Source organism: Anomaloglossus baeobatrachus, chromosome 4, assembly GCF_048569485.1.
Source record: "Anomaloglossus baeobatrachus isolate aAnoBae1 chromosome 4, aAnoBae1.hap1, whole genome shotgun sequence".
NCBI classification, from domain to species: Eukaryota; Metazoa; Chordata; class Amphibia; order Anura; family Aromobatidae; genus Anomaloglossus; species Anomaloglossus baeobatrachus.
Genome location: NC_134356.1, coordinates 415,455,481 through 415,599,659, shown reverse-complemented (window position 1 = coordinate 415,599,659; position 144,179 = coordinate 415,455,481). Strand labels below are relative to the sequence as shown.

At 47.1% G+C, this 144,179-nt stretch overlaps 2 protein-coding genes across 2 annotated transcripts; both read left to right on the top strand.

The window, feature by feature from the left end:
* Nucleotides 1-11,525: 11,525 nt before the first annotated feature.
* Nucleotides 11,526-54,673, top strand: LOC142302459 (carboxypeptidase A1-like). Its single transcript, XM_075343524.1, has 11 exons — nt 11,526-11,575; nt 12,704-12,785; nt 28,949-29,083; nt 31,472-31,570; nt 33,309-33,410; nt 34,451-34,549; nt 34,719-34,829; nt 42,268-42,358; nt 43,308-43,507; nt 50,553-50,637; nt 54,486-54,673. The coding sequence occupies exons 1-11, from the start codon at nt 11,526-11,528 to the stop codon at nt 54,671-54,673; spliced, it is 1,242 nt and encodes a 413-aa protein (XP_075199639.1).
* A 25,547-nt stretch (nt 54,674-80,220) lies between these two features.
* Nucleotides 80,221-130,935, top strand: LOC142301587 (carboxypeptidase A1-like). The gene is made up of 11 exons (XM_075342613.1): nt 80,221-80,285; nt 87,779-87,860; nt 89,527-89,661; nt 100,869-100,973; nt 101,673-101,774; nt 102,328-102,426; nt 103,024-103,134; nt 104,551-104,641; nt 104,777-104,976; nt 105,102-105,186; nt 130,741-130,935. Exons 1-11 carry the CDS (start codon nt 80,221-80,223, stop codon nt 130,923-130,925), a joined length of 1,260 nt encoding a protein of 419 aa, XP_075198728.1. The 3' UTR covers nt 130,926-130,935.
* The last annotated feature ends 13,244 nt before the right edge of the window (nt 130,936-144,179 follow it).

The window sequence follows — 144,179 nt, the reverse complement described above, 5'->3', positions numbered from 1 at the left end:
TGTGTTCCCAATAGCCAGGTCTATCCGTGACATAGTGTGGTGGGAGCTAGAGTAGCAGGAAAACTGTTTGGATGTGGGGTTTTGGACGCGCCAAAGGTCTACCAAACCCAGCTCTGTCAGCAATCTAGCAAATTAAGTTGAGGCTGCGTTCTCTGATATGTTCCCCGAATGTAGCTTATCTAGATAAGGATGTAAATATGTGTTAAAATCTCCTATCATAAGAGTCGGCCCAGGGGGAAAGGAGTCTAAAACAGACAAGATTTTTTTTACTGGTTCGACTGAGTACGGTGGAGGGATGTATACCGCAACCAGAGTAAATTGTATACCATACAGTGTGCAAAGTAAACAAACAAATCTGCCCCCAGGGTCAACCACTGATTTTGTGCATGAGAACGGGATGGATTTGTGCACCAACACACTGACACCCCGTGCATTGGTCGAGTATGTGGAATGATATTCATGTGTGATCCATCCCTTCCTCAGCCAATGAACATTATCTCTTACCATGTGGGTCTCAGATAAACATAGAATAGCCGGGAGAAACTTTTGCAAATGAGTAAATATGGCACACCTCTTATTCGCATCCCTGAGCCCCCTAACATTCCACGCTACAATATTGATGTTGCCATAAGAGCAGGTTAAAAAATAATAAACCGGAGCATACTCCATTCCTGGGGGAGAGAGGCAATCGCCACCAATTCCTGTTAGCATTAAGTTGAGCGACACGACTGAGGTACACCACACCCCACATATTAATTGCAAAATACAACAGTAAAATGAAAAAAACAAGGAGGGAAATAGAGCCCTGCACACCAGTGCACAGCGCCCCCACCCTCAAAAACAAATGTAACTTGCACATTTCTCTCAGATAGAGAGAATCAGGGCTAGAAAACTCGCCCAGAGTCCATGCAGGGAGAAGGGTCCACAGTTGTTCCTGTAACGAGTGTCCACAGTGAACCGGTCATCTCCCGCCCTAGATCCAAAATGAAATGATCAGTAGTAATTATACCAGCATAGCGTCGCAGGCAAAAAGAAACAGCAGCATCTGGTGGTAGAAAGGGTGATCTTCAGGGTGGCACGGTGGCTCAGTGGTTAGCACTGCAGTCTTGCAGCGCTGGGGTCCTGGGTTCAAATCCCATCATGGACACCATCTGCAAGGAGTTTGTATGTTCTCCCCGTGTTTGCGTGGGTTTCCCCGGGTACTCCGGTTTCCTCCCACACTCCAAAAACATACTCATAGGGAACCTAGATTGTAAGCCCCCAATGGGGACAGTGTTGCCAATGTATGTAAAGCGCTGTGGAATTAACAGCGCTATATAAATGAATAAATATTATTATTATTATATTATATTATTATCTTCAAGTATCCTTCCTCCTCGTTGACCTCTCATTACACACAACAGATTCTAACTCTCCACACTGTGGTTTCTCTGGTGCATCTGAGTTACTCAGGCTGGCTTGGGTGTTGACCAGCTGTGTGTTCATTTGTAATCAGACTGGCAGGAGTTAATTTCTACTGGCCTGCTGCTTACCACTGGGATCACATGTTGTAGGAAGACCTATCACAGCTACTCCCTGCCATTTTAAGATGGAGGAAGCTTTCTTTCCATGCTGACAATAGCTTTTCCTACACCAGTCCATGTGCTTTTGTATCCCAGTCCTGATGGTGATTGTCTCGTTGTTTCCACCCTGCTCTTATTTTCCTCCTTATCCCTTTTCATCTAATACCCCTGAGTGAGTGTGCTGCGTGAACGAGTTTTGGTTTACCCAGTTGGTCCATATCTGTAGGTTCTACCACTCCTGTCCCGGCCCTCCCGGGGGGTGAAGGAGAGGGGTATTATATCAGGGCTGTATAGGAGCAGGGCTAGGAAAGCGGCTCAGACATTATCAGCATCAAACGTATCTTTGGCATCAGGGACAGCTAGGGCCCCCCCTAGCCTGAGTGCCAGTTTAGGAGCCCTGGTTATCCCCTCAAAACCCATGACACAAAACTATTTTTTTAAGGACCACATCACATTTGAAGTGACTTTGAGGAGCCTATGTGACAAAAAATACCCAAGAATGACATGATCCTAAAAACTGCACCCCTTCAATTGCTCAAAAGCACATTTAAGAAGTTTATTAACCCCTTACATGCTTCACAGTAACTAAAACAATGTGAAAGGAAAAAAATAAAAATTTTACTTTTTCCCAGAAACATTTTACTTGAGCTCCAAATTTTGCATTTTTACAAGGTTAACAGTATAAAAAATGCACAATTCAATTTGTTGTGTAATTTTTTTAAGTGTGCCAATGGCCCACATGTGGTGGAAAACTATTACTGTTTGGGCGCATGCAGGTCTTGTAAGGGAAGGAACACCATTTGACTTTTGGAACGTTGTGTCTTGTTTGTAGCACCCCGATATGCCTAAACAGTGGAAATCCCCCATAAGTGACCCCATTTTAAAAACTAGATCCCCAAGGAATCTATCCAGATTTGTGGGGCGCACCTTGAGCCCCATGGTGCTTCACAAAATTTTATAACATTGAGCCATGAAAATCAAATATTTTCTTTTTTTCCCCACAAAAATATTGTTTAGCTCCAAATTTTGCATTTTTACAGGGTTAACAGGAGATATTGTACAATACAATTTGTTGTGCAATTTCTCTTGAGTACGCCGATACCCCATACGTGGTGGAAAACTACTGTTTGGGTTCACAGCAGGGCTTGGAAGGGAAGCAGCACTATTTGATTTTGGAGTGCAAAATTGTCTAGAATAGGTTGTGGTTGCCATGTCACGTCTGCAAAGCTGCCAAGATTCCAAAACAGCATAGTTCTCCCACAAGTGATCTCATTTTGGAAACTACACCACACAAGAAATTTATCTAGGGCTGTTGTGAGCATCTTGAACCCATTGGTGCTTCACAGAATTTTATAATATTGTGTCGTGAAAATGAAATACTTTTTTTTTTTTTTTCACTGAAAATGATACTGAAGGCACACATTTTTAATTTTTACAAGGGTAACAGAAGAAAATGGACCACAAAAATGATTATGCAATCACACCTTAGTATGGCCTTACCCCATATGTGATCAGAAACAACTTTTCAGGTACAGTGCAAAGGTCAGAAGGGAAAGAGCGCCATATATAAGTATAGATTTGGGTGGAGTGGTTTGGAGGTGTCATGTTGTCACATTGGCAGAGCCTCTGAGGTGCCAGAACAATAGAAATCCCCCACAAGTGACCCCATTTTACAAACTGCAGACCTCAGTAACTTCATCTAGGGGTGCAGTGGTTATATTGACACCACAGGTGGGTCACAAAATGGTATACCATTGGGCAGTGAAGAAAACATACTTACATTTATGTGCCACCCCTGTGCCAGCAGCCGAGCTGCTCGGATCCGGATGCGCATTGGCTCGAGGGTCTCCGGACCCAGGGGTTGTGCGGCAGCTCAAATGAAGGGGGTTATTTACAGGGGATGTATTAAAGTTTGTGACGCCACCCGTGGTATGTGGTAACTAGGAGTACCATCGCTGCAGATGGGAGTACCCGGGGATGATGGAACGGGGCAGCCAGGTGTTGTGACCCCCCACGGGTAGAGGGAATACCCCAGGACTCGGTGATGGAGAGGGGGAGTGCTGTTGGATGCGAAGGGGTCCCTTGCGTACCCACTCAGTCCATTAAGCTGACACTGACAACTGGATAAACCAAAGATCTGGACACCGCTGCCGGGAGCTTAGTTTGGGTCCCGTCCCCAATGGTGTTGCAGGGTGATCTGTGACCTGCCTCCTGGCATTGAGTTTACTTCTCTGGTGGTCCCGGTAGTGTGAAACTTGCTGGGTCCCGCTCCCCACTATGGCTAAGTGTGGGAGCTTGCTCTCAGGGCTCACGCTTGGGATTTTCTGGACCGTTTTAAAGTGGAAAGTCCTATCCCCCTCGTTGCGCTAGTACCCTGATTTTGGAGCGGGTGGGAACAGATCTTGAAGGCTTCCCTGCGACCGGGGGTCCACTCCTCTAGGCCCAGACCACCGTCTGCAACCTAGACAGTTTTCCAATAACCTGAGATGACCCGATAGTCCAGGGGCGTCAGATTTATACCACTAAAATGTTGTTTTAGCCTCAGATTTCCAATCTTCACAAGGGGAAATAGATAAAAATAACCTCATAATTATCACAGCACTCTGAGTATGGGGACCGCCAACATGCCACTGTGACTATTTAAAGCAATGACGGACATAGCATGTCATGGCATGTGAACTGACACCTGCTCATGATGTGCTATGTCCATCATGGTTGTAAAGGGGTTAAACTTCTGCTTTTCCTGTGATTTTTGGTCCAGTGGGCAGTTTTATCAGTCACTGGCAGCTTTCTTTGTAAAAGGCCTCTTTCACACATCCGTGAAAACCAAGCATGTTTTGCACGGATGTGTTAAAGGTGCTTATTGCCCTCCGTGTGCCATGATTTTGGCACACGTGTGTTCTCCGTTTGCTATCCGTGATAAGACACGGAGAACAGGAACTTTCTGTTCACCTGTCCCTGGCGTTGCTGTCCGTAGTGCTGATCTACAGTCTCCGGCCCTGCCGACTCCCCGCTGCTGCTGCTTCTGGCCCTCTGTGTTGTGCATATGCGATGAGCATAATGAGCGGGGAGCGGAAGTGACAGCAGCAGCAGAGACAGCAGTGCTGGAGAAGGTGAGTATAGAAATCAATTTTATGTCACAGACACGTGTGTATTCTTCGGTACGTGTCACACTGATGTCATACTGATGACATCCGTGTGGTCCATGTGACATCCATGCTGCCGGAGAAAAACGGACTTGTCTACGTGTGGAGCACACGGACACACGTTTGCTCCACACGGACACACGATCCATGGCAAAACACGCACGTGTGGGTAAACCCATTGATTTTAATGGGTGTACCTGTGCCCTTGCCTCTGGTACGTGTGAAAATGGACGTCACACGTATCGGTGACACGAATGTGTGAAGGAGGACTAAGGGAGCATGCAGAGATAGCTGTTAGTCACTTATAGGACTGCCTACTGGACAGGGCCGGCTCTAGGTTTTTGTGGGCCCCGGGCGGAAGAGTCTCAGTGGGCCCCATCCACACGCAGACACGCACATACACAGATACATACACATACAGGCATATGTACATATATATATTTGAAGACAAACTCACAAAAATACATATAAACAGACAAATCTATACAGAGTGATATACAGTGACATACAGAGATACACATCATACATGCATGCAGACACATTCCCGCTTGTCTCCATCCAGCTCCTCTTGGGCTTGTGGCTGTGCTGCATGATGGTCGTCACTAACAGACATGGCCGCGTACAGTGTACACTGACACTGCTGTATATACATCACAAGTGGGGCTGGGGGCTACAAAATATACATCACAGGAGGGGCAGGTGGCATAGACAGTACTGGAGGGCATAGATGTTACTGGAGTAGCAAACAGCCCTGGGGGTATACATATTACTGGGGTGGGTTTCATAGTGCTCTCGGGGGCTGCACATACGGCTCTGGGGGGGGGCGCACAGATGGCTATGGGGGGGCCACACTCACAGCTCTGCTCCATACATACACACTCACACAGCTCTGCTACACAGATACACACACACACACACACCCTGATAGCACTGTTGCACACATCGCTGCTGCATATGTACAGATACAAACACACACACAGCTCTGCTGCATATATATATATATATATATATATACACACACACAGCTCTGCTGCACACATACACATCTCTGCTGTCCAAAGACTATATATACACACAGCTTTGCTGCACACACATCTCTGCTGCATTGCTCTAACAGCACATATTTACAAAGCTCTGCTGTTCAGAGTATATATCACACATCTCTGCTGCACAGCACACATACACACAGCTCTGCTGCAGACACAAAAAGCTCTGCTGCACCCAGACATGCACTCGGCTCTGCTGCACCCAGACACGCACTCTGCTCTCCTGCACCCAGACACGCACTCGGCTTTCCTGCACCCAGACACGCACTCGGCTCTCCTGCACCCAGACACGCACTCGGCTCTGCTCCACACAGACACGCACTCGGCTCTGCTCCACACAGACACGCACTCAGCTCTACTCCACACAGACACGCACTCGGCTCTGCTCCACACAGACACGCACTCGGCTCTGCTCCACCCAGACAGACACACACACACACTGTTGTAGTTATCTCCTTACAATGCAGGGGGTTGTAGCTTATGATGGGACATCTGAGAAATGTGCACATGCGGTTCTCGGGGGCTCGAACACACAGCCACACAGCTCTGGGGCTCCCACACACACGGCTATGGGGGGGCCCGAACACACAGCCATACAGCTCTGGGGGCCAGCACATACATCTCCGGAGGGTGAGCCAGGACATACCTCTCAGAGGTCCGGAAACCCATACAACTCACTGGGGTCCATAACGTGGGGGGCGGGGACTCAGGGCACATACAGATCGGGTGGAGCGGAGGGGTGTAGAACATACCGCTCAAAATTACTGGTGGAGAGGGGGCCCACACAGCGCCGGAGGGCAGTGCTGTGCTGGGGCTCGCAGGCTGGCACTGCGCCTCCTTCATCTGTGCTGTGGGACTGGAGCAAGATGTTGCACCGTAGCTCCGCCCACACATGAAGTTCACACTAGGAGGATTCATCACCTTAAAGGGACGGCAGCCTCAGTTTCCTGCGGAGGACTGCGGTCCCCGGCACTCGTGAGTGGGCCACCCCCGGCTGTCCAGGGCCCCGGCATTTGCCCGGGTTTGCCGCGTGCTGACGCCGGCCCTGCTACTGGACTTAAAATCTAAGCAAGAGCAGAGGTTTAAATGATTGAATCACTGGTTATTCTAAATCTTTTCTCCCAAAATTATGTACTAACCCCCTTCACCTCCTTTTCATTTTTGTGTTTTCCTCTTCTTCTTCCAAGATCCATAACGGGTTTATTTTATCATGAATATAGCCATATGAGGGTTTGTTTTTTTTGCGGCATGAGTTGTACTTTTGAATAATACCATTCATTTTGCTACATGGTATACTGGAAAATGTTGAAAAAAATCCTAGTGTGATAAAATTGCAAAAAATGCAATTCCACAATGTTTTTTTTTTTAATTTACCATGTTCACTATATGGTAAAACTAACCTGGCAGTTTTGCAAAAATAAGATTGTGAATGTCTTGAGACAGCTCACTGGTTTTACCCGTCATAAGATGTTTCTTGTGTGGCACCTTGGTAATGTGACACTTTTTTATAGGCCATCATTTGGACCAGCTTATAATATTTTTCACTAAGTGGCAGGATTCTTTTTAATTACTGATAGATTTCAGCTGGTTTCATAACTTTCCATGGCTTTTTGCACCTTTCTTTCTTCATGTGTTAAATACTTTTTCATTATTACTTATCACTAAATTTATGGACATCTATGGTTCTGTTTCTTTACTTGTGTGGATTGGATGGGTTGTTACCCACATCTGGTGAGAAATTCATGTCAATAACACCTTCAGAAATATATTAACTTAGAAAATTGGTGACGTGTTCAATACTTATTTCACTCAGTATATGTATTTGCAGGATTGCACACATGTTGGCATTGATATCCTTGTATTGATGATAAAACAAATACGAATGAGGAACAGATTGTTGCATTATTGCAAAATAGAGCTAGTAATTGTAGATCAAGGGCAATGGAAAGTGAGAAATGGCAAGCAAATAGTTTCTACTTTTTTGATGCAATATCATTTGACAAAGTTCACATGCACTAAGCGTTTTTGTAAAGAGCAAAAGGGTGCGTCTACTTCTTATTGGCAGGTAATATTATTATACTATTTGATTGTTGGGAATGCAGCCTTCTAGCACCAGCTAATGGATATAGTCAACTGCCTCAGAAGCTGCTGATAAAATGAAACCCATGCTTGTCACAGTCCACCAAAATCATCTGTGGTTACATGTGCAAGTCTTGTGAGACCACACATGCCTTCCCAAAATGTTTACTTCTACTATATAAGCACTCTTTCTCTGTTAGTGGGGGGGGGGGGGGGGTATCCCTACAAAGATTCCCAAATAGTCAGCTGTTAAAAAATGCTTTCATGTCTTTTCTTCCTCAGAGGTAGTAAATATAGTGAATGAAATAAAATCAGCAGAAAAAAGTGTGAGAGCAGTGCTTTCCTTCAGTCAGGACCAGACTATAATGGGAAGTTGTTACTAGCCTATAAAGGGGATGGTTTTAACCAAACACCTATGACTGGAACCCCTATAAAGAGATGCTTGCCACTTCTAGTGTCTTTACTGCTGGCCTCCTTGTAGAAATGAGTGGTCATCTGGTCCTGGCCAGATGACGTCAGCGGCAACATGCGGCCTACAGGGGCAAATGGCCCACCCTACCCAAGTCTACACACCCAGTCAGGACCAGCTCTCTTTCATGTAGCACGTCATGGTGACCAGGATCAATCCCTGGCCCACGACTACCACCCTGTGCCACTCTACACTATTTTTGAGAAAAACTGGAATTCAGAGCTAGCTAGGGCAAGTTCCAGATGCAGATGGTCAGAATGGGTCATTTCTACTTCACCTAAAGTAAGGAAAGTTCCTCAACTTGCTTTTCACTGGTTAAAAATATTGAGGCAGAATTAAGAAATGTAATTGTCCAGGACGCAGCGGGTTCTGATCGTGTGCACATACTCTTAGAGTCAGTTCAAAGGTGGGCAACTAGATTATTGCAAGGAATAGAAGGCCTCCCATATGATGAGAGGTTGGAAAAGTTGGATTTCTTTAGCTTAGAAAAAAGACGTCTCAGAGGAGATCTCATTTATATGTATAAATACATGTGTGGTCAATACAAAGGGCTAACACATGCCTTATTCCTTTCAAAAACAAACCTAAGGATCACTGTGAGTGGAAAAAAGGCAATTCCATCAGCTAAATAGGAAAGCGTTCTTTACAGTTAGAGCATTCAGACTGTGGAATGCCCTACAACAAGATGTAGTAATGGCAGATACTATAACAGCTTTTATAAAAGTGCTGGATGATTTCCTCAGTACACACAACATTGTCGGTTATAAATGATTTAGTAACAAAATATATAATTGGTGGAGGAAGGTGGAACTAGATAGACCTAGGTCTATTTTCAACCTATGTTTAACTATGTAAAGATATCTAGGGTGATGATGTTAGGGGAGTTCACAATGTTACTTAATAAACCTGGTGTGGGCTACTACAAACGGAGGCAATAGCCAGGGCAGAAGAGTAACAATTTGTTCATATATAAAACAGTCGATTACCCTGACAAAGCTAAGCATAAGAGGCAGCCAGTGTCAGACTGGGGTGGTAGAGGCCCAACAGTAATACTGACTCTGGATTCCCACTGATCAACTACATGCAAATATTAAACTCACAAATTTACCTATGCGTCTATAAAATAATATACTGGGTAGTTTGTAAAATGAATGATGAGACATCTCCTTCGTCTGTACATAGTGAAACAAATGTATTGTGCCAACTACTGATCATGTTTTGGGGTAAGTGACACACTACTGGAAAGGGGTCCACCGGAGGATTCTGCTGTTCTCCTATGGGCCGAAGGCAGCATTTGGCTAGAAGAACATTGTTGGATGGGTAGAGCTAGGAGAAACTAGGAGAAATGCAAGTGCAGCACCCTGTATTGATGGCCTTGCCATTCAAAGTGTTACATCTTTTTTTTTCTGGAGCGTACCTGCCAACTGTCTCAAATTTGCTGGAACTTTCCTTAATTTTCAGACAATCCAGTCAAATTTGGGGCATCCTGGACCAAAAATGTGGGCTTTATAAAAGCCCACTAATTCTTGAGCAGGGTTAATAGTCTGACCTATCTATTGACTCCCTTATAGAATCCAGAAGATAAAGGAACAATTTCAAGCCAAGTCAAAAGAGCAGAAGTTTTCCGATTACACACGTGGTCAAAATTGTTGGTGCTCCTCGTTTAAAGAAAGAAAAACCCACAATGGTCACAGAAATAATTTGACAAAAGTAACAATAGATAAAAAAAATCTATGAAAATGAACAAATGAAAGTCAAGACATGGCTTTTCAACCATGTTTCCACTGTATTTATAAAAAACCTAACTCAGGAAATACGCCTGGACAGAAATGATGGTACCCCTGAAAATAATGTGACAAAAGGGACATGTTATATCAAAGTGTGTCCACTAATTAGGATCACAGGTGTCTACAATCTTGTAATCAGTCAGTGGGCCTGCATATAGGGCTACAGATAATCACTGTGCTATTTGGTGACATGGTGTGTACCACTCAACATGAATCAGAGGAAGTGAAGGAAAGAATTGTCTCAGGAGATTAGAAAAAAATTATAGACAAGCATGGTAAAGGTAAAGGTTATAAGACCATCTCCAAGCAACTTGATGTTCCTTTGACTACAGTTGCACATATTATTCATAAATGTAAGATCCATGGGACTGTAACCAACCTCTCTGGACATGGCTGCAGGAAGATAACTGATGACAAATCAAAGATATGGATAATACGAATGGTAACAAAAGAGCCCAGAAAAACTTGTAAACAAATTAAAGGTGAACTTCAAGCTCAAGGAACATCAGTGTCAGATCGCAGCATCCGCTTGAGCCAAAATGGACTTCATGGGAGACCACCAAGGAGGACACCATTGTTAAAAAAAAAAATCTTAAAAAAGCCAGACTGGAATTTGCCAAACTACATGTTGACAAGCCACAAAGCTTCTGGGAGAATGTCTTATGGACAGATGAGACAAAAATGGAACTTTTTGACAAGGCACATCAGCTCTATGTTCACAGATGGAAAAATGAAGCATATCAAGAAAAGAACACTGTCCCTATTGTGAAACATGGAGGACGGTCTGTTATGTTCTGGGGCTGCTGTGCTGCATCGGGCACAGGATCTCTTGAATCTATGGCGGGTACAATGAAATCTCAAGACTATCAAGGGATTCTAGAGAGAAATGTGCTGACCAGTGTCAGAAAGCTTGGTCTCAGTCGCAGGTCGTGGGTCTTGCAACAGGATAATGACCAAAAATACACAGTTAAAAACACTCAAGAATGGCTAAGAGGAAAACATTGGACTTTTCTGAAGTGGTCTTATATTCTTATATAAGCCCTGACCTAAATCCTATTGAGCATCTTTGGAAAGAGCTTTAACATGACATCTGGAAAAGGCAACCTGCAAACATGAGACAACTGGAGCACTTTGCTCTTGAGGAGTGGCCAAAATACCTGTTGATAAATGCAGAAATCTCATTGACAGTTACAGGAATCGTTTGATTTCAGTGATTGCCTCAAAAGGTTGTGCAACAAAATATTACGTTAAGGAGGAGGGTGCCATTATTTCTGTCCAGGACTATTTCATGAGTTTTATTTTTTAAAATTCTGTGGAAGCAGAAAAGCAATGTCTGACTTTCATTTGTTCATTTTCAAAGATTTTTTTATTTATTATTACTTTTGTCAGATTCAAGTTATTTCTGTGACCATTGTGGGTTTTTCTTTCATTAAACGATGGGTACCAACAATGTTGAGTCTCTTTTTGCATGTTTACTGTGCAGAAAGTATTGTAACAATTGTTGATAATTTTGTTCTTTAAAGTTTTACCGAGGACTCCAATAATATGTTAGTGCGCCTGATATTCATGATTCTCCACGGTAGATGGGGTTATCACATTAACATATGCTTTAGCGGACAACGGCTAATGCAGTCTTTAATTTTCCCGGCAAATAGAGAGTTCACCACCCACTAGTAGACACAGACAGAAGAGAGCCTCTGTGCAAGAACATTATCTGAGCTCTTTGCAGACCAAGAGCTCAACATAATGTACAATTTCTCCTGCTGGGCCACCTCACTTCTTAGGTGCCTGTGCAGCCGCACAGGTTGCACCAATGATATGTCTGACCTTGCCACCACCTGCTGTGTTTTCCCAAAAATAAGACATACCACGAAACTAAGTCTTAGCATGATTTTATAGGATTTTTTGAGTATGCTTGAAATATAAGGCTATGTGCGCACGTTGCGTAAAAACATGCAGTTACGCTGCGCTTTGTAGCGCAGCGTAACTGCATGCGTCCTGCGGCCCCTGCACAGTCTATGGAGATTGTGCAGGGGCCGTGCGCACGTGGCGTCTAAGAGCGCAGCGCTTCGGCTACTGCCGAAGCGCTGCGCAAAAAGAAGTGACATGTCACTTCTTTCCTGCGCTTTGCCGGCAGCTCCTGCTCTGTCTATGGCAGGAGCTGCAGGCAGAGCGCATGGAATCGGCGCTCACTACGGACATTTCTGCAGCGATCTAAAGCGCACATGTGCTCTTCAGATCGCTGCAGAAATTTCTGCAGGGCTTGTACGCAACGTGCGCACATAGCCTAAGCCCTATTCCAAAAATAAGCCCTATGTACAGTCAGGGTCAGAATTAGGGGCTGTCAAATCACATAAAAAAGACATCTACTGAAAATAAGCTCTAGCCCATTTTTCAGAGCAAAAAAATAACTGTCTTATTTTCGGGGAAACACAGTATTACCCAATGGCTGTCAACACGCTGCTCTTCTATTCCCCTATATCCAAAACTGCAAGTTATACATTTCTTTACTCTATTTTACTATGTTGCTATTCAACCTATATAATCTGTGTCATAATTTGCTTGCACATATGTAAGATACCACTTAACATATTTTTCTTTTCTGGGAATATAGAGATCAGGTTCTACGCGCTCACGCCAAAGATGATACACAGTTGGATATTTTAAGAGAATTGGAGGCCATGAAGCACTTAGAGGTACCTACTATGACCTTCATTACGAACTATATAGCATTAATTCTGCAAAACTGGAGCAAAAACAAGTTTGACCAGCAGATGTCAGTTCAACATTTACTAAGTTTTCTAAATCCTTTTCTGTGTTGCTCGACATATTGAATGTGTATAGTTTCACATATACATGTGTATATTACTTATAATGATAATCTTATATATGAAAAAGATGGTTATATTATTTTATCTCCTAGAAAACAGCAGCATAATTTATTTAGAGAATTTTCTGATCAAGCTACAACCATGAGCAAAAGTAATTCTATGGTTTAAAATTAGGTAAATACAGCACTTGATAAATTGCGCAATCATTATTTGTGTAACAAAAACTAGGCCAAAACGCAGAAGCAATTTGCGATACGCAAATTTTACTATCTATGTAATTCCTTTGCACCCATCCTGTGTCATATAGTAACATAGTTATATAGATTGAAAAAAGACCTACAGTAGGTCCATCAAGTTCCACCTTTCTCCATCAGTAATGCATTCTCTATTGCTAGATTATTTATAACCCACAATGTCATTTGTTGGGATGAAATCATCCAGCCCATTTTTAAAAGTTGTTATAGTATCTGCCATTACAACCTCTTGTGGTAGGGCATTCCACAATATTACTGCTCTAACTGTAAAGAACCCTTACTTATAAGCTGCCAGAATCATCTTTCTTCCACCCATAATGAGTGTGTTTTGGTCCTTAGTATGGCCTTTGGAAGGAATAAGTCATGTGTCAGTCCTTTATATTGACCACACATGACAAACAAAAGGGAACACTGTTTTGAACTTTTGACTTTCAGGCTCCATGTCTCTCCATCTACTACAGCTTTGAACATGAGACTACTTTCATATTGTAGACAATCATCTTGGCTATCTAATATATAAATTTGACTTGCAACTGTGTAGCATATGATTAAGTATGCAGATTTTTGTCATGTCACTCCATTGTTGCTGTTTCTAAAAATCTAAATTTACATTTTTATTATTTGGTTAATAATTGGTAAATCGCCTTTGGCTTTCAACACTGCCTGAATCCTTCTGGGCATGCTCTCTATCAGAACCAAGCACGTTTCAACCTAAATCTCATCCCAAGTCTCTTCTACAGATTCCCAATGTTGGTGCATACTAGTTGACTCACTTGGGTATGTATACAGCTTTCTCTTCAGCTCTACCCACAAGTGTTCGATTGGATTGAGGTCTAGGGACTGTGGGGGTAAATCCAGCATCTCTACTTCATTATCATTGAACAATTTCTTTGCCAATCTCAAGGTATGCTTTGGGTCATTGTCCTGAAGCACACCAAACGTGACAGTTCCTTCATTTTCTCTATCCATTAGCCCTTTTTCTCCTTGTTTCTTCCAGACCGATTTGCACCCATTGGAGCCTACTTTATTGACTTTTGTCTCATCACTTAAAATCATTTGTTTCCAGGCTTCTACTGTCCACTTTTCGTACTTCTTTGCAAACTTGTGTCGACCCTTCTAATGATGATATTGAAGTTGAGGCTTCTTCACCTTTTTTCAGACCACCATTCCAGATTTGTGTAACAAGCATCACAAAGTGCTTATATGATACAAACAATGGAAGGAAGAAAAGGGTTAATCTCCTGCTCCGACAAACCAGTCCAAATGATGTAGATAAAATATGATATATTGGTCAACGCATTGCACGTGAGTCCTGCAGCGGCCTTTAGGCATTTTATGATCGTTGTGACTTGCACAACCACACAAGGTGAGACTCTCTGAGTTGTTTATCCTTTAATTTTAATTGGATAAGCCCCTATTTTGCACGATTTCTCTTTTCAGCTCCTATTTAAAGTGCTTGTATGGACGTCTATGATCTCAATATTAAGAAGCATACGAGCCACCATTACTTCCTTGATTGTTGTGCCAGAACTGATAGACCTTGTTTTGAGCTGACTTATTGACTCCGATATTTTGCCTGGACATTCACCTCTTGGCTTTTGAATGGATGTCCGTACTTCATTTCCTATTCATCAAACTGTCCAGTTTGGCAATTTTCTTGGCCGAGAGAAAACTATCGATGAGCTGGATGATGCTGGTTCTCTTTTATGGGAAAATCTTCTTCATGGCTGCTTCTTGATTCAAACCAGTGACCTTTCATTTGTGTATCAACCTAATAAAACCCTGATCTAATAGGGACTGTGAGAACAGGTTGTAATTTGTAGTATACAGGAAGAAATATTTTTTTCAAACACCAGGAACAACAATGCAGTGACATGACAAGAATCTGCACTAATCATATGATAAATTATTTAAATTAAAATTTATGGATGAGATAGTCAAGATGATTGTCTATAAAAAGAAGTTAATATCATGCTTAAAGCTGTAGTGGATGGTGAGATATGGAGCCTGACAGCCAAAAGTTGAAAACATTGTTACCCTTTTGCTTGTCATTGTATTTACATATACGAGGGGCTGCTGATAAGTCGTTGGCTTTGCGATCTTTTTTTGTTTCTATGGTAACGAATTTTACATTACATGAAAGCCTTATGTGTCTAATATAAGTTTTCAAAATTTTGTGTTTGTTGCTTATGGCAACAGTGTTCTACGCACGTGGAAAAACAAAATGGTGGAGTCTAATGCGATATTCACTGCAACTGAAAGCAGAGGAGTGAGAAAATTCTTATTTCTGCAAGGAAAGTCCACGAAGGATATTCATGGTGATATATCGCATACATTCAGTAGTATTGTGCTTATCCTGATCTCCTTGTGGTAATGTCCCCATCCTGTAGTATTGTGACCATCCTGATCCCCTTCTTGTAATGTGCCCCATCCTGTTGTAATGCGCCCATCCTTGTCCCCATCGTGTAGTAATGTGCCCATCCTTGTCCCCATCCTGTAGTATTGTGCCCATTCTAGTCTCCTTGTAGTAATGTGCCTATTCTGTAGTATTGTGTCCATCTTGGTCTCCTTGTTGTCATGTCCCATCCTATAGTAATGTGCCCAACCTTGTCCCCATCCTGTAGTATTGTTCCCATCCTGGTCCCCTTGTAGTAATATCCCTATCCTATGGTATTGTGCACATCCTGGTCTCCTTATAGTAATGTCCCCATCCTGTAGTATTGTGCCCATCCTGGTCTCCTTGTAGTAATGTCTCCATCCTTGTAGTATTGTGACCATCCTGGTCCCCTTCTTGAAGTAATGTGCTCCATCCTTGTCCCCATCCTCTAGTAATGTGCTCATCTTTGTCCCCACCCTGCAGTATTGTGTCCATCCTGGTCTCCTTGTTGTCATGTCCCATCCTATAATAATGTGCCCATCCTTGTCCCCATTCTGTAGTATTGTGCCCATCCTGGTCCCCTTGTAGTAATTGTCCCTATCCTATGGTATTGTGTATATCCTGGTCTCCTTATAGTAATGTCCCCATCCTGTAGTATTGTGCGCATCCTGGTCTCCTTGTAGTAATGTCCCCATCCTGTAGTATTGTACCCATCCTGGTCTATATGTAGTAATGTTCCCATCCTGTAGTATTGTACCCATCCTGGTCTATTTGTAGTAATGTCTCCATCCTGTAGTATTGTGACCATCCTGGTCCCCTTCTTGTAGTAATGTGCTCCATCCTTGTCCCCATCCTGTAGTAATGTGCCCATCTTTGTCCCCACCTTGCATTACTTTGTCCATCCTGGTCTGCTTGTTGTCATGTCCCATCCTATAGTAATGTGCACATCTCTGTCCCCATCCTGTAGTATTGTGCCCATCCAGGTCTCCTTGTAGTAATGTCCCCATACTGTCGTCTTGTGACCATCCTGGCCTTCTTGTAGTAATGTGCCCATTCTGTAGTATTGTGCGCATCCTGGTGTACTTGTAGTCATGTCCCATCCTGTTGTAATGGGCCTATCCTTTTCCCCATCCTGTAGTATTTTACCCATCCTGGTCCCCTTCTTGTAGTAATGTGCCCATCCTTGTCCCCATCCTGTAGTATTGTGCCCATCCTGGTCTCCTTGTAGTAATGTCCGCATCGTGTAATATTGTGCCCATCCTGGTCTTCTTGTAGTAATGTGCCCATTCTGTAGTATTGTCCCCATACTGGTGACACGGATGTGTCTGGACCTTCAGATGCTGCTGCTGGGACCAGGTGCAGAAGGGCACGGCGATCGTCCAGAAGTTAATGGACGCTGTCCCTTTAAGGGCTTGATTTAGGGTTTTTTCTGTTTCCTTGCCAGGTTGGAGGAGCCTTTCCTCTAGCTGGTAATTAAGGGCCTTTATAACCTGGGGCCTCTCACTCCTCCAGTGTGGGTTATACTTTTCACTTGGAGAAGTTGCTTGTCTAGGTGTGCATGTGGCTTCAGACTACTGTTGCTGTAGATTCTGAAGATTCCCTCTCAAAGATAAGTTGTTGTTTTTCCTTTTTCCCTATTTGCTGGTTATTTTTTCCCTCCGTGGTTTGGTGGGTGGTGGGATTTAGTCCTATGGTCTGGCAAGGAGACAGGGGAATGTTGGCGGGCCACACCTCCTAACCATTATACAGTTAGGTCCAGAAATATTTGGACAGTGACACAATTTTCGCGAGTTGGGCTCTGCATGCCACCACATTGGATTTGAAATGAAACCTCTACAACAGAATTCAAGTGCAGATTGTAACGTTTAATTTGAAGGTTTGAACATAAATATCTGATAGAAATTGTAGGAATTGTACACATTTCTTTACAAACACTCCACATTTTAGGAGGTCAAAAGTAATTGGACAAATAAACCAAACCCAAACAAAATATTTTTATTTTCAATATTTAGTTGCGAATCCTTTGGAGGCAATCGCTGCCTTAAGTCTGGAACCCATGGACATCACCAAACGCTGGGTTTCCTCCTTCTTAATGCTTTGCCAGGCCTTTACAGCCGCAGCCTTCAGGTCTTGCTTGTTTGTGGGTCTTTCCGTCTTAAGTCTGGATTTGAGCAAGTGAAATGCATGCTCAATTGGGTTAAGATCTGGTGATTGACTTGGCCATTGCAGAATGTTCCACTTTTTTGCACTCATGAACTCGTGGGTAGCTTTGGCTGTATGCTTGGGGTCATTGTCCATCTGTACTATGAAGCGCCGTCCGATCAACTTTGCAGCATTTGGCTGAATCTGGGCTGAAAGTATATCCCGGTACACTTCAGAATTCATCCGGCTACTCTTGTCTGCTGTTATGTCATCAATAAACACAAGTGACCCAGTGCCATTGAAAGCCATGCATGCCCATGCCATCACGTTGCCTCCACCATGTTTTACAGAGGATGTGGTGTGCCTTGGATCATGTGCCATTCCCTTTCTTCTCCAAACATTTTTCTTCCCATCATTCTGGTACAGGTTGATCTTTGTCTCATCTGTCCATAGAATACTTTTCCAGAACTGAGCTGGCTTCATGAGGTGTTTTTCAGCAAATTTAACTCTGGCCTGTCTATTTTTGGAATTGATGAATGGTTTGCATCTAGATGTGAACCCTTTGTATTTACTTTCATGGAGTCTTCTCTTTACTGTTGACTTAGAGACAGATACACCTACTTCACTGAGAGTGTTCTGGACTTCAGTTGATGTTGTGAACGGGTTCTTCTTCACCAAAGAAAGTATGCAGCGATCATCCACCACTGTTGTCATCCGTGGACGCCAAGGCCTTTTTGAGTTCCCAAGCTCACCAGTCAATTCCTTTTTTCTCAGAATGTACCCGACTGTTGATTTTGCTACTCCAAGCATGTCTGCTATCTCTCTGATGGATTTTTTCTTTTTTTTCAGCCTCAGGATGTTCTGCTTCACCTCAATTGAGAGTTCCTTAGACCGCATGTTGTCTGGTCACAGCAACAGCTTCCAAATGCAAAACCACACACCTGTAATCAACCCCAGACCTTTTAACTACTTCATTGATTACAGGTTAACGAGGGAGACGCCTTCAGAGTTAATTGCAGCCCTTAGAGTCCCTTGTCCAATTACTTTTGGTCCCTTGAAAAAGAGGAGGCTATGCATTACAGAGCTATGATTCCTAAACCCTTTCTCCGATTTGGATGTGAAAACTCTCATATTGCAGCTGGGAGTGTGCACTTTCAGCCCATATTATATATATAATTGTATTTCTGAACATGTTTTTGTAAACAGCTAAAATAACAAAACTTGTGTCACTGTCCAAAAATTTCTGGACCTAACTGTAGGTACCTGTGGTTTAAGGGCCAGCGCATGGCCCCCCAGTATCAGGATCGGTGCAGGAGCCCCTGGTTTTACCCCCTTTTTGTGTTTCAGCCTTCCTTATTCCCAGGAATCCACTTGCTGGGTGACTCTCCCCACACCCAGCGTGACATTATAACACGCCCAAAAAATTGCAGGATTCTCAAAAAAAAAAAAGTGTGTTGTTGACGTTTTACCTTGTATTATGGATCCTGTTTCTAAATTGGCCCAGCAACTATACAATCTCTCTTTGGAAGTTATTGATATTAAAAAATCCATTCAGGAGAGAGCAGATGTGTATGTTGCGGCCCGTTTAGAGCCAAAAATAGCACTTCCTGATCGTTTTTCAGGAGGTAGAGAGAAATTTACAGCCTTCAAGGAGGCCTGTAAATTATATTTTCGTCTTAGGCCTCACTCTTCTGGAGCAGCTCAGCAGCGGGTCGATATCATTATATTCCTCCTGCAAGGGGATGCTCAGTCATGGGCATTTTCATTGCCGCAAGACGCCGCTTGTCTCCAGTCAGTTGAGGGCTTCTTCGAAGCTTTGGGCCTTATCTATGATGACCCTGACCGAGTCTCGTTAGCTGAGTCTAGACTACGTCAGCTGCGGCAGGGAGATCGGTCAGCCGAAGCCTATTGTTCTGAATTACGTAGATGAGCTGCGGATACTAAACTGTCACTTAAGGTGGTGTCACACACAGCGACGGCGACAACGACGTCGCTGCTACGTCACAGGCGCTGTCACTGTGTGTGACATCCAGCAACGAGCTGGCCCCTGCTGTGAGGTCGCCGCTCGTTGCTGAATGTCCTGCTTCATTTTTTGCTTGTCGCTCTCCCGCTGTGAAGCACACATCGCTGTGTGTGACAGCGAGAGAGCGACGAACTGAAGCGAGCAGGGAGCAGGAGCCGGCGTCTGGCAGCCTGCGATAAGCTGTAACCAAGGTAAACATCGGTTAACCAAGAACCCCTTTCCTTGGTTACCCGATATTTACATTAGTTACTAGCACCACCGCTCTCACGCTGCCAGTGCCGGCTCCCTGCTCCCTGCACACGTAGCCAGACTACACATCGGGTTAATTACCCGATGTGTACTCCAGCTACGTGAACAGGGAGCCAGCACTGGCAGCGTGAGAGCACACCGCTTAGCACTGGCTCCCTGCACACGTAGCCTGAGCCAAAGTACACATCGGGTAATTAACCCGATGTGTACCCTGGCTAGGAGAGCAGGGAGCCAGCGCTAAGCGTGTGCGCTGGTAACCAAGGTAAATATCGGGTTGGTTACCCGATATTTACCTTAGTTACCAAGTGCAGCATGACCTCCACAGCGACGCGTGTCGTTATGATCGCTGCTGCGTCTGCTGTGTTTGACAGCTAAGCAGCGATCATAACAGCGACTTACTAGGTCGCTGTTGTGTCACAGAAAATGGTGACGTAACAGCGACGTCGTTGTTGCTGTCGCTATGTGTGAACCAAGCTTTAGTCAGTTTTGTCATAGTTTGTCTGATAAACTTAAAGATGCTCTCACAGTGTATGATGTCCCTACTTTTTTAGAGGCTGCCATGTCTTTAGCTATATGGGTTGATAGACGCCTCCGTGAGAGAAAGGGTAGAACTTTTTTTCCAGATGACATGTCTAGAGGTGAAATGTCTTCCTCTGGAAGACAATCCGGGGGTGAGGGGTGGGGGATTGTGGCAGATGAACTCATGCAGCTTCGTGGAGCCACCACTTCCCGTGCCTCTCCTGCCATCCGCAAAAAGACAGGAGCATGTTTTTTTGTGGTAATCCCGGTCATTTTGTTGGATCTTGCCCTCTTATTCCTAAATGTCCTGGGGTGACTGAGCCTCATGTTACAGTTGGTGGGGTGGAAGCAGTGAATCAAGTTATGTCTTTTTATTTTACCTGTAGTTGCCGCTTTCTCCTGCCTGCCGAGGTGGTGCTGGAGAGCAAAACGATTAAAATTGATGTTTTTGTGGATAGTGAAGCCGGGGTTTGTTTGGTGGATCCCCTTTTCGCTAAAGAGCATGGTTTACCTTTCAGTTCCTTACATAACCCTATTTCTGTTTTTCCCATTGACTCTGCACCACTTGCTCAAAGACATTTGTCTCAGATGGTACATGGTATTAAGTTGGCAATGGGATCCGTGCATCATGAGTTGATTTCATGCTACGTGTTGGAAGGTCTTCCCACTCCCATTGTGCTGGATTTACCTTGGTTGATTAAACATAACCCCGTAGTAGATTGGCAGGCGTGACTTATTTCTGATTGGAGTGACTTTTGTTATGATAATTGTTTGGGGACTTCCTTATCCGCTGTCTCTCTGCCATCCTTCCTTTCTGATTATGACGATATTTTCTCTGAGAAAGGATGCCAGGACCTTCCCCTTCATAGGGTGTACGACTTTCCTATTAATCTTGTTCCCAGAGCTACGGTAAGCTACCCAAATCTAGACTATATAGTTTATTGGGGCCTGACAGACAGGCTATGAAGTAATTTATTGCCGAAAGTCTAGAGAAGGAACATATTAGTCCATCTTCGTCGGTGGCGGCAGGTTTTTATTTGTTAAAAAGAAAGATGGAGGCCTTCGTCTTTGTTTGGACTTCTGGGAACGGAATCTTATCACAGTCCGTGACCCGTACCGTCTTCCTCTGATTCCTGATCTATTTAGCCAGGTGGTGGGAGCTAAGTGGTTCTCAAAGTTGGACTTGAGGGGGGCATACAACTTGGTTAGGATCAAGGAGGTGGACGAATGGAAACCGCTTTCAATACCCCCGACGGCTATTTTGAGAGTCTGGTTATGCCATTTGGTCTCACCAATGCCCCTGCAGTTTTCCAGCACTTTATTAATGACATTTTTTTATCATCTGGTGGGTAGATTTGTGGTGGTCTACCTTGATGACATTTTGATTTATTCACCTGATTTACAAACTTATGAGGCTCATGTCCGACAGGTTCTTCAAATTTTACAGGAGAATAACGTGTACGCCAAAATGTGTGTTTGCTGTGCAGGAGGTGCAGTTTCTGGGGTACCTCTTGTCTCCCACTGGTTTTCGGATGGATCCCGGGAAGGTCGAGGCAGTGCTGGCCTGGGATCGTCCGGAAAACCTGAAAGCCCTACAGAGATTTTTGAGGTTTACGAATTTTTATCGTAAATTCATCAAAAATTACTCTGGGATCGTTAAACCTCTTACCGATCTAATGAAAAAAGGTGCTGATTTTTCCACATAGTCTGATTCTGCTCAGCAGGCCTTTTCTTCTTTGAAGAGGTGTTTTTCTACTGCTCCCATACTTTGCTAACCTGACATTTTGCAGCCTTTCGTCATGGAGGTCAATGCGTCAGAGGTAGGGGTTGGGACAGTTTTGTCGCAGGGGCCGTCGCCTGGTAAATGGCGTCCGTGTGCATTTTTCTCTAAGAAGCTCTAACGCTGCGGAGAGAAATTATGACGTAGGTAATAGAGAACTCCTTGCGTTTGAGGAGTGGCATCATTGGTTGGAGGGGGCGGTTTATCCTATTACTGTCATTAACGATCATAAGAATTTTTCCTATTTACCATATTTTTCGGACTGTAAGATGCACCGGACTATAAGACGCACCCTTGTTTTAGAGGAGGAAAAAATAGAAAAAAAATAAAATTAAAGTAAAAGAATGTGGTCATGACACACTGTTATTTTACTGCTGACAGTGTTATTGAGGTAATAATATCCCCAAATTCTGTCCTCATATCCCCCATTCTGGGTACCTTCCAGGTAGATATGGCCCTCATCGTGGAATATGTATGTTCCCCATCATTATATGTGTGATCCTCCAATCTGGTGTGTGTGTGTGTGTGTATATATAGTTATATTGTGTGTGTGTGTGTGTATATATAGTTATAGTGTGTGTGTGTATATATATAGTTATATTGTGTGTGTGTGTGTGTGTGTGTGTATAGTTATAGTGTGTGTGTGTGTATATAGTTATAGTGTGTGTGTGTGTGTGTGTGTGTGTATATAGTTATATTGTGTGTGTGTGTGTATATAATTATAGTGTGTGTGTGTATATAGTTATATTGTGTGTGTATATAGTTATAGTGTGTGTGTGTGTGTGTGTATATAGTTATAGTGTGTGTGTATATATATATATATATATATATATATATATATACAGTCAGGGCCAGAAATATTTGGACAGTGACACAAGTTTTGTTATTTTAGCTGTTTACAAAAACATGTTCAGAAATACAATTATATATATAATATGGGCTGAAAGTGCACACTCCCAGCTGCAATATGAGAGTTTTCACATCCAAATCGGAGAAAGGGTTTAGGAATCATAGCTCTGTAATGCATAGCCTCCTCTTTTTCAAGGGACCAAAAGTAATTGGACAAGGGACTCTAAGGGCTGCAATTAACTCTGAAGGCGTCTCCCTCGTTAACCTGTAATCAATGAAGTAGTTAAAAGGTCTGGGGTTGATTACAGGTGTGTGGTTTTGCATTTGGAAGCTGTTGCTGTGACCAGACAACATGCGGTCTAAGGAACTCTCAATTGAGGTGAAGCAGAACATCCTGAGGCTGAAAAAAAAGAAAAAATCCATCAGAGAGATAGCAGACATGCTTGGAGTAGCAAAATCAACAGTCGGGTACATTCTGAGAAAAAAGGAATTGACCGGTGAGCTTGGGAACTCAAAAAGGCCTTGGCGTCCACGGATGACAACAGTGGTGGATGATTGCCGCATACTTTCTTTGGTGAAGAAGAACCCGTTCACAACATCAACTGAAGTCCAGAACACTCTCAGTGAAGTAGGTGTATCTGTCTCTAAGTCAACAGTAAAGAGAAGACTCCATGAAAGTAAATACAAAGGGTTCACATCTAGATGCAAACCATTCATCAATTCCAAAAATAGACAGGCCAGAGTTAAATTTGCTGAAAAACACCTCATAAAGCCAGCTCAGTTCTGGAAAAGTATTCTATGGACAGATGAGACAAAGATCAACCTGTACCAGAATGATGGGAAGAAAAATGTTTGGAGAAGAAAGGGAACGGCACATGATCCAAGGCACACCACATCCTCTGTAAAACATGGTGGAGGCAACGTGATGGCATGGGCATGCATGGCTTTCAATGGCACTGGGTCACTTGTGTTTATTGATGACATAACAGCAGACAAGAGTAGCCGGATGAATTCTGAAGTGTACCGGGATATACTTTCAGCCCAGATTCAGCCAAATGCTGCAAAGTTGATCGGACGGCGCTTCATAGTACAGATGGACAATGACCCCAAGCATACAGCCAAAGCTACCCACGAGTTCATGAGTGCAAAAAAGTGAAACATTCTGCAATGGCCAAGTCAATCACCAGATCTTAACCCAATTGAGCATGCATTTCACTTGCTCAAATCCAGACTTAAGACGGAAAGACCCACAAACAAGCAAGATCTGAAGGCTGCGGCTGTAAAGGCCTGGCAAAGCATTAAGAAGGAGGAAACCCAGCGTTTGGTGATGTCCATGGGTTCCAGACTACCTAACTGTATATATATATAGTTATATACTGTGTGTGTGTGCGTGTATATATATATATATATATATATATAGATATATATATATATATAGTTATATACCATGTGTGTGTGTGTGTGTGTGTGTGTGTGTGTGTGTGTGTATATATGATCCAACCCCATCCAGGTGTACAGTAATGCCTTTATACTATATTATTTATTGCCTTACTTATACTGATGTGCTGCTCACCATGCTTCAGTTTGATCCTGGCATTACAAACAAAGTCTCCCATATCTCAAGGACCTGCAGTGATGCAATGAAGAGGCGGGCACTGTGCTGTTCTGGCCCACCCCTCTTCATTACATCATTGCAGGTCCTGCTGTTACGAGAGACTTCGTTTTAGTGCAGAGGCAGGAACAAAGTGAAAGTAATTTGAGCCCTCAGCACAGAGACTGCGGCTGTGCTGTGAAGGTAATGTATGCCGTGCTCTGGCCCGGACACTGCAGTGATCTGCACTTCCCCCGGGCCAGACATGACTGCAGCGGCTCCCTGCTCCTGCCTCCTAAATAGCGGACACACTCTCCCCACCCGCAGCAGGAAGCCGGCTTCTGGAGCTCCCATGTGTGACCGCTGTTTACATTAAACAAGTATTCATTAGCTGCTCCTCACACCCACTGACTGCAGAGAGAGGTGGGCGGGGAGCAGCTAATGAATATTCCTTTACTTTAAGCAGCGGGCACACGTGGTTTCTCCAGCCGCCGGCATCCTGCAGCAGCGACCCTCCCTGCCTCATGTGATCCCACTGCATAGCGCTGACTCCCCAGAGCTCCCTACCCCGCAGCTTCAGACCATAAGACGCACCCCACACTTTCCTCCCAAATTTGGAGGAAAAAAAGTGCGTCTTATGGTCCGAAAAATACGGTAGCACCCGCCAAGCGTCTTAACCCCAGACAGGCCAGATGGTCCCTTTTTTTTTTTACTAGGTTTAATTTTACTGTTACCTACCGTCTTGGGGTTAAGAACGTTAAGGCGGACGCTCTATCACATAGTTTGTCCGGGGGTTGTGATCAGGAGAATCACGTTCCCATTCTGCAACAGGGGGTTGTTGTTTCGGCTCTTTGTACTGACTTAGAGACTGCTGTTTTGGAGGCTCAGGGGGATGCCCTTGCCTCTTGTCCTACAGGGAGACTTTTTGTGCCCTCTGACCTGCGTTACCGACTGATCCAAGCTCATCATGACTCTGTGCTTACCGGACACCCGGGTAGTAAGGCAACCTCGGACCTTGTGTCTCATTGTTTTTGGTGGCCGGGGTTGCAGAAGGAGGTAGCCAACTTTGTGACTGCTTGTGTTGTTTGCGCTCATGCCAAAGTCCCGCATACTCGTCCGTCAGGGTCTCTTTTGCCGTTGACCATTCCGGATAGGCCATGGACACACATTTCCATGGATTTTATCATTGATCTTCCTGTGTCGGCTAGTAAAACTGTGGTATTGGTGGTGGTTGACAGGTTTAGCAAGATGGCGCAGTTTATTGCCTTACCTGCTTTTCCCAATGCCAAGACTCTGGTGCAGGTTTTTGTGAATGAGTTCGTGAGACTTCATGGTTTACCTTCTGATGTTGTCTCCGATCGTGGCACTCAGTTTGCCTCCAGGCTCTGGAAGGCTTTTTGCACTCGTTTGGGGGTTCAGTTGTCTTATTCCTCGACATTCCTTCCCCAGTCTAACAGACGGAGCGCACAGACCAGAACCTGGAGACCTATTTGAGGTGTTTCGTTGCTGAGAACCAGAAGGATTGGGCATCTTTTTTGCCTTTGGCCGAGTTTGCCATTAACAACCGGTGTAATGACTCCACTGGCCAGTCACGATTTTTTGGTGCAAGTGGTTTCCATCCTCAATTTGGTACCTTTTGTAGTGGGTGGTCTTCAGGGGTCCCGGAAGAGGAGCGTTTTGCCTCCTCTCTCTCATCTGTTTGGCGAGGGGTTCTGAGCAATCTGAGATGTATGGGTGACAAGTATAAACGCATGGCTGACAGAAAGCGTGTACCTAGTCCGGACCTGGTTATGGATGATCTGGTGTGGTTGTCGATACGTAACATTAAGTTGAAGGTGCCTTTGTGGAAACTGGGTTCCAGGTTCATTGGCCCGTACAAAATTTCTACAATCATCAACCCAGTGTCTTTCCGTCTTGAGCTGCCTCCCGCCCTGAAAATCCATAATGTGTTTCACCGGTCCCTTCTTAAGAAGTATGGCGCTCTGGCTGTACCGTCTCCATTGCCTCCTGCCCCCATTTTGGTTGAAGGGAATCTTGAGTTTGAAATTTCCAATATCTTGGATTCCCGTCTTCTGCGCAATTTCTTGCAATATTTAGTGCACTGGAGAGGTTACGGTCCGGAGGACAGGAGTTGGGTTCTGGCATCTGAAGTGAACGCTGCCAGGTTGATTCATGCTTTTCATAGGGCGCATCCTGCCAAGCCAGGCCCTCTCCCCAGCGTGACACCTGGTTTCCTTGTTGTTATGTCCCATCCTATAGTAATGTGCCCATCCTTGTCCCCATCCTGTAGTATTGTTCCCATCCTGGTCTCTTTGTAGTAATGTCCCCATCCTGTAGCATTGCGACCATTCTGGTCTCCTTGTAGTAATGTCCTCATCATGTAGTATTGTGCCTATCCAGGTCTCCTTGTAGTAATGTCCCCATACTGTCGCATTGTGACCTTCCTGGCCTTCTTGTAATTTGCCCATTCTGTAGTATTGTGCGCATCCTGGTGTCCTTGTAGTCATGTCCCATCCTGTAGCAATGTGCCTACCATTGTCCCCTTTTTGTAGTAATGTACCCATTCTTGTCCCCATCCTGTAGTATTGTTCCCATCCTGGTCTCCTTGTAGTAATGTCCTCATCATGTAGTATTGTGCCCATCATGGTCTCCTTGTAGTAATGTGACCATCCTGTAGTATTTTGCCCATCCTGGTCCCCATCCTGTAGTATTTTGACCATCCTGGTCTCCTTGTAGTAATGTCCCCATTATTTTGCCCATCATGATCTCCTTGTAATAATGTCCCCATTCTGTAGTAATGTGTCGATCCTGGCCTCATTGTAGTAATGTCCCACTCTGTAGTAATGTGCCTATCCTTGTCCCCAGCCTTAAGTATTGTGCCTTTCCTGGTCTCCTTCTAATAATGTCCCCATCCTGTAGTATTGTGCCCATCCTGGTCTCCTTGTAGTAATGTGCCCATTCTGTAGAATATGTCTTATAGGGGTTATCCAGTGAAAGGACATTATCATCTAACTGAAGGATAGTAATAACTTATATAGTATATACAGTACAGACCAAAAGTTTGGACACACCTTCTCATCTCTAGAACAACTGTTAAGAGGAGACTTTGTGCAGCAGGCCTTCATGGTAAAATAGCTGCTAGGAAACCACTGCTAAGGACAGGCAACAAGCAGAAGAGACTTGTTTGGGCTAAAGAACACAAGGAATGGGCATTAGACCATTGGAAATCTGTGCTTTGGTCTGATGAGTCCAAATTTGAGATATTTGGATCCAACCACCGTGTCTTTGTAGAAAAGGTGAACGGATGGACTCTACATGGCTGGTTCCCACCGTGAAGCATGGAGGAAGAGGTGTGATGGTGTGGGGGTGCTTTGCTGGTGACACTGTTGGGGATTTATTTAAAATTGAAGGCATACAGAACCAGCATGCCTACCACAGCATCTTGCAGCGGCATGCTATTCCATCCGGTTTGTGTTTAGTTGGACCATCATTTATTTTTCAACAGGACAATGACCCCAAACACACCTCCAGGCTGTGTAAGGGCAATTTGACTAAGAAGCAGAGTGATGGGATGCTACGCCAGATGACCTGGTCTCCACAGTCACCAGGCCTGAACCCAATCGAGATGGTTTGGGGTGAGCTGGACCGCAGCGTGAAGGCAAAAGTCCTGAAAATAAAGAACACTCTTTGAATGAGAAGGTGTGTCCAAACTTTTGGTCTGTACTGTATATCAGTGTGGGTCAAACCTCTGGGACCGCCCTAAGTGATATTATAGAGTGTGGTAGTCCGACCACTGGGAACCCCCAAGTAAGCAGAAAATGGAGCACTTTTATCTTTGTTAGAATGGAATAGTAGTGCACAAACCTGATTGCCATCCTATTCTTTTTCTATGTGATGGTGGCAGAAGCTGGGCACGGTATTTGACTGCCCTATAGCGTATGAATGGAGCGTTGATCAAGAAAAGCAGTACCACTGCATTATAATGGGGATAAAAGTGCCCCAAGTACTGTATATGTGGATAGGTGATAACTTATTTTAACCAGACAACCCCTTTAATGCCCATTAGATGATCAACCTCCTTTCATTCATCCGGTTCGTAAGTTATTTATCTGTTGCTTTAAAAAAAAAAAAAAAAAATCAAGTCTAATAATTGCTACCAGAAAACTGAAAATACATAATTCTGAGTGTGATCTACAAATTATGGATTCAATGGTGGTAACATGAAGTGACTTCTTTTCCTTTAGGTTGATTACTGGCGCAGTCCTTCAAGCCCTAATCTACCTGTGGACATGATGGTTCCAAAAGTGGCTTTGCAGCAAGTGAAGGTGTTTCTGGAATCTAACAGCATTGATTATTCCATTATGATAGAGGATGTTCAGGTACCGGACATATATAACCTTACATTTTATATCCAGTGAACATTTGAGTGAAAACGTAGAATATAACGGAGACTGAGTCCTTGCTATTCTTGTATGTTGGGCATTATTCTGTATACAGTTAGGTCCAGAAATATTTGGACAGTGACACAAGTTTTGTTATTTTAGCTGTTTACAAAAACATGTTCAGAAATACAATTATATATATATAATATGGGCTGAAAGTGCACACTCCCAGCTGCAATATGAGAGTTTTCACATCCAAATCGGAGAAAGGGTTTAGGAATCATAGCTCTGTAATGCATAGCCTCCTCTTTTTCAAGGGACCAAAAGTAATTGGACAAGGGACTCTAAGGGCTGCAATTAACTCTGAAGGTGTCTCCCTCGTTAACCTGTAATCAATGAAGTAGTTAAAAGGTCTGGGGTTGATTACAGGTGTGTGGTTTTGCATTTGGAAGCTGTTGCTGTGACCAGACAACATGCGGTCTAAGGAACTCTCAATTGAGGTGAAGCAGAACATCCTGAGGCTGAAAAAAAAGAAAAAATCCATTAGAGAGATAGCAGACATGCTTGGAGTAGCAAAATCAACAGTCGGGTACATTCTGAGAAAAAAGGAATTGACTGGTGAGCTTGGGAACTCCACGGATGACAACAGTGGTGGATGATCGCCGCATACTTTCTTTGGTGAAGAAGAACCCGTTCACAACATCAACTGAAGTCCAGAACACTCTCAGTGAAGTAGGTGTATCTGTCTCTAAGTCAACAGTAAAGAGAAGACTCCATGAAAGTAAATACAAAGGGTTCACATCTAGATGCAAACCATTCATCAATTCCAAAAATAGACAGGCCAGAGTTAAATTTGCTGAAAAACACCTCATGAAGCCAGCTCAGTTCTGGAAAAGTATTCTATGGACAGATGAGACAAAGATCAACCTGTACCAGAATGATGGGAAGAAAAAAGTTTGGAGAAGAAAGGGAACGGCACATGATCCAAGGCACACCACATCCTCTGTAAAACATGGTGGAGGCAACGTGATGGCATGGGCATGCATGGCTTTCAATGGCACTGGGTCACTTGTGTTTATTGATGACATAACAGCAGACAAGAGTAGCCGGATGAACTCTGAAGTGTACCGGGATATACTTTCAGCCCAGATTCAGGCAAATGCCGCAAAGTTGATCGGACGGCGCTTCATAGTACAGATGGACAATGACCACAAGCATACAGCCAAAGCTACCCAGGAGTTTATGAGTGCAAAAAAGTGGAACATTCTGCAATGGCCAAGTCAATCACCAGATCTTAACCCAATTGAGCATGCATTTCACTTGCTCAAATCCAGACTTAAGACGGAAAGACCCACAAACAAGCAAGACCTGAAGGCTGTGGCTGTAAAGGCCTGGCAAAGCATTAAGAAGGAGGAAACCCAGCGTTTGGTAATGTCCATGGGTTCCAGACTTAAGGCAGTGTTTGCCTCCAAAGGATTCGCAACAAAATATTGAAAATAAAATTATTTTGTTTGGGTTTGGTTTATTTGTCCAATTACTTTTGACCTCCTGAAATGTGGAGTGTTTGTAAAGAAATGTGTACAATTCCTATAATTTCTATCAGATATTTTTGTTCAAACCTTCAAATTAAACGTTACAATCTGCACTTGAATTCTGTTGTAGAGGTTTCATTTCAAATCCAATGTGGTGGCATGCAGAGCCCAACTCGCGAAAATTGTGTCACTGTCCAAATATTTCTGGACCTAACTGTACATTGCAATGAAAAAAAAATGTCCAAATAAACATTAAGAAAACAGCCATGAAAAGCGATACTACACGTAAATCTGAAAACCGTACATTTAAAAAAAAAACAAAACAAACAACAAAAAACAAAACAGTACTTTCAGTATATGGTGTGAATACCTGGAAATTGTACCCTGTGTGTTAAATGCATAGCACAGCCCCCCAGATACATACAGTATATCACACCTGTAGATATTGGTCTCAGGACGTCTTCGCATCTAACTCCTAGGCCTAGGTTCATATATTTTTATACTTTTGTATCTACCTAGAAACTTGCAATAAATCTGCATTTGTGTGTGATCTGCATATTGCATTATACTGTAAGGACAAGGGGGATTGTGAGAATCCTTTTCGCTTACATTGTACTGTATAATACAGGTCCCCCAGCCAAAATAACCCCCAAAATACATGGATGTGGGAAACAAACCTAAATGTTCTACTTTTATGTAAATTGATTGTGCAGAAATGACAGAAAATTGAGCTATATCTGGTATTATTACAGTATGTGAAGAGCTAGGATAATTAAATCTTGGCCCAGTGTTTAGTCTATTCCATATGTTGGAGTTGTATGATCAATCACCTTCATTTTCCATTTCTTTCCAGGATCTACTGGACCAGGAACAGCGGGAAATGCAATCTGCGAAGTTCCAAGAGAGAAGCATTAATATCTTTAGTTATTCAACTTATCACACGATAGAAGAGGTTAATTCACATTTCATTCTAATTCTTCTATGGTGTCAGTGTTAGAGACTTAGGGGTACTTTGCACACTACGACATCGCAGGTGCGATTTCGGTAGGGTCAAATCGAAAGTGACTTACATACGGCGTCGCAGTCGATATCGGAGTGTGTAAATTATTTTTGATACGATTAACAAGCGCAAAAGCGTCAAAATCGTATCATCGGTGTAGCGTCGGTCATTTACATAATTTCGAAAGGACCGATGTTACGATGTTGTTCCTCGTTCCTGCGGCAGCACACATCGCTGTGTGTGAAGCCGCAGGAGCGAGGAACATCTCCTACCTGCGTCCTGCGGCTCATGCCGGCTATGCAGAAGGAAGGAGGTGGGCGGGATGTTTACGTCACGCTCATCTCTGCCCCTCCGCTTCTATTGGCCGCCTGACATGTGACGTCGTGTTAGGGCCAGGTGGACGGGCAGACCCAGGATGTGGATCCACTGGGCCGAACTCCTTGGTGAAGGTAAGGGGTCCGGTAGCTGGAGCACTACGGGTAGCAGGACAGTCCGTGCACAAGAGTAGAATGGAGAAGTACCTGGGACCACGGAGTGACTGATGGTAGTCCGGGTGACGGAGCTCAGGTTCGGAAGCCGAGATGTTGTCAGGCGGAGTCCGGAACCGATGGAGCGAGAGGACGGGTCACCGCAGGGATCAGAGATGGAACGGACTGTCAGGATGGCAGATAGTCAGCGTTCGGGGTTCGGGATTCGGCAGGACCGGATGGCGAGGCAGGATCGGCTCTAGAAGAGAGAGAGGTGAGTATATCACAGGAACACAAGGAGACCTGACTCCTAGCTTGGGAAACACGAAGAACAGGCCCCGCCCACTTGGACACTAAACCCCTTTATACCCTGTACCTGTGTGCTCAATTTCCTGTCAGTGGACGCTGGCCCTTTAAGAAAGGGTCAATGACCGCGCGCGCGCCCTAATGCGCATGCGCGCGGCCCGGGTGCCAGAAGCCAGGGCAGGGAGCGGTGAGGAAGAAGCAGGAGAGCCGGGCTGGGGCTGTGTAGCCGACGGGCGCCGGGAGCGGGGACCGGGACGGCTGGAGACCGCGGGCAATGGAGGCTGGAGGCCGGGGAGAGAAGCAGGGAAGCCGGGGAGCGTGGCAGGTGAGCCGGGGAGCAGGGCAGGGGACCCGGAGAGCGTGACACGTCGCTGTGACGCCGCATGACCCGCCCCCTTAGGAAGGAGGCAGGTCGCCGGCCAGAGCGACGTCGCAGGGCAGGTAAGTCCATGTGAAGCTGCCGTAGCGATAATGTTCGCTACGGCAGCTTTCACAATAGATCGCATCTGCGACGGGGGCAGGGACTATCGCGCTCGGCATCGCAAGCATCGGCTTGCGATGTCGTAGTGTGCAAAGTACCCCTTAAGGTGACCATAGACATTCATTAAAAACTTTTCTTCCTTGCTCCCCCCTTATCATAGGACCATAAGTTCATTACTAAGTCTATGCTGGTGCTAGCTTCAGCTTAGAAATGTCCTTTATGCTCTGTAATTTATATAGGAAAGATGGTCATGGACCAAAAGTCACCTTGAAACATCCCAGCATGCACTATGAGGCTCGGATGCCATATTGATTGCATACGGATGACAAAACAAATGAAAAATCATCCATTTTGTTCCTGGATGAAAATAAGACTATTTCATTTTAGATGCTCTTGTGAACTTGGCTTATAGTCATCTATGTCCTTGTTTTTACAGATTTACAGCTGGATTGATAGTTTAGTAATGGAGTATCCACAATTGGTCACAAAGATTGATATTGGTCAGAGCTCTGAAGGTCGTCCAATATATGCTTTGAAGGTAAGAAAGTAAGTGAGTGGTTAGAGAAATGCACTTGATTACTTTCCTCCCTACTTCCATTTTCACCTGTCACGCACAGACTAGGGTAGGTCCGGCATGAAGATGAGGCCAAATACACAACTAAACAGGGGTAACACCACGACAAACAAGGGGTACACCAGAGACACTTTAACAATGGTGGGCCCTAGCGCTAGTGAGAGGGAAGATGGGCACCTCATCACTTACCTGTCGCTATACTCTGCACTCCAAGCCAGTCCCTATACAGATTCCTCACCTATCGCCGAGCAGGAAACTGAAGCCCTGAAAAGACCCTATAATAGTCCCTGGCTAGGGAGTGGGCAGGTGAAAGATGCTAGTCCCACTGCTGCACTGAAACACACCAAGGAAGGAAGACAGAAAGGGGAACACAAAAACAGACTGCTGCAGTCAGCAACAAGACTACATACAAACCAGAAACTCAGCAACAGGTTTCAGCAGCTCCTTACAACACCAAAACCAGCATGCAAATGAATCAAGAATAACCGACACCCTCTGCTGGTAGCAGACGGTATAAAACGAGACAGGGAGTGGTCCCAAATCGGAAACACCTGAACTGGTAATTGGTGTGCTTGTTGGCAGGGAATACTGGCCTTAACCCTACAACTGCCAAAGGAAAAGAAAACATGTTTAATTAGTAAAGTCTCACAGGTGAAAAGTGAGACAGACCCAAAACCTGTCACTAAACTGTTATAGCAAGATACAACCGTGATATCACCTGTGAAATGAATGGGGTGGATCTCAGTGTTCTAGGACTTCTATGGCAAACTGAGCAGTGGGGGAGGCTCTTTCTGCAGCCACACACAGGATTGTTGGGGAAAAAAGGAGGAGGGAAGTGCCCTTTACAGTTTTGACTGTATTATAAGACAAAATATGATCAAGGGAGAGGAGGAGATTAAAGGTAGACACAGGATTTCTGAAAAAATTTTTTTTTTGCTTGTTTTGTTTTTAATGACGTTCAAAACTAAGATAACATTGGATTACATTTTTGGAATATGTTCTAGTTCAGTACAGGTGGAAACAAACCAGCTATATGGATCGACACTGGAATTCATTCTCGTGAGTGGATTACCCAGGCCACAGGTGTATGGACAGCGAAAAAGGTTGTGACCAAGGATTAACATTTTTATTATTACTACTACTAATAATAATTATAAAATTATAGATTTACTGTTATCCATCTAGTAAATATAAATATTCAGTAGATAGTTGCTAAAAGGATATTGTATACCTTGGTAAATAAATGGATGCATCTTCCAATTGTATTTATAGATTGCAAGCAGCTACGGTGTCAAGTCATCACTTACTGATTTTCTAGGCCATTTTGACATATTTTTGGAGATTGTTACCAACCCTGATGGATATGCATACACGCACAGTACGGTAAGATCGGCACTGATGAAGTAGATTAATAACGAGCTATAATTGTCATAGTCTAGCAGGAAAGCACAACTTTGTAACAACCTTCCTCTGAGATCATTCTCACAATAGTAAATTAAATAGGCAACCTGACACAGCAGAGGAGGACATCAACTGCAACTAAATTCCTCTTTGATGTTCCTTCATAGCATGTTTAAAATGGTTAGGCTCAAGATAATAAGTTATCCCTTATCTATTAGATCCCCAGAGATCTGAAGAACGGAATTTGATATCCAGGAACCAGGCTTTGCAGAGCTCATGTCACACTTGGCCTGGCGAATGTCCGGCACACGGCATGACAGCCACGCGCAGACCAACGACTGTCCGATGCACGGCATAACACACAGGAATCAACTGGGATGGTGTAGTGCTAACATGTTGGTGGCTATCAGGAATCCATATTAGTAATCTGTCTTTAAGAAACCCTTTAAAATATCAGACTTCAACAGTTTAGTTTATATTAGCTTGTTTTTCTGTAATTTTCCCAGACACCTGGAGTTCTAGTTCTAGTGAGAAAGAACATGTTTATGGTATCACTCAGTATGACATAGTTCTCTTATCAATGTTTACTGAGAATGTGGCTGCTTATAGTACGGTAAAACATTTGAAACCAGGAGCCTGTGGCATGTTTCATCCGGTGACGCATTTGTCCGGTGTAGATTGACATCTGAAGAGTTGGCAACTCAAAAGAGGGATACTATAATGGACAAATGGAACCTGTTAGAGTTTGCGTAACAGTTGAGATATAGGCTGGTGAAGATTATAGTGAAATCTGAAGCCTGTTTATCTGGGGAGGAGACGCCCGTGACACCACAATGTGGATCCCAGGAGTTTCTCTGTTTTTGCCATTTTTGCTTCTCACAGCTGATGGTCCCAGACAGATGATGCGTGTAACTCCTGGTGAATTTTTTTCTATGTAGTGTGCATTGTAAGTACTTTACCTTTGTGATTTATATTATGCAAAAGTGTACACAATATAACACTATTTTCTGTAATCATTAAATTCTTATAATAAAATGAATCGCCTTCTTTAAAGCCGTATCCGATCCCTTTAAATACTTGGAAAAACAGATGCTAAAAGAGAGGAAGGCCCAAACAATAGGGAATGGGGGTCGGGACACCTCCTGACACTATATAAGCGAATATGTCTGGCTCACAATAAAAACGTAGGTGCCCAGAAAAAATCGTAGACAATCAATATAGTAGTAATTCTGGCACACAAAAAAGATCAAGACTTGTAGAACAACTCTTTGAATGCAAATATTGTTTATTCATGCAGTAAGTTGATGATAATTCATCCGACGTTTCGACCGTACAATAATGGTCTTTATCAAGGATTGATTTATCTATAGGCATAGGAAATATATACAGAAAAAAAGAAGAAATCAATACAAGGTATAACATCAATTGATGCGATTACATACATAACATACGTCATGAATATAGTCATGTGCTGCACATAATAAACATGAGAGTATGTAAAAGGAAGGAAAAAAGTTATATAAAATGTACAAAAACCTATCCAGTTCAGAAAATGCATGATGATAACAATATGAGTACAGCGAGCACCCACCTATATCAACACTGCGATGGTACACGTTCAATGACAGCTGGTCAATACCAGTAAGTATAATGGGATCAAAAATTGTGATCCTAAGTACAAAATACAAAAGAAAACCACGTGAAACAGTCATCAAGGAACAACATTTTTGCATCACATGACATATCCACAAAATGGTTTACAAAAAACATGTGTACCTCACGTATCTGTATGTCGACAATGAAAAGGGTGAGAATGACAACCAGACTTGGGTTGACACGTATCACAGGTTGTTACTAAACGAAAAGCAATGATAATATTATACTCAGGGTGTACAAGAGAGAGCATAAAGTGAGCATAAGGAAGTTTTGACTGAGAGAAGCACACTACCTGGATTAATGAACAGTGACTTCAGAAGAAATCATATGGATAGTTTAGAGTCCCTCACTGAGAGATTCTCAGTTGCCTCCAATAGGCTAATATGCTGAAAAACGAGAGATATGCCAGAACAGGAACATATATGAGATTGTAACATCAGTATGAGATACAACGAGCAGGGAGTATTAAGGGTGAAATCTCCATACTACCTTATTCAAACGTTACTGGACATGTGATATAAGGTGCTATTTCAATGGGGAAAGGTGCGCATGTCCCTTTAAGATTCTATGAGAAACCATATAACAAGTGTAACTCAATGTGCAGGGAGTATTGGCAGAAAGGCAGAGAAGCACTAGTGTGGACACATACCTGAGGTATATGGAACAACCTGCAACAAGGTGCCCAGTAGGAGTAAAGGGGAAATATCTGAGAGAAGACATAAATTGAAGTAAGTGGAAACAGTGCAGCATGCCACTGAAGATGACCCAAAGTACGACACATACCTGTAAGGTCTGGCATAGGGTATAGGCCCTGTAAGGTGCTGGCATAGGGTATGGGCCCCTGGACAATGCGCGGCACACACCGGCCGGACAGCCTTATATGCTGCATGATATCATGCCCCATCAGTCCCACTTCCTTGAAGTGGAACGCAGCGTGCAGCCCGTGGAGCGCACGCCGCGCATGCGCAGTGCCGTCACCAGCACCGCGCATGCGCAGGGGGCGGACCACCGGGCTGCAATCAGTGAGGATGGTGAGAGGACGTAGGAACCCAAGGGGGCGTGTGTATAACAATATAGGCGTGATTGAGCAGTGAACAGGCCTGTGAATTGCACGCAGCCCAAGCGCTGCGCCTGGCTATTAGCACAATGCTCGAGCCGGGCACAGAACACAGGACATGGTGTATGGTTTATAACAGTGTGAGGGAACAAGGTTAATAATGCCTATAAAGTGCCAGGTGACAAATTACCAGGTGAAGAAATAACTTTGCTGGTGCCGGTGGGTGAGGGATCAGGTGGAGGGAGCCTAAAGAAAGGAGGGAAAAAGATATATTAGAACCAAATAAAGGTCATGTCATTATTACTCATTATAATGTCTCCCATACTGAAGTTTCACAAACGGATAAGACAGACAATTGGGCAATATCACGTATCATATTAGAATATGAGAAGACATACCCTATGCCAGCACCTTACAGGGCCTATACCCTATGCCAGACCTTACAGGTATGTGTCGTACTTTGGGTCATCTTCAGTGGCATGCTGCACTGTTTCCACTTACTTCAATTTATGTCTTCTCTCAGATATTTCCCCTTTACTCCTACTGGGCACCTTGTTGCAGGTTGTTCCATATACCTCAGGTATGTGTCCACACTAGTGCTTCTCTGCCTTTCTGCCAATACTCCCTGCACATTGAGTTACACTTGTTATATGGTTTCTCATAGAATCTTAAAGGGACATGCGCACCTTTCCCCATTGAAATAGCACCTTATATCACATGTCCAGTAACGTTTGAATAAGGTAGTATGGAGATTTCACCCTTAATACTCCCTGCTCGTTGTATCTCATACTGATGTTACAATCTCATATATGTTCCTGTTCTGGCATATCTCTCGTTTTTCAGCATATTAGCCTATTGGAGGCAACTGAGAATCTCTCAGTGAGGGACTCTAAACTATCCATATGATTTCTTCTGAAGTCACTGTTCATTAATCCAGGTAGTGTGCTTCTCTCAGTCAAAACTTCCTTATGCTCACTTTATGCTCTCTCTTGTACACCCTGAGTATAATATTATCATTGCTTTTCGTTTAGTAACAACCTGTGATACGTGTCAACCCAAGTCTGGTTGTCATTCTCACCCTTTTCATTGCCGACATACAGATACGTGAGGTACACATGTTTTTTGTAAACCATTTTGTGGATATGTCATGTGATGCAAAAATGTTGTTCCTTGATGACTGTTTCACGTGGTTTTCTTTTGTATTTTGTACTTAGGATCACAATTTTTGATCCCATTATACTTACTGGTATTGACCAGCTGTCATTGAACGTGTACCATCGCAGTGTTGATATAGGTGGGTGCTCGCTGTACTCATATTGTTATCATCATGCATTTTCTGAACTGGATAGGTTTTTGTACATTTTATATAACTTTTTTCCTTCCTTTTACATACTCTCATGTTTATTATGTGCAGCACATGACTATATTCATGACGTATGTTATGTATGTAATCGCATCAATTGATGTTATACCTTGTATTGATTTCTTCTTTTTTTCTGTATATATTTCCTATGCCTATAGATAAATCAATCCTTGATAAAGACCATTATTGTACGGTCGAAACGTCGGATGAATTATCATCAACTTACTGCATGAATAAACAATATTTGCATTCAAAGAGTTGTTCTACAAGTCTTGATCTTTTTTGTGTGCCAGAATTACTACTATATTGACCTCCTGACACTAACCTGTGTCTATCCCCTAACATCCCTAAAAGATTCCTTCCCCTCTTTGCCGTCCGGTGCCTAGTTCCTTACTGTCCCACAGAGGAAGGAGGACAGACAGGGGGACATAGTCGAAAGGATACACAACCAAAAACATTTCCTTTGATGAAGGGAACCAGGCAAGGATGCCCGATGTCACCACTATTGTTTAACTTAGCTATTGAACCACTGGCTAGACGTTTGAATGAGGGGGGGTGGTTTGAAGGGATCAAGGTAGGGAGGAAGTCATTGCACTCAGCCTTGTTTGCTGACGATATAATCCTGTTCATGAGCAAACCTAAAACGCAATTGAGTAGAGTCATAGAACAAATTGAGGAGTTTGGGAGGTTAGCAGGGTTTAGACTTAACAAAAACAAATGTGAAATTCTCTTCTTGGACGGAAAGAGAGCGGAGGGGGAGAGGGGTGCATTATGTGACATTCCAATAGCTAGAAATACAATTAAATACTTGGGAGTACAGGTTGGGAGGGATACTAAGACCATATATACATTAAATTATTCCCCTTTGATCGAGAAAATTGAACGTGAACTGCAAGGTTGGGCAAATTTGACGTTGACTCTTCTGGGAAGAAATCATCTAATAAAAATGATGAGCTTTTCCAAGCTTCTCTATCCAATGCAGACAATCCCATTGCTTCTTAAACACTCGGATGTGAACAGATTGACAAAAGCGTTCTCACGAGGATTAGTGCCAAAAAGCTAATGTTATCAATGGAAAATGGAGGGATCAGACTACCTAACATCAGGGGGTACAATTTGGCCTGTATCTTAAGACATGTAGTCGATTGGATTAGACGAACAAGTAGGTATTCTGACTGGAATATAGAGGCTGAATTTTGTAAAACTTGGGACCTGAGTTCAATCCTACATACCTCCATTCCAAATTTGCCGCCCAACATTAAACACTCACTGATTTGTAGAGACACAGTGATGACTTGGAAGGCGGTTAGGAAAAAGTTCGGGTTAGCCTGGAACATCTCCAAATTCCTTAATATATGGGCTTGTCCTGACTTTCCACAAGGAAGGGAAAATTATCTCTTTAAAGAATGGAGGGAAAAAGGGATTGGAACTCTAAAAAACCTGATGCATGATACAGAACGGAGATGGATGACGTGTGATGAGTTGACAGCAAAGTATGACTTGCACCCATTCCAGACTCTCCAGTTTGAACAGGTGAAACAAGGGATAATGAAGAAACTATACAACATAAATAACGAATATGAGGCAAATCAGATGGATGCGATCATATATAGGGACATCCATGCTACAAATATATCAAGTCTTTATGGAAATATGAGAGAAGTGTTAGTCCCTAACATATCAGGAAGAATGTTGGAAGGGTGGGCAAAGCAGTTGGGAGATCAAGAGGTGGAGGAGAAGATTTTGAATGGTTGGATGGTGATGAGAAAGAAGATTGTGAATGAGAACTTAAGAGACACCCAATTCAGGATCATACATAGAGCTATCTATGGATTTAATATACTGAATGCAACACATCCAGATAAGATGATGAGTTGTCCAAATTGTGGTACGGAAAAAACAGATCTATGTCATGGGATATGGCAGTGCGATAGGATTGAAAGATTTTGGAAACAAGTCCAAGGGGTAGGGAGGAAAATCTGGAATAGAAATGTAGAGTTGGATCCAATGGTCTGGTTATTTCACTATCAGCATCGGGAGGAGGGAGAGAAAGGGGGAGACAAGTTACCTAATCTTTTCCATGATATAGCAATGATAAGTAAAAGGGCTATTCTTCAGGAGTGGCTGGTGAAGGAAATACCAACAAAAGAAGAACTTGTTAATCAATTGAAAAAAACGCTCATGTTGGAGAAGGTGATGGTGGAGAGATGTAAAGAAAGGATGACAGCAAAATTTTTCAGTAAATGGAGAAAGTTCATAAGCGTTATATGTTCTAGAGAAGAAATAATACAAATAATGTCCACATTTGTGTCTACGGAATGGTACATGAAGGAAGACCTGTCAGGGTCCCTGTGCGAGCTGAAAGTATAGTTGGCCAAATTCTGGGTTGTGTCGCATGGAGAGGGGAGGGGGGGATGGGATGGATAGTGTTTATAAGTAATGTTTGTAACAAGTTATCAAGGAATGCTGAAGGGGGGTAGCGGAGACTACATAATGGAAATATACATTGACGAAGAAGGGGAAGGAGCAAATTTGATGACCGTGCCAAATATTTGATCGATAAATTGTAGAGACTATGTTATTTGATATTTTGATTGGTTGACCCTTATTTTCTTCATTCTGTACCCTATTTTACCATTACAAGAAAAGAAATAAAAATTTGTTTAAAAAAAAAAAAGAAAGGATACACAACCAACTTCACAACTGCAGCCAGACACCAGGGCTGCAGGCTACACGGCTTCAACCAAAAGAACTAAAACAGCAAGGCTCCAGCAGAAGCAGTAAAACTCCAATGGCTACCAGAGGCTTCCTTTCTCCAGAGTGGCTAGATAAGAATGAAGATACTATTACCGGTATCAGGTGATGGATGAGGTAACTATTTAAAGGCAATGGGAGTGATCACAAACTGACTGCACCTGAGAACTAACCAGGAGCTGCTAGCAATGAAAATTACATTAACCCTCGCAATGTGAGACTCAGGTCCCAAACCTGTCACAAGTCTCCTAATGACAGAACACACTCGTGACAGCCACTTCTTGCATGGAGCAGAGGTGAGCATACTCGATGTCCACTGCATTCATTGCCCATGGAACTGCTGGAGAAATCTGAGCACAGCACACTCTGTTATTGCCAGTTTCAGAGGCCTTTTTTCTAAATTATTTGGTGACCCAAAGGTTGGACTCCCAACTGTCAGTTATTTCCAATAATATGAATAAGGGACAACTTACTATCTTGAGAATAACTCTTTAAGTTTGGCTATTTTTAGGAATTTTATTCACATATTCAAAGTTTTATACTTTTTGTTTTCATGGCTTAATTGATTGACTGCATGTTTTTTTTTTTAGAATCGCATGTGGAGAAAGACCAGGTCGATCAATGTGGGCTCTTCATGTATTGGTGTGGACCCCAACAGGAATTGGAATGCAGGTTTTGGAGGTAAAATACTTGATTAAATGTTGTATCATAGTAAAAGTAGATGTGAAGGGAATTTAGAATATGATCTACATCTTTAAATTGTTTTTTTTTTAAACAATTTTGTTACATTTCTCTGTTAGATCTTGTTGTAAAACATGTTTTTTTCTCATTTGGAATCATGTGAAGTAATGCTTTTGTGTCTAGATATTTCTATTACATACTTGTTAGCGATATTTGTGGAGTTTTTTCAATTTCAAGTCAAAATGTCCACATAATATATGCAATCCTGATGGCGAGACATATTCAGTTAGCTCAGTCCCATGGCCTGGATTGTTACATACACAGGCAGCTGAAGGATTTTATTCAGTTTATTTCAAGTTAGTAATTTATAGGAAATCTATCACCAGGTTTCTGCTCCCCCTAATATACAGTAGATGCACAAATGCTAAGTTCAGTGATGTGTCACTTACTGCCTGCTTCAATTTTGATAAAATCAGTTTCATCTGCTGTATATCTTCAATATCTGCGTATCTCTGTATAACCCGTCCACACCACTAATTAGCAGCTTTTTGTGTGCTCTGTGCATAGGCAGAAAGTTGGCAATGAGTGGTGGTGGTAGGGGAGGGGTTATACAGAGGAGAACTAGTTCTCTAGTGATAATTTCCTGCTGATGAAACAGTGATTTTAGCAAAACAACCGAAAAAGCCTAGTAAGTGACATATTGCTGGAATCAGGGCCTCTGTCTCTACGTTATGCTGCTCTCAGTTAGGTGACAAAAACTTGGTGACATATTCCTTTTCAGCAATGCTGTGTGAATCTAAATCCAGGAAAAATACTTTGAAAACAACCAAGCATCGGTCACTAGCACCTACTGTAGATCATATTAGAGGATTGGAATGTATCCGGCATATTTATAGTACCTACAGTGCCTAAGGAAACCATTAGACATGTGATTTTATGATTTTTGCAGGGCCTGGTTCAAGCAGTAACCCATGTGATGAGACGTATCATGGAGCCCATCCTCACTCTGAGCCTGAGGTTAACGCTGTTGTGGATTTTATTTTGGCTCATGGCAATGTGAAGGCGATGCTTACCATACACAGCTATTCCCAGATGCTTCTTTTTCCCTATGGCTACACTACCAATCTAGCACCTGACCACGAGGAGCTGGTAAGAATGAATTATAAGTTAGACATGGTGGAGTTTTCTAGGACTAATCCTACAGCAATGACTTGACTTGCAGTAGTCACATGACTCCTATAGCAAATCACTAGCCTATCATACATACAAACGTAACAATTATTTCCCTACTCTTAGGGCGGCTTTGCACGTTGCAACATCGCACACGCGATGTCGGTGGGGTCAAATCGAAAGTGACGCACATCCGGCGTCACTTTCGAGATCGTAGTGTATAAATGCTAGATTATACGATTAACGAGCACAAAAGCGTCGTTATCGTATCATCGTTGCAGGCTCCGACTTTTTCATAATTATGCTGCAGCGACAGGTACGATGTAGTTCCTTGCTCCTGCGGCTGCACACATCGCTGTGTATAACGCCGCAGGAGCAAGGAACATCAGCTTACCTGCCGCCGGCGGCTATGCGGAAGGAAGGAGGTGGACGGGATGTTTACGTCCCGCTCATCTCCGCCCCTCCGCCGCTATTGGCCGCCTGCCGTGTGACGTCGCTATGACGCCTCACGACCCGCCCCCTTAGGAAGGAGGTGGGTCGCCGGCCAGAGCGACGGTCGCAGGGCAGGTGAGTGCATGTGAAGCTGGCGTAGCGATAATTTTCACTACGCCAGCTATCACAAGATATTGTACCTGCGACGGAGGCGGGGACTATCGCGTGCGACATCGCAGCATATCATGGAAAACTCTTATTGAACAAAACAAAAATTTACTAGAACACAGTTATAGCATTTTTATTTCACCACTGGCGTGGTATTGATAATGCAACTTTCCTGCCTCTAGATTTATACTTATCATACTGCTCTTCCTGGCACCATTTCAATCCCATTCTGCTATTTTATGATTATGACCACAGCTCCTGACTGACCAGAAGTTAGAGGTAACAGTCACAGGCTCTCAATGCAAGTCTATGAGAGCTTTGTTCTTGTCCTCATAGACATATATTGAGAAATGACCTCTGGTTGGTCAAATACTGGAGAGATCCAGCAGAAGACAACCAGAGTGGGGCCGAGAACAGAAGACAGCTGCTGGTAAGTATATTACTAGAGGTAGGAAACTTACATTAGTGATATTATGCTGGAGTGGTGCTTTAAAGTTTAACACAATAGCCTCCTTATTTTGCACATTTACATACGAGAATTTACCTACTCTACTGTGAAGACATATTTTATAGGCAAGTTCTTTTCGTCCTTTATACAATATAGCAGGTGGTTGGTATGTTAGTGTACCGCCCCGCGCTCGGCTGCAGCCGAGCCGCTCGGATCCGGGCTCGTTGGTGGGTGGCTCGAGCGCCTCCGGACCTGGGGTCACTTCGCTCTGAAAGGATGCTGGCGCTACGTAGGGGTTAGGTTTACGGCCAGGACCATGGTTTTTAGTTAAGTTCGTGACGCCACCCACGAGTTGTGGTGAATGGATGGACACCACCGCTGCCGTTGACTAGGCTTCCGGAAACGGTGTTGCGCAGCTTGGTGTTGACCCCTCCGTGGGTAGGGGGATGATGGTCCCGGGGGCCCGAGGGAGGTGCTGAGGCGGGGGAATGGATGCGTGCTGGCATGTCGGTATGGTGCGGTGCGGTGCGCGGCCAGAAGGCACTGTTGTTCTCACTATTACAGACACGCTGGAGTCTCTAGTACACCAAACAAGATGGTGGACGGTGCCCGCAGCCAGCTGCGCTTTTTCCCCTTTTTCAGGTTGGTGGTTTCCGCCTTTCTCCTGCATCTCACTTTTGGTAGAAAATGATGACTCCTATGCCTGAGCAACGGTAGTCCGCTCCCCAGCCTTGTGTGTGCCAGTAGAGCCCGTTTGCCCACAGACGCTGGCCCGTGGGGTCTTGATGCCTGGGCGGTGGCTTTCTATCCCTATGGTTGGGCTGTTGTCTTCAGTCGAGTCTTAGGTGGGAAAGGACCTAAAGTCCAGTCCTCAATCAGTGGATTCGACTCGGTCCAGTGGTTTCTGGGCCTCGTACTGGGTCTGAGTACCCCTCCTGGTGCTACGGTTTCCAATCGGTTCCCCGGTTCGGCACCGGCGGGCCACTACCCGGTCCCGATCCCTTACGGTTCCACCGGCTATAATCCCAGCTGCTGCAGGCGGCCACCACCGTCTGCCTCCTTGCCATGGTACCAGGGGTACGACCCCGGCACCGGTCAGTGTTGACGCTGCAGACCTGACGCCTCAGGCCTGATGCACTTGACTTGACTCCAAACTGACCCAACTCAACTCTCAAACTGTTTCCTGTCTCAGGCTCTCTGGACTCCTAGGTGGGCATGGCCAACCGCCTGGCCTCGCCCCCCGGTATGACCATTGAACACTGAGAGAGGTGACAAGGGTTTTGTAGGTTGGCTGTTGTCCCCTTATTAAGGGGGGGAGGTGTTTGCGTAAGGGCCTACCTGTGACTACCTGGCTAGTCCAGGGTGTCACATTAGCCCAACACAAGAGAGATATCTCAAGATACTAAATGTCACATGACAAGTGATAATGGAGCTATAACATTTGCTCTTTGTACGTATTATGTATTTCCCATTGCTTATGTAGATGCTAATTCTTCAGTTCATTTTCAGTCACTTTCTCCAATGAGTTCAAACTTCCTATCTCACATACTGTTAGGACAATCTTATAGTAAGTAAATTCATTTCTCAGTATAATGCCGGAGTCACACTTGCGAGTGTCTCGCATTGCACTGCATCACCCGGCGCCCCCACATACTCTCCTGACAGGAGCGGGCAGCTGCATGTATTTCTATGTGTGTCACCCTGGAAAATCAGGTAGCCAAACAATAGGCCCCCGCATAACACCATCCCTCACCTAGGTCACATACAGCCGACCTGAAACCCTAGTCACCCCCCTCAAGGCAAGACAGGCACACCAGTGGGCGGGACCAGGCGGTTAGGGAATGCCCACCTAGGGGTCTAGACAGCCCGGGGCGGGAAAACAAGCAGATAAGTTTGTAGTTCAAGTTGAGAGGACCCTGGGCTGGAGCTAGGTGTAGCTCCAGCAGAGGAGAGAGTTCAAGTTGAACGGTACCAGTGTCGGAGCCCTGGTGCTTTGGCTAGGTGGCAGACGGTGATCTCCGTCAGCAGGAGACAGGAAGATGGCTCGGCAGAACCGAGGTGGACCGGGACAGGGTTGGAGCCCGCCGGTACCTACACCGGGGACCCGACCAGAAACCGTGCACAGAGGGGGTACTCGGACCCTGAAGCCAGGACCGGAACCAACGGCCTAGCTAATTAACCGATTGAGGGCAGGATTACAGGTCCTGTTCCAACCAAAGTCCCAAAAGCAGACAACCACTCACAGAGAGGGATAGGGCAACCGCCAGGGCCCATAGATCCCACGGGTCAGCGTCAGTGGGCATGGCTCCTCAGGCACACAAAAAGCTGGGAGCGGACTCCCGTGTTTCATACCGGGAAGTCTAAACACAAACACAGCCAGTACAGAGGAAAGAGACGGCGACCACCAGCCCGGGTGGGGGAGTACAACCGGCCGCGGCGGCCGGCCACCAGCATCTTGGTTTACCAAAGGACTCGTGTGATTCATTTACTCGTGAGTAACCCATCATCCCCCGGTCCATCCGGTGCGCAAGCCCCGGCCATCGCCATAACTTGCACAGAGACACTGGGCCCCGGGGCAACCATCCCTACCTACGGAGGGGTCAACATCTGGCTGCCCTCACATCTCCCCCGGGGTGTCCCGCAACGGCAGCGGTGGTGTCCCACTTCACCACACACCGTGGGTGGCATCACGGACAATCTCCCTTTCTAAACAAAACCCCCTTTTTCACTTGTGGGTGGCGGACCGCTGCTCGAGCCCGGGTCCGGCTCCCGCTCGAGCCACAGCTAAGCCACCGGACCCGAGCGTCCCCAAGCAGCCCCCCTTGACTGCGGTCTGGCCCCCGCCTGCAACATATGCAGCTGAGACGCTTGTGTCTGGAGAGTCTGCGGCCATGCCGGGTGATGCAATGCAATGCGAGACACTCGCAAGTGTGACTCCGGCCTAATATGTGATAAGGTCAGATTATCTGGCTAATAAATGGGAAGACTATACAGTACAACCTTCACTAAAAATGGCGCTCCTAGCTGGATCTGAACCTAGAACTCCGGTGGTGAGTGCTATCGTACTAAGTTCTGAACCATTGAGCCACCCGTGTATAAACCAGAAATTTTAAGTGAAATGTTCAGCTGAGCATTTCTTAGGTAAGGACATGGATTATAGTATATAATAAAGCTCACACTAAAAAGGAATGACAAAATGGAAGAAAAAATAATCATCATTATTGTATGCTCGCTAACTTTTGAGACTGGTGAGCACCATCCAAATTTTGTGACCCTTTTTTTTGCTTTTGTTGTTATGTCTGTTTTTTAAGGCTGCTTCTCACTTGCGAGTTTCTCGCAGTAGAGCAATGCAAGAAAAACTCGCATTGGAATCGGACACATGTTAGTCAATGATTCAGCTCGCATTTGCGATTTTTTTCTCAGTCCAAATCGGACTGAGAAAAAAATCGCAGCATGCTGCTTTTTTGCGAGTTTCTCGGCGAGTCTCTCCAATGCAAGTCTATGGGAGCGTGTAAAAAATTGGATGTCACGGGACGGCACTCACACCATCCTAGTGAAATGCGATTTTCTAAATACATTTCTCGCATGTTTCCTAAAACACTGGAAACGAGTGATTGTCTCACAATGTCTGTCAATCACTATTCTCTGTCAGTCGGTCTCTCCCTCTCAGTCTCTATGCTCTCTCTGTCGGTCCCTCTCTCACAGTCTGTCGGTCATTTTCCCCTCCTCTCTCATACTCCCCATTCCCCGATCCCCGGCGCGGCGCTACACGGCATTCACACTGCTCCGGCGACTTTTACTATTTTGAAAAAGCTGGCCGCTCATTAAACATTAAAAGCTATGGGCTGCCATTAACTCCTTATTACCCCGATTTGCAACGCACCAGGGCAAATCGGGAAGAGCCGGGTACAGTCCCAGAACTGTCGCATCTAATGTATGCGGCAATTCTGGGCGGCTGCTGACTAATATTGTTAGGCTGGGGGCTCCCCATAACGTGGAGCTCCCCATCCTGAGAATACCAGCCTTCAGCCGTATGGCTTTATCTGGCTGGTATTAAAATTGGGGGGACCGCACGCCGTTTTTTTTTAATTATTTAATTATTTATTTCACTGCACAGTATAGACACGCCCACCGGCTGCTGTGATTGGGTGCAGTGAGACACCTGTTACTCAGAGTGGAGGCGTGTCTCACTGCAACCAATCATAGGCACCTGTGGGCGGGGAAAGCAGGGAATACGAGATTGTTTAATAAGCGGCCGGCTTTTTCAAAATAGTAAAAGCCGCCGGAGCAGTGTGAACGCCGTGCAGCGCCGCGTCGGGGATCGGTGAGTATGAGAGAGGGCTGCTAACTTCAGTCACTCAGGGGATTAGCGGTCACTGGTGAATCCTTCACAGGTGACCGCTAATCAGGACGCAACATGACAATGAAGTCGGGTGAAGTTCACCCGAGTTCATTCTGATCGTGCGGCTCTGTCTGTGTCTGCTGTCATCTGCCATTCAGCTCTGCTACATGGCTGTCTGTGTCTGCTGTCAGCGGCCATGTAGCAGAGCTGAATGGCAGATGACATAGTAAAAAATACGCATTACACACGCATTACACACGCATTACACATGCTAGTAAAATCATTAATTTATTCAGAAAAAGCATCGCAATTGCGTTGCACTCGGACCTAACGTGAACTAAAATCAGAAGAGTTTTTTTCAGCCCAGTCGGACCGATTTTACTCGCATAGATGTGTTTCCAGCCTAAAATTAAAAGTTGGGGGCAGATGCTTTTTTGATTTCACTATAATTATTTCACTATAATGTTTTAACAAATCTATTTCTAGTGTAAGACTTGTCATTTTCTTCAGATGTAGCAAAGTTTAACTTGACATTGCACCATAATGATAACTTACCACAGAAGGTCACTTAAAGGGAACCTTTCACATCATTTACAACAACTAAACTGTCCCCAATGCTGCACAGGTCATGTAATGTCCTAAACGCCCCAGAATGTCAGTGAAAAAAACCTTTAGGCTTTGTCCGCACTGGAAAATGGAATTTTCTCAAGAAAATTCCGCAGGCATTGAAAGATTACCGCACCCGCAGTAAAAAACAGCGGCAAACCGCACCCGAAAACCGCATGCGGTTTGCCGTGGTTTTACCGCGGTATTGTTCGCGGTATTGCCGCGGTTTTGCCACGCGCGGGTTGGTACATGTGCTTTAATGCATTCAATGCAATAAAGCACATTGGAAAAAAAATAGTCATTTCCTTAGATAGCAGATAGATAAATAGACAGAAGAATAGATAGAGAGATAGCTAGAATCCCAACAAAACATGCAGCTGTCAAATTCCGCACAGTGCGCACAGCATTTTTTTTTCCATAGGTTTTGCTGGTGATTCACTGCAGAGATGTTATGAACATTTTCTGCAGCGAAACATGCAGCAAAACCGCAGGAAATCCGCAGGGAAAAAACGGTAAGTGCGCACAGGGTCTTAATCTTTACTTACTATGTAAATCATGGCTTTTAGTCATGTGGGTGGCACTGGATATCGCGTCAGCCAACCAGTAGTGACGTCCACCACAGTCTGAATGATGGGTTGATTTGAGGGGCCCCAATGTAATGGTCTTCTACGCGGAGGTCTCCCACCTGCGCACAGACAACCTGTGCATTGAGGTGGGTGTACTGTCCCAGCTTCATTTTTCATGCGCACATGCTCTGCCACCCGTGGTATTCAGGGTTTTTGAACGCCTGGTGCACACACTAATCACATTGCTCTATGTGCTCATCCCATTGCTACAACTCTGTTTCTTAAAAGTGGAAAACGATAAAGATTTTTTTATTACAACGTAATAGACAAACAGTTGATATAACAAGTGTTTTATACTTGCTTCCCTGTGTATAGTCAATAACTAACAAGGCAAAAAATATAGTAAGATTTGAAGTTTCAGAAATGTTATAGTTCTTCACCTAATTTTTATTATGTTCTTAGATGGAACTGGCCGAAAAAATGGCGGTGGCTTTGGCATCTTTGCATGGAACTCGATATACTTATGGAACCACTATTGCTACCATTTGTAAGTACTATACTGCTATAATAAGTGTCTCGATTAGGTTGTGGGTTGTGTTATCAGAGGTAGATACAATAGTATCCTCTGAGTACTAATTTCAGCACAAACATCTCTCCTTTTCTAACGCTGTGTGCACACAGTTTGCTTTTAGCACTTTTTTAATGCATTTTTTTTAGTGTGGTTTTGTCACAAAACAGCATGCAAATTCTTATGCCAGCAAAGTCAATGAGAATCCTGAAATGCTGTGCACATGTTGCTTTTTTTCCTTTGCTGATTTGGTGCAGAAACAAATCGGAAGCATGTTAATTCTTTCAGCATTTTTACAACATTTTTCCACATCAGAATGCATAGAAAACACATGGAAAAAATGCATGCAATAAACGCATCAAAAACAGACCGAAAACAAGTAAAAAAGGTGTCATAATCATGGCAAAACTGCGTCTTTTTTTTCTGCCAACAATTGCAGATTTGGTACAGAAATTTCTGCAACCAAATACTCAGTGTGCACACAGCCTTAGACCTGTTTCACACGTCAGTGATTCTGGTACATTTAGGCCCGTTTCAAACGTCAGTGAAAAACACTGACGTTTTTCACTGGCGTGTAAAACACGCACATGTCCCTCCATTACGGCACACGTGGGTTGTCTAAGTGCAATCCGGGCTCCGTTCTCCGTGGCCTGTGATTGCACTTAGAAATCAACTCACCTGTGCCCGCTCCCGCTGTCCTTGGTGCTGAACGCTCCCGCGGTGCAGCATCCGGCCGGCGCTGACCCCCGCAGCAGCTGCTTCCGGGTCGGCTGTGTCGTGCATCATGAATATGCGCGACAGTAATGAGCCGGCTCAGAAGCAGCAGGCTGCACGGGCTGCAGAGGACATCGCTGGAGCCGGGTGAGTAAAAATGTTTTTTATTTTAAAAGCACGTTTTTTTCTGGCACGTGTTTCACGGACCACACCACTGCGTGGTCCGTGGGACATCAGTGATGCCAGAAAAAAATGGACATGTCTCCGTGCGGCAATCACGGACACGCGTGAATGCTGCATGGAGACATGGTCAGTGAAACATCACTGACGTGTGAGCAGACCCATTCATTATAATGGGTCTGCGTATGTCAGTGATTCTGGTACGTTTAAAAAAAAGCACAAACGTACCAGAATCACTGACGTGTGAAACAGGCCTTATACGTACCAGAATCACTGACATACGCAGACCCATTAAAATCAATGGGTCTGCGCACACATCAGTGATTTTTCACTGACCGTGTCTCCGTGCGGCGTACATGAGTGTCCGTGATTGCCGCACGGAGACAAGTCCGTTTTTTTCTGGCATCACTGATGTCCCACGGACCACACTATGGTGTGATCCATGAAACACGTACCAGAAAAAAACGGACATTTAAAATAATAAACATTTGTGCTCTCTGTAGCTTCCTGCCCGGCTCATGAATATTCATTAATGCAGCCAGAGCCGACCCGGAAGTAGCTGCAGAGAGCGGTGGGAGGATGCTGCAGAGCCAAGGAGTTCTGCACCACGGACAGCAGGAGCGTGACAGGTGAGCATACGTCCATGTGCAATCACAGATCACGGATCACGGATTGCACATGGACAACCTACGTGTGCCATGTATCACGGAACACGAAGGGACATGTGCGTTTTTTACACGTCAGTGAAGAACGTCTGTGTTTTTCACTGACGTGTGAAATGGGCCTTAAGGTTCTTTTACAAGGCAAGATTGTGAACTCTCGTTTCACGATAATCACGCAGTCTAAACTGGCTGGCAATCACCCAGTGAATGAGCAAGATGTCATCAGGTGAAGTGATCTTTTTGCTTCAAAAAAGACCATTCTCTGTATTGCATTGTCTTGAGCAAAGTGGAGTTGCACTACCAAGAAAATTGACAGCTTGTGTGCACTAAATGATCCATTACAGATCCTTATTAAGAGCATTCTGACTTAACAAGGCGCAACAGCGGTCGATTAGTGCCGCTGATTGTTTTGTGTATGAACGGACCTTTAAAGGGGTTGTCCATTTACAAGATAGGTGACAACTTGGTGTTCGGAGGGTGTCCCTTCGCTGGGACCGACACTGATCAGAGAACTTTTATCTCCGACAAGGGACTATTTCCTCATTATATAGTGGTGGGACAGGTCAGAGACTTGATTGTCGCTATATTTATTCTCTGCTGAAAAAAACAAAGTCACACACTTGCACTGCCACTCCAATCTAAGCGTATGTGTCCACGTAGCAGATTTGTGTGCAGATTTTCTGTACTTAAAACTGTATATTTTGGCAGGAAAAATACAGCAGAAAAAATGCACGGTTTTGATCACGTTCTCGCTGTTTGTTTTTTTTTCCATGCGTCTTTTCCTGAGTTTTTACATCATGACGGTTGCAGGAGTTCCGGTGCTGTACCCCTCTGATCACCGCCAGGTCTTCTGCTGGTCTTACAGCTGAGACCTGGCTCTCACTGCCAGGAGCGGTGCCTGCACTGCTCCGGGCAGTTTAGCCCGCTAAATGCTGCATAAATCATGATCGCAGCATTCAGGAGGCAGGGAGAGGGATCGCTTACTTCTCCCTTCCCTGGTAATTAGGTCCCTGTAATGCACCCGATCACCCGATCGCTGCAATGGCAACCCTGGGTCGTCACCATGACGACCCTGGGCTACTAAGCTGCGGATCGCCTCACAGACCATGGTGGATGCATGGTGTGCGAGGCGAAGTGTCAGTACTGGGAGTGCAGGACTGACATATATAATCCATTGCAGTGATCAAAGACTGCAGTGAATTAGATCAGATGCAGGAAAAAAATGCAGAAATAATTGACATGCTGCTTCTTATTTCTGCACCAAAATCTGCAAGTAAAAATCTACAACATGTCAGGATTCTCATAGAATTTACTGGGATGCCTTTTTCTTTTTCTAAAATCTGCAAGAAAAAAACCATGAAAAACGCAGCGTGGGCACACAACTTAAGGCTGGATTCACATAATCATATAGCATCTGATGTGAGTGCATTGAATGTGAAATGCTAATGACCCTCGGTTCCCGCTCTGCTGCCAGCGTGAGCCAAGTATCATGCAACTGTGGTCCGATCCTGTGATCGGATCAAAGCTGCAAAGGAGAGGGCGGGAGCTGTGGAGGAAAGGGAGGGATTAATCTCCCCATCTCCTCCATTGTCAGCTGATGCGACTATCGCACTGCAGTCGGATGTCATCCAAGTGCAGTCTGATGTTTCACTCGCACCTATAGACTTGTATGGGTACAAGTGACACGTCTCTTGCTGACAATCACAGCATGCTGTGACTTTCACTCATCCAGAATCTAGATGAGAAAAAAGCTGACGATCTGCTCTCCTTCAGTGAATAACATTGGTCTGAGTGCAATGCTAGATTTTCTCGCATTGCACTCGTCCGAGTCATACACTCATGTGAGCGTACCCTAACTGTGATAAAAGTTCCCTCTAATAATTTGCTACAATGTATCAGTGTAAAATAACATCTAATAGCCTTGACTCTTCATCTCCCAGAGGATTGGATATAATTGTAGCAAACTGTCTGCAGAACTAGACTAGATACAGTATGTACAGATATTCACCCACCGAAATCTCTGGATGAAATTTTCATCCAGTAAGAGTGAGGTGTTGAGAATGGTAAACTACTGTTATACAAAGTATATTTAATTAACTTTTCATTAACTAGTAAATAAAACCAAATTATGCATAAAACACATGTCCAAGCACTTTCTAAATATAATTAATATATGTAATGCATAAATATTATATATTATCATACAGTTAGATATAACACTTATTAAATAATGTGTTTTTTTTTCCTTTGAATTTATTGCACTCTCTTCAGACCGAGCAGATGGTACAACAACTGACTGGGCATATAATAATGGCATTAAGTATTCCTACACCTTTGAGTTAAGAGACACAGGAAAATATGGCTTCCTCCTTCCTGCTGAGCAGATCATACCCACAGCAGAAGAGACGTGGCTGGCCCTCGAGGCAGTAATGGAACATGTAAAGGATCACCCATATTAACTCTCTCTGTGTGTCTCTGGATAATACAGAGATAAACATCATTGCATCTTATCTGACCTAATAAATGTATATTTACCTTTGTCGTTGGGCACTCGTGGTCATTTCCTTTTAATTTCTGTTACCAAGTTATGGATTAGTTTGTCCTCTCATTTTACAAATGTTTCTGTAAAACCAACTAAAATATTTTTCCTTGTAGTAATAGGGTGACTGCAAAAGAGTTTAGATTAGGGACCCTAAAAATAGAGATTACCTTGCTGTGGTTTTGGGGTTCTTTTGCATTGATCAATACAATGGCTAAACATCTGTTATATTCCTATTATTCATAGCAGTTATGCATATTCCATTTTCATGTTTTTCATTTTTTCAGATAGTTCATTGTCTTTTTCAGTCTAGTATTCCCATAGCAGTTCTGCTTTTCATCATTACCCTATAAATTGTGACTAGTGTGCAACTCTTTATCCTATTGTATAGTTATGTTTTTGAGTTTTGCACCTTGTTCACACCATTGGTGTTCTAGACGTACATTCTTTAATTAGATTAGTTAGACATTAATTAACAGATTCTATGACTTATTTAAAGGGATCCTAACCATTCACAGCCTAAGGCCCGTTTCACACGTCAGTGAAAAACACAGACGTTTTTCACTGGCGTGTAAAACACGCACATGTCCCTGCGTGTGCCGAAAATCACGGCACACGTGGGTTGTCTAAGTGCAATCCGGGCTCCGTTCTCCGTGGCCCGTGATTGCACTTAGAGATTCACTCACCTGCGCCCGCTTCCGCTGTCCGTGGTGCTGAATCCTCCCGCGGTGCAGCATCCGGCCGGCGGTGACCCCTGCAGGAGCTGCTTCCGGGTCGGCTGTGTCGCGCATAATGAATATGCGTGACAGTAATCAGCCGGCACAGAAGGAGCAGGGAGAACGGGCTGCAGAGGACATCGCTGGACGCCGGGTGAGTTAAAATGTTTATTATTTTAAAAGCACGTTTTTTTCTGGCACGTGTTTCACGGACCACACCACTGCGTGGTCTGTGGAACATCAGTGATGCCAGAAAAAAATGGACATGTCTCCGTGCAGCAATCACGCACACGCGGGTACGCTGCATGGAGACACGTGCAGTGACAAATCACTGACGTGTGAGCAGACCCATTCATTATAATGGGTCTGCGTATGTCAGTGATTCTGGTACGTTTAAAAAAAAGCACAAACGTACCAGAATCACTGACATGTGAAAGGGGCCTAAGATGGTGATGGGCTCCCTTATTTTAATGAACGTTGCAAAGTGTCAATGATTCTAGAGGGAGATATACTAAAATAGATGAGCTAAAATTCAGTATCAATTATCAATAAAAAGTCACAAAAAGCTGGCACACACTCCTTACAACTTGTTATTTAATGCTTTAGACGTGCACATCCTGTCACCGCGGGCCGCTGAATACTGGTTGAACAGTGACGGGGGAAATTGTACAAAAAATGGCTGTGAACTGGACATCCCTGGGTATGTGCATGGTTTACAGCTAAGGCAGCCATAGTATAGTACACTGTATACACTGACCAAAATCTCCTATTCCCAGGGTTCATATTTGCAGTGTGTAAGCTCTGCAAAAATGGCAGCCCTCAGTGACTGCAGAAATAATAATAAAAAAATAATAGTTAAAACACAACATATAATTATTAGTGATGAGTGAGTGTGCTCGCCTCTGCTGGATGCTTGATCGACCATCGGGGTGCTCGAGCATGCTACTTACTCGATTGGGCACCATGTTCAAATCCCTGCCCCGCATATTTTGCAGCTGTTAGATAACCAATCAACATATAAGGATTGCCTGCCATACATGGTAATGCCATAGCCATGTTGACTACTGCTATTACTGTGATTGACTGGACAGATCGCATCATCAAATCTTATATAGCAGAGGTCCCCAACTCCAGTCCTCAAGGCCCACCAACAGTGCAGGTTTTTGGGATTTCCTTAGTATTTCACAGGTGTTAAAGTAATTACCTGCCCAGGTGCTGGTTCCAACAGCAGTGCAATGCTAAGGAAATCCTGAAAACATGCACTGTTGGTGGGCCTTGAGGACTGGAGTTGGGGAACCCTGTTATACAGAACACGGGGGCGCGATGCTCAACACATTGTCCTCTAGAAGCAGTTCAGGGAGAGTTGATCTAGGAGGAAGAGCTTAGATTAGAAGTTAACCAAAGAAAAGTAATGTCCCGCCCCCCCCACATATTATAAGCTTCCACCCTTCAGTTCCTTTCATGCCGCACTTAAGGGTGTTTAGCCTGGTTTCAGCTAATAAGTTATTTTATAAAATGATGTGGAGTCCCCTATTTTTGATAGCCAGCCAAGGTTATGCAGCAAGCTGAGAGCTGATATCATCAGGCTGGGAAGTTACATTTTTATTGGGGACTTCTCAACCTAAAAATAGCAGTCCACAGCCTCCCCAGAAGTGATTCATCACATTACATACGCCAATTCTGGTGCTTTGGTCTCTTCCCAATTGCACTGATGTTGCAACTGTAGTAATGGTAGTTGTGGTTGAGTTGTGTAGTGTCAACTGGCATCAAGCACTGGTGTTAGTAATGGAGAGGTGTCTGTCAGACACCCCCATTACTAACCAAGTAAGCCAAAAGAAAAAATATTTTAATTTAAAAACACACCCAAATTCTAGGCCTGATTCATAAATTTATTTAAAAAAAAAAGCAGATCCAAAGTAGTTCACCAATCCAACATAGTCCACACATGGCAACGTAAAAGACATAAATAGGAAGAAGAACAAAATACTGTCCCTTGTTCACCAATTTATTAGTAAAAAATAATCCTCACAGCTCTGTCGTAGTCCACGACGTCCACCGATTCTGTAGTGCAACCTTGTTCTGATAATGACGCTTCATAGGTCACTCGCGGTCAGGCTGCACTCTGTGATACCCGGTGACTGTGACAAGCATCATTGCTCCCACCATGTCACACAGAGGGCAGAGCGAGACCCAGAATGGCCAATTGGTGGTGACGTTAATGAATTACTGATGTCGCTCATAAGACATAAATTCTAGAGCTCATTAATATTAGGATAATGTACACAGTCATTTCACAGTAATGGGATGATGCACACAGTGATGTCATAGTTGTTGAATAATGTACAGAGATCTCACAGTACTAGATCAATGAATATACAGTTGAAACCAGAAGTTTACATCCAGTATCTAAAAAGACACATCTGCATGTTTTTCTCACTATCTGACATGAAATCAGAATAAACTTTTCCCGTTTTAGGTCAATTAGAAACCAAAATTATGTATATTTGCTAAATGCCAGAATAGTAAGAGAGAGAATATTTTAAGCTTCTTCAAAGTTGAAAGTTTACATACACTGAGAGTACTATGCCTTTAAACAATGTCATCCCTTTTGAAGCTTCTGATAGATGTTGCTAATAAACCTGAGTTAATTGGAGACACACCTTTGGATTTATTTTAATGCACACCTGAATCACACTGCTTCTTTGTGTAGCATCATTCGAAAGCCAAAAGAAATCTCAGGAAGAGAATTGAGGATTTGCATAATTCTGGTTCATCCTTGGGTGCAATTTCCATATACCTGAAGGTGCCTTATTCATCTGTACAAACAATTATATGCAAGTACAAACAAGATGGGAACATCCAACCATCATACCGCTCAGGAAGGAGATGGGTTCTGTGTACCAGAGATGAACATGCTTTGGTCAGACATGTGCATATCAACCCAAGAACAAAAGCAAAAGACCTTGTGAAGATGCTGGTGGAAGCTGGTAAGGTTGTGTCATTATCCACAGTGAAACCAGTACTGTATCAATATGGGATGAAATGCCACTCTGCCAGGAAGAAGTAATTTCTTCAAAAGAAACATTAAAAAGACAGATTAATGTTTGCAAATGCACACAGGAACAAAGACCTTAAATTTTGGAGACATGTCCTGTGGTCTGATGAATCTAAAATGGAATTGTTTGGCCATAATGACCTCGTTACATTTGGAGGAAAAGGGGAGAAGCTTTGTAGCCTAAGAACACCATCCCAACTGTGAAACAGGAAGCAATGTTGTCAGCTCACCTCCTCTGATTCTCTGGTATCCTAATAGCAGCCTGGACTCCGTTTGGGCAACCGTCTGAAGACAAGCAAAAATGTATTTCCGGCTTGTGTAAAGAACCAGCTTGAAGTAGTTTTTATAAAATATCCAAATTTATTTTGAAAACTTGCATATAAAAATACAGGACAGCCATGACTGCCCCCTTGTAGGACTAGATGGTCATCTAGTCCCCACTGACCATCTAGTCCTACCAGGTGGGATTCATTACTGTCCTGTATTTTTATATGCAACTTTTCTAAAGAAATTTGGATATTTTATAAGAACTACTTCAAGCTGGTTCCTTACAAGTGCCGGATCTACATTTTAACTGTAAAACAAGGGGGTGGAAGTGTCATCTTGTGGAGTTGTTTCGCTGCAGGAGGGACTGGTGCACTTCACAAAATAGTTGGCGTCATGAGGAAAGAAGATTATGTAGCAATACTGAAGCAACATCTCAAGACATCATCCAGGAACTTAAAGCTTGGGCGTAAAAGGGTCTTCCAAATGGACAATGACCCAAAGCATACTGCCAAAATGTTTATAAAGTGGCTAAAGGATAACGAAGTCAGTGTTTTGCAGTGGCCATCAGAAAGCCGTGATCTGAATCCTATTGAAAATGTATGTGCAAAGCTGAAAAGGCAGGTGCAAGCAAGGCAACCTAAAACATGGCTCAGTTACATCAGTTCTGTCAGTAGGAATGGGCCCAAACTCCTGCCAACTATTGTGAGAAGCTTGAGGAAGGATATCCAAAACGTTTGATCCAAATCACACAGTTTATGGGCAATGGTACCAAATACTAATGGAATGTATGTAAAGTTTTGACTTTGGAGAAAGTCATAAAAATGCCATAAAACATTCTCTCTCTCCCATCATTCTAGCATTTGGCAAATATAAATAATTTTGGTCATTCTAATAGACCTAAAACAGAAAAGATTTATACTGATTTCATGTCAGATAGTGAGAAAAAAACATGCATATGTGTATTTTTAGATAGTGGATGTAAACGTCTGGTTTCAACTGTAGTAATATTACAGCATTATAATAAAAAAAAATGACTTAAGCAAACTCAACATTGAGAGACCCTAGTGGTTACCTACTTGTATCTACTTGAAGATAGATCTGATAGATCTGTGCTATCACTATACTAAACAGAAGCCATAATGCTATTGTAAGCAGAACATTTGGGTGACAAAGGAGCGAGCCAAAAGGGATAGTGGAATTGCCTCCCTTTGCTTTTTACAGTTGAAAACGACACTCTTTGGCATATGTCCATTATAAGCTTAGATTTCGTAGAAGGCCTGCTGCCCACTGTGCTTGTTTTTTCCGCAGCAAACAATAACCTGCGATGTGGCTTTCCAGACCGCAGCATGTCAATTGTTTGCTGCGGGTTTCGCATGCCTCTTCCGTAGGGAGAACACAAGCGAGAGAACGCAGCGCACTGAACCCTGATCGTGGGTACAAGCACCTGCGGTCTCCTGCAGAGGAGACTCGCGGACCTGCAGGTCAGGACCCGCTGCGTCCAGGACGCAGTGAGTCCTGATTTTGGGCACTCACCCATAGGCTTCTGTGGACTTCATGGAGAAAATGAACCGTTGGCAAGTACTTTGAAATATTTATCTGTGGAAGAGAAAAGTGCACATAGGGTCTTACCTGGTATGGGATTGGAAATAAAGTGCCAAGAAACACACTCACCTATTGAAATTGTGTCAGGCACAACTCCTTAAATGCACATGTATTTAGATGGTGGTCAGCAGCAGCCCTGAAGGAAGCAATGCAACAATAGGGGTAAAAAGAGAAATACGAGTTTGATGCTGCGCTAGAAACCACAGGAATCCAAGGAGGTATAATAAATTCCTTCTTCTTTATTTCTGCAGGTCAACGCGTTTCAAAGACATATCCGTCTTCAGGACAAAAAAACAAAAGGAACAATATAGCAACAACCACAAGATAGGGGTTTTATATATACGCCTGAGATGTGCCACGTTTACAAATGTCAGTCAGTTAACTCATGACTCAGAGCCACCTTGTGGTCGTTGCTATATTGTTCCTTTTGTTTTTTTTTGTCCTGATGAAGAAGACGGATATGTCTTTGAAACGCGTTGACCTGCAGAAATAAAGAAAAAGGTATTTATTATACCTCCTTGGATTCCTGTGGTTTCTAGCACAGCATCAAACCCGTATTTCTCTTTTTACCCCTATTGTGACAAGTACTTTGAAGCAGTAAACATTTTTCTCAAATTAGTTGAGGGTTCTAAAGTTGGAACTCACACTTATTTATGTCACATCCTGTGGATATAAGATCCACAGACCTTTATATAGAGTTTTACCAAAGCAAAGAAATTGAAAGTACAGGATATATCATCAATGCACAAATGGTGAAGTTTGACCACTGTGACACCCTTTTGTTAAAACAAAGGAACATTACACTTGGAAAAGTGTTGTGATACTTTCCCTTCCTTAATGGCTTTTTATGGAATCTGCATGCTTAGCAACTTACTGTACTGGGCTTAGCATGACATCTCTAAAAAAAATCAGATTGGCCCAGGTCCTAAAACCCATGGCACTTTGTTCTAACGATTGAAAGAGATCAGATCCTTCAGGTTGGACATTGATTGCATGTCCTAGTAATGGGTTATATATGCCTTTTTGTAAGACTTTTCTAAGAACTTTTAAGGCTAAGTTCACATGTCCAATTATCATCCGTTAGATTGGAGACAGCAGTAATCTGTTGGCAAAAATGTTCTGCAAACACAACTTTTTTGTCCGTTTTTTAATACCTGTAATTGCTTTTTGCAGGATCCGTTGTTTTCTTTAACATTGGAGTGTATGGAAAATGGATACATTAACTAATTTCTATTTATAGCCATCTATTTTTAAAGAATCTGTTTTATACTTATTGGATCAGTTTCAAATGGAAGATAAATAGCAATCTGTTAAAGGATCCGTTTTCCATAGACTCCAATGTTAAAAAAAAAAAGGATCCAGCTAAAATCAATTATTTAAAAATGGACAAAAAATTTTTTTTTGACAATGGATTGCTGTTGGATCTGTTCTAATGGATGTTTACTGTGAACTCAGCCTAAATGGAGCTTAACACGCAACGACATCACTAGCGATGTCGCTTGTGAAAGCACCCGCCCCGTCGTTTGTGCATCACGGGCAAATCGCTGCCCGTGGCGCACAGTATCGCGTCACATGTACTTACCTTCCTAGCAACGTCGCTGTGGCCGGCGAACAGCCTCTTTTCTAAGGGGGCGGTTCGTGCGGTGTCACAGCGATGTCACACGGCAGGCGTCCAATAGTAGTGGAGGGGTGGAAAGCAGCCGCATTGAAGTCACGCCCACCTCGTTGCCGGAGGACGCAAGTACGGTGTTGTTCGTCATTCCTGGGGTATCACACGTAGCGATATGTGTTGCCTCAGGAACGACGAACAACCTGCGTCCTGCAACAGCAACGATATTTTGAAAATGAATGACGTGTCAACGGTCAGCGATTAGGTGAATATTTCTGATTGTTAGCGGTCGCTCATATGAGTCTCACGCAACGATTTCGCTAACGAGGCCGGATGTGCATCACGAATTCCGTGACCCCAACGATATCTCTATAGCAATGTCGTTGCGTGTATCAGGGCCTTAAGGCTATGTGCACACATTGCAGATTTGGTGCAGAAATTTCGGCATGAAATCTGCACCTTCTGGCAGAAAAACGCACCAAAAACGCATAAACAAATGCACCGTGTGCACACAGCCTAAGGTCCCCTTCACACGCACGTGCCTCCGGTACGTGTTTGGCAGTTTTCTCACGTACCGGAGACAAGTACACACATAAACTTAGGTATTCCTATGGTGTTGGACACACGTAAGTATTTGTGAACGGAACGTGTGTCCATTCCGTACTTACGTGTGTCCGTGTGTTTCTCACGCCGACATGTCCGTTTTCTTTCCGGCATCACGGGTGTTACACGGAACACAAACGAGTCACACGTAACACACACAGACCACACGGATGTATTCCGTGTGACACGCATCGGAGAGAACACATGTGTCTGTAAGAAAAAAAAACAAATCATTACTCACCTTCTCCTGCCCTCCTGACTCTGCCGCTGCTGTCACTTGCTGCCGACCGCCGCTCATTATGCTCATTGAATATTCACTTCACTGCGGCCGGAAGCAGCAGCAGCGGGGAGTCTGCAGGACTGGAGACCGCAGTTCAGCACCACGGACAGCGACGCCAGGGACAGGTGAGTAGAAAGTTCCCGTTCTCCGTGTGTTATCATGGATAACACACGGAGAACACACGTAGCCCATAAACACGGGTCACGGAGGGCAAAATGCACTTCTGACACGTCCGTGAAGAACGTGCGTGGTTTTTCACGGACGTGTGAAGGGGGCCTAAGAAGGGTGAGCCACTCAGGATTAGGCAGTCATCAAGAAATGGGCATCTCACAATTAGATTATAAGGAGTTGCTTATTTTAATTCTATCTTGCATAGTTTGTCACTCTGCCACTGTATAATTAAAGGGTTATTGCCATCTAGCCCGATACAGTCTGCAAGAAACAATGCATGAACATAAATCTGCAATCACCGCAGGAAAGAGGATAGAGCCGCTCTGATGTGACAGTGACTTTGTCCTTGTGCATCCACAGAGCAGGGCTGGAGGGCTGAAATTCAGCCCATAGAGCAACAGGTACAGAGCTAGGGCAGAGCTAGACTGTTAGGCCTAAGCCACACGGCATGAAAATCGGTGCAAGTGGAGTGCGATAAAAAAATCGCATTCCACTTGGACCAATATTACCCTATGTGTCAGCACCCATGAGCGATTATTTTCTCAGCCTTAATTGGACCGAGAAAACAATCGCAGCCTGCTGCGACTGTAATGCGATCCTGTTTTCTCTCACACCACCGGTGTACCATCAATGAAGTGCGAGAATGGTAATAACCAGCTACGGAGGAGAGAGGGAGATAAATTCCTCCCTCCCCTCCTCAGCGCCAGATCGCTCCTCCTCAGCGCTGGCCCTCCACTCCTCAGTGCCGTCCTGCGCCCCGCAGCTGTGCTCCGCTCGCACGATCGGACCTCAGTCGCAGGGACACTCACATGACACTCGGCTCTGCTGTACTGCCAGCATGAGCCGAGTGTCATGCAAGGGCATCGCAGTAAACCCCATGTGGCCCCAGCCTTACAAGCAGAAATATATAACAACTGGTCTACTTTCCAAAATAACATCCATTTTTTTTTTGTTTTTTTAGCACATACCGTAATTGAATCAAAAAGTTTAATTAAATTAAATAATTTACTTTAATCCTGAACTGATTATACTATTAGGCCCACCTCTCACCTCTTCCCCTTTTTTTCTCTTCTTTTTCTTTTTCCTCTATTTCTTTCTTTTTTTCTTTATTTCCTTCTTTTTTTCCTTTTTTCTTTCGGCACACCCTGACTTCTAATCTTTTATTTCGCTATATAACTGTTACGTTCAATTAATTGTTTGCATTTAACTTTTCCTTCTACAGGATTGTACTTTATAAATGTGTAATTTAAATTATATTTTAACAGCTATATATTTTTAATGTATATAAATGTTCTCCTCCCTCATCCTACCTTTATCCTCTACTTCTTCCCTTGTTTTCCCAATAAAAGTTTACTTTCCCATTTCTCCCCTTCCATTCCTAAACCCGTAACATATATTGTTTTACTATATATGTTTACAATGTATCACTTGAATATTGTAATGTATTCATCTTATCCTTCCCATTACCCAGTTGTAATTCCTCTTTTAAAATAAAAATTGTGATGGCAGGGATGTTATAAAACTGTCTTGGACTATGACGTTAGTTACCCGTGAAGTGTGGGAAAGAAGCACATTGTGAATTTTCCATTTTAACAACAGATTGGTAAATATAATTTTGCACTTGGCCCAGTAAACAAAGTGGCCTTGTTTCTACACAAGTACACGAAAACAGGCCTTGTCTCGATAAGCTGTATAGGTGAAGGAACACTGCCTATGCGATGAATACATCTTGTGTGCAAAAGGAGCATTTCTTCAAATTAGTCGTGAGTCAATCGCTAGTGTGACTGCAGCCTTAGACAGCAGATTCCATGGTGTGATACTGCAGAACTGTACTCTAAGGGGTACTTTGCAAACTACGACATTGCAAGCCGATGCTTGCGATGCCGAGCGCGATAGTCGCCGCCCCCGTCGCAGCTGCGATCTCTTGTGATAGCTGCCGTAGCGAACATTATCGCTACGGCAGCTTCATATGGACTTACCTGCCCTGCGACATCGCTCTGGCTGGCGACCCGCCTCCTTCCTAAGGGGGCGGGTCGTGTGGTGTCACAGCGACGTCACACGGCAAGCGGCCAATAGAAGCGGAGGGGCGGAGATGAGCGGGACGTAAACATCCCGCCCACCTCCTTACCTCCTTCCTTCCGCATAGCCGGCGTGAGCCACAGGACGCAGGTAGGAGATGTTCCTCGCTCCTGCGGCTTCACACACAGCGATGTGTGCTGCCGCAGGAACGAGGAACAACATCGTAACATCGGTCCTTCCGAAATTATGGAAATGACCGACGCTAAACCGATGATACGATTTCGACGCTTTTGCGCTCGTTAATCGTATCAAAAACGATTTACACACTCCGATATCGACAGCAATGCCGGATGTGCGTCACTTTCGATTTGACCCCACCGACATTGCACCTGCGATGTCATAGTGTGCAAAGTACCCCTAAGAGTATGTGCACATGATGCATTTTGTTATGGAGATTTTGATGCATTTTTTGAGAAATTTGCACCAAAATCTGCATACCTATCCTGAAGCCAGCAAAGTATATGAAGTGCTGTACACAGGTTGCTTTTTTTTCCTTGCAGATTTGATACAGATTTTAGTGCAGAAAAAAATCTCAAGTAATTGTTGGGGCATTTTTTAGCCCTTACAGCCAACGACAGGAAAAAAATGCACTAAAAAACACACATTTTTCAGTGCATTTTTTCGTGCATTGACTGCCAGAAAGTGCAGATTTCATAGTTTTTTTTGTGCGCTTTTCTGCCAAAAGGTGTAGATTTCATGCAGAAAATTTCTACACTAAATCTGCAGTGTGTGCACATACCCTTATACTCTCTACCATTGTTCGATTAGCCGTATATAGAGTAGATAGAAATTGGACTCCAGGCTTGGAAGATTCTACAGAGGCCGTTAGGTGCCTTACTTGAACCCCATGAAAAATCTTTGATGGGATAAATACAAGAATATTTATGAAATAGTCCCTGCCCACGAAGAACGGGTTAAGATTCCTCAAGAGCATTGCCAGAGGCTGGTGTTTCCTATGTACAGCATGTCCTAACAGCCAAATGTGCTCTATGCAGCATACAGAATAAAAAAGAAAAAAAAAACAACTAAAGAAGCTCCAGTACTCATTTGCTATAAAATATTTTTTTAACCCTATATTGGATAATGTTAAAATCCAGTGTAATAAAAAGGTACAAAACTCCCATGGTCACAGATACATAGCTAACAAGTCTCAAACTTATTTTTGTAGTTTCTCATAATGCCAAGTACTACGGATGATGCTTGTCTTGAAGAGATTGAATAAGTCTACAACTGCAGTATTTTACAACTGCAGTATTTTGTGTGTATTAATTTGGAGAAACCATTTGATATATTAGTTGTTTAGTGCTATTTTAATTGTTTTTGTTCCATTGCATTGATTTATCTCAAACAGCAGAAAATTTGTAAATGTTACTAATACACCTTTATTTCCATTGGGGGTTGAATAATTTTGAACTGTATTACACATTTAGTTACATTTTTATTGTATGTACCTTAAAATAATAAGTAACAATAATAGATCTGGACTGAGGATGTAAGGGGTCCCCATGTAGTCCTCATGTTGCTGCTTTACATCCTCAGTCCAGATCTGCTTCCTTATGCCTGTAGCCCCTGGTATTCACTTTTAGCTTTACCTTCTTTTCTACACTATGACTCAGTAAAAAAGGTTCGAAAAGCCAAAATGTCTGTTAATTTCATGTCACGGTTTTCGATACATACTGATGTTATTTGCACAACGAAAATTAAAAAAACGAAACTGCATTAAGAGTGTTGTCTTTTACATGTTTTTGTGGACAGATGAGACCAAGATAGTGCTTTTTGGTAAAGTACTCCTTGTTTTTAACCTTTTGTGATATTTGATACAAGTAATAAAGATATACTTGTAGAATTTATGCATGGTTATATATCATTTGTGAATAGGTCTTTTTTTTACCTCTTTTTTACATGTATACCAGAAGCTGCCTGAACACTTTTTGATTTTCATTCATGAACACTGGCTAATGTAGATTGTTAGTGTACATGGAAAAAGGAATTAGGATCTCAAGAAATTCATGATGGAGTTCAGGTTTTGGATAATTATGATGATGTTCCAAAATGTGATGGCAGGATTATATTTGAATAAATGTTTTTGTTTGTTTTTTATTCAAGAATAAATGTAGATTGTTTTTCATGGAAAACAAAATAAAACATCTCCTGAAAATAAGACCTAACCCACCTTTTTAAAGCAAAAAAATAAAATAAGATTGTCATATTTTTGGGGGAAACATGGTACTTGCTTGGTTAGTTGAATGGTACTAACTTCTCCCCGTCTCTTGCCAATCTCTTTATGGCATGGTGCGAGGAGATGCACCCATATCTCTCGACCAATCCATTCTACTGTACCATTTTTTTGTATGGTAGATATATAGATGACTTACTGTTTATTGGGTCAGGGGATATGGGTGATCAAGCCGTTCCATTATTTTCAGATTTTTTTGGACAAAAATAATATCAGTCTGTGGTTCTTTACTAAGGCGTATCCAATTTGTGTTTCTTTTTAAGACATAAATTTACAGGTGATCCTTTACTAAGCAAAGTCCATATGGCTCTTTATGGGAAAGGAGTGAATGGCAATTCTATTCTACATGTGACAAGTTGCCATCCGGCACATATAATTAAGAACCTACCTCCTGGTGAATTTGTTAGGGCATGAAGGTTGTATTCAGATGATCAGTCATTTGCAACTGAGTGCATGGTGCTCAAGGAGCGTCTTTCCATGATAGGTTATACTGTAACTAGTCTAGTCTTTCTAGGGCTTGTGGTATTGATGCCAGTAAATCCAGACATTCCTTATTGATGGAAAAACTGAAACCCTCAACTAAGACTAATCCAGTTTAGACTGATGCCGCGGGATCCGTTTTTTCTCATTGACTTGTATTAGCGACAGATTGCGAGAGATGGCCTCACGTTTCATCCATCGTTCGACAGATCCGTCGAAAATGATTGTCAGATGGAAACGACGTCAACAGTAACGTTTTATTGTGTACATCGAAAAAACAGACAGCGAGGGATCCGTAGCCGTCCATCGGTTGGTAGAATGGAAGCCTATGGGGGCAGGATCCGTCGTCATCCATCAAATGACGGAATCCGGTGACAGACTCCATTTTTTTTAACTGAGCAAGCTCCAAGTATTATTTACCCCTGAGCTAGTTGGATGCGTCGAAAAACGGATCAGTCGCATCAGTTTTGCCACAATCTGTGACGGATCCGTTTAGAAAACAGATTGTGACAGATGGCAAAAAACTGATGTGTGAAAGGAGCCTTAAATGTATAGGTGTAACGTGTTATTTAATTGGAATCCTGCCTTTCATGATATGTGCCTCAATGGCTACTACATATTTCAGTTCTGAGAACCCTCATAAACGACATATTTCGGTTCTGAGAACTCTCATAATGGCTTACATAATTATCTGTGAATGATAAACTGTCCTCCTAAACACTATATTCTAGCCTTTTAAAAATGATGTGCCTTTCAATTAGTACTAAGTGGCCCACATCAGTTTAGACATTTTAATAGAGACTATATAGGTTAAAAGGGCAGCTAAAATTGTATTCGAATTACTACAAAACTTGCAACATACACTCCAAAAAAAGAAAACAGACGGAAAAGGAACTGCTTCAGCTGTAAACCTAATTTTAGTTTCTGTTATCAAATGCAAAGGTTAAAACCAGCAAACATTAGTGGAACTAATGTACTGCAGCTTATTCCGGAGTAAAAAGATATTTCAACTGTCAGACAAATACAGATAGATAAACCAGATTTATTAGGAGGTATGTGCCTGCTAATTAAATAGGTGCAGTTCTCACCAATAAACCTTTCCAATTTCATTCATGCAAAATTTGCCATTATTAAAGAAATCCTCCTGTGAAGATTTTTTTTTTCATTAAATCTGTATGTAGTGTAATGTGAGTATAATAATATGCTCACCAGTTTTTCCTATATGACTCAGCAATTTTTTGTGTCTTTTCATCCCTGCCTTCTGAGTGCAATAACAATGTACCCCTATCATGGCTTGTCATTTGCAAGATGAGTTAATGTTTTTGTTGGTTCCATTTTATTATACTTTTTGATCATATTTCATTCCAATTTTTGGGTAGGGATCTAAACAGAAGACAGCTTCCATGTTTTTATTTTTATTTTTTATTTTTTCACGCTCTCAACGTCGTCATCATGGACATGGCAACACTAATTATGTATCACAGAAACAAGAGACCAGTTCAGCTCACCAGAGTAGATAGTATATCTCAGAGGGTGTGGTGCACGGAAAAATATCAGGCCGGTTCCTGAACAGAAGCAATCCAGATTAGAAGAAGACCAGCATCCGCAGATAGTATATTAAAACCTTTGCTTTATTCTTCCATAAATTAAAACATAGACGATGTCCGGTCTACGCGTTTCGAACAAAAAAAGTCATCTAGCATGGTGGTGGGTTTTATTTAAGCTTGTTACTTTTGTTCAGCTTGTATCATGATTAAGAACATTTTTTGTTCGAAACGCGTAGACTGGAGGGTGTCTATGTTTTAACTTTTGGAAGAATATAGCAACGTTTTAATATACTATCTGCGGGTGCTGGTCTTCTTCCAATCTGGATTACTAGTAATTATGCATACTTTTTGTGTTTGCAAAAAAATTAGATAACTTATGATCAGGGAGACAGAAAGAATGACAAAGAGAAAATTTAGCTTCGCATATTACAGATACATCTCACAGGTAAAAATGAATATTCTAAATCATCATGATTTTACATCACCATGTTATACTGATTCAGCCACACAAACCAACAGATGAAGTGGCATGGAACAGTTTGGGCACCCCTGGTCAAAATTACTGTTATTGCGAACAGTTAAGACAATTGAAGATGAAATGATTCTAAAAGGCCTAAAGTTAAACATGACACATTTTCCTTGTATTTTAGGCATTAAAAAATATTTTCAGGTTTTACATTTTGAAAATTACAAAATAGAAAGTGGGCTCATGCAAACGTTTGGCCACCCTTGGAGATTTGTGTGCACAGATAAATTTTCAAAGATTTCAGACCTTAATTAGCCTTTTAAGGTTATGGGTTGTTCACTATTATCATTAGGAAGGGCCAGTTGATGCAAATTTCATAGCATTTTTAAAAACCCTGCTTCCTTTAACCTTGCGGCAAAAAAACAGCAGCCATGAGTTCTTCTAAGCAGCTGCCTAGCACTCTGTAAATTAAAATGGTGGAGGCCCACAAAGCAGGAGAAGGCTATAAGAAGATAGCAAAACGTTTTCAAGTTGCCCTTTCCTCAGCTCGAATTGTAATTAGGAAATGACAGTTAACAGGAACAGTGGAGGTCAAGGTCTGGAAGACCAAGCAAAATTTCTGTCAGAGCTGCCCGTAGGATTGCTAGAGAGGCAAATCAGAACACCTGCTTGTTTGCAAAAGACCGTTAGGAACATTTAGCAGACTCTAAAGTGGTGGTACCTGCACAAATATGACCTTCGTGGAAGAGCCATCACCTCTCTTGCATCCTTACCATAAAATTCAGCATCAGAAGCATGCCAAAGAACTTTTAAACAAGCCTGATGCATGTTGAAACCAAGTCCTATGGACCAATGAGATTAAAATAGAACTCTTTGGATACATTTATAAAAAGGTATGTGTGGAGAAAAAGGGCCAAAATTTCAGGAAACGAGCATCCAGCCAACCATTAAGCATGGGGGTGGACCAATCATGGTTTGGGTTTGTGTTGTAGCCAATAGCCTAGGGAACATTTCACAGGTACAGTGAAGAATGGATTCAATGAATTTTCAACAAATTCTTGATGCAAGCATAACATCATCTGTAAAAAAGCAGAAGTTGAAAAAAGGATGGCTTCTACAAATAGATAAGGATGCTAAACACACGTCAAAATCCATAATATAGACTACTGTCACAAACCGAGCCAGGGGGGTCAATCAGGATCCCTCTGCTCGGTCTCGGACCTGTCAATCTGTGATGAAACCCTAACCTTGCAGAGCCACCCTGATGTCTCTAATAGGTCAGAGCCATGCAAGATGACCTCGTCACTTCCGCCAACACGCGACGTTCATGCCTCCAAGGGGTACGTAAGGTCCGCTTGCAACTCACGGACATGGGATTCGTAGAACGAGATAAAAGCAACAGCCCAAGGTTAAATTATATATTTAATTGCCTTAAGGTCCCACTAGATAATACACTATATACAAGATGGAATTTACAGATTATATGTCATAAGTAAAGTTACAGATATGACATGGTTACAGACAGATATAAATATGGATCAGTTACCTCCATGAGGTCACTCTGAGCCGCAAGACTACACCTACTGGAAGGGCAGTTCGGAACCCCTAGCACAAGGTAGCCAGAAGCGGTGTTAAGGACCCACCTTCACAAGGACTCATTGGACCCTGCTCTGGGTCAGCACCTGGTTCTGTTATTACTCTGTTGGATGAGGACATGGAAGGCAGTACAATGCCTGCATTCTCGGTACTCAGCCTGTGGGTGATAGTGTCGCGGGCGGAGGAGGGGACGCTGCGCTCACCCACTGCTCGAGTCCGGCTGCTGCTGCTTGCTCGGTCGGTGGCTCGAGCGGTGGGCTGGATCCCGGGACTCGAGCGGCGCTCCTCGCCCGTGAGTGAAAGGGGGGTGGTTTGGTTTAGGGATATTGTCCGTGACGCCACCCACGGTTGTGGTGAGGTTGTGGCACCACCGCTGCTCTGGACGGGGATCCTGGGAGCGGTGACAGGGAGCAGCTTGGATGTTGTTTTCTCCCCTCCGTGGGTAGGGGGGTTGGTGAGGTGCAGGGTCGTGGGGGCAGCGCGGTGCCGCACGGCACGGTGGTACTCACTCAGCCAATGATGAATGCAAAGTCTCCGGTAAAACAAACGGCTGGATGGGCGGGTCCCACAGACGGCTGCGGTAGTTCTCCCGGTAGGTTGGCGGTGACTGCCTTTCCCTGCACCTGTGTTGTGTTCACGATTCCAATGGCTTCCCACCGGTAACCTGCTCCCCAGCTTAGATGGAGGCTGAGGGAGCCCCTTTTGCCCGCAGGCTCTGGCCCTGGGATCTGTAGCCTTGGCGGTGACTGTATTTCCCTTCACGGTTTGAGCTGTTGCCTTCAATCGGGTCTTGACTGCTGGGAAACCCTGGAGGTTCCCTTCGCTAACGGATTTGACCGGTTTTACGGCGACTCCTAGCCTGGTCGGGGTCCGTAAGCCCTGCCGAATGGTGCTGGCTTCTCTTCGCTCCCCGATCCGGTACCGGCGGGCCACCGCCCGTCCCCGGTCCTTACGGTTCACTTCAATTAGCCTCTCCTGCAGACGGTCACCACCGTCTGCCAACCTTGCTGTATGTGCCCGGGCCACGCACCCGGACACGGTCAGTCTCCTCTACTACCACTTCACTTCCCAAAACTCAACTGAACTGAAACTCCTTTTCCCGCCTCCAGGACTGTGAACTCCTCGGTGGGCGGGGCCAACCGCCTGGCCCACCCCCCGGTGTGGAAATCAGCCCCTGGTGGGAGGCAACAAGGATTTGTGTTTGACCTTGATGTGCCTAGCCAGGGTGTGGGGTGTGTTGTTGTAGTACCTGTGACGTCCTGGCTTGTCCAGGGCGCCACAATAGCAGCTAGGTAGGCTGTCTCCCCAGGGAATAACAACACCTTCTCATCAGCCTGACTGGCTGGGGACAACATTTTCCTGTTATCCTGACAAGCTGGGGATACCACTTTTCCACTACTTTGACAAGATGGGGGCAACACCTGTCCCTCAACTTGGTAGGCAGTGGGAAATACTTCCTATCCATTCTGATAGGTGATGGGTACCACTGTCCCATCCCCCTGACAGACAGTGGGTCCAACTTTTCCTTCCGGACAGGCTATGGGTACAAGTTTCCTATCACCCTTGACAGGTTATGAGGACTGTTTTCCCATCACCCTGACAACCAGGAGTACACCCTTCCCATCATCCGGACAGGTTTTAGGTGCAACTTTCCTCTGTAACTTTCCCATCACCATGACCAGCTGTGAGAAGCCCTTCCTCACTACCTTGACAGATGATGGGGATCACTTTCTCATCACCCTGACAAGCCATGAGTATAACTTCCCCATAGTCTGGACCGGTAGTGACTCTTGCAGCATCTGGACCAGCCGTGAGTACCATTAACTGTCAGTCCCTGGGCCACGGCACCGGTGCACCCTGCTGGACTGTGACTCGGTAAAGCCATCCTTGGTCCCAGACCACCAGTTCCAGGTCTGAGTCTGAGGGAGGCTGTGCAGCCTGCTCCATAAGAGCTTTCAGGCTGTCATCAGCTCCCAACGCTGCCTGAAACCCCTGACTAGACTTGGTCAGAGTAGAAAAAACTGCTATATCTTCTGTCAGTTTCCTGGGACCTGTGCCATGGCCTTTGTCTTACTCGGCTGCCATTTGGTCAGAAGGGGGAAAGCCATCAGACCTCCATGAAGCCCCTTGGGCACTGGCACTCCCACTGCAAATGACAGTGGCCACAGCCGCTGTTACCGTGGGTTGTGCCCGCGTCTCCTCCATTACAAACCAAGTTGCCAGTTCAGGTGGGATTACCTGGCCTCCTGACACCCCGGTTATGGAGGAACCCTGCAAAGAGATCTTATCTGTAAGCTCTTCTGCTTCTGGGACAGCCCCAATCTCAGCTGCCTGCTCACTCCCTGCAGCGACAGCAGAATCCTCATCTATGGGCCCCATATTCTCCGTGGTAGCCCCCACATCCAGCACAGGTTCTTCCCCAGCAGTTTCGTGTCCTCTGCTTATCCCTGCAGAGGACAAATGGCTCCAGCTCCCTAGCTAATTACCTGTAAAGGCATGGTCACACCTTTCTCGGACCCCCTCCCTTGTCATAGCTGCAAATCCTGTGTGTGGTGTCAGTGTAAGTGAAGGTTCCAGAGCTCACTCCCTCCTCCCCTACATCAGGCACAGGCAACACAGGGACATCCACATTAATATCAACAGGGGACAGGTCAATACTGGCAGAAGGCTCAGCACTTGGGGTGTCAGTGGCCACAAAATGGGACACTAGCTGCCCCAAATATGTCCCAAGCAACACATTGGTAGGAATATTTGCAGTTATTCCCACCTCTCTCACCCCTCTTCCGGCGCCCCAGTCCAAATAAACCTTGGCGACGGGCAGTGTCGGCTCGATTCCTCCAATCCCGGAGACTGTGAGGGTTTTTCCGGGTACCAAGTCCAGTATACAGCACAGGAGAAGTGCTACAGTGCAGTGTGTATATATACAGAATAATACAGATACTGAGGATTATACCCAGTATACAGGACAGGATAAGTGGTACTGTGCAGTGTATACAGTTAGGTCCAGAAATATTTGGACAGTGACACAATTCTCGCGAGTTGGGCTCTGCATGCCACCACATTGGATTTGAAATGAAATCTCTACAACAGAATTCAAGTGCAGATTGTAATGTTTAATTTGAAGGTTTGAACAAAAATATCTGATAGAAATTGTAGGAATTGTACACATTTCTTTACAAACACTCCACATTTTAGGAGGTCAAAAGTAATTGGACAAATAAACCAAACCCAAACAAAATATTTTTATTTTCAATATTTTGTTGCGAATCCTTTGGAGGCAATCACTGCCTTAAGTCTGGAACCCATGGACATCACCAAACGCTGGGTTTCCTCCTTCTTAATGCTTTGCCAGGCCTTTACAGCCGCAGCCTTCAGGTCTTGCTTGTTTGTGGGTCTTTCCGTCTTAAGTCTGGATTTGAGCAAGTGAAATGCATGCTCAATTGGGTTAAGATCTGGTGATTGGCTTGGCCATTGCAGAATGTTCCACTTTTTTGCACTCATGAACTCCTGGGTAGCTTTGGCTGTATGCTTGGGGTCATTGTCCATCTGTACTATGAAGCGCCGTCCAATCAACTTTGCGGCATTTGGCTGAATCTGGGCTGAAAGTATATCCCGGTACACTTCAGAATACATCCGGCTACTCTTGTCTGCTGTTATGTCATCAATAAACACAAGTGACCCAGTGCCATTGAAAGCCATGCATGCCCATGCCATCACGTTGCCTCCACCATGTTTTACAGAGGATGTGGTGTGCCTTGGATCATGTGCCGTTCCCTTTCTTCTCCAAACTTTTTTCTTCCCATCATTCTGGTACAAGTTGATCTTTGTCTCATCTGTCCATAGAATACTTTTCCAGAACTGAGCTGGCTTCATGAGGTGTTTTTCAGCAAATTTAACTCTGGCCTGTCTATTTTTGGAATTGATGAATGGTTTGCATCTAGATGTGAACCCTTTGTATTTACTTTCATGGAGTCTTCTCTTTACTGTTGACTTAGAGACAGATACACCTACTTCACTGAGAGTGTTCTGGACTTCAGTTGATGTTGTGAACGGGTTCTTCTTCACCAAAGAAAGTATGCGGCGATCATCCACCACTGTTGTCATCCGTGGACGCCCAGGCCTTTTTGAGTTCCCAATCTCACCAGTCAATTCCTTTTTTCTCCGAATGTACCCGACTGTTGATTTTGCTACTCCAAGCATGTCTGCTATCTCTCTGATGGATTTTTTCTTTTTTTTCAGCCTCAGAATGTTCTGCTTCACCTCAATTGAGAGTTCCTTAGACCGCATGTTGTCTGGTCACAGGAACAGCTTCCAAATGCAAAACCACACACCTGTAATCAACCCCAGACCTTTTAACTACTTCATTGATTACAGGTTAACGAGGGAGACACCTTCAGAGTTAATTGCAGCCCTTAGAGTCCCTTGTCCAATTACTTTTGGTCCCTTGAAAAAGAGGAGGCTATGCATTACAGAGCTATGATTCCTAAACCCTTTCTCCGATTTGGATGTGAAAACTCTCATATTGCAGCTGGGAGTGTGCACTTTCAGCCCATATTACATATAAAATTGTATTTCTGAACATGTTTTTGTAAACAGCTAAAATAACAAAACTTGTGTCACTGTCCAAATATTTCTGGACCTATCTGTATATATAGAATAATAGTTACTGAAAATTTCACTTAGTATACAGGACAGGAGAAGTGGTACTGTGAATATATATAGAGAGAGTAATACAAATACTGACAATCACACACAGTATACAGGACAGGGGAAGTGATACTCTGCAGTATATATATCCAGAACTATACAGATAATGAAAATTATGCCAGTATATAGGACAGGAGAAGTAGTACTCTGCTGTATATGTGCCGCCCCCGTGCCAGCAGCCGAGCTGCTTGGATCCGGATCCGTGGTGGCTCGAGGGGTCTCCGGACCCTGGGGTCGTGCGGCCACTTAAATACAGGTGGTATTTACAAGGGAATTGTATTAGAGTTTGATACGCCACCCGTGGTATGTGGTAATTTGGAGTACCACCACTGCAGTTAGGAGTACCCGGGGGTGATGGAATGGGGCAGACAGGTGTTGTGACCCTCCACGGGTAGGCAGAATACCCCGGGACTAGGTAATGGTGTGAGGGGAGTGCCGTTGGGTGTGAAGGGGTCACTTGCGTACTCACTCAGTCCATTAAGCTGACACCGACAACTGGATAAAGCAAAGTTCTGGATACCGCTGCCACTGAGGGGAGCTAGTTCGGGAACCGTCCCCAATGGTGCTGCCTGGTGATCCGTGATCTGCCTCCTGGCACTAAGTTTACTTCTCTGTTGGTCCCGGTAGTATGGAACTTGCCGGGTCCCGCTCCCCACTATGGCTAAGTGTGGGAGCTTGCTCTCAGTGTTCACACTTGGGATTTTCTGGACCGTTTTCAGTGGAAAGTCCTATCCTCCTCGTTGCGTTAGTACCCCGATTTTGGAGCAGGTGGAGAGCGGATCTTGAAGGCTCCGTTCTCATCAGATAAATTGTCAGGTTGCCTGAAGCTACTTCCTGACCTAGGGTTATGTACCCCGTCGTGCCTTGGTCCCAGCCCGGTGATGGTGCAAGGCCGCCGGCTGTCCTCCTCGACAGATCTGTGCCCCTTGCCACGATCCCCTGCCACCGGTGGTCCAGCTCCTCTAGGCCCAGACCACCGTCTGCTACCTAGATAGCTTCCTAGGAGCCCTGCTCCTAACCTCCTCTCTCCTTCACTTCCAACACAACACTCTCTACTCCTGACACTCCTGACCTCCCCTCTCCAACCCCCCAGGTGGGTGACCCTATTCCACTCAGGTTGTCCACTGGTGTGTTTGGTAGGTGGGGTGCAGAGTGTACCTAGGATTTGATTAGCTGATGTAGGCAACACCATATAGTTGGGGACCCATAACCAAGAAGGAGGTGGATATTGCGCGGGAGGGCAGATTGTGCAATACCCTATGATGGCCTGCTAGTCCAGGGGCGTCACATATATGTATATAGAATAATACAGATACTGAGAATTACACTGATAAAAGATAAGATGATTCCAGAAACAGATAAAAAAAATCATAAATTTCTTCTTTGAGGCATTAAAAACAAGAATTTAATTAATACAGTTTTGAAAAAAAAAGAATCTGTTCCATGGTGTGATTGGTGGCTTATTCTTGCGAACAAGGAATAAGTTTGTTCTTAATCACAGCATACATCTTAGTGTGAGAGATACTATTTTATATTAACAAAAGGCAGGAAATGACATCAGCAAAAAGCAAACAAAAAAACAACAACATATTAATAGCATTTACTGTACATTGAATCAATTTAAAGAATTACTAATAAATGTACATCAGATCAGATTTAATATTTAAACCAGTTGGCACTCGGGTATTAAAGGGAACCTGTCATCAGAAATTTAGCTTGAAACCTAAAAGTTTCCCCCTCTGCAGCTCCTGGGCTGCATTCTAGCAAGGTTCCTGTACTTTTTGTGGCCCTTTTAACACTAGAACTACTGAGGTAGTCATTTTGACTACTTTGCACTATGTAATTCTATATAGGTGTCACGAGTCCAGTAGTTCTAGTGTTAAACCAAATTAAATACTTTATAAACTTGTACCTTTTGCTATGTAAATTTTGTAAATCGTCCATGGGGGCGGGCTCTCTGCTGACCGTTGCTGTTCCTCCAGCACATTGACGCCGTCCCCCCATGCTCCATTTCATCCATCAGGACGCCATCCACTGCGCCCGAGGTGCCGCCCACGCCAGGATCGCTGGTGACGTGTGTCACAAGCATGAGATTATGGGCGGCGATGTGATTGCATCGCAAGTGCCCGCCCATAATCTCGTGGACGCGCTTTCCCCCACTGCCTCCAGCGTTCTGCGCAAGCGCTCGCCGGCCGAATGACCTGACGTCACCTCCTTCCCATCTTACCCTGCAGCAGGGTAAGATGGGAAAGAGGTGACGTCGGGTCATCTGGCCAGCAAGCGCTTGCACAGAACGCTGGAGGAAGAGGGGAAAGTGCGGTCACGGGGTTATGGGCGGCACTTGCTGATGACACTCACAGCGCCGCCCATAACCTCGTGCCTGCGCAAAACGTCACCAGCGGTCACACGTGCACACAGTGCACAATCCCGCTACAGTCGCACAGCGCATGCGCGGGACCTTGGGCACCCAGTGGCGGCGTCCTGAGATATGAAATTCAGCGTTGGGGGGCGGCGTAAATCTGCTGGAGGAACAGCAACGGTCAGCAGAGAGCCCGCCCCCATGGACGATTTACAAAATGTACATAGCAAAAGGTACAAGTTTATAAAGTATTTAATTTGGTTTAAAAGGGGCCACAAAATGTACAGGAACCTTGCTAGAATGCAGTCCACGAGCTGCAGAGGGGGAAACTTTTAGGTTTCAAGCTAAATTTCTGATGACAGGTTCCCTTTAAATTCTACCATCCAATTTGAATATATAATCTTGTGTTTCGACGAAAATAAAACCTTCCCCGAAAATAAGCCCCAGCTCACGTACCGGAGACACGGGCACACGTAGACCCATTAAAATCAATGGTTCTGCACTCACGTGCGTATTCTGCCATGGACCGTGTGTACGTGTGGAGCATACGTGTGCCCGTGTGCTCCACACGTAGACATGTCCGTTTTTCTTCGGCATCACGGGTGTCACACAGAACGCAAATGGGTCACATGGAACGCAAACGGACCACACGGATGTGTTCCGTGTGACACACACCGGAGAAAACACATGTGTCTGTGAGAAAAAACCCCAAAAACTTTACTCACCTTCTCCAGCCCTGCAGTCTCTGCCGCTGCTGTCACTTGCTTCAGACCACCGCTCATTATGCTCATTGCATATTCACTTCACTGCGTCCGGAAGCAGCAGCAGTGAGGAGTCGGCAGGACTGGAGACCGAAGATCAGCACCACGGACAGGTGAGTAGAACGTTCCCGTTCTCCATGTGCTATCACAGATAACACACGGAGAACACACGTGTGCCATAAACACGGCTCACGGAGGGGAAAACGCACCTTTGACACGTCCGTGAAAAACGTGCGTGATTTTCACGGACATGTGAAAGAGCCCTTAAAGTCTGTACATATTTTATCACTACCTGTGAATATGATTTTGAAAACTGTCCCCCATACATTCTCCTGTAGTTTATTGTCATTTTGGTGTGAAATCTTCTTACCAGAGATTTGACATATTCAGGAGGTGTCACGCTGCAACCTGATATTATGTAGAACCTGCTTGGACACCTGCGCAGGGACCATGTAATAAACCATTACCAGAGTGACGAAAAAAAGCAGAAACCAAAAACAACAATGGTACAAAACAGTAAAAAGAGCAGAGAAACATGAAATTGGGTTATGATGATTAAAAGCCCCCTTCTCCTAGTTAGAACAAGCTAACTTATGTCATAACAAAGATGGTGAGATGTACAACCTTTTGCAGACACACAGGCACCTCAGCATTTAGAACAAAATGTGTAATCATCTTATTTCTTAATGTGTTGCCACAAAATTGCATGAAATTGCAATTTCATGGAAGCGCTCCTGATGATAAAACAAGCCTTTAAATATAGTAACTGCGCTAGCAGCTGGTTTGTTCCCGCCATGTTAATCGGGTACGAGTGGGAATAGAAGCAGGTGTACAAGAGACGCGGGCCAAAACCAGAGTAAATGTTCTGTAGTCTATGAAGACAGAACAGTATATATACAGTACCTTGTATGTTAACATCCTGCAGAGCTCAAGATGAAGGGTGTTCTGGCGTTACTCGCCTTGGTGGCGGCTGTCACCAGCATGGAGGATTTTAGCGGGTAAGTACATTTTTAGATTTCTGCCCATTGCTTACATTTTTTAGGTACATATAAAGGTTCTAGCACCATGGATTTTTTGTGCTGGTGCACTGTTCTATTTTTAATGCGTATAGATCACAATAGAAACTGCATACACTTTTAAAGGGAATCTGTCACCAGACTTTTGCTGCCCCATCTAAGAACAGTATGATGTAGGGATTGAGACCCTGATTCCAGAGATGTGTTACTTACTCGACTTTTTGCTGCAGTTTTGATAAAATCAGTTTTAACTTCTGTAGATCTACCAGCTCTCTGAAGGCTGAGCTCTGCATACCCCGCCCACAACACTGATAGCAGCTCTTTGTGTTCACTGTACATAGGCACAAAGCTACCAATCATTGATAGGGGCGGGGATATACAGGACACATGAATATGTAGGAATACATGGCAGCAGGTTTACTAGTTCTCTATTGATAATCTCCTGCTGATCAAACGGTGATTTTAGGCAGCCCTGTAAGTGACACATTAATGGAATCGGGGTCTCTTTCTCTATATCATGCTGCTCTCAGGTTAGGTGGGAAAAACCTGGTGACAGATTCTCTTTAAACAGATGTCTTAGGCGGGCTTTGCACACTACGACATCGCAGGTGCGATGTCGGTGAGGTCAAATTGAAAGCGACGCACATCCGGCATCGCATGCGACATCGTAGTGTGTAAAGCCTAGATGATACGATTAACGAGTGCAAAATCGTCGTAATCATATCATCGGTGCAGCGTCGGCGTAATCCATAATTACGCTGACGCGACGGTCCGATGTTGTTCCTCGCTCCTGCGGCAGCACACATCGCTGTGTGTGAAGTCGCAGGAGCGAGGAACATTTCCTACCGGCGTCACCGCGGCTTCCGTAGGATATGCGGAAGGAAGGAGGTGGGCGGGATGTTTACATCCTGCTCATCTCCGTCCCTCCGCCGCTATTGGCCGCCTGCCGTGTGACGTCGCTATGACGCCGCACGACCCGCCCCCTTAGGAAGGAGGCGGTTCGCCGGCCAGAGCGACGGTCGCAGGGCAGGTGAGTGCATGTGAAGCTGGCGTAGCGATAATTTTCGCTACGCCAGCTATCACACGATATCGTACCTGTGACGGGGGCGGGGACTATCGCGTGCGACATCGCAGCATCGGCTTGTGATGTTGCAACGTGCAAAGCCGCCCTTAGACCTGCCTGCATACTCCTTGTCTAATATTAACATGAACTCTACTGGACTCATAAAATTCTTATTCTAATTTGAGGATTATACAGCAATTCTGACATGGAGTATACATAGATATCTACACCAGCCTCATCAAGTCTTCATGAGATATTTAATAATGTATGCAGTTTGTATTGAGAAATCCGTGACAGATCCGCTTTAGACTTACAAATGCGAAGAAAAGACAACCATGATATCATAGTCACAGCAATCAGGTGAACATGTCCACTTGTACAGAGAAATATAGATACACACTTTTGAACAGAGAAGTACTCAGTCCAGCAGACACCTATACTGTACTGTTTGGATTGTTTTACAGTGTACAACATCAATAAAGCCCTACAGCAGCGTTTTGATTCTTTTTCTTCTAGGATTTTCCAACTAACAAAATAAATTTGAAAGTTAATTTTAATCAATAGATTTTGAAATAATAATAAGTTCAAGAATTGGATGTATTTGAAATAATGTTCCAGTGATGAGATAATCTTACATATGTGCTGCTGCTAGGTACTGTGTAATGGTCGTGTCTTACCGCACAGGGACCTTGTCTGATCATACCACATCTCACAGGGGGGACACAAAAGACAGTATATATCCATTACAGCACAGGATTAAAGCTGATTCTTTTTGTGAGGTAAACATTTCCCTGTCTATTATTTTAAAAAAATGTTTTACCTCACAGAAAGAATAATTTTCAATCCAGTGCTGTAATGTCTGTATACTTTTTTACTTCTTCCCCTCACCATACCCCTGTGATGATGAAGAGACCATGTACCTGTACAGTCAGAAACAGCCATTACTCAGTACATAGCAGGGACACATATATAAGATTATCTCAGCACAGGAACATTTCTGTTAAACACATCAAATTGTAGAAATTATTATTATTCCAAGATCTATTGTTGAAAAAGGATTCTGCTTGTGAGACAACCACTTTAATAACTTTCATAGGGATTACATTTGTCACATACCCACCGGTAGCTGTGTTCTGTTTTCAGCCCCGCTCCCAGCACCATTTGACTGCAGTTGTGACTGACAAAATCCCACAGTGGTTGCTCAGTGAAGCGGAGGTCACTTTATAAATCTTCTCAGTGTAAAGCCTGCTTTACACGGTACGACCGATTGTGCGATTTCACAATCGATCGTACCCGCCCCCGTCCTTTTTGCGTCACGGGCAAATCGCTGCCCGTGTCGCACAAAGTTAGTAAACCCCGTCACACATACTTACCTCTCGTGCGACCTCGCTGTGGGCGGCGAACGTCCACTTCCTGGAGTGGGAGGGACGTTCGGCGTCACAGCGACGTCACACGGGCGCCGGCCAATAGAAGCGGAGGGGCGGAGATGAGCGGGACGTAAACATCCCGCCCACCTCCTTCCTTCCACATAGAGACGGCGGCGGCCGCGGGAGGCAGGTGAGCTGCTCATCGTTCCCGTGGTGTCACACGGAGCGACGTGTGCTACCACGGAAACGATGGTCAACTAAAGTAAACGATATTATGGAACCTAACGAGCAGTACCCGACTCACGATTTGTGAGCGATACTGCGTCGCTAGGAGGTGTCACACAGGCCGGCATCGCCAGCGATGCCGGATGTGCGTCACAAAAACCGTGACCCTGACGATCTATCGCACGATAGATTGCCTGGTGTAAAGCAGCCTTAAGTCTGAGGGAATTCAGAATGAGGCTCTGTAGCGGAGAAAAGTGACTTCTGGACACAGTGATCTAGTGCATTGATGCGGAGCCAAAGCAGGGATGAATACTAATGTCGCGGGCGGGGAGGGGACGCTGCGCTCACCACGCTCGGGTCCGGCGCTGCTGCTGCTCGGTGGCTTGAGCGGTGGGCCGGATCCGAGGACTCGAGTGGCGCTCCTCGCCCGTGAGTGAAAGGGGAATAATTTTTGGGGTTTGGGAAGTCGGTCCGTGACGCCACCCACGGTTGTGGTGAGGTTGGGACACCACCGCTGCTCTGGACGGGGATCCCGGGAGCGATGACAGGGAGCAGCCGAGATGTTTCTCTCCCCTCCGTGGGTAGGGGGGTTTTGGTGGTCCCGGGGCACGGTGATGGTGACTGAGAAGTGGATGACGGGGTTTGGCGAGGTGCAGGGTCGCGGGGGGGCAGCACAGTGCCAGACGGCACGGTAGTACTCACTCAGCCAATAACGTACACGGAGTCTCTGGTAAAACAAACGGCTGGATGGACGGGTCCCGCAGGCGGCCGCGGTGGTCACTCCCGGTAGGTTGGCGGTGACTGCCTCTCCCTGCACCTGTAGTGTGTTTTTGGCCCCGATGGCTTCCCACCGGTAGCCCGCTCCCCAGCGGTGGGTTTGCCAGAGGAGCCCATTTTTGCCCGTAGGCTCTGGCCCTGGGAACTCTAGCTGTGACGGTAGCTGTATATCCCTTCACGGTTGAACGGTTGCCTTCAGTCGGGTCTTTGCTGCTGGGAAACCCCGGAGGTTCCCGTCGCTGACAGATTTGACCGGTTTAACGGCGACTCCAAGCCTGGTCGGGGTCCGTAGGCCCTGCCGAATGGTGCTGGCTTCTCTTCGCTCCCCGGTTCGGTACCGGCGGGCCACCGCCCGTCCCCGGTCCTTACGGTTACGCGTCAATCGGCCTCTCCTGCAGACGGTCACCACCGTCTGCCAACCTTGCTCTTAGGTGCCCGGGCCACGTACCCGGACACGGTCAGTCTGCTCCACTACCACTTCACTCCTCTCCTCTCACTTTCCCTCACCGTTCTCAAACTGCCTTCTTCCTGCCTCCAGGACTGTGAACTCCTCAGTGGGTGGGGCCAACTGCCTGGCTCCACCCCACCTGGTGTGGACATCAGCCCCTGGAGGGAGGCAACAAGGATTTGCGTGTGTGACTGATGTGCCAAACCGGGGTGTGGGGTGTGTTGTTGCAGTACCTGTGACGTTCTGGCTTGTCCAGGGCGCCACATTCCCCTTGGTTGAACGCAGACCGTCCGCGGGCTGCCCGTCCATCACCGGTTTTATTTATTTATTTTTTTCAAAACTGTAAAAGATAGAAAAACACGTAAAAACATCAACATAAGCATTACTTTATAAATCTTCCCTTACGGGAGGCACTTTCTTAAACATTGCTAACGGTAGTCAATTTTATTAACGGTAACGGCTTCCGCTCTCCCCCCGCCCAATCAACCTGGCCCTGATGCTGCCCCTAAGAAGTGGGCAGCACCCCTTGCCCCAGTCCATCACCAGGCTGCCCGAGTGGGTACGGTCCCTTTCAGGGGACCCACGTCCATGGGGGACCCCTGACCCCCGGAGGATCGCCACCGGTTATGGTAGTGGTGGGCCTGGGCCATCCCTTTCCTCCAGGCCCATCCTCCCAAATCAGCCTCTCCGGAGGTGGTCACGGAATAAAGCAAATATTATTTACATGCCACAAGTTTGTGGTTGCCCTGCAAGTTCTCGGGCTTGTCCGTAAGCAGTTTCTTACGCAAACGGTGCAAAAAGTCCCTACGGGGACTAGTTGCCGGCAACGGCCAGTTCAATCACGGTTGCAAATCAGATAAACTTCGGTTGATTACTTTTCTTATCATTCGGTTACTTATTCATTTACTCACTTAACAACGGTACTGGTGGTCCCAACAGGGACAACTTGCAGCGGAGGACTGCTGCCTCACTTCAGGTCCACCCCACAGACCGGGGGAGGGGGCTGGGCTGGTGCTTGGGGCCCCTGGCCTCCTCTCAGCCTAGCATCCAGGGCAAACCAGCCCCTCTCCCCACAGTGCCGGGTATATGTGACGAGGTCACCGGGGAGCAGGTTGCGGCCCGGGTGGTCCTCCGGCAGGTGGGCATTCACGTCCCTTCGGGCCACAAAAACTTTGGCCTCCAGGCCCGGCTCAAAGATGAATCCGTATCCCCTACGGACATCGAATCTCCTCACTTGCCCCTCATATCTCGGGCCCCGTACCCGGAAAGTGGCTTTGCGGAGGCTCTCCTTCTCCTGGATGGTGAGGGCTACCAGCTCCGCCTTCCTCTTCTCCCTCTCCGCAATCTCTCGGCCCAGCGGGGTCGGCTCCCTGTCCCAGTAAGGGGCTGCTGCGGGCCCCTGCGTGCGGGTGGGGCCCCGCGAGACTTCCTTTACGCTGCCCATTACTGGCGTTCTGGGTGGAAGGTCCCGCGGTCTCATGGCCTGGGGTGCTGCCTCACAGCGATGACCCGGCGCAGCCTCAGCTGAGGCGTGGGGGATGGGTACAGGGGTCCTCTCCCGCTTTATCTCCGCCTCCTCCTGCACGGGACGGGCTGCCGGAGTCGGTATGGGACCAGGCACGGTCACTACATGTGCCTCCGGTATATCTCCGCTGACGGGCTCGGTCTTCAGCAGCTTCCAGGGAAGCGGTTCAGTGCGGCCACAGGCTTCGGCTGCAGGTCGGTCCGCTTGGGCGGATAGGCAGGGTACCGCTACCGGTTGCAGTGGTAGCGGGCCTAGTGGCGGGGCAGCAGCAGCCAACTCGGGCAGCGGGGGAGGCAGCAGGGCGAGCGGGCGCAGACCGGGCCCCTCAGCCGCGACGACCGACCCGATAGGGATACAGGGGTGTGGGTCACTTACCCGCTCTTCCAAAACTTCCTCCACCTCGCGTCTCCGTATGGCCGCCACCACATCCGCCATGTCGGCCTCCCACTCCTCCAAGAGGAGCTGCACGCGGATCTGCAGACAGCTACTCAGCTGGACGGTCCGGACTTCCACCCACGCCGCGGTGCCGGGCGCGGGGGCTACGGTGTTGCTGGTCGGACGGTGCATCTCGGCAGCGGTGCTTTCCAGGAACCAAGTATGGCCGCAGAGTCCTGGCGTCCCTGCTTCTATAGCCGCGGTTCACATGCGGCCGGACGCCATCCGTCCCCCCTTGGTTTCTTTCCGGCACCTCCTCTTCAGGGGCGGAGCTTCGGCTTTCGCGCCTCCCCTGCTCGGGAAGACGCTCGAGCGGGGAACTTTTCGCGCCCAAGATGGTGGCTTCTGAAAACTTTCGGCCGGACACCTCCGGCGGGACACAAGGCGCACTTCTACCAGGCGGTAGAACGGTAAGATCCTGATCGTGACGCCAAGTTGTCGCGGGCGGGGAGGGGACGCTGCGCTCACCACGCTCGGGTCTGGCGCTGCTGCTGCTCGGTGGCTCGAGCGGTGGGCTGGATCCAGGGACTCGAGCGGCGCTCCTCGCCCGTGAGTGAAAGGGGAATAGTTTTTGGGGTTTGTGAAGTCGGTCCGTGACGCCACCCACAGTTGTGGTGAGGTTGGGACACCACCGCTGCTCTGGACGGGGATCCCGGGAGCGATGACAGGAAGCAGCCGAGATGTTTCTCTCCCCTCCGTGGGTAGGGGGGTTTTGGTGGTCCCGGGGCCCGGTGATGGTGACTGAGAAGTGGATGATGCAGTTTGGCGAGGTGCAGGGTCGCGGGGGGGCAGTGCAGTGCCAGACGGCACGGTAGTACTCACTCAGCCAATAACGTACACGGAGTATCTGGTAAAACAAACGGCTGGATGGACGGGTCCCGCAGGTGGCCGCGGTGGTCACTCCCGGTAGGTTGGCGGTGACTGCCTCTCCCTGCACCTGTAGTGTGTTTTCGGCCCCGATGGCTTCCCACCGGTAGCCCGCTCCCCAGCGGTGTGTTTGCCAGAGGAGCCCCTTTTTGCCCGCAGGCACTGGCCCTGGGAACTCTAGCTGTGGCGGTAGCTGTATTTCCCTTCACGGTTGAGCGGTTGCCTTCAGTCGGGTCTTTGCTGCTGGGAAACCTCGGAGGTTCCCGTCGCTGACGGATTTGACCGGTTTAACGGTGACTCCAAACCTGGTCGGGGTCCGTAGGCCCTGCCGAATGGTGCTGGCTTCTCTTCGCTCCCCGATTCGGTACCGGCGGGCCACCGCCTGTCCCCGGTCCTTACGATTACACGTCAATCGGCCTCTCCTGCAGACGGTCACCACCGTCTGCCAACCTTGCTCTTAGGTGCCCGGGCCACGTACCCGGACACGGTCAGTCTGCTCCACTACCACTTCACTCCTCTCCTCTCACTTTCCCTCACCGTTCTCAAACTGCCTTCTTCCTGCCTCCAGGACTGTGAACTCCTCAGTGGGTGGGGACAACCGCCTGGCTCTACCCCACCTGGTGTGGACATCAGCCCCTGGAGGGAGGCAACAAGGATTTGCGAGTGTGACTGATGTGCGTAACCGGGGTGTGGGGTGTGTTGTTGCAGTACCTGTGACGTCCTGGCTTGTCCAGGGCACCACACTAATACTATATTATTCATCTACAGACATCAAGTCCTGCGAATTCTCCCAGCCAATGAAGAACAGGTGACCCTGGTTCACGATCTGGAAAGCTATGAGGATCTAAAGGTAACAAAATCAGTTACATTCTAGGAACTTAAAGGGAATTTAAAACGTTTTTACATATGCAAGCAGTGGCATGGATCTACTTTTGCTTGTTCCCCTCCCCCCAAAAAAAAAAATTATACTTTGTTTTAGAGATTCAATGAGCTGGTCAAGATAAATCTATAGTGTAATTCATATGCAAATCAGGCTGGAAGTATTCTGAGGGTCTGTGAATGAAAGTGGAGTAACCAAATACAGTACATTGATACGCCCCATTGCACATCCAAATTTGCATAAAAATTCTGTTCTGTCCTCATGACTGGCACATCGGATCTATAAAAAAATTTATATATTGCTTCAGCAGATGAGCCAACTGTTTTTCCAGGATAACCTTGTATATGGCTTGAGTCATACGCCCTTCGCAAAGTTTAATCTGCCCAATTCAAGCCTTGCTGAAGCATCCCCAGATCATCACCGATCTTCCACCAAATTTCACAGTGGGTGCAAGACACTATGGCTTGTACACCTCTCCAGGTCTACGTCTAACCATTAGACGACCAGGTGTTGGGCCAAGCTGAAAATTAGACTCATCAGAGAAGATTACCTTACTCTAGAAATTAGGCAGAAATTTGGTATATTAAACTTTGCAAAGCACGTAGGAATCAAGCCGCATACCAGGTTATCCTGGAAAAACAGTTGCTTCCTTCTGCTCAGGCAATGTTCCCCAACTCTGAGGACTGGTTTTTCCAGCAGGACAATGCTCCATGCCACACATCTGGGTCAATGAATATGTGGATGAAAGACCACCACATCAAAATCCAGTCATGGCCAGCCTAATCTCCAGACCTGAACCCCATTGAAAACCTTTGGAATGTAATCAAGAGGAAGATGGATAGTCACAAGCCATCAAACAAAGAACTGCTTACATTTTTGCACCAGGAGTGGCATAATGTCACCCAAAAGCAGTGTGAAAGACTGGTGGAAAGCATGCCAAGACGCATGAAAGCTGTGATTAAAAACCATGGTTGTTTCACAAAATATTGATTTCTGAACTCTTCCTTCTTGAGTTAAAACATTATTATTGTTGTTATTACATGATTATGAACTTGTTTTCTTTGCATTATATGAGGTCTGAAAGTAATGCATTTTTTTGTTATTTTGACCATTTCTCATTTTCAGAAAATAATTACAAAATTTATTGCTTGGAAATTCGGAGACATGTTAGTAGTTTATAGAATAAAAGAACATTTTACATTTTACTCAAAAATAAACCAATAAAGAGAAAAATCGGAAAAAACTGACAATGTTGCAGTGGTCTCTTAATTTTTGCCAGAGCTGTACATTATATTAACAGTAGGGACCCGGGTGAGATTTGATTACTTGGAGAAGTAGTATAAAAGTGATATAAGGGGGAAGATTTGGGAAAAGAATAATTCAAGTACTCTTGTTTAATTATATTAAAAACTATGTAGTTCTTCCTGAAAAGTGATGGAGGATGTAAAATCTAGCAATATTCACCATGATCCCAGGCCTCACAACAAGACATCAGTCTAAACAAATCTCTCAAACGAGGTCCTGATATTTTTCTGATATTTTAATAGAGCATTTAGTGCAATAGGAACAAAATATAGATGCAGCCATTCAACTAGTATAAATCATTGCACTAACCCATTCATGTTTTGTTTTACAGCTGGACTTCTGGCAGGGACCTTCTAGACCCGAGAGATTCATCGACATCCGTGTACCATTCTTCAGTCTTCAGGATGTAAAGGTGTATCTGGAGTCTAACAACATCCAGTACAGCATCATGATTGAAGACCTGCAGGTAGGTGTTGGTTGCCACCATAGAATGGATCTTTGCTCTATTTCTTCTTGTTTATAGAAATGGAACATAGTAAGTAGCTGAAAGAGATATAGGATGTAAACATGGTCAATGACCCAATAACAGGTAATTAAGAGTCCCTCCAATTACATTTTTTTCACTAAATCTCTGTATACTGTATCTCTGAATGTAGTGCTAATATACAACCTACTGCCACTCTCTCTGTGATTCAGCGCTGTATTTCTAATCTCAGTGATGTCACTGCTCTTCTAAGTCTCCGAGTCACACAGCGCTTTGCATGGCCTGGAAGTGGCTTTTACAATGTAAGTCTATGGCACGTTGCAGCAAGGCTCCATAGACTTAAGGCTGCTTTACACCAGACAATCTATCGTGCGTTAGATCGTCGGGGTCTGTGTGACACCTCCTAGCGACGCAGTATCGCTCACAAATCGTGAGTCGTGTACTGGTCGCTAGGTTCCATAATATCGGTTCTGAAATCGGGCGCCGGTTGTTCATCGTTCCCGTGGCATCACACGTCGCTCCGTGTGACACCACGGGAGCGATGAACATCGTGTACCTGCCTCCCGCGTCAGCCGCCGGCTCTAAGTGGAAGGAAGGAGGTGGGCGGGATGTTTACATCCTGCTCATCTCTGCCCCTCCGCTTCTATTGGCCGGCGGCCGTGTGACGTCACTGTGACGCCGAACGTCCCTCCCACTCCAGGAAGTGGACGTTCGCCGCCCACAGCGTGGTCGCACGAGAGGTAAGTATGTGTGACGGGGTTACCGACTTTGTGCGCCACGGGCAGCGATTTGCCCGTGACGCAAAAAGGACGGGGGCGGGCACGATCGATTGTGAAATCGCACAATCGGTCATACTGTCGCGGGCGGAGGAGGGGACGCCGCGCTCTCCCACTGCTCGGGTCCGGCTGCCGCTGCTGCCGCGGCCTGCTGCTGCTCGGTGGCTTGAGCGATGGGCCGGATCCCGGGGACTCTAGCGGCGCTCCTCGCCCGTGAGTGAAAGGGGATTTGGTTGTGGGATTGTTTATTGTCCGTGACGCCACCCACAGTTGTGGTGATTATGTAGACACCACCGCTGCTCTGGCTGGGGATCCCGGGAGTGGTGGTATGTAGCAGCCAGTTGTTAATTTGATCCTCCGTGGGTAGGGGTTTGGTGGTCCCGGGGCCCAGTGATGGGGTTGGAATGGTGGACAGGCAGGTTATGGGGCCTGTGGAGGTGCAGGGGCGCAGGGGCAGCGCTGTGCCGCACGGCACGGAGGTACTCACTCAGCCAGTAAACACGACACAGTTCTCGGTAAACAAACGGCTGGTTGGACGGGTCCCTCAGACGGTTGCGGTGCTGATGTTCCCTGCAGTTGACGGTGACGGTCTCTTCCCTGCACCTATGTGTAGTCTGTTGGTAGCGATGGATTCCACCGGTAACCCGCTCCCCAGCCTGGATATGGGCCGGAGGAGCCCCACTCTTGCCCGCAGGCGCTGGCCCTGGGAAACTGGTGCCTTGGCGGTGGCGGTGTCTCCCCTTCACGGTCGGACTGTTGCCTTCAATCGGGACTTGGTTGTTGGGAGACAGTCGTCCCCTTCACTGACGGATTTGGCAAATTATGGCGACTCCTAGCCTTGCCGGGACCCGAAAGGCCCCTGCCCTGGTGCTGACTGTTCTTTGTATACCGCTCCGGTACCGCCGGGTCACCACCCGTCCACTGTCCTTTCGGCAACCTCCGAGCAGCCTCTCCTGCAGACGGTCACCGCTGTCTGCCAACCTTGCTGTCTCAGTCCGGGGCACACACCCGGACCAACTTCAGGCTTCTTGCTGTCACTTTCTCTGTCACTTTCAACTCTCCTCTTACTGTTTACTCCTTCTACTTCAAACTCTCTAACTCAACTGCCTGGTTTTCCCGCCTCCAGAGCTGTGAACTCCTCGGTGGGTGGAGCCAACCGCCTGGCCCACCCCCTGGTGTGGACACCAGCCCCTGGAGGAAGGCAACAAGGATTTTAGTTTTGACCTCGGTGTACCTGCAGGGAATGTGGGGTGCGTGTGGTGTTGTGACCTGTGACCCCTGGCTTGCCCAGGGCATCACATTCCCCCTTAGCAAAACACAGACCGTCCTCGGGCTGCCCGTCCAACACCGGTTTTATTTTCCTTTTTGTTTTTCTGAAAAATAAGTAGAAAACGGTAACATGTTTACAATTAAAATAACTTCTTCCCACATCGGGAGGTACTCTTACTTAAATGGTTTCAAACGGTTTACGGTTACGGTTTCCGCTCTTTCCCACCCAAGCAACCTGGCCCTGATGCTGCCCCTAAAGCCCAGGCAGCACCCCTTGACCCCAGTCCTGCACCAAGTCACCCGAGCGGGATCTGTCCTTCCCCTCCAGAGGGTAACCACCGGTTCCTGTGGTGGCTGGGCCCCAGCCGGCTCTACTGCGGGCCCTCCCTCCAACCTGCCTCTCCGGAGGCGGCAACTGCGGAAACGGTACCGGTAGCATAACTTATCTACATTCCACTTAACGTTTGTGGTTGCCCTGCAAGTTCACGGGCTTGTCCATGGAAAGTTCTCCATGCAACTTTTTGAACGGTCCCCACGGGGACAACGGTGCCGGCAACGGCCGGTTTTCCCAATCACGGTGTAAATCAGATGACTGTTCGGTTCCATTTACTTATCATCATTTTCAAAAACTTGCAAACAAACACAGGCCTTGGTCCCAACGGGGACGGTGCAACGGCGCTCCGCTGCCATTACTCAGAGTCCTCAGCTAAGGCGGATCCATCCCCCTCCACCAGCATATCAAACATGCACTGACATGCCTGCTGTGACAAGGGTACCCGGTACCCATTTCCACCGGTACGCGGGGTATGGAAAACCACTGGGGCTCCTACATAGCGGGAACGCTTACTTGCCTCTTCAAACTCAGCAGCGGACCCGGGGCTGGGGCCGGAGTCGTCATCTCTTGTTCCTGCGTCAGGCGGGTTACCGCCAGCTGCCGCAGCCTTCTGGCCTCCAGCATCCAACACTTCAGACCCTTCTGCGGTAGCACGGAGCAGCAGACCAGGCGAGTCTACACTGAGGCGCCCCATAAGTAACGGCAAGGGTGATGCATAGGCCGAGACTAGGCCGGGCCCCTCAGCCGCAGCGGCCAGTCCTGGTAGGACATAGGGACGTGGGTCACCAGTCGACTCTGCTACATCTATTCCCCTCTCGCACATCGGGGCAGTTGTAATCAGCATCTCCACCTCATTAGTCCACTGCTCCATCATCCGGAAGATCTGATCCTGCTGACGCTTGTGGAATTGAATCACCCGGGCCTTCATCCAGGCCACGGTCCCGGGCTCGGGGTCTGGCACAGTCACTGCCGGGACTTCTGGCACCATGCTGTTAAGGGGCCGCGGTCCTAGCGGTTCCCCCTGGTGCACTTCAGGGACGTCCTGGACGTCTGCAGCCGGCTGGCCCGCCGGGGCGGCTTGGCAGGGTATCGCTACCGGGTGGGCAGGTAGCGGGCCTAATGGCGGAGCGGCAGCAGCTATCACGGATAGCGGGGAGAGAGGCAGGGTGAGCGGAAGCCGGCCGGGCCCATCAGCTCCAATGGCCGATCCCTCAGGAATACAGGGGCGTGGGTCTCTTACCCGCTCCTCCAAATCCTCTTCTACCTTGCGTCTCCACATAGCAGCCACCACATCCGCCGTGTCGGTCTCCCACTCCTCCAGGAGGCGTTGCATATGGGCTTGCAGACGATTACTCAGCGGGACGGTCCGGTCCCTCAACCATGTCACCGTGCCGGGTGCGGGGGTCTCGCTGTTATTAGCTGAAGTGGACATCTCGGCAGTTGTGCTTTCCAGGAACTAGCAACAAGATGGCCACAGGGTCCTGGCGTCCCTGCTTTTATAGCTGCGTTTACATGCAGCCAGCCGCCATCGCGTCCCCCTTAGCTTCTTTCCGGCCCCTCCTCTATCGGGGCGGGGTTTTGGCCTTCGCGCCTCTGCTACTCGAGAAGACGCTCGAGCGGGAACTCTTTGCGCCAAAGATGGCGGCTTCTGAAATTTTCTGGCCGGACACCTCCGGCGGTAACAAGGCGCACCTCTACCAGACGGCAGAGCGGTAAGATCCTGTTCGTGACGCCAAGTTGTCGCGGGCGGAGGAGGGGTCGCCGCGCTCTCCCACTGCTCGGGTCCAGCTGCCGCTGCTGCCGCGGCCTGCTGCTGCTCGGTGGCTCGAGCGATGGGCCGGATCCCGGGGACTCTAGCGGCGCTCCTCGCCCGTGAGTGAAAGGGGATTTGGTTGTGGGATTGTTTATTGTCCGTGACGCCACCCACGTTGTGGTGATTATGTAGACACCACCGCTGCTCTGGCTGGGGATCCCGGGAGTGGTGGTATGTAGCAGCCAGTTGTTAATTTGCCCCTCCGTGGGTAGGGGTTTGGTGGTCCCGGGGCCCAGTGATGGGGTTGGAATGGTGGACAGGCGGGTTATGGGGCCTATGGAGGTGCAGGGGCGAAGGGGCAGCGCTGTGCCGCACGGCACGGAGGTACTCACTCAGCCAGTAAACACGACACAGTTCTCGGTAAACAAACGGCTGGTTGGACGGGTCCCTCAGACGGTTGCGGTGCTGATGTTCCCTGCAGTTGACGGTGACGGTCTCTTCCCTGCACCTATGTGTAGTCTGTTGGTAGCGATGGATTCCCACCGGTAACCCGCTCCCCAGCCTGGATATGGGCCGGAGGAGCCCCACTCTTGCCCGCAGGCGCTGGCCCTGGGAAACTGGTGCCTTGGCGGTGGCGGTGTCTCCCCTTCACGGTCGGACTGTTGCCTTCAATCGGGACTTGGTTGTTGGGAGACAGTCGTCCCCTTCACTGACGGATTTGGCAAATTATGGCGACTCCTAGCCTTGCCGGGATCCGAAAGGCCCCTGCCCTGGTGCTGACTGTTCTTTGTATACCGCTCCGGTACCGCCGGGTCACCACCCATCCACGGTCCTTTCGGCAACCTCCGAGCAGCCTCTCCTGCAGACGGTCACCGCCGTCTGCCAACCTTGCTGTCTCAGTCCGGGGCACACACCCGGACCAACTTCAGGCTTCTTGCTGTCACTTTCTCTGTCACTTTCAACTCTCCTCTTACTGTTTACTCCTTCTACTTCAAACTCTCTAACTCAACTGCCTGGTTTTCCCACCTCCAGAGCTGTGAACTCCTCGGTGGGTGGAGCCAACCGCCTGGCCCACCCCCTGGTGTGGACACCAGCCCCTGGAGGAAGGCAACAAGGATTTTAGTTTTGACCTCGGTGTACCTGCAGGGAATGTGGGGTGCGTGTGGTGTTGTGACCTGTGACCCCTGGCTTGCCCAGGGCGTCACAATACCGTGTAAAGCAGCCTTTACATTGTAAAAGAGACTTTCAGCTCATACACATAGAGCGAAGTGGCTAGTCTGAAGAGCATCAAAATCACTAAGAAGAGGAGCAGAGTGGTGCTTGATAATGGAACATTTGGTGGTAGGTGAGTAAAGTAAAGCGGTTGTCCACTACTAGAATAAACCCTTCTTTTTACATAGTTACTCAGGTTGAAAAAAGACCTAGGTCCATCTAGTTCAACCTTCCTCCACCAGTTCTAGATTTTGTCCCTAAGTAATTTATAACCAACAATGTTATGTATACTCAGGAAATCATCCAACCCTTTTTTAAAAGCCGTTATAGTATCTGCCTTTACTACCTCTTGTGGTAGGGCATTCCACAGTCTGACTGCTCTAACTGTAAAGAACCCTTTCCTATTTAGCTGCTGGAATAGCTTTTCTTCCATTCGCAGTGAGTGCCCCCTGGTCCTTAGTATTGTCTTTGGAAGGAATAAGTCATGCGCCAGTCCTTTATATTGACCACACATGTATTTATACATATAAATGAGATCTCCTCTGAGACATATATTTTCAAAGCTAAACATATCTAACTTTTTCAACCTGTCATCATATGGGAGGCCTTCCATTCCTTGTAGTAGTCTAGTTGCCCGCCTTTGAACTGACTCTAACTTCTGAAGGTCCTTTTTAAAATGTGGAGCCCAAAACTGGATCCCATGTTCCAGATGTGGCCTTACAAGTGATTTATAGAGGTGTAACAATACGTTGGGATCACGGGATCTAATCTCTTTTTATACACCCTAAAATCTTGTTTGCTTTAGCAGCTGCTGCTTGACATTGAGTGCTGCTGCTCAGCTTATTTGTAATGAAAATACCCAAGTCCTTCTCCTGTTCTGTAGTCCCGAGTTTACTTCCCCTTAATGTATACACAGCTATAGGATTACTCCGTCCTAGGTGCATTACTTTACATTTATCAACATTAAATCTCATTTGCCAAGTATCTGCCCATTCTGACATCTTATCCAGATCTTTTTGTAATATTGTACTTTCAAGTCAGTTTTTAATATCCTACATAGTTTGGTGTCATCAGCAAAGACTGAAGGGTACTTTACATGCTGCGACATCGTTAGCGATCTAGTTAGCGATGTGAAGTTCTAGATCGCAAGTGCGATCTTTCGAGATCGCACATGCGTAAAATGACCTATGTGCGCTCTCGAAAGATCGCACTTGCGATCTAAAATTTCACATCGCTAACAGTATCGCTAGTGATGTCGCAGCATGTAAAGTACCCTTGACACTTTACTATCTATCCCATCCCCCATGTTTTTCCCCGGTAAAATAAAAAAGCTTATACTTACCTCCCGTGACGGCAAGATTCCAGCGGTGTCGGCACTTGAATTCCTGAGGCTCATGTGAGGTTCTTACATGAATCCTGCACCCATTCAGAACCGGCTTCACTCTTCCCACCTTTGGACGTATGAGCAATCAACAGGAGGTGAGCGGCCAGCTGCAGCCATCACTTCCTTTTGATTATCTCCAAAGGCAGGGACAGTGAAGTTACTGATTGGGAGCAGGACTCATGTGATGTAACAACCTCACGTGAGCCCAGAGAATGCAAGCGTCGACATCGCTGGAACCTCGCTAGCACGGGAGATAGGTATAGCCTTTTTTATTTTAATGGGGACAAACATGGGGGACAAGAAGGGGTGTAGTCCTAGTAGTGGACAACTACTTTAATATTCCCACTACGCTACTTGCACATTTACACAGATGTAATGAAAAAAAATCTTCATGGGAGGGCTTTAAGTAACAAGATGAAATTCTTAAACTCTGCTTTTCACATGTTCTTTTTGCTAATCCACGGCACCTGATATGTCAGACATGTTAGGGAATCTGTTATGTAACTTAAGTACAGCCTTAAGTTAGGAGCTGAGACATTGATTTCAGCACTGTGTCACTTATTAGGTTGTGTGCTGTTATTTCTATACATTGAGTGATTTATCAGCAGGAGATTATCACTGCTCGGATTAGGTTTTGCATGCCTGCTATTAAACCAGCACTGATTAGCAGAAAACGGTCAATAGACAATGTACATAGAGACAGGGCCAGCTCCAGGTTTTTGTGGGCCCTGGGCGAAAGAGTCTCAGTGGTACCCATCCACACATAGACATGCACAGATACATACACATACAGGTATATGTACTGTAAGGATGCAACCGGCAATGTGGCAGATGGCCGGTATGTGTCACAGAGGTGGAAATCCTCTGCGATCTGAACCTGGAATGTTTCTCTGGAACTTGTAGTTCCATGAGGATTGTTGTACACATTCAGGGCTGGGTTCATGGGATGGTCAGAAGTGATGGGCGGGACTGACCATCCACATACCTCCCATACGTAGGTGTGTCTCATGGGATTTAATGGAGTTGTCGTTTGTCACATGGGCTCTGTGTGCTGGTGGGAGCCATCTTGGTTGGAGCACATGTGCAGGAGATCCTGTGCATACAGAGCTAGTGAGGGCTCTGAAATGTCAGGGAGCTGCAGAATCCACTGAGGCTTTGAGGAATTGGAACGTGTACAAGGGCCGGGATGTTGAGCCCAGTGTGAGAGTCTCCCTGGACTGGATGGAGGCAGACTGACAGACTGCAAACCTACTGGCAGGTAACACCCCACAAAGGTGGACTTTACTGGCTGATGCCAGAGGATGAACTGTATGAACAATCGGCAGTTTAAACAGACAGTGAGACATTGTCCTGCGGGAAAGTGGCTGTGGCCCATTACACTGCGTGGTTTATGAGGATGTGAATAAATCACCGAGATTGTTTAAGTGACAAAGTGCTTGTGTGTGTCTTGATCCCACTGCCAGACGTGTGCCCCAAGACGTTCAGGGCCCAGGTCGTCACAGTACACATACATATTTAAAGGGAAATTCCCAAAAAACACATATACATAGACAAAAATCTATACACTGTCATATACACTGACATACATAGATACAGACCATACATACACACACTGACACATTAGAGATATTTCTAATATTGGGAAGCCGGCAACAGCCTCATTCACCTCCCCGCTTGTCTCCATCTAGCTCCTCCTGAGCATGTGTCTGTGCCACGCTGATTGGTGGCCGTCACTGACAGACATGGCCGCACATAGAGAACACTAACACTGCTGTATATACAGTACATCACAAGAGAGGCTGGGGACATACACATTACTTGGGGGCATACATGTTACTGAGGAAAGGGATATACAGCAATGGGGGCCATACAGCTCTAGAGGTGGGCAGTGGCTCTGGGGTGGGGGGACAAACAGCTCTGAGTTGGGGAGGTGGCATGCAGCTCTGGGAGTATACACAGCTCTGGGGTATACAGCACTGGGGTGGAGGTGGCATACAACTCTGAGGTATAGCAGTATTCAGCCCCCATATTCCTCCATATAGTGTTATGATGCCGCCATAGTTCTCTATGCAGCCTCATATGGCACAATGCAACCCCCATATAACATTAAGTAGCCCCCATATAGCAATGCAGACCCATATAGCATTAGGCATCCTCATGTGGTATACAGCCCCCATATAGCACAATGCAGACCCAGATAGCATTAGGCACCTTCATGTAGTATATAGCCCCCATATAGCACAATGCAGACCCAGATAGCATTAGGCAGCTTCATGTAGTATACAGCCCCCATATAGCACAATGCAGACCCACATAGCATTAGGCACCCTCATGTAGTATACAGCCCCAATACAGCACAATGCAGACCTAGATAGTATTAGGCACTCTCATGTAGTATACAGCTGCCATATAGCACAGTGCAGACAGACCCACATAGCATTGGGCACCTTCATGTAGTATACAGGCTGCATATAGCACAATGCAAACCCACATAGCATTTGGCACCCTCATGTAGTATACAGCCGCCATACAGCACAATGCAGGCCTAGATAGCATTCGCACCCTCATGTAGTATACAGCCGCCATATAGCACAGTGCAGATCCACATAGCATTGGGCACCTTCATGTAGTATACAGCCGCCATATAGCACAGTGCAGACCCAGATAGCATTAGGCATCCTCAAGTAGTACACAGCCACCATATAGCACAGTGTAGACCCAGATAGCATTAGGCCCCCTCATGTAGTATATAGCTGCCATATAGCACAGTGCAGACCCAGATAGCATTAGGCACCCTCATGTAGTATATAGCCGCCATATAGCACAGTGCAGACCCAGATACCATTAGGCACCCTCATGTAGTATACAGCCAACATATAGTACAGAGCAGAGCCAGATAGAATTAGGCACCTCCATGTAGTATACAGGCTGCATATAGCACAATGCAGACCCACATAGCATTAGGCACCTCCATGTAGTATACAGCCGCCATATAGAACAGTGCAGATCCACATAGCATTGGGCACCTTTATGTAGTATACAGCCGCCATATAGCACAGTGCAGACCCAGATAGCATTAGGCATCCTCATGTAGTACACAGCCGCCATATAGCACAGTGTAGACCCAGATAGCATTAGGCACCCTCATGTAGTATATAGCTGCCATATAGCACAGTGCAGACCCAGATAGCATTAGGCACCCTCATGTAGTATACAGCCGCCATATAGCACAGTGCAGACCCAGATACCATTAGGCACCCTCATGTAGTATACAGCCAACATATAGCACAGAGCAGAGCCAGATAGAATTAGGCACCTCCATGTAGTATACAGGCTGCATATAGCACAATGCAGACCCACATAGCATTAGGCACTTCCATGTAGTATACAGCCGCCATATAGAACAGTGCAGACCCACATAGCATTAGTCATCTCCATGTAGTACACGGCACCTTTATAGCACAGTGCAGACCCTGATAGCATTAGGCACCTTCATGTAGTACACAGCACCTATGTAGCACAGTGCAAACTCTGATAGCATTAAGCACCCTCATCAAGTACACAGCACCTATATAGCACAGTGCAGACCCTGATGGCATTAGGCACCTCCATGTAGTACACAGCACCTATATAGCACAGTGCAGACCCTGATGGCATTAGGCACCTCCATGTAGTACACAGCACCTATATAGCACAGTGCAGACCCTGATAGCATTAGGCACCCTCATGTAGTACACAACACCTATATAGCACAGTGCAGACCCTGATAGCATTAGGCACCTTCATGTAGTACACAGCACCTATATAATTTAATGCACCTCCATGGTCGTCTGGCCACCACGATTACATAAATACTCACTTTTCCCCCGCTGCTCCGGTCTCTTCGGCGCGGCCGTCCACCGCTGTCGTACTGACCTCTCAGCAGGCGCGCAGTGATGACGTCACCACGCTCTGCTGCTGAGCTGTCAGAGGCTCAGAACGCCGACAGTGTCAGACACAGTGTGGAGAATGATAAGAGAGGGAGCCTGCCGCTCCATCTCATCATTGATTTCAATTGTATCGGCAACTGCGATGCCGATACAATTGAAAGTGTGATCCTCTGCGGGGGAAAAGCCAAAGACAGCGCAGGCAACCGGCCCCTCTGCCACCGCGAGTGGGCGCCCCCGGCAGCCCGGGGCCCCGGCATTTGCCCGGGTTTGCCGGGTGCTGACGCCGGGCCTGTACAGAGAGCATGGTGTGGGCTGGGCTGAGTTAGCTTGCTGAGCTCTGCAACATGCTAAATCTAAAATCTCCGATTGTGTCACAACTGCATTACCTACTAAACTAAATGATACATTTAATAATACATTTAATAATGAAACACAACATTTTATTTGCTTAAGTGTGAGAGTGACTTCTAGTAAATATATAGAGCTAAATATCTTTTTTTTTTTTACTCCATTTTTTTTCCATTCTTAATAGACCTTGCTAAATGAAGAAAAGAGAGACATGAAAATTGGCCGTGCCAAGGAAAATGCCCGTTCTACTGACACATTTAACTATGGCACATACCACACCTTCGATGAGGTGAGAGATGATGCCTGTCAATACTTTACTATAGCTTTTATGCTCTTTTAATGCTGTACCAATGCCTCCATACTGGTGTATAATGGTAGGGCGCCTGTGTTCCCACTCTTTGCTTGCTTCACTTTAATAATTGTAGTTAAAATAGAAGACAGAACGTTCACATTACGATCCCGATTCAATATTTGCAATTTATTGAAGTTACGTTTCTTTATTTTTGTCTTGTGATATTCATTAATGATTTTTGCATCACATTCTTGAATTTAGCACAGAATAAAACAAATGCTGCTAATTTCTCTCTTTAACCAGTTCATGCAAATTTTTAGCACCAAAAGTTGCAAATCCTTTGTAAACTCACAAAAATGTGCCATTATGAGAATTCCCCCAGAAACCTCATTTCAGGCAGGGTCTGGAGTTAAACTCACCAAAAAATGTGACATTTGGTAAAAGTCACATTTCATCAATCTGTTTGAAAGATCTGAATAAGCAAAGTTTTTGAGGAAAGATGAAAAAAAGACTTTTAGAAGAAACAGGATTTCAAAAGTGGCACAAAACTATTTACAATAGTAAAAAAAAGTAGGAAGCGACTCCAGAAAAGTGGGAAATAACAATGATGAATCGGGGCCGATATGTTCAGTTTTCTATGTGGGATACATTGTATGTAGCAGAACAATGGAATGATCAAATATTATGTGTTCACAGATTAACACCTTTATTAACAATCTGGTGGCTGAAAATCCTGGTTTTGTCAGCAAAATTCAGATTGGCTCAAGTTATCAGGGTTGCCCACTGAATGTCCTGAAGGTGAGTGGTCTACACTTTTGATATATACTCTGTAGTCAATTTATCAAGGTCCTTATTGCAGAAATCTGGCGTAAACACCTTAATAAGCCACAATATTCTTGTGCAACTCGGCACTTGTGCAAAAATATGACTTTTGGCGTTTACACACCAGTCCTGGCCTGCAATGCCAATTTGGGCTAGGCATTGGTGGGGCGTGATCACGCTTGCTCGTCAAATTCATCATGTTACGCCACTAAAGATGAATGTACAGTACACCAGTCCCCGGCTGGCGTACATTTCTGGCTACGGCGCATTCTTGGAATCACACGCTCCTGATTGATTCAATGACGTGAAGCAATGATCGCTGCTTCACGTCAGTGTACTCGAGTGAGTGCTTTATTGAGGCTGTTGTGCGCTACGCCAGTCCTAATAAATTGATTCCCCCAGAGGAAGAACATTTATACAGACTTCATACAAAACAATGTAATAATATCGATCTAACCATTAAGTGTCTTCATTGAAAGAAAAACAAATTGTTTTCTAGGTTATATATTCATTTTTTCTTCTATTGTAGTTCAGCACTGGCGCTAACCGCCCAGCTTTCTGGATTGATACCGGAATTCACTCCCGTGAGTGGGTTACTCAGGCCAGTGGACTGTGGTTTGCGAAGAAGGTAATCACAATTTGTTTCTGTAGAAAGGAAAAAAAAATTATGATATACATATATCATGGATTCACTATTATTTAAATCAAGCTTCTTAAAGTAGCACTCCAAGTTTTTTTATTTAGTTCATCCTGTCATTAGTTCTCCAATATTAAGTTCAGCTATTAAAATTATATTTAGTTGTACCTTTCTATCTGAAAATTCATGGCATACTGCATTTAGTTGAGTCTTGTGATCACATGGTGACTTCCAGGGAATTACATAGCTTTATATTGCTTTATATTGTCTGAAGGTGGTCACCACCTTAGTAACCAGATATATGATGAAATTGCATGAACAGCACCAATGAAGTTCCACATAGTCAAGGTAGGCAGGAGAAGAATCTTATATCAAAGATAATGATGATGACTGCACAGTGCATGCCCAAAAGTAATAATGTAGGAGATCACAGTTCAGCCAACCTTACTACATACATATATTAGTTTAGGAAATACATCATTAGGTAAAATAATAAAGCACATATTAAAGGTTTATGACATATTTGGGGGACAGAAAAAGGTAGCTGCTATGAGACATGAACGATTTTATTTATTTTGTTATCTATAGATCGTCAAGGATTATGGAAAAGACCCATCTCTTACTGCCACTCTGAACAAACTGGACATCTTCCTGGAGATTGTGACCAACCCTGATGGCTTTGTTTACACCCACACCTCAGTAAATATTATCGTTCTTCTTTACATACATATAGCAGTGGTTTTTGATATTTTTTTTAATTTATGTTCATTGTTAATAAAACGAGTTATCAAACAATCGTGCAAAAATGAAATCGCAAAGATTTATAAACAAACACTTGGTCACGCAGGACCTTCAAGATATTTTTTAATTTACCATATAAACTTGAGTATACGCCGACCCAAGTATAAGCCATGGCCCCTAATTTTACCACAAAAAACAGGGAAAACTTATTGACTCGAGTATAGACCTAGGGTGGGAAATGCAGCAGCTACTGGTAAATTTCAAAAGTAAAAATAGATACCAATAAAATGTAATACGCCCCATCCTTGTCTCCTGTAGTAATGTGTCCCATCCTTGTGCCTCATCCTGTAGTTATGTGCCCATCCTTGTGCCTCACCCTGTAGTAATGTGTCCCATCCTGTAGCAATGTGCCCATCCTTGTGCCCCATCCTGTAGTTATGTGCCCATCCTTGTGCCCCATCCTGTAGTAATGTGCCCAGTCTTGTGCCCCATCTTGTAGTAATGTGCCCCATCCTGTAGTAATGTATTCATTCTTGTGCCCCATCCTGTAGTTATGTACCCACCCTTGTGTCTCATCCTGTAGTAATGCGCCCCTCCTGTAGTTATGTGCCCATCCTTGTGAACCATCCTGTAGTAAAATGCCCCATCCTTGTGCCCAATGCTGTAGTAATGTACCCTTTCTTTGTGCCCCCATCCTGTAGTAATGTGCCCATCATTTAGTAGTGTCCTCATTCCAGTCCCCCTCTTGTCCCCTATTATGCCGATGTTCACATACACACAAAAACATATTCTCACCTGTCTTCGGTTCCAGCGGTGTCCTAATACCTGCTTCTTGCAGACCGCACAAAGACGGCCACCATTATCGTGTCTGGTGCATGGGGCAGTCGCTGCTGTCATTACTTTACTTCAGTGGAATGCTGTGCGGCGGCGCAAAGCATTGAACTGCAGCAAAGTGATGACGTCAGCAGCAGCCCCAGCTGCAATCATCGAGGGGTGCTTCTTGCGGACTGCGGGTACATTGACACCTCTATTATCGAGCCCAGTGCACAGGGCCGCCGATGCTGTCTACCGCCATCGCTTTATTGCCGTTGAATGGTTTGCGGCAGCATTTGACTGAAGTAAAGCGATGACAGCAGTGACGACCCCGTGCAACGGACGAGATCATGGAGGGGTCTATGTGTGGTCTGCAAGAAGCAGGTAAGAGGTCACTGCAGGAATGGAGGACAGGTGAGAATAATATATTGTGGAAACCTCAATCGAGTATAAGCCGAGGGGGTCATTTTCAGCATAAAAAAATGGGATGAAAAACTCTGCTTATATTCGAGTATATATTGTATATGAAGGGCTTCACTCATTATCATTATTCCATGACAGGACCGTATGTGGCGTAAGACCAGATCTCCCAACACTGGCTCTACCTGTATTGGAACTGACCCCAACAGAAACTGGGATGCTGGCTTTGGAGGTAACATACTGACTTTATTCATGTGTTATTAATTTGTTATAAAGAATATGCAATGTCTAAAACCACAATATCAGGATGTATAAACCGAGGATGCGATTTCTGCATGTATAATCACATTATACCATTGATATGTAGGTGGTGGATCCAGCTCAAACCCTTGCTCTGAGACTTACAGAGGACGTGCTGCTCATTCTGAGCCAGAAGTCAAGGCTATTGTTGACTTTGTGAAGAGCCATGGCAATATCAAGGGCTTTGTCTCCATCCACAGCTATTCCCAGATGCTCCTCTATCCATATGGCTACACGACTGTTCGTACTCCAGATAATGCTGAATTGGTACATTCTTTATACATTTTTTTAATTATGTGTTTTAGTAAAAAATATACAATTTGTTTATGAACTTAAGGGAATCTGATTTTTATTCTCAATATTTTCATCTTTTTCTTCCTCGTTGTACACAGGACAATGTAGCTAGAACGGCAGTTAATGCATTGGCTTCTCTGTATGGCACAAAGTACACATATGGAACCATCATCACCACCATCTGTAAGTAATGGTTTTACTTGGAGAACTTTCTCACTCAAAATATAGTGAAAATGCTCTTTTATTAGTGGATCTGTCAGTGTAATACCTTCTCCTGTGTAAGGGCTGCATGTTACAGTTATGGGTCGATACTCCTACCGTCTTATACTTTTTTTGTCCCCAAAAAAGCACTAGGGCTTACTTTTGGAGTAGGTCTTATTGTTTGAGAAACACGGTTTGGGGTAAGTTTACCCCCCAAAAAAGCAGACTCCTCACCCTCCCCAGGAGACTCATACTTACTAGACCCAGGACGTCTGCGTGGCCAAGTCTTCCTGCAATCTCTGGTGGGCGCTCCCAGCAGGTGTGCTGCACGCCATCCTCCCCTGTTTCTGGCCAACACACACACATCAGATCACACATACAATCACGATCAAATTACACACATACTCACTAGTCCCTCACCACATCTGTGCAGTACAGAATGCCTTTGGCTTCAGGGAAAGATGGGTTGCAGTGCAGTGGAACGCATGGAGGACTTGGTGGTGGAACGCATCGCAGGTCCTGTAAGCATTCCATCCGCAGGTCCTTGTGTTCCACCACACTGCGTTTCAGGATCCTGCCAACCAGACGAGATCAGTATCGCTGGATGTGGTGAGTGTGGGTGTGCGATCCGATAGGTGATTGTGTGAGCGATCTGATGTGTGCGGGTGTGAGATCTGATGTGTGCAGGTGTGAGATCTGATGTGTGGGTGTGCAATCACTGCAGGTCCTCTGCTCGGCGTCTGGTGAGTGTAATTGTGGGGTGTCCGCTGTCTATAATGAAGTGTCCTGTAGTATTCTTTAACTTTTTTAGCTTCATGGACACTTCATAATTGAACCGTGACTAGGGCTTATTTTTGGGGTAGGAGTTATATTTAAGCCTTGCTCCGAAAATGCTGAAAATCTCTGCTCGGGCTTATTTTTGGGGAGGTCTTATTTTTGGAAAACACGGTAGTAGCCAAAACAACACAAGACCTTATTATGTCATCGGCCAGCATAATAAGCTGACAGACCTCATTTAGGGATTATCCCATGAAGAACAGGCTAAACATTAGAAATGCTGCATTTCCATATTTACCATCCATAGTGGTGGGAAAATGGGCATATTTAAAAGGATAGTCCCATCTTCAAGATCCTATCCTGATATGCAGTAGTTATAATAATAATATTAGAAAGTACCTCCAATTAGAAATGTAGTATAGTTCTGATTAGCTACCTCATGTGCAGGACATTACAGTAACCTAGGTATCCATGGATACGTCCACAAGCAACTAACTGTCACTATATGCGTGGTCGTAACTATGGATACCTAGGCTACTGTAAAGCTCTGCACATGAGGTAAGAGACATGACTATATAAGTAGAACTATACTACATTTCTAATTTGAGATATTTGCTAATATTATTATTACATCTCCTACAGATTGGGATAGGATCTTGGAGATGGGAATACTCCTTTAAGTTTTGACCCTGACATTCCTGAAAATGCCCCCTACCTGCCCAGGATTGCCAGCTTTTAGGGTAAAGTGTACAAAAACTCTGCCTCCTTTTAGCCTTTGGCAGCCATATTTGCTGTGACTGTATCTAAAAATTCGGGACAGTTGGCAAGTATATGTTACATGACGACTATTGTAATGAATGGCGGTTTTCTTACTACAAAGATGTGCCATTTCGGCCATAGTGGGAATAGGCCTTGTGTAGGACCCCATGGGGCTTTAGGGTACTCATCACCGGGCCAGTGGTTTCTTGGGGTTGCTGTGACTAGCCTAACCCGGCTCCGTCGGCTACATGAAATGACAAACAAACAGGTGTCCAGTGTAAATGGGGATGGAAGGAGAGCGACGGGTCCCTGGGAAGCATGTCGCCGGTTGCAATGGCGACTAGGTCTCGGCCTCCTCCGCCGCAGACCCTTCCTGTGACTTTTCCTCCCCCAGGAGCGGTGTTGGATGGGAATGGGGGATGCTTCTTATCGCCACCCATGGTGTGCGGCCAGGAATTAGCCGCCGCTGCAGAGTCTCTCAGGGGCAGGTGTTGGGTGCAGCCAGGGTGATATCGCTCCCCACAGGCGGAGCGGGACCCCGGGAGATTGGTGAGAACGGGACGGCAGTCCACGGGGGTGCCGTAGCGTAGGGCGGCGGCATTTACTCACAGATTCACCGGGTGTGGGTTCCAGATGCTTTTATTCTCTGGTTGAGATAGTATCGTGCCCCAGGTGCTGGTCCTCGCCATCAGAGACTCCGGTCGATCCCAGGTAGGTAAGAGGTCCGGTCTGGTCTGGTAATCAGTGGCCTTTCTCCTCCATGCACAACTCTATACTTGGTGGGTCCCCGTGGCCTGAAACGTCTTGGGATCCCCTCCTGCTCACTCTCTCTCACTCTTTGTCTTGGCCCGTATGGTAGGCAGCCTGAACCTCTCTATGGGCTGGACCTCTGTCCCCGTTCCCGAGTTCCCTCTTTGCTGCTATGCCCCAGACACTAACATTGGTGAGGTCCTTGATGGTCCCCTCACCGGGCAGATTTTTACCAGGTGAGCTTGAAGCGTCTTCCTGAACTAGGGCTCTGTACCCCGCCTGTGCTCAGTCTCGTGAGTACTCACACCATACTCTCCCTGACGACTGTACTCCTTTTACCTATGATTACTGGTACCGGTCTGGCTGGCTCCCCTCTGCAGGAGACTCCTGCAGAGGTCAGTGCAGTGTTACATCCTAGACGGTTCTTTTCTGCCTGGCAGCAAGCGCTGAGGGAGCTGCTCTACAGCGTGTCCGCTCTGTCTCTGTCTGACTGGAACTGACTCTACTTCCTGTCTGCTTTGTAACTTACTCCTACTCCTGCCCCCCACCTTTGCAAGGATCCAGATCGTTGTTATGGTGACCTGGAGTTCCCCCAGTGCCTGTGTCTGCTAGAAACTGGCTGAGTCACTTCCTGACTGTGTTTAGATGAGCTATGTGAGGTATGTGTAAACTTACTGGGAAGGATATAATGATATACCCTGTAGTGACCAGTCTCAGGGGCACTACATTTGCAGAAGTGCTCATTTTTCTATTTTATAAAAGGGATCCCCTTATAATATCCAAATCATTTAATATACCGGGCGTGGCCATGCTCTACTGCTGAGAGGACACTTGAGGGAGCACTCCATGCATCTTATACCTAAATCCTGGTTACACCCCTTCTGAAACTTTCCCCCAGTGAACCTGGTGGGGGGTGCGAGCGGACCATGAGGGCAGCGGAGCAGATCTTTCACCTGGAGCAGAAGGAGACAGGAGAAGGGACGTTCCGGCGTGCTGAGGGAGCCGTGGCCATCTTGCACCTGCAGAGTGTAAAGGCTGCAGCGTTGTGAGGAGAGAGAGTGGTGCTGGTATGGTGAATGACCCGTCTGGGTTCTAGTGCCTTCTGCCTCATCCCTTCTCCCCTGCAGAAGCTATATTCCGGAGCAGGCGGCGGTGAGTGAAAGGGAGAAAGAGGGGACTCTTGAAAATCACCCCAGATCGTGGAGGGAGGTGAGGGAAGGAAGATGAGGCCCCCCTGAAGCACAGGGAAGGCCATTCAAAATGGCACCAAAGGTAGTGGAGTGGCGGGAAAAGCTGGCAGAGCTGCAGCGCAGCAAAACAAGGCTGCAGCTCGCTTGGCAGTTTGTTAGGCACACCTCCCCAGGGACAGGAGGGGGTGGCCAGAAGAGTGTGGGGTCGCCACAAGCCAAGTAGCAGAGGCAAAGGGAGGGTACCCGACAGCTGCAGGGGAAGACAGATACCATGGCAAGGAGTGATGAGGACCTGTGAGGTAAATCCGGAGATATGACGATAAATCATGATATTCAAGTTATGTCAGGAAGCCCTCTCCTGGTGTCACCCCCCCTTTCCTTCACACAACTCCTTCAATCAGAAAATTTACCACAGGGATAAACGGTTTGTTTAGCAGATAGGTGTCAAAGGAACTGGTCTGTGTTCCACTTACACCTCCAACAGCCATCTCCTCTGATATGGAGATTAGATGACTTGGGAACAATGGACGCAGGATGACCCCCTGTCGTTACCCTGTAACAAGAGTTGTATCTCATTATAAGGCTATGGAACTATCCAGACAGAACGACTCCAGTAAAAAATGGTTCATATCTCGCAAGCCATATTTCCGATAAATATGGCAACCATAAAAATGGTGTCTCCGCATGCGGACGATGCTGGCACACCCTTTTTATGGGAGCAGGACCTGGGGAAATACCCCAGGCGTGATATCAGCCAATGGGGAACTAGTAGACAAGTCATGAGTCCTCTCGTTCTGTAGCTAAATTCATAACTGTCACAATGAGAGCGTTGGCGTCCGCCTACGACGCTCCCAGGCAAAGTTATGGCCCATATTCCATGTTGTGGATATTGTCCATAACTCCAGCCAGGGGTGGAGCAGTGCTCCCTCTGAGGTCACTAAGGTAGGAGGGGACCTGGATTTGCCCAGGTTGATAACCCTACTTCGGCCATTTTCCAGTGTTCTTTCGCCGGGGGTCACGTGTAGGAAACATCTGTGGGAAAGATCCTAGAAACCTGGTCTACAGCGCCCCCCTGTGGCCAGACGCACAAGGTAACTGCTGGAACTGTGTATGCCTGTTTGTAAACCATGCTTTATCTGTAACTGTACTCTGACCTATGTATATTCTGTAGATTCCCTATTGTATATATTGTAGTTTCTAGTGTGCTTTAGGCTGATTAAATTATATAATTAATCTTGGGCTGTTCTGTTATCTCGATCTTGAATCCCACGTCTGTGTGTTCGGCTAATAGTTACCGTGAAGCGGTTGGTGGCAGCGAGTTGTGCCAAGGATTATTGTGGGGAGGCCAGTGAGATTCGGGGAGGTTTTATATATTCCGCCCGCGGAGGTCGGGGGAATATATACCCTACTCTCACCGGGGACCCTTCAATAATCGGCATAAGTAGTATAGCGGCCTCCTTGCTTATTGTCGGGCAATTCCATAGTTGGCCTGACTATAAGAGGGGCGCTAGAGAGCGCGTCACGTGCTCTGTCTGTCGGTCGGGAGGTATAAAGGAGGGGTGACCCCCACTTGTTACCCCCCGATTGTGACGTACTGGTAGCCAGCGCGGGGGATTTCTGAGTGACCCCCCCGGTGGTTCGTGACATATTGGTGGCAAGCGGTGGGATCGAGATAATAGTGTGTGTGAGTGTGAGACCCATACTCCCAGACACTAAAGACTGCCTGCAGCAGCTGTGGCTGCTGGGGTCTTCAGACTAGCTCAACACTAGAGTGTCAGAGTGCAGATACTGTAAGGTGTGTGGGTGCATCAGGTGTCAGTTCTGTGTCAGTGACCAAAAGTCTGCAAGAATGGCTGATGGCACCAGGAGCAGAGCTATGCAACTGGCCAATGCTAAAGCAGGAGCCGAAGAGAGGGAGGACGGTGCTGTGGACAGTAATGAGGAGGTTGCCCACGAGTCCTCCAGGAGCTCGACGCCAGAAAACCGTTCTGCAGAGGACAGCGCACAACCTGGCAATTATGGACAAGATGAGGAGCAGCTCACCCAAGGGTCCTCAACGAGCCAGATGCCAGCCCTCCGCTCTGCAATGGACAGTGAATCACCAGGCTCCGCAGCGGGCCGCAGATCACCACGTGCCATTCCACCGAGCCTGGGAGGCTCGGATAGCCTTCTTCAAATGGCTATGGCCCTTCTCCAGGCTGGAGACCAGGAGGGCTACAAGGAACTCCTGGCAGAGCGCAGGGCAGAGCGGCAGGCAGCGCGTGAAGAGCGCCAGGCAGAGCGTGAGGCTGCGGAGCGACGGCAACAGGCAGACCGTGACCACCAGCTGCAGCTAGCTCAGCTCCGGCCCTCATCAGCCACACGTGACCTTCAAGACACCAAACTTCCAAAGGTCCGTGTTGAGGACTTCCCAGTGCTGGAGAAGGATGGAGACTTGGACTCTTTCCTGACTGCTTTTGAACGGACTTGCTTGCAGCACCATCTGGACAAGGACCAGTGGGCCAAATACCTGACCCCCCGTTTAAGGGGTAAGGCCCTGGATATCCTTGGGGACTTGCCTACTGAGGCAGATCAGGGCTACGACACCATCAAGCGGGCCCTGATCCAACAGTACAACCTCACTCCAGAGTCCTACCGCAAGAAGTTCCGGAGCCTACAGAAGGGACCAAAGGACTCCTGGGCTGACCACCGGCGGGCACTTGCCCGAGCTGCCGACCACTGGACCCAAGGCCTGCAGCTTTCCACCGGACCGGAGATCCTGGACTTGTTCATCACGGAGCAACTCTTGTGGAACTGCCCTGAGGATCTCCGCCAGTTCATCCGAGACCAGAAGCCAAAGGGGTCCACGGCTACAGCTGCCCTGGCCGATGACTACACCAACAATCGGGCTCCTGAGGCCAGGAGAGCAGCCACCAGCAGCACCTGGAGAGGGGGTAAGATGAATTCTGCGACTGCCCCACCTGCCCCTAGACTGCAGGGGGTGTCCCCCTCAACTCCCCTCTCCAGGCCCGTGGCAGAGCCAAGACGGTGCCACCAGTGCAACCTACCTGGACACTTCAAGGCCATGTGCCCTCAGCGTCCCAAGGCCCCGGCTCCGTCCCCGTCCCAAGGGCCGCCCAAGGTGTATTGTGTGGGTGGGGGTGGTGGTAGGTCCCTGGACAGCTTCCAACCTGTCACCGTCGGCCGGTCTGTGACCATAGGACTGCGAGACAGCGCCTCGGAGGTGACTCTGGTGCGGCCTGAGATGGTGTCCCCCCAAGACCTGATACCTGGAAAAACCCTCGCTGTCTCCGGGATTGGAGGCATTGACCCGGCGCTGCCTGTTGCTGGCATTTATGTGGACTGGGGCGCAGGGCGAGGGGTGAGGGAGGTGGGGGTAACTGATCGGATCCCCGCAAACGTGCTACTTGGGACAGATTTGGGGCAGATAACCTCCCAGTTTGGGCCCCCCCCAAGGGCTGAACCTTCAGCCAGTACTGACGTGCCTCCGGACAATGTTGATGTGTTATCTATGAATGATGTAATGGAGGAGGGAGTGAACTCTGATTTTTCTGCTTGCATAGACACCATAGACACACACTCAGCTGCAGCTGTGACAGGGGAGGGGGTCAGAGAAAGGTGTGACAATGCCTCTACAAGTGATCAGCCAGTGAGCTGGGATCTGTTGCCCTCTGCAGGGATAAGCAGAGAGCAGGGTGCTGCAGGGGGAGGACCAGTGTGTGGGGTGGGGGCTACCACAGCAAATGTGGGGTCCCCAGAGATTTCACAGCGGGGTTCTGTTGCTGCAGGGGGGGAACAGGCAGGTGAGATTGGGGCCGGTCCCGGAGCGGAAGTGCTCCCAGGTAAGATCTCGGTGCAGGGTTCCCCCACAACCGGGGTGTCAGGAAGCCAGGTAGGTCTGCCTGAACCGGCGACTTGGTCAGGAACGGAGGAGGAGCAGGCACGACCCACGGTCGCAGCAGCTGTGGCCGCTGTCACCCGCAGTGGGAGTGCTGGAAGCCAAGGGGCCTCCCGGAGGTCCGATAGCTCTTCCCCTTCTGACCAAGTGGCAGCCGAGTCAGGTGGAGGCCAGGACACAGGTCCCGGGGTACTGACCGAAGATGTGACAGTCTCGTCGATTCTGGCCACATCTAGTCAGGGGTTTCAGGCAGCGTTAGAAGCTGACGACAGCCTGAAAGCTCTAAAGGAGCAGGCGGCACAGCCTCCCTCGGACTCGGACCCGGAGCGAGTGGTCTGGGACCAAGGACGGCTGTACCGGGTCACGGTCCAGCAGGGTTCACCGGAGGCGTGGCCCAGGGACCGACAGTTGGTGGTACCCTATCCGTTCCGGACGGAGTTGTTGCGGATCGCCCATGAGATTCCGATGGCCGGACACCTAGGGATCGCTAAGACCAAGGCCAGGTTAAACCAGCATTTCTACTGGCCAAAAATGGGGGCCGATGTGGTTGCCTACTGCCGTTCGTGTGAAACCTGTCAGAGAGTGGGGAAGGCGGGGCCACACCCCAAAGCCCCACTGGTATCTCTGCCAATCATCGATGAGCCTTTCAGGAGGGTGGCTGTGGATCTGGTCGGCCCGCTGGCCATCCCCAGCAGCTCCGGGAAACGCTTCATACTAACGGTAGTGGACTATGCCACCCGGTACCCAGAAGCAGTGGCCTTGTCGTCCATTCGGGCTGACAAGGTGGCCACCGCCTTGCTGGAGATTTTCTCCCGAGTGGGTTTCCCCCAGGAAATGCTCACTGACCGGGGGACCCAATTCATGTCCCAGCTGATGGAGGCCCTCTGTAAGCAAGTCCAGGTGCGACATCTGGTGGCCAGCCCGTACCATCCACAGACTAATGGCCTGTGCGAGCGGTTTAATGGCACCTTAAAGCAGATGCTTAAGATGTTGGTCGACTCCCATGGGCGTGACTGGGAGCGGTATCTCCCACACCTGTTATTTGCTTACCGGGAGGTTCCACAGGCCTCAACAGGATTCTCACCGTTTGAGCTCCTGTACGGGCGACGTGTGCGGGGCCCCCTGGCTCTGGTGAAAGAGGCTTGGGAAGGGGATTTGGCCACCCCTGGAGTGTCGGTTATCGAGTATGTCGTGCGCTTCCGGGACAAAATGCAGGCCTTGACGCAACTGGTACACGACAATATGGCTCAAGCCCAGGCCGATCAGAAGCGTTGGTACGACCAGAACGCTTGTGAGAGGACCTACCAAGTGGGTCAAAAGGTGTGGGTACTGGTCCCCGTACCACAGGACAAGCTTCAGGCAGCCTGGGAAGGCCCATACCTCGTGTACCAGCAGCTCAACCCTGTGACGTACCTGGTCACCCTGGACCCTGCCCGTGGAAGGCGGAAGCCCTTCCATGTGAACATGATGAAGGCACATCATGAGCGGGAGGCATGTGCGCTCCCCGTGTGCAACCTGCCCGAGGAGGGAGAAGCGGAAACCCTCTTGGATATGCTAGCCCAGGTTAGGGCAGGCGGATCCATTGAGGATGTGGAGGTTGGCCACCAGCTCTTGGAGGACCAACGGTCCCAGCTGTGGGCCACCCTACACCCCTTCCGGGGGTTGTTTACCAACCAGCCCGGAAGGACTGACTTGGCTGTCCATCACGTGGACACTGGGGATCATCCCCCGATCCGGCGTTCAGCATATCGGGTTTCCCTGGAGGTGCAGCAACACATGCGCCAGGAGATTGACGAGATGCTGAAGCTGGGGGTGATCCAGGCATCCAACAGCGCTTGGGCCTCGCCTGTAGTTCTCGTCCCTAAGAAGGACCGAACCACTCGGTTCTGCGTGGACTACAGGGGGCTCAATGCTGTCACAGTCGCCGATGCGTACCCAATGCCACGCATCGATGACCTGCTCGATCAGTTGGCCGGGGCTCAGTACCTGACCATCATGGATCTGAGCCGGGGATATTGGCAGATCTCCCTGACTCGCAAGGCCAGGGAACGCTCTGCCTTTATTACCCCATTTGGACTGTACGAGTCCACGGTGATGCCATTCGGGATGAGGAATGCCCCTGCCACTTTCCAGCGGATGGTCAACACCCTGCTCAAGGGACTTGAAGGGTACGCGGCCGCGTACCTGGATGACATTGCCATCTTCAGTCCCACCTGGGAAGATCACCTAGAGCATCTAGCACAGGTGCTCAGGCGGATCCACCAGGCAGGTTTGACCATCAAGCTGGGAAAGTGTCAGCTGGCCATGAGCGAGGTCCAGTACCTCGGTCACCGGGTAGGCGGGAGAACACTGAAGCCCGAGCCTGAGAAAGTGGAGGCCATCGCGTCCTGGCCCACCCCCAGGACCAAGAAGCAGGTGATGTCCTTCTTGGGGACCGCTGGGTACTATAGGAGGTTTGTTCCATGCTATAGTAGCCTGGCAAAGCCCTTGACGGACCTCACCAAGAAGAAGCTGCCCTCTGCAGTCGATTGGACAATGGACTGCGAGACAGCCTTCCGGGCCCTAAAGGACGCCCTGTCCAGCCCGCCCGTGCTACAGGCAGCCGACTTCACGCGGCCGTTTGTAGTACAGACCGACGCCAGTGACTTCGGCCTCGGTGCGGTGCTCAGCCAGGTGGACTCTGCGAGCCAAGAGCACCCAGTCTTGTACCTGAGCAGGAAGCTGTTGCCAAGGGAAGTGGCCTATTCCACGATGGAAAAGGAGTGCCTGGCCATAGTGTGGGCCCTGCAGCGTCTGCAACCCTATCTATACGGGCGCCACTTCATCGTGGAGACGGACCACAATCCCCTCAGCTGGTTACACACTGTCTCCGGGACGAATGGCAGGTTGTTGCGATGGAGCCTTGCGCTCCAGCAATACAACTTCACCATTCGACACAAATGGGGCCGTGACCACGGTAACGCAGACGGGCTGTCCCGACAAGGAGAGGTCGCGGACGGGCGCACGGGGGAACACCGGAGTGTGCTGCCCCCTAGCGCCCTCAAAAGGGGGGAGGTGTGAGGTAAATCCGGAGATATGACGATAAATCATGATATTCAAGTTATGTCAGGAAGCCCTCTCCTGGTGTCACCCCCCCTTTCCTTCACACAACTCCTTCAATCAGAAAATTTACCACAGGGATAAACGGTTTGTTTAGCAGATAGGTGTCAAAGGAACTGGTCTGTGTTCCACTTACACCTCCAACAGCCATCTCCTCTGATATGGAGATTAGATGACTTGGGAACAATGGACGCAGGATGACCCCCTGCCGTCACCCTGTAACAAGAGTTGTATCTCATTATAAGGCTATGGAACTATCCAGACAGAACGACTCCAGTAAAAAATGGTTCATATCTCGCAAGCCATATTTCCGATAAATATGGCAACCATAAAAATGGTGTCTCCGCATGCGGACGATGCTGGCACACCCTTTTTATGGGAGCAGGACCTGGGGAAATACCCCAGGCGTGATATCAGCCAATGGGGAACTAGTAGACAAGTCATGAGTCCTCTCGTTCTGTAGCTAAATTCATAACTGTCACAATGAGAGCGTTGGCGTCCGCCTACGACGCTCCCAGGCAAAGTTATGGCCCATATTCCATGTTGTGGATATTGTCCATAACTCCAGCCAGGGGTGGAGCAGTGCTCCCTCTGAGGTCACTAAGGTAGGAGGGGACCTGGATTTGCCCAGGTTGATAACCCTACTTCGGCCATTTTCCAGTGTTCTTTCGCCGGGGGTCACGTGTAGGAAACATCTGTGGGAAAGATCCTAGAAACCTGGTCTACAGCGCCCCCCTGTGGCCAGACGCACAAGGTAACTGCTGGAACTGTGTATGCCTGTTTGTAAACCATGCTTTATCTGTAACTGTACTCTGACCTATGTATATTCTGTAGATTCCCTATTGTATATATTGTAGTTTCTAGTGTGCTTTAGGCTGATTAAATTATATAATTAATCTTGGGCTGTTCTGTTATCTCGATCTTGAATCCCACGTCTGTGTGTTCGGCTAATAGTTACCGTGAAGCAGTTGGTGGCAGCGAGTTGTGCCAAGGATTATTGTGGGGAGGCCAGTGAGATTCGGGGAGGTTTTATATATTCCGCCCGCGGAGGTCGGGGGAATATATACCCTACTCTCACCGGGGACCCTTCAATAATCGGCATAAGTAGTATAGCGGCCTCCTTGCTTATTGTCGGGCAATTCCATAGTTGGCCTGACTATAAGAGGGGCGCTAGAGAGCGCGTCACGTGCTCTGTCTGTCGGTCGGGAGGTATAAAGGAGGGGTGACCCCCACTTGTTACCCCCCGATTGTGACGTACTGGTAGCCAGCGCGGGGGATTTCTGAGTGACCCCCCCGGTGGTTCGTGACATGACCCATCCTGGCCATCCCTCTCACCCCTAGCAGAGGGGTTACAGCAGTCACCCCTACAGTCAGAACCGTTGGCTCAAAGACCTCAGAGACAGGAGATCTCCCAACAAGATCTAGATGGGATTGACCCACAGCTGCAGATTTCTGGTCAAAGTGGGGAGCCATCACAGTCGCAACATTAGGTGGGGCCCATGTCTCAAACAGCCTGTCAGGATATACCATCACAGCGTCCTGCATCTTAGTATAGACAGCATACTCTGGTGGATGTCATGGCTATTGGAGTCTGCAGCAATTCCCTTAATTCCACATATGAAATAGGCTGCATCAAACAGGAACTTTCTAGTGTGCAATATGATATGAGACAGCAGCGGTACAAAACTACGGCTGTGGTAGAAAGAGTGAGTTAAATGGATGACGTTCTGTGGCCAATGAGGAAGGATGTGCAGGTGCATGGCAGGGTTATGGACACCATCCGGGCAAAACAGGATGATTTGGAAAACTGCATGTGTAGAAATAATATCCGTATGGTGGGGGGGTACCGAACAGGGTGGAGGGCACCAAATCTGCAGAATTTTTTGTGGACTGGATTATTAAGACTTTTGGCAAAGATGTGCTGACGCCGCTATTTACCATTGAACATGCCCACAGGGCTCCTACCAGACCACTGCCACTGAAGATCCCGCTACATATGGTACTCATGAAAATCCTGCATTACAAAGACAGGGACATAATTCTGAGCGCAGCACGAATTATTCCCAATTTATCTGTGGATGGACAGAAAGTGTCGCTTTTCCCTGACTACTCGGCGGAAATTCAGCTGCAGATCACTTATTCTATGCTCTATCCTGCCTGTAAGACTCTGAGTTTTGGCAATGAATCTACACACTTCTTTTAATCTTCCAAAGACGCCCTCAGCTGGTTGGACTAAAATGAGAAAACCATCTGGGATATGGGAGTGCAACAAGGACCGCCTACTGCCTAAAACTGGTTCAGGATCAACCTCCTGCTTGGTTTTATTCTTTTTGTCCCCCGTTGTTTTTCTTTTTTTATCTTGCCTGAATTACTTCCCTGTTTATGGTAAAGGTTGCTCCTCTGAGACTCTGTTGTCTGAGATGGACATTCTGTGGCTGGGTGTGTTGTGGACTGCCTCTCATGGTTGAGACGGTTGTACAGGTGTGGTTGTTCCCTATATATTCCTGTATATACTGCATAGTTATGAAATCTGTGTTTTCAGAGACTTCTGCTGGTTCATAGGCTGCTTGCTTTGCTTGCTTGTATCTCCCTCCCACCCACTTTCACTCCCCCATCCCCCAACCCTTTATTTTCTTCTTTCTTTCCCCTCTTTCTTCTCTGTTCCTGTTCTATTACCTTATTATAGGAGAAATGTGATGTGTTAAGAGGTATCAGACCCAGGGGGTGGGGTAACAAGGGCTGTGTTATAATGACATTGAGAACGCACTGTCCACAGCAGTGAGAGGAGCTCGTCCTAGAAGTAGGACGGTATTTGGCTGGCATATGCGCCCACGGGGAAGTGACATCAGAACATTGACGGTGGTAGTAGGCTTGAATCTCTACTGGTGAGGAATGTATTTTGTGAGACCCCACGGTCAACTAGGTAGTGGTTATTTTTGTTAAGTTAGTTAAGTTAGTGGGGAGGGGGTAGAAGGGTATGGTTTTCACATAAAAAAGTACAGTCAGGAGGTAGTTGGGGAAGGGAAAAATATTTATCAAGGCATTTGTGGTTTGAGAAATCTGACGAGGTATGTGGTAGATTCCGACTGATAGATTTGCCCAATGTAACTGAATGGTGGACAGCGTGACGATGCAGTCTTGGAACGTTACAGAGATCAATGACTGGGTGAAACGTAAAGCGGTGCTGGATTATGTGAAATATTTCCCATCATCAATAGTATGACTGCAAGAAACCCACCTGACTAAAGATAGGACCTACTTGTTGAAAGCGGCGTGGATTGGTCAAAGTTTCCATGCCACTTATTTGAACTATGTCAGAGGGTTTAGCCTGCTCATACAACGAAATGTACTTCTTCTTTGTCAGTCAATCAATGAAGAAGGAAGGTATACCTGTCTTTCAGCACAGTTGGCTGAGCAGTGTACATTCCCCCTCAATACTTGGGAAAGTTCTACAGGAAACTCTTCAATTTGCAGCGCAGACACCTTCACTACCATTTGTGCTCCAGGAGGATTTTAATAATACGATAGATGAAGACTTGAACAGACTGCAACAGAAGGGAGGGGGAAAGGGAAGGGGACTGATTCCGTTTGGAAGGCTTTGGTTGAACTGCTAGATTTATAGAGAATCCGCAATCCCGGTGTGAGGGTCTACTCTTGCTTTTCCACCTCTTTCAGTTCACTGTCAAGGATTCATCGGGCCCTGGGGAACACACAAATGGTGAGGAAAGTGAGTCTGGTAGAATATTTACGGCGTAATATTTCAGATCATGCCCCACTCTGTCTACTGGTATAGTTGGGGGTAAGGGAGTGAGGTGCCCCAAAGCCCTGGAGATTTAACCCGTTTTGGCTCTTTATATTCTTTAAGAACAGTAAGGTCCCTAAATTGCTTGAGGAATTCTTGCACACTAACAAGGGATCATCTTCGACGGCCATTGACTGCGATAGTAATGTTCTTAATCCTTCGGATGGGACTAGAGCTACTTTGGAGCATGCGCAGGGACAGTTAGCTCAGCAAATGTTAATGAAAGCTAGTGATAGGTTATTCTTTAAAAAACAGAACTACTCTGAGGAGGGGAAAAAGGCGGGTCGTCTTCTGGCAGTAGTCTCAAGGGCCCAAAAGGGGGTATGCTTTGTCTCAGAAATAAAGAAGATAGATGATCGTCTGACGCAGTCAAAGAAAGAGGTATTAGGGGTGCTTCACACATAGCGAGATCGCTACCGAAATCGCTGCTACGTCATGGTTTTTGTGACGCAGCAGTGACCTCATTAGCGATCTCACTGTGTGTGACACTGAGCAGCGATCTGGCCCCTGCTGTGAGATTGCTGCTCGTTACACACAGCCCTGGTTCGTTTTTTTTATTGTTGCTCTCCCACTGTGACGTACAGATCGCTGTGTGTGACAGCGAGAGTGCGACGAAATGAAGCGAGCAGAGAGCAGGAGCCGGCGTCTAGCAGCTGCGGTAAACTGTAAACAGGGTAAACATCGGGTAACCAAGGTGGTTACCCGATATTTACCTTCGTTACCAGCCTCCGCCGCTCTCACGCTGCCAGTGCCGGCTCCCTGCTCTCTGCACTTGTAGCTGCAGTACACATCAGGTAATTAACCCGATGTGTACTGTAGCTAGGAGTGCAGGAAGCCAGCGCTAAGCAGTGTGAGCTGCTCTCTGCACATGTAGCTGCAGTACACATCGGGTTAATTAACCCGATGTGTACTGTAGCTAGGAGAGCAGGAAGCCAGCGCTAAGCAGTGTGCGCGGCTCCCTGCTCTCTGCACATGTAGCTGCAGTACACATCGGGTTAATTAACCAAATGTGTACTGTAGCTATGAGAGCAGGGAGCCAGCGCTAAGCAGTGTTTGCGGCTCCCTGCTCTCTGCACATGTAGCGACGTTATGATCGCTGCTGCTTCTGCTGTGTTTGACAGCTAAGGCTAAGTTCACATTTCCGTTGATTTGTATCAGTCACATGCGTCGCTTGACGCATGTGACTGATGCGCTGTTCAACGCTGTACAACGGATGACAAAGAACAGAATTCTTTGTCGGATTCCGTTGTGTGCGGGGGGCGGAGTTCTGGGGCGGAGCCGAGCGGGGGGCGGGGCCAGGCGCTGAGGATGTCAGTGGAAGTGCTGCGGTCTGCATGGCTGGGGACAGGTGAGTGTATGTGTGAGTGAGTGAGTGTGTGTATGTGCATGTATGTATGTATGTATGTATGTGTGTGCACATGCAAAGTGCGGGAGGGGGCGGAGCCGAGCGGGGGGCGGGGCCAGGCGCTGAGGATGTCAGTAGAAGTGCTGCGGTCTGCATGGCTGGGGACAGGTGAGTGTATGTGTGAGTGAGTGTGTGTATGTGCATGTATGTATGTATGTATGTGTGTGTGTGCACATGCAAAGTGCGGGAGGGGGCGGAGCCGAGCAGGGGGCGGGGCCAGACGAGGGTGTCAGTGCATGGCTGGGGACAGGTGTGTGTGTGTGTGTGTGTGTGTACATACATGTGCGGAGTGCGGGAGGGGGCGGGGCCGAGCGGGGAAGTGTCGGCCTCCCTGCACACGTAACCAGCCTAAATATCGGGTAACAGCAAAGCACCCGATATTTACCTTGGTTACCCGATATTTACCTTGGTTACGGGCCTACACCGCTTAGCGCTGGCTCCTTGCACCGTAACCAGGGTAAATATCGGGTAACCAACCAAAGCTGGTGACGTGTGCAGGGAGCCAGAGAGCATGCGCAGCGAAATCCGACGGATCTCGCTGCTCAAAAAACGTTACATGCTGCGTTCCTCCCGCCCGGCGGTCAGTCGTTCCACGACTGATCAGTCGGGCGGAGGGTGCAACGCAGCATCATCAGTCACAATCCGCTGCTCATACAAGTCTATGGGAGCAGCGGAATCCGCTAAACGGATTCCGCTGTTTACAAGAGCAGCGGATTGTGACTGATAGATTTTAGCGGAAATGTGAACTTAGCCTACGTAGCGATCATAACAGCGACTTACAAGGTCGCTGCTACGTCACAGAAAATGGTGACGTAACAGCGACGTCATTGTCGCTGTCGCTATGTGTGAACCCAGCCTTAATGGTGTATCGGGAATTTTTGGAGAGCTTTATAGCTCTAAAGTATCCCTGTCTGGGGAGGACGTACAAGCCTTCTTGATGCGAGGAAATATACCAACTCTCTTGTGTGAAAAATCCAAGGCTTTAGATCCTCCATTTAGCTTCGAAGAACTAGAACAAGCTCTCTCAACAATGCCTAATAATAAATCTCCGGGCATGGATGGTCTGCCGGCAGAGGTCTTTAACTCCTATAGTAATATTCTATTGCTCCAGCTGCCAGAAGTTGTTAACGCAGCACTGGAGGATGGGAAGCTTCCACCTTCCATAAATGAAGCTGTTATTGTGATCATTCCTGAACAGGATAAAGCCCCAGTCTTCTGGAATACTATTGCCAATATCTCTGCTACCAATCAATGTTAAAATTCTGGCAAAGGTGTTGGCTAACCAGTTATCTGGGGTTTGTACATTACTTATTCATCCTGATCGAACAGGTTTTATGCCAAATAAGTCCACGGCTATAAATATTCGGAAGCTCTATTTAAATCTGCAGTTACCTTTGGCAGAAGGTCAGTTTAAGGCGGTGGTTTTCTTAGACGTCACTAAAGCGTTCAATAGCGTTGAATGGGAGTATCTGTGGACTGTGCTCGCTAACATGGATTTTGGTGAGAAGTTAATTTCTTGGGTGAAATTATTGTATGTGGAACCGAGGGCCAGGGTAAAGGTCAATTGTCTGCTATCAGAGGGATTTTCACTGGCTAGAGGGACGAGGCAGGGATGCCCTTTGTCCCCGTTGTTGTTTGTCATTGATATTGAGCACTTGGCTGCGGCATTGAGATCATCAAGGTGTCTGAAAGGCTCATGGTAACCTGACAGAAAAGGTTGCATTCTACGCAGATTATATGTTACTGTTCTTGGACAAGTGACCAAACTCACTGAGGGAAGTGTGTCGCCCTGGGCAAGCCAGGGGACACAGATAACAACACCACTACACCCCACACTCCAGGTAGGCACACCTGCTAACCAGAAATCCTTGTTGCCTCCCTCCAGGAGTCTGTGATGCACACCAGGGGGTGGGCCAGGCGGTTGGCTCCGCCCACCAAGGAGCTCACAACTCTGGAGGCAGGAAGTTACCAGGCAGAAAGCTCAGGGACATGAAGGAGTGAGGAGCAGATTAGCCCAGGCAGGGCTTGAGTAAAGAAGCAGTTTAGCTCAGGAGGAGTTGGAGTGAACAGTAGAGTAGCCCAGGCAGGGGCTAGAGGAAACAACCAGAAGTGAAAGTGAAGGAAAGGAAAGTGGAAAAGGAGGAAAGCAAGAAGTGGTGACAGAGCAGAGAGAAGGAGAAGCCTGAGAGCCCAGCTGTGTGTAGGGCTAGAACAGCAAGGTCAGCGACGGCGGTGACTGTCCGGAGGGGGACCGTTTGGAAGTTCCTGGAAGGACCCCGTTGGCTGTGTGCCCGGTGGTCTGGAGCAGTGTTCCGAAGGACAGTCAGCACCAGGGCAGGGGCCTCTCGGACCCCGGCAAGGCTAGGAGTCGCCCAATTTGCCGAATCCGTCAGTGAAGGGGACGCAGATCCCCCAGCAACAAAGTCCCGATTGACGGCAACAGCCCGACCATTACCGGGGAGACACCGCCACCGCCAAGGCACCAGTTTCCCCAGGGCCAGCGCCTGCGGGCAAAGTGTAGAGCTCCTCCGGCCCAGATTGCAGTCGGGGAGCGGGTAACCGGAGGGAATCCACCGCTACCATCAGTCAAACAGGTGCAAGGAAGAGAGACGTCACCGTCACCTACCGGGAGTGCAGGTGCAACCGTCTGTGGGACCGTCCTACCAGCCGTTGGTTTACCGTACAAACTGTGTCCGTGTCTCAGGCTGAGTGAGTACCACAGTGCCGCAAGGCACAGCGCTGCCCCCGCGTCCCTGCACCCTCCAGGCCCTACACTTCACATCTCTTCACCGGGCCCCGGGATCACCAACCCCTACCCACGGAGGGGCAACACAACACCTGGCTGCTCCCATCACCATCCCCGGGACCCTCACACTGAGCAGCGGTGGTGCCATCACCACAACCGTGGGTGGCGTCACGAACTATAATCCCAACAAACACCCCCCTTTTCACTCACGGGCGAGGAGTGTCGCTCGAGACACCCCGGGATCCGGCCCGCAGCTCGAGCCACCAGGAGCAACTGCCGGACCCGAGCAGAAGGGGTGAGCGCGGTGTGCTGACACCCTCCTCCCCGCCCGCGACAACTTGGCGTCACGAACAGGATCTTACCGCTCTGCCGTCTGGTAGAGGTGCGCCTTGTTACCGCCGGAGGTATCCGGCAGAAAAATTTCAGAAGTCGCCATCTTTGGCGCGAAAAGTTCCCGCTCGAGCGTCTTCTCGAGCAGTAGAGGCGCGAAGGCCAAAACCCCGCCCCGAGAGAGGAGGGGCCGGAAAGAGCTAAGGGGGACGCGATGGCGGCTGGCCGCATGTAGCTGCGGCTATACAAGCAGGGACGCCAGGACTCTGCAAACATCCCGTTCCTGGAAACAAACGAACCAGCCGTCATGTGGATGCCATCCCGAAACACCGTGGCCCCCGCACCGGGAACCGCAGCGTGGGTGGAGATCCGGACCGCGCAGCTCCATCTAAGGCTGCAGGTCAAAATGCAGCTCCTCCTGGAGGAGTGGGAGACCGACATGGCGGACGTTTTGGCAGCCGTGCGGAGACGCGAGGAGGAAGCGGAGGAAGGGAGGGTGAGTGACCCACGCCCCTATGTCCTGGAGGGACCGGTCGCTGCGGCTGAGGGACCCGGTCCAAGCCCTCTCCCCCCGTTGCCTCCTTCGCCACCCGTCTCGGAGGCCGTGACCCCGCCACTAGGCCCGCTGCCACCGCAACCGGTAGCGATACCCAGCCCATCCGCCCCAGCGGACCGACCTGTAGCCGGAGCCCGAAGCAAACCGGAGGCATTGCCATGGAAGGCCCCGAAGATTGCGCCAGAGACAGTCCCCGAGCAGTTCCCCGAGCCGGAGCCATACTGGGACAGGGAGCCGACCAAGCTGGGCCTGGAGATCGCGGAGAGGGAGCGTAGGAAAGCCGAGCTGGTGGCCCGAGTCATACGGGAAAAGGAGAACCTGCGGCAAGCGACCTTCCGTGTCCGGGGCCCGTTCTACGAGGGGCAGGTGAGGCGATTCGATATCCGCCGGGGCTACGGGTTCATATACGAACCGAGCCTGGAGGCCGAAGTATTTGTAGCCCGGCGGGATGTGCATGCTCACCTGCCCGAAGAGCATCCTGGCCGCAATCTTATCCCGGGAGACATGGTGCGGTACACCCGGCACTGCGGAGAGAGGGGGTGGTTTGTCCTGGATGTAAAGCTGAGGGGCAGCCCGGAGGGCAAGATGAGCTCTGCACCCCCTCCCTCGGATGAAGCAGCAGCAGGACCGGAGTAGGGCAATGGAGGCCCGCAGCACCGTCCCCGTAGGGACCAGCGCTTTGTTTGTTTAAAAGTTTGAAAGTTTTGCCAAAGATAATGAAAATGATTACCCGAGAAGTTACCTGTATTATTTTGTTGATTTGCAACCGGCTGGAGCCGGTACCGTTGTCCCCGTGGGGACCGTTTAAAGTTATGCATGGGAACTAGCCATGGACAAGCCCGTGAACTCTGCAGGGTAACCACAAACGTTAGTGGCTTGTAAATATGTTGGGTACCGTTACCGTTTCCGCAATGCCGCCTCCGGAGAGGCAGGTTGGAGGGAGGGCCCTGAGCAGAGCAGGCCAGGGCCCAGCCACCAAAGGGACCGGTGGCTACCCTCTGGAGGGAAGGACAGATCCCGCTCGGGTGACTTGTACTGTGGGTCAAGGTGTGCTGCCTGGGTTTTAGGGGCAGCATCAGGGCCAGGTTGCTTGGGTGGGAGAGAGCGGAAACCGTGACCGTACACCGTTGAAACGTTAAAAGAAAATGTGCCTCCCGTCTTGGGAAGAGTTGATTGAAAAAATGCTTATGTTATGTTTAACCCTGTTATCCCCTTTTTACAGAAAAATAAAACCGGTGTAGGACGGCAGCCCGCGGACGGTCTGCATTTTGCTAAGGGGGAATGTGTCGCCCTGGGCAAGCCAGGGGACACAGATAACAACACCACTACACCCCACACTCCAGGTAGGCACACCTGCTAACCAGAAATCCTTGTTGCCTCCCTCCAGGAGTCTGTGATGCACACCAGGGGGTGGGCCAGGCGGTTGGCTCCGCCCACCAAGGAGCTCACAACTCTGGAGGCAGGAAGTTACCAGGCAGAAAGCTCAGGGACATGAAGGAGTGAGGAGCAGATTAGCCCAGGCAGGGCTTGAGTAAAGAAGCAGTTTAGCTCAGGAGGAGCTTGAGTGAACAGTAGAGTAGCCCAGGCAGGGGCTAGAGGAAACAACCAGAAGTGAAAGTGAAGGAAAGGAAAGTGGAAAAGGAGGAAAGCAAGAAGTGGTGACAGAGCAGAGAGAAGGAGAAGCCTGAGAGCCCAGCTGTGTGTAGGGCTAGAACAGCAAGGTCAGCGACGGCGGTGACTGTCCGGAGGGGGACCGTTTGGAAGTTCCTGGAAGGACCCCGTTGGCTGTGTGCCCGGTGGTCTGGAGCAGTGTTCCGAAGGACAGTCAGCACCAAGGCAGGGGCCTCTCGGACCCCGGCAAGGCTAGGAGTCGCCCAATTTGCCGAATCCGTCAGTGAAAGGGACGCAGATCCCCCAGCAACAAAGTCCCGATTGACGGCAACAGCCCGACCATTACCGGGGAGACACCGCCACCGCCAAGGCACCAGTTTCCCCAGGGCCAGCGCCTGCGGGCAAAGTGTAGAGCTCCTCCGGCCCAGATTGCAGTCGGGGAGCGGGTAACCGGAGGGAATCCACCGCTACCATCAGTCAAACAGGTGCAAGGAAGAGAGACGCCACCGTCACCTACCGGGAGTGCAGGTGCAACCGTCTGTGGGACCGTCCTACCAGCCGTTGGTTTACCGTACAAACTGTGTCCGTGTCTCAGGCTGAGTGAGTACCACAGTGCCGCAAGGCACAGCGCTGCCCCCGCGTCCCTGCGCCCTCCAGGCCCTACACTTCACATCTCTTCACCGGGCCCCGGGATCACCAACCCCTACCCACGGAGGGGCAACACAACACCTGGCTGCTCCCATCACCATCCCCGGGACCCTCACACTGAGCAGCGGTGGTGCCATCACCACAACCGTGGGTGGCGTCACGAACTATAATCCCAACAAACACCCCCCTTTTCACTCACGGGCGAGGAGTGTCGCTCGAGACACCCCGGGATCCGGCCCGCAGCTCGAGCCACCAGGAGCAACTGCCGGACCCGAGCAGAAGGGGTGAGCGCGGTGTGCTGACACCCTCCTCCCCGCCCGCGACAGAAGCAATTTAAGTGATTGATTCTTTTGGTGAGCTGTCAGGACTGACAATCAATTGGGATAAGTCCTCCCTGATGACATTGGGGCCTGTCCTTGCTGCTCCAGAGGGTCTTGTTGAGCAGTTGAAGCCAGCTTCCTCATTCAAATATTTGAGTATCTGGATCTGTGTGAAGGTGACGGACTTTGAAAAACGGAATTTTACACCACTCGTTAACAAGTTCCAGCAAAAGACTAAACCTTGGTGTAAACTCCCACTGTCAGTAATTGTGAGGACTAACAATAAAAATGATCCTTATGCCGCAGGCCTTATATGTCCTGCACTATGCGTCGATATGGTTGCCTCAGCGGATATTGCATAAGATCAATAGCATCTTTAGAGAGTTGATATGGAAAAGGGGTATAACTCGGATAAAATTGCAGACATTACAAAAACCTAAATCCAATGAAGTACTGGCAGTCCCTGACCTATTTCTATATTGCCGGGCCACATAGTTACTTCACTTCAAGAACTGGGAGAGGGAGACTTTGTCCTCATCAGTGGCAATGCTACGACATGCACTGGGAAGATGAGACCTAGCTGCTGAAGTGGATTCAGGGGGGTTTGTAAGAGCCTTTACCCTTCCGTCCCATACAAACAGGGAGATGGGAAAACCATGGGAGGTGAAGGAAATACTGAATGTGGGAGTGGTCACTAAGTACTCACGTATTTGGGAGAACTTAAACCTCTATGAGCTTAATAAATTGCAAGGGTTTGACCTGTGGCAACAGAAGGGACTTAATAAGATACAGCAACTGTTTGATGGGGGGATAATCAAGACATTTAAAGTACTTAGGGGAGAATTTGGTATTCCAAATAGCAGGTTTTTCCAGTAATTGCAACTTAGGCACACTTGTGAGATGCAGTCTAGATCTATGAGTTTGTCGTCAGTGGATCGTACCCCACTACTAGACATCTTGGTGGCGGGTGGAGATAAAAAGGGGACAATCTCTTGGTACTATATGTATTTCCAAGTGGCCAAAGGCAAGATGGTGACTTGCTGCCTTAGAGAAAAATGTCAGAGGGGCGTGCGTCCTATTACTACAGATGTTTGGGAGGAAATAGTTCAAAATATTCCATTACTCTCAGTAAGCATGTAGGAGGGGGTGAATAGCCCCCCTCCTAAGTAGAGGTGTTATTGTAATGTAAATATAATGTATATGAAAAGGTATTGTAAATAATGTAAGTTGTAGGAGAGCTGAAAGGGAGCGGCACGTTTGGTTCCACCTAGCGACTATAGGTATTATGTGTGTAATAGTAAGAAATGTATTTGAGTATAATGTATGTTGTAGAGAACTGTAATTACTGTGTAATGTAGGATGCTGGCCCCTCGTGCTGTGTCAGGCAGGAGACGTAGTCTGAGGTGTCAGGAGCTCTGTAGGTGAAGTGTTAAGGATAGATATGGTATTAATAATATAGGACAGTTAAGTACTTTATATAGATAGAATGTCTTAGTCTAGTGCAACTAGGGAACAAGTGTACAGGAGTGGGATGTCAGTGGTAATTAGTTATTTAATAGGATAGAACAGAAACACTGACAAGCATCAGTAGAATAGTTACCAGGGAGATGGAGATAAGGTGGGAGGAGAGATTAGAGAATGTTTAGAAACACAGGGAAGAGAGCTCAGTGAAGTGGCAGGAGCTGAAGTGTACAGACAGAGCCCAGAGCTAGGGCCTCTTAAGGAAGGGAGGAATCCTCCCGTGTGTCAAGACCTCACCCTGCGGATGGGTTGTAGAGTGTCTTAAATTCGGTGGGACGTTAAAGTATAGAGAAACCGCAAGCGGGACCCGTACCTGGTAGGGAGCTGCTAAGTCGTCCGTGGACCTGAGTGAGATACTGCAGTCACAAGGAAAGGTTACAAGGGGAGGAAGCAGAGATAGGACTCAGCTGCTGAAGGATAGTTCCCAGCAAGATAGAAATTCTCACCCTGGGAGAGCAGCAACAGGACAAGTGGCCCTATGGGTATGAAGTAAGGAAGGAGTGTGATCTACAATAAAATGGTTCCTGTTTGTTTACAAGAGACTTGTGCATGCTCTGTCTCGCCCTCCCCGTCTACAACGAGGACCCAGCAAGTCAAGATGGAGGTAACACCAGATGTAATAAAAAATGCTTCACATCCTAACAGGAGCATCACACGAACATATACAATTAATGAAGCAAGGGGAAGCACTGCTGGCCATCACCCGCCTCGCCTCTTTAAGTGAGTCACATAGGTTATCGCAGTTATTCTAGTCCATAAAGTCTATCGGACTGTGGTGTTTCTATTTAATATAGGGGTAAGTCCAGATTCATGCCATTGGAAGTGTGGCATGGTGGAAGCAGACCTGATACATCTTACGTGGAACTGCACGCGTTTACGGCGGTACTGGACAAATGTGCTAGATACCCTGAATATGACTGTCAGGTTGACCAAAGTCCTTTGACATTTACCTTTGGGCGTACTGCACAACTTCTGATTCAGGAGGGCCATAAGATAGCTGTAGCACGTATACTATATCAGGCGTGAACACCATAGCGTCCTACTGGAAAAATGCTACAGCCCTGGGGATCATTGAATTAAATGTTAATAATATCCTTCGACTAGAGAAATATGTCTACCAGAAAAGAAAGGCATACAAGAAATTTGAAGACATTTGGGCCCCTTGGCTGGATACACCAAATTGGGTCCAACAAATTTAATGTGGGCTAGAGCTCTGCTATTGGGCTTATTTTAGTTTGCCATTGTGGAACATAAATTTAAGATGGGAAATAAAGGAATGATGCATTCCAAGAGCTTGCAAAGAATGAGGGCGAGTGGTTGTTGTTAAAAGGACAAAACTAACAGTTGGGAGTGTCGGACTCTGGACTTTCTTGACATAAATGTTAATGTATCAGTAATGGAATACTTGTTTCAGTTATCGAAACTTCTTGATTTGGGGGGAGGGGATTGGATGGGGATGTTTTGCTTATGTAACTGTATATCTTCTGCTTCATTTGTATATGAAAACAAAATTGTTCAATAAAAAATTGTCTAATTCAAATATTTTAATATACAGGTTGGGGGTGCAGATGTAGGTACACAGTTTAAATATTAGTCGAATTGTATTCATGGTATTAACTTTGCATAGTTTTCGTAAATATGCCTAATCTTTAATAACTCCTCAAATGAAAAAATCCATCTGGGTAAGGTCTGATGATGGTTGTGGCCACTCAGCCAGACGTCATTTACCTATCCACTTGTAATAAAAGAAATCTGAATAGATACCCACATAAACACAGGGAGAACATATGAACTCTTTGCATCTGCAAGACTAGGCTGATAACTAGGGATGATCGAATACCTCAAATATTCGGCATCGCGAATATTCGACGAATAGGTCGCCGCAATGTGAATATTCTATTCGCAATGTAAGTCTATGGGAAGCCCGAATAGTTGCTATTCGGCAACTATTTCGGGTTTCCCATAGACTTACATTGCGCATCGAATATTCGCAAATAGTCGAATAGCAGCGACCTATTCGTCGAATATGGGCGTAGTCGAATATTTGAGGTATTCGATCATTTCTACTGATGACCACTAAGCCAGACTAAGCCACTTTAACCCCTAAACATTCTTGTTTTACAGACCAAGCCAGTGGAGGCACCATTGACTGGACCTACAACCAGGGCATCAAGTACTCTTACACCTTTGAGCTTCGTGATACTGGCCGTTATGGTTTTGTCCTGCCAGCCAATCAGATTATCCCAACCGCTGAGGAGACCTGGCTGGCCCTGACTAAACTCATTGAGCATACTCGTGATAACGCATAATAAGCCTTGTAATGCAATAAATATCTGTAATAAAGATTACTGAGACTAAAGAACATTGTGTTGGAATATTAAAAATAATACTGAAACATATAATGTAATGACTTATACCAAAAATCTCAGCCGATAATTCATTCATATGCTCTTCCAGCATTAATGTGCATGGAGAATTTATCAATGTTGTCCAGTTACAAAATTAGACTTGCATAATTTTGCTATCTTCATGTTAGACCTGTACTTAAAGGGTTCTTCGGTTATAACTTGAACAAAAAAATGGGCCCTTTGCCGGCCAAAACCTCATCAGAATGCAAAAGTCCACCAGTTTTTGAGGTGATGATGGGGCCCCTTACCTCTTGGGCCTTTGTGTGGCCGCACACGGTGCACCAATGGTATGTCTGCCCCTTCACGGGGTTCTAACTTTTGGGTCCTGCACCGATTAGCAGAAAAGAAAACTTTTATCCCTGTTACAAAATGGGTTTGGCACGTTAGACACCCAATCCCTTGCCCATTCATTCTTTAAGCAGCTGCCAGTAAAAGCAGAGTGCAGAGCTCAGCAGCCCATAAGGACTGAATGGAGCAGTAGTCAGTTTTTTTTCACTGGGAAAAAAGTTCCCCGATAGCAGTCACTGATCTGAGCCACACGTTATGACCTATCATGTGAATCAATGATATTTTGTTTTCGCCAAACAATCCCTTTTATCTGCCAATCTAAATTAATAACAGGGATTGCCTATTTAAGTAAGGTGCCCATATTTTAATTGTTGGCATCATCATAAAATAACAAATTAATAAAATCATTAATTGTAGGGGATTAATAAAGTGCTTCTGTAACTCGAGAAATTCTGAAGAGACAATAATTTAATGGAGATTGCCATGTGCCCTTGGGTGCCAAGATTGATATTTGCCCCATTAGACAAATTGTGTCAGATTTCTTTCCCCATGAGTCTTATGATAGAACATGAGATTATCTGTTGGCAAGCCCACAATCTATAGCCTCCCACATGAAAGCAATGCGATCAGGACCGCCACTAGGAATTTCAGGGTACAATACTGCCAACATTTTCGGGCCCCTTGAGACTCCATCCAGGCTCCACTCCAGCTCCACCTCCACCCCTCAAGCCTTCCACAGTCTCACCGCAAGTCTTGGAATAACCTATATGTATGTATATAGATATATATATATATATATATATATATATACACTGTACAGACCAAAAGTTTGGACACACCTTCTCATCCCTAGAACAACTGTTAAGAGGAGACTTTGTGCAGCAGGCCTTCATGGTAAAATAGCTGCTAGGAAACCACTGCTATGGACAAACAACAAGCTGAAGAGACTTGTTTGGACTAAAGAACACAAGGAATGGACATTAGACCAGTGGAAATCTGTGCTTTGGTCTGATGAGTCCAAATTTGAGATCTTTGGATCCAACCACAGTGTCTTTGTAGAAAAGGTGAACGGATGGACTTTACATGCCTGGTTCCCACCGTGAAGCATGGAGGAGGAGGTGTGATGGTGTGGGGGTGCTTTGCTGGTGACACTGTTGGGGATTTATTCAAAATTGAAGGCATACAGAACCAGCATGGCTACCACAGCATCTTGCAGCAGCATGCTATTCCATCCGGTTTGTGTTTAGTTGGACCATCATTTATTTTTCAATAGGACAATGACCCCAAACACACCTCCAGACTCTGTAAGGGCTATTTGACTAAGGGGTACTTTGCACGCTGCGTCATCGCTAGTCGATTGTTGCGATGCCGAGCGCGATAGTCCCGGCCCCCGTCGCAGATGCAATCTCTTGTGATAGCTGCCGTAGCGAACATTATTGCTACGGCAGCTTCACACGCACTTATCTGCCCTGACACGGGCAGGCAGCCAATAGAAGCGGAGGGGCGTAGATGAGCGGGACGTAAACATCCCGCCCACCTCCTTCCTTCCTCATTGCTGGCGGGACGCAGGAAAGGAGATGTTCCTCGCTCCTGCGGCTTCATACATAGCGAGGAACGAGGAACAACATCATACCTGTCACTGCAGCAAAATTATGGAAATGACCGACACTACACAGATCACTGATTTTCGATGCTTTTGCGATCGTTTATCGGTGCTTCTAGGCTTTACACATTGTGACGTCATTACCGGCGACGGATGTGCGTCACTTTTGATTTGACCCCGACGAGATAGCAGTAGCGATGTCGCAATGTGCAAAGTACCCCTAAGAAGGAGAGTGACAGGGGTGCTACGCCAGATGACCTGGCCTCCACAGTCACCAGACCTGAACCCAATCGAGATGGTTTGGGGTGAGCTTGACCGCAGAGTGAAGGTAAAAGGGCCAACAAGTGCTAAGGATCTCTGGGAACTCCTTCAAGACTGTTGGAAAACCATTTCCGGTGACTACCTCTTGAAGCTCATCAAGAGAATGCCAAGAGTGTGCAAAGCAGTAATCAAAGCAAAAGGTGGCTACTTTGAAGAACCTAGAATATAAGACATATTTTCAGTTATTTCATACTTTTTTAAGTATTTCATTCCACATGTTTTAGTTCATACTTTTGATGCCTTCAATGTGAATCCACAATTTTCAGAGTCCTGAAAATAAAGAAAACTCTTTGAATGAGAAGGTGTGTCCAAACTTTTGGTCTGTACTGTATATATATATATATATATATAAATATATATACACACACACACACACACACACACACACACACACACACGGTGTCATGGCCAAAAAATGTTAGCTCCTTTGAAGTCATTCTAGAAAATTAAGTATTTACCTCAGAAGATTAATCATACAACCCCTTCACCTCCCTTCTTTATAATACACCCCCTACACCGCCCCTTTCCATAATACACCCTCTACTCAAGACACCTCTGCACCTCCCCTCTCCACAATATCTCTCCCACACTGCCCCTATGTATAATATCCCCCCGGTATACAAGAGAAATGTTACAGTGCAGTGTATATATACAGAATAATGCAGATACTGAGAATTATGCTAGTATATAGGACAGGAGAAATGGTGCTCTGCTGTATATGTATATAGAATAATACAAATACACCCATAAAAGATAAAATAATTCCAGTAACACATAAAAAATTGATGAATTTCTTCTTTAAGGCATTAAAAACAAAATTTAATTAAGACAGTTTTAAAAAAAACTAGAATCTGTTCCATGGTGTGATCAACGTCTTAGTGTTTCGAACACAGGATAAGTTTGTTCTTAATCATAGCATACATCTTAGTGTAAGATGTAATTTTATACTATCAAAAGGCAAGAAATGACATGAGCAGCAATGAAACAAAAAAACCCCAACAACATATTGTAGCGCCCCACGGGGCAGGTGGTTAACCTACTTGTTGCCGGGCCATTGCAGGTCGGGTCAGGCGATGTCCGTTGCCCCGACGCGTACAAAAAAAGGAAGGCAAAGCGGGGTGATAGGGAAAGTTTGTCATGACGCCCCCTGTGGTACGCAGCCAAGGAGTAGCCACTGCTGCAGAATTCCTCACCGGGACAGGTGTTATGGCAGCTGGGATAGTCTCGCTCCCCACAGGCAGAACGGGCTCTGGTTGGAATAACTAGGGTTGGCATTCCCTTGGAAGCTCCGGAGCATGGGGCGTCGGCATCGCTAAACAGAGTCTGAGTCAGCAACTGCGGTTCCAGGTTCTTTTACTCACTGATTTAAAGCTGCACCCAGGTGCTGGTCTCTGCCGTCGTGGGCTCCGGTCAATCCCAAGCAAGTAAGGGGCCATCACCGGTGTTTGAAGAGAGAAAGAGAGTGTCCTTTTTCTAGGATGTTCCCCTCAGCAGTTTGGAACCCGGGCTGAGCTCCCGCTCCAAGCCCCGGGCCTAGTGAAGTCCAAGAGTTCCAGAAGTGTCTTGTCAGAACTATGGTCCCGACTTGTCTGTCTGTATGAGTGTGTTGCGCCTACCTCTACCCCTAATGGTATCCACCCCCTGGCAGTTGCCATAGCGACTATAAAGTCCCATGACTCTACATGGCCACCCACCATCTGCCCAAAGACAGCTCCCCAGTGGGAAGCACCTAACTGTATGTGAAGTGAAATGTGGTGACACCAGTGGTTAACCCCCCTTACCTGAGATGGGTACCACACCCTAACTAAGATGCAGTACCCTATGGTGACCAGAGCCTCAGGGGCGCCAAAATCCCCCACAGCAAATGGCAGCACTCCCGGGCTGCAGCAAAACACAGTTAACACCGCAATTTTTATATATCCATGCAACAGGTCAACAAATAATGCTCTTCCCTTTATGGGAGGCAGCAATGACTTCAAACGTTTCAAACAATTTTCAACAATACCGGTCACTGGTCATTAAAACATTTCAACATTAACAGCAATTAGAAAACATTCTGCATATGAAAAACATTAACAATTATTCTTTCTGGGTTGTTGGTGGATCCACAGGGCCAGTCCCGACCCCCTGGTTTGGCACAATCACTGGACATCCTCTGGCATAATGTCCTGACTTGCCGCAACAGCGGCAGATGGGCTGCCCGTAAGCATCATAATGGTCAGTCACTGGGGGCAGCGGGTTCTTCCCACGTCACCGCCAGGGGAGATCATCAGCACTGGAAGCCAGTTCAATGATCACCAGTTGCTGGGTCCCTGTTTTGGTCTGCATTACCTTTACAGAGTAGTCATGCCTTTACTCAGTTCCAGGAGCTGGAGCCGTAATTAATTGTTGAAATCTTTGGCCAAGGTTTGCTCTTGGACTCTACCACCACCAGGGTTGCTTACACCATCCCAGGTTGGTGAAGTATGGCGTTATCATGAGCTGGTTCACGCAATACCCGGATATCCCGTTCCTTAAACTCTGTAAAGCTGAGGTCAGAATGTTGCATAGCCAGGATGCGTAGCTGGGTACGATGGTGATCAGACAGCAGTCTCTCAATAAACTGGTCAATTAACAAGCAGTTTTCATCCGTTACCTCTCCTGGTTCTACCTGTTGCACCGCTTTCATTGCTTCTTGAAGGTTGGGAGCATAGTCCTGGATACTGTCCCATACCTTTTCCTTCCATCCATAAAATCGCATGTTAATCTCGGAGGCTGTGCAAGTATCAAAAGTTTCCTTGAGTTTAGCCAGAATATCTTTCAACACCCTCTTATCGGTCTCTGGCCAGGACTTAACTTCACGTTGAGGCGCCCTGGTTAGTTGGCCAATAAAGATGCTGGTCTTTTGGTCCTCCATCATTGGGTACACCCGAAATAAGCTGTAAAGTCTCTCCTTAAAATCGGTCAGAGTATAAGCTTCCCTGAATACTGGGGTAGCCAGGTTGCTCCTGGGAGGTACGGCATGGAAAATGGTATCACCGAAGCCACTACTGGTGCTGCAGCTTCTGGAGCGGGAGCAGCTTGATCCTCCTCAGACATATTTCTGGAAGCGGGACTCTCTCTTTCACTCTCTTATCTGCACGGCAAAGCTGTGGAAAGATAAGGCGCAATAGGGTCTTACCCGGTATGACAAAGGGTGGTGAATGTCAAGAGAAACACTCACCTGGTGGGGTTGTGACAGTCACAACTCCTTTGAAAGCATGTAGATAACATGGATGGCAGCGGTCCCGCAGCAAGGAGTAGTTTAAATCAGCAGGAGAAATGCAGGATTAGAATACCGCGCCAAACCACAAGAGTCCAGGTGAAGATAGTAAAACTCTTTTCTTTATTTTCACAGGTCTATGCGTTTCAAGGACATATCCGTCCTCTTCCTCAGGACAAATGTGCAGAGAATACTATCAATTCTCTGCACATTTGTCCTGAGGAAGAGGACGGATATGTGAAAATAAAGAAAAGAGTTTTACTATCTTCACCTGGACTCTTGTGGTTTGGCGTGGTATTCTAATTCTGCATTTCTCCTGCTGATTTAAACTACTCTCTTATCTGGGCTCCTCCCACGCTTCTGCGCTCTTTTTACGGGTTCTGCCCACAAAGCACACCCCTTCTTTTCCCATGCGGTATGGGAAATGGACACTGTCGTTTTTTTGTTTATTTTTCGTCAGCGCCAAATTAACCGGTTTAACACAGTTCTGCAGGCGCACAGTACCCGTTTGGATGGTACCGATATCCTGTTCGTGACGCCAAATGTGGTGCCCCATGGGGCAGGTAGTTAACCTACTCATTGCCGGACCGTTGCGGGTCGGATCAGGCAATGTCACGGGTGGCCTTGCCCGGTTCCATTACCCTGAGGCGTACAGTAAAAGGAAGGGAAAGCATGGTGATTGGGATAGTTTGTCGTGACGCCACCTGTGGTATGTGGCCAAGGAGTAGCCACCGCTGCAGAATTCCTCACCGGGGCGGGTTTATGGCAGCTGGGATGGTGTTGCTCCCCACAGGCGGATCGGGCCCCAGGTGGGATAACAAGGGTTGGCAGTCCCTTGGAAGCGCCAGAGCGCGGGGCGACGGCGTCGCTAAACAGAGTCTGAGAAGTAACTGCGGTTCCAGGTCCTGTTACTCACTGATTTAAAGCTGCACCCAGGTGCTGGTCTCTGCCGTTGTGGGGTCCGGCAAATCCCAAGCAAGTAAGGGGCCACCACTGGTGTTTCAAAAGAGGGAGAGAGTGTCCTTTTCCTAGAATGTCCCCATCACCAGTTAGGAACCCTGGCTGCCACTCCAAACCCTGGGCCTCCTAGTGAAGTCCAAGAGTTCCAGAAGTGTCTTGTCTTGTCTAAGGTCCCGACTTGTCTGTCGGTATGAGTGTGTTGCACCTACCTCTACCCCCAATGGTGCCCGCCCCCTAGCGGTTGCAATAGCGACTGGAAAGTCCCATGACTATATGGCCACCCCCCGTCTGCCTCAATACAGCTACCCAGTGGGAAGCACCTAACTGTATGTGAAGTGAAATGTGGTGACACCAATGGTTAACCCCCCCCTTACCTGAGATGGGTACCACACCTTAACTGAGATGCAGTAACCTGAGCCTAAGGGGCGCCACAATATTACCAGCATACAGTATACTGTACTGAGTCAATTTAAAGAATTACTAATAAATGAACATCAGGTCAGATTTAATGTTTAAACCACCTGGCACTCGAGTACAGTGCAACCTTGGTTTACGAGCATAATTCGTTCTAGGAGTGTGCTTGTAAACTAAGTTACCCGTCTAGCAAAGCAAAATTTCCCAAAGGAAATAATGCAAGCTCAGACAATTCGTTCCACAACTTGTGCAATGTCCCATCCTGGTCCCCTATTGGGCCATTCCACACATGCACAAACATGCACAAACACACACAAACACGCACGCACACACACATATTATGCTCACCTTATCTTCCGTTCCATCACCGGCCTCCCGGTTCTTGTAGTTCGCCAGTATAGGATGTGTATCGGGTAACCATCGCGAAGATGGAGGAACTTCCACTGCCAGAGGGCTGACGTCAAAGGCAGGAGCCGCTTGCCTCTGATTGGTCAGCGCGCTGCCTTTGAGTAGCGGCTGACAGCGGAAGTTCCTCCATCGTCGCGATGGTTACCCGATCCACATCCTGTACTGGCGAACTACAAGAACTATGAGGCCGGCGATGGAACGGAAGGTAAAGTGAGCATAATATGTGTGTGTATGCATGTGTTTGTGTGTGTTTGTGCGTGTTTGTGTGTGTTTGTGCGTGTTTGTGTGTGTTTGTGCGGACTGCAAGAGTGGGTCAGAGCGTGGTTAAAGTACGGAACCGGAAGTGTGTGTGGTGAGTATTTGCTCGTAAATTGAGTGAAATGCTCGCAAACCGGGTTACTTGTAAAGGTTCCACTGTATTAAATTCTAGCATCCAAATTTGATAAATAATCTCGTGTTGACACGAAAATGAGCCTTAGCAGAATTTTGTGGCCTTTTTGGAATATGCTTAAAATATAAGCCCTATAATAAGCCCTAGCCCTTGCGATTCATCATTATAATCGTATCCTGAAATAGTGCTTGTGCAACCCTTTCAGGATATGTAACTTTATTGCTGTACGTTGCCCCATTGTGTTACTGTAAGCACACTGTTAATACAAAATATTCACCCCTTCCTCCATCCACCACTGAGTCGGCATCAGTGATTCAGTCAGACTGCTGTAGTCACCCACTGTTAATACAAAATGAAAAATTCACCCCTTTCCCCTTGTCCAATTCCTATATTCAATGTTTGCATGCCTTAGCATCTCAGAGTGCAGAGGAATATTTGTTATAGTATACATTCCTTAGGACACACAATGAATGCTTTATACATATGTGATGCCCTGGGCAAGCCAGGGGTCACAGGTAATGACACCACCACACCTTACACCCCGGATTGGTACACCAAAGCTAAACCAGAAACCCTTGTTGCCTTCCTCCAGGGGCTGATGTCCACACCAGGGGGTGGGCCAGGCGGTTGGCTCCACCCACCGAGGAGTTCACAGTCCTGGAGGCTGGAAAACCAGGCAGATGAGTTTAGGAGTTGAGGAGAGATAGGGTTTGAAGTGAGAGGGAAGTGGTAGAGAAGCAAGTGAGAGGAGTTGAAGTGAAGGAGAAAGTGACAGTTTGGAAAGCCTGAAGTTGGTCCGGGTGTGTGCCCCGGACTGAGACAGCAAGGTTAGCAGACGGTGGTGACCGTCTGCAGGAGAGGCTGATCGGAGGTTGCCGAAAGGACCGTGGACGGGTGGTGGCCCGGCGGTACCGGACCGGTATACAAGGAGAAGCCAGCACCATTGGCAGGGGCCTTTCGGATCCCGGCAAGGCTAGGAGTCGCCGTGAATTTGCCAAATCCGTCAGTGAAGGGGACCTCCGGGTCTCCCAACAACAAAGTCCCGATTGAAGGCAACAGTCCAACCGTAAGAGAGAGACACCGCCACCGCCAAGGCACCAGTTTCTCAGGGCCAGCGCCTGCGGGCACAGAGGGGCTCCTCCGGCCCATATCCAGGTCGGGGAGCGGGTTACCGGTGGGAACCCATCGCTACCAACATTACACTAGGTGCAGGGACAGAGACTGTCACCGCCAACTACCGGGGAGAAGCAACAGCAGCCGTCCGTGGCAACCGTCTTTCCAGCCGTGTGTTTTACCGAGAACTGTGTCAACGTCTCAGGCTGAGTGAGTACCACCGTGCCGTGCGGCACAGTGCTGCCCCCGCGACCCTGCACCTCACCAGGCCCCACACCTGGCCTGCCACCCATCCCTACCCCATCACAGGGCCCCGGGACAACCAACCCCCCTACCCACGGAGGGGAGGAATAACAACAAAGCTGCTCCCTGTCACCGCTCCCGGGATCCCTATACAGAGCAGCGGTGGTGTCCACACAATCACCACAACCGTGCGTGGCGTCACGGACAACAATAAATCCCCAAAACCAATCCCCTTTTCACTCACGGGCGAGGAGCGCCGCTCGAGTCCCCGGGATCCGGCCCATCGCTCGAGCCACCGAGCAGCAGAGGCCGCAGCAGCAGCGGCAGCCGGACCCGAGCAGTGGGAGAGCGCGGCGTCAACTCCTCCTCCCGCGACAACTTGGCGTCACGAACAGGATCTTACCACTCTGCCATTGGGTAGAGGTGCGCCTTGTTACCGCCGGAGGTGTCCGGCCGAAAAATTTCAGAAGCCGCCATCTTTGGCGCGAAAAGTTCCCGCTCGAGCGTCTTCTCGAGTAGTGGAGGCGCGAAGACCAAAACCCCGCCCCGATAGAGGAGGGGCCGGAAAGAGGCTAAGGGGGACGGAAACAAGATGTCTGCGCCCGACGGAGCCGCTGGAGGAGCGGTGGTCGCAGCCGCAGTGGCACCCGTGGATGGGAATGGGCCTGCCCAGGTCCCGGCCGCGCTGGCAGGAGGTGCCGCGGTCCCCGCTCTCGCTCAGGTGATGCCGTTCTCCTTGCCCTATGTGCCCGGAGCTACCTGGCTACCGCAGTACGACGGGAAACCTGATGTGTTACAGGTCTTCCGGAAAAAGCTTAACCCGCTCCTGGAATTGTACCCCCTGACTGATAAGCAACATGCAGCGGTAGTGCTGGGCGAGATAACCGGCGCGGCTGAGCAGGAGGCGGAGACCTGGGCCGAGGGGGACCGGTTCTCTGTAGCCACCATCTTTGAGAAACTACAGACTGCCTTTGAGACCCGTACCGAAGCTGAGCTGAGGATGCAGTTTTACCAATGCCGGCAACGGTCTGTGGATAGCATTCGGGACTACGCTTTACGTCTGCAAACCGCCCTCCGCACACTAAAGCGGGTGGACACCATCAATGAGGCGGACAGCAACAAAATGTTAGTAGAGCAATTTGTGCAGGGGATGAGGTCCTCTGAGGATCGCAAACAACTCCGGCTGTGGGCCCTGGAACACCCTGATGTGGACTTTGCTGTGTTAAAGGAACGGGCCATTAAAGCTCTGCAACCCCCAGCTTCGGAAGTCTTGGAGCCAGCCCCGTGGCCAGTTGAGACGGCCCCCGTCGTGGTGGCCCCTGCCCTACCAGCCTCTCCAGTACCTACAGCTCCAAGCAGCACGATGGAAGAACTGGCTGCCCAGGTCCGCCGCATGGACAGAGACCTCGCCAAGATTCTTGCTGCACTCCAACCTCTGACCAGATCCCAGCCTCCAACCAAGATACAGCTCGCCGACAGCCCTGAGGATGTTCCCTGGATGCAGCGGAGAAGTACTAACAACTCGCGGAACAGACCTCCAACCTGCTACAGGTGCAGCAAGCCTGGCCATTACTTCCGACAGTGCCCGTTAAACGAGCAACCCCTGGGGCCACGGGCCAATCCTAAGGAGTAGAACCCCGTGGCCCGCCAGACTGGCGGGACCGGTATATCGGGGCCCGGCCCATCATCCCCGTGGCTGTGGACGGCATACCGGTGATGGCTCTCTTGGACACTGGATCACAGGTAACCACCATACCATACACATTGTACCAACGGTATTGGGGGACGTGCTGGCTCCCTCAGATACTAGTATAACACTGATTGCTGCTGATGGACTCCCACTGACCCAAGTGGGGTATAAACAAGTGGCCATGACAGTGGGGCGAGCTGAACTGCAACACCAGGGTATGATTGTGATCATGAATGAACCCAGTGATCATAACCCGAAGATAGTGCTGGGAACCAATGTGATGGAGCACTGTATGAGAGATGTGTTGGCCCTACTGCAGCAGCTGGCTGCCACGGCGGCGGGGAGCCGACAGAGAGCGGTGCAGCGTGAGATCCGAGCCTTGATGTACCGCCAGCATGTAAACTCAACAGGAGGAGAGATTGGTGGGGTGAGAGTGATGGATGCTGCTCCGTTGATTGTGCCCCCTAGGAGTGAGATGATGATTTGGTGTAGAGCAGCAGTAGGGCCTCAGGGGCGTGACTACCCTGCCATGATAGAGCCCATGCCCTCCGAGCACTGGCCCACAGTAATGGCCGCCCGAGGGGTGGTAGATGTAAAGAAGGGGAGAGTGCCCGTGAGGGTGCTGAACTGTGGGGAGGAAGAAGTCAGGCTTCCCCGGTATGCTACCCTTGCCAAGTTGCGCACCCTGGATCCCCACACCATCCACGGGGCAGCTCCTCTAGTTTCCCCACCTGCTACCAGCACTCACCCGCCCCAAGGGGAGTTAGACGAGTGGCACCAACAGCTACACGTGGGCACTGATGATACCCCTACACATCACAAAGAAGGGGTATACAGGGTGGTACGGGAGTATGAGCAAGTTTTTAGCAAACATCCACTAGACTTCGGGCAGATCAAAGGGATCCAACACCACATCCCCACCGGTGAGCACCCCCCTATCAAAGAGAGGTACAGGCCTATTCCCCCTGCGCATTACCAATGTGCCAAAGACATGTTGAGGAACATGAAAGAGGCAGGGGTTATTAGGGACAGCTGTAGTCCCTGGGCCGCCCCGTTGGTACTGGTCAAGAAGAAGGAAGGCACCATGCGGATGTGTGTGGATTACCGGAAGATTAACCAGATAACGCATAAAGATGCTTACCCACTGCCCCGTATTGAAGAGTCTTTGGCTGCACTGAGAACTGCAAATTACTTCTCTACCCTTGACCTCACCAGCGGGTACTGGCAAGTGGTGGTAGCACCGGAGGACCGGGAGAAAACTGCCTTCACCACCCCAATGGGGCTCTGTGAATTCAATAGTATGCCGTTCGGGCTGTGCAACGCCCCTGGAACCTTCCAACGGCTGATGGAGTGCTGTCTGGGGCATCTAAACTTCGAAACCGTCCTGTTATACCTGGATGATGTGATTCTGTACTCCCAGACGTATGAAGCCCATCTGGAGCACCTGGCAGAGGTGTTCGCGTCCCTCGCCAAATACGGGATGAAGTTGAAGCCCTCTAAGTGTCACTTGCTGAAACCCAGAGTGCAGTACCTGGGGCATGTGGTGGGTGCAGAAGGTGTCGCCCCCGACCCCGAGAAGATTACTGCCATCCAAGACTGGCCGAGACCAACCACAGTGAGAGAAGTAAGGCAGTTTCTGGGTCTGGTGGGGTACTACCGACGTTTCATCAAGGGGTACACGAAGATGGCTGCCCCCATGCAAGACCTCCTCGTGGGACAGACCAAAGGTGGTAGACCCATCGGAGCCCCACTGGTGTGGGAAGAAAGGCATGAGGAATCCTTCCGCCAGCTGAAGGCGGCCTTGACCGGAGAGGAGGTCCTAGCGTACCCTGATTACAGCCGCCCATTCATCCTCTACACTGATGCCAGCAATGTGGGTTTAGGGGCAGTCCTATCCCAGGTCCAGGACGGCAAGGAAAAAGTGATTGCTTATGCTAGTCGAAAGCTCCGGCCGACTGAAAGAAACCCTGAGAACTACAGCTCCTTCAAGCTCGAGCTCCTGGCACTGGTATGGGCTATCACCGAGCGGTTCCGCCACTACTTGGCCGCAGCAAAATTCACCGCTTTCACGGATAACAATCCACTGACTCACCTGGACACGGCCAAGTTGGGCGCGTTGGAGCAGCGGTGGGTGGCCAGGCTAGCCAACTATGACTTCACAATCAAATACAGGGCCGGTCGTGTGAACATTAAAGCTGATGCACTCTCTCGGATGCCCCATTTGTCAGAAGAAGGGTGCGAAGATGACGACCTTGAAGAGATCGAGTTGCCTGCATTTCACTAGCCGCCAACTGAGAAGGTACATGTCCACCAACAACGAGCAAACCTGGACCCGCTGCCAAGTCAGGAGTGGCAGGAAGCTCAAAACCAGGCGCATGCTGTCCGCCTAGTCAAGACCCTGGTGGAGCGAGGCGCTGCTGGAATAGACCCTGCCACCCCAGCTGAAGCCCAACGCTTGTGGAAGGAACGGACCCGGCTGTGTT

Excerpts from the sequence above, each read along its gene's own strand:
- LOC142302459 (XM_075343524.1), top strand. The coding sequence starts at position 11,526 with ATGGGTACCAACAATGTTGAGTCTCTTTTTGCATGTTTACTGTGCAGA. Across the intron at positions 11,576-12,703 it reads GCATGTTTACTGTGCAGAAA|AGATCAGGTTCTACGCGCTC; the intron begins GTATTGTAACAA and ends CTGGGAATATAG. Across the intron at positions 42,359-43,307 it reads TTGGAATGCAGGTTTTGGAG|GGCCTGGTTCAAGCAGTAAC; the intron begins GTAAAATACTTG and ends TGATTTTTGCAG.
- LOC142301587 (XM_075342613.1), top strand. The coding sequence starts at position 80,221 with ATGAAGGGTGTTCTGGCGTTACTCGCCTTGGTGGCGGCTGTCACCAGC. Across the intron at positions 87,861-89,526 it reads AAAGCTATGAGGATCTAAAG|CTGGACTTCTGGCAGGGACC; the intron begins GTAACAAAATCA and ends TTTGTTTTACAG. Across the intron at positions 104,642-104,776 it reads CTGGGATGCTGGCTTTGGAG|GTGGTGGATCCAGCTCAAAC; the intron begins GTAACATACTGA and ends ATTGATATGTAG.